A 140,132-nucleotide genomic window follows, 5' to 3' on the forward strand; every position below is an offset into this window, starting at 1 on the left:
AGTTTATTTATGAATGAGGGACAAGAGGAGACTGTGGTGTCTTTATGATATATGGTTTGTTTACACATGTATACAACCTGAGCCTACTGTTGAGGGACTCACAGCATTAACACCCCAAGCAGGTCTTGCTTCTCCCACAGCCGCAGCCTTGGATTCCAACAGAAATCAGGCATGTATCTTCTTCACAGATGTCATCCTGCAGCCTGCTTCTAGCTCCTGGCTGTCACACACCTCTTTTGCCCTTCTAACTGCCAGCCAGTTGGTCCCACCCATTTGCTCACTAGCACAGAGCCACTTCCTTTGCTACCTTTATGATCCATAACTAGGGATTGTCATGGACTGACGCAGGGGTCAGCAAACCTTTTCAGGAGGGGGCTGGTCCACTGTCCCTCAGACCTTGTGGAGGGCCAGACTATATTTTGAAAAAATAATAATGAATGAATTCCTATGCCCCACAAATAACCCAGAGATGCATTTTAAATAAAAGGGCACATTCTACTCATGTAAAAACACACTGATTCCCAGACCATCCGCGGGCCGGATTGAGAAGGTGATTGGGCCGGATCCGGCCCCCGGACCTTAGTTTGCCTACCTATGGACTGACAGGTGCAGAGGAACGGTGGAAGGCACCAGCTGGGGAACCCCCAAGGAACTCCCGGGGGAAGACGGTTCAGAGCCAGGGAATTGGTGGTGGGACTAGGATGGATGGTCAGAGAGAGAAGAAGGAACAGAATGGGAAGAGGTGGTGTTGGAAGCTAAAGAGGCAACAGGGCTTCGTGAGCAGGAAGAGGCTGGGGCAGAGAGCAGTCTATGCTCAGAGGCAGAAGCAGAGGCTGGAGAGGAGAGTGGGGAGGAGGCAGAGATGAGGTAGGCTGCTGAATAATCCTGGGAGTCTCCCTATCCTGGTCTCCCACAACTTGCAGATAAATGAAGAGAGTAGAGCAAAGTGAGACAAGACAAAGGAGCCTTGGGCTGCTGGGAAATAACCTTAGAGGGAGAGGCCTTAGAGAGCAGTGGGAAAGCAGTCCTCACAACTGCTTCATTAGGGCAAGAGTTGCTGGGAAGGGCTGCTGTGACCCCTAGGGCTGAGCTGTTTTGTTTCTTTGATTAAAGAGTTGACTTCACTGACATCAGGTGCTTTATTGTCTTATTCCTGACCTACAAGTGATTCCAGCTCCTGCCGGGAGGCCATTACCTCATAAAGGGACGTGGGTGGCGCTGTGGTCTAAACCACTGAGCCTCTTGGGCTTGCTGATCAGAAAGTCGGCGGTTTGAATCCCCACAACAGGGTGAGCTCCTGTTGTTCAGTCCCAGCTCTTGCCAACCTAGCAGTTTGAAAGCACACCAGTGCAAGTAGATAAATAGGTACTGCTGCAGCGGGAAGGTAAACGGCGTTTCCGTGCGCTCTGGCTTACGTCACAGTGTCCCATTGCACCAGAAGCGGTTTAGTCATGCTAGCTACATGACCCTGTGGACAAACGCTGGCTCCCTCAGCCTGAAAGCAAGATGACCACTGCAACCCAATAGTCTCCTTTGACTGGACTTAACTGTCCAGGAGTCCTTTACCTTTACCTCAAAAAGAAGCTGGCCTGGCTATTCCAGTAATTGAATTCTTGCCAGATCCAGAAATTAGCAGGGGACTCAGGTATGCAGTACAGTGGTACCTCAGGTTAAGAACTTAATTCATTCCGGAGGTCCGTTCTTAACCTGAAACTGTTCTTTACCTGAAGCACCACTTTAGCTAACAGGGCCTCCCGCTGCCGCCGCGCCGCTGATGCGCGATTTCTGTTCTCATCCTGAAGCAAAGTTCTTAACCCGAGGTACTATTTCTGGGTTAGCGGAGTCTGTAACCGGAAGCGTCTGTAACCCGAGGTATCACTGTACAGCCTAAATGCCCCCCCCACCTCGCCCACCAAACTCACAATATTTCACCCCACATTTTGTCCGGGCCCATGTGTCTTGCTGCTTGGAGGAAAGCAATGTTCACCTCACAGCTAGTGCTGACAAACTGGAACGTGTCCAGGGGAGGGCAACCCAAATGGTCAAAGGCCTGGAAACGATGCCTTATGAGGAACGGCTAAGGGAGCTGGGCATGTTTAGCCTGGAGAAGAGGAGGTTAAGGGGTGATATGATAGCCATGTTCAAATATATAAAAGGATGTCACATAGAGGAGGGAGAAAGGTTGTTTTCTGCTGCTCCAGAGAAGCGGACACGGAGCAATGGATCCAAACTACAAGAAAGAAGATTCCACCTAAACATTAGGAAGAACTTCCTGACAGTAAGAGCTGTTTGACAGTGGAATTTGCTGCCAAGGAGTGTGGTGGAGTCTCCTCCTTTGGAGGTCTTTAAGCAGAGGCTTGACAACCATATGTCAGGAGTGCTCTGATGGTGTTTCCTGCTTGGCAGGGGGTTGGACTCGGTGGCCCTTGTGGTCTCTTCCAACTCTATGATTCTATGATTCTATTGTTCTGAGGATGTTGCGTTGAACAACATGGCTTGTCTCACAGACAGCTATTGAATGGCATCCGAGTCCTTACTAATCATGACTGACACAAGTCTCATGTGAGCAGGAGAGGAAGGAGGCCAAGAGGCAAAGTTGAGTCTAGCTAGTGAAGAGACATGCGTCTTCCTCTCCTGATGTAACAACTTGCCTTCCATGCCGATTTCCCAGAACCAGGAGAGGCATGAAGAGGGCGGTAGAGAAGTAGCCTCACACAGGTGTAGTCTCAGATTGCTTGGGGATAAACCCTGGAGAGTAGGGGACTTAAGGCAGCTGTGGGGAGGCCTTCACTCTCAGCAGCTGCTTCATGGGGGCAAGACCTTCAAGGGATGAGTGGTAGTACTCATTGGGCCTGACACTCCTGTGCAGATCCTGATTTTGCTAATAAAGAGTTAACTCCAACTTGCTGGTGTGATTTAGTGCTGGCTAGCTCCTGTCAGCTGGTTTGCATAAGCCAGCTCAGGGATTCCTTGTGTGGCACAGCTTTGAAGCCTGTATTTTCCCTTCCTATCCCAAGTATCAGCTAGATGTTGACATTCAGGGCCTTCTTGGCAGTGGCGCCCTCCCTGTGGGGAGGCCCTCCCACCAGATGTCAAAGAGAACAACAACTACCAGACTTTTAGAAGACATCTGAAGGCAGCCCTGTTTAGGGAAGCTTTTAATGTTTGATGTATTACAGTATTTTCATATTTTTTTTGGAAGCCACCCAGAGTGGCTGGAGAAGCCCAGCCAGATGGGCTGGGTATAAATAATAAATAAATAAATTATTATTATTATTATTATTATTATTATTATTATTATTATTATTATTTATTGGGTTTAGGGTATGTCTTCCACCCCCCCCCCCATTTATTACAATACCATCCTCTATTATAATTCCCTTGCTTTTGATATTTAAGTTGTAAGTACATCCCTTAAATCTGCAATGAATGGGCTAACATTGCGGGTGATACCCAACAAAATAGTTATTTGGGTTTCTTGTTGTGCCATGGAATTACCTTCCCTCTCCTTTCCTGCTCCCTCACCCTAAATCTGTTATTGATTCTCTCCAGCCTTCCAGAGCAGATTTTTTTTTGTGGGGACACTATGGGAAGAGTGGAGGGAGGTGAAATTCTGATTCACGAATGGAACTAAGAGTACTTTGTTGGATACTGTCCTGGATCTGCATTCAGTTTAACCTGCAACACGGAAAATATGTTGCCTTGGCAACTGAAGGGATACTGTTGGGTGCTTAAAATAAATTGTCCATGCATGCAGGGCTAACCCAAGGCATTTTGGTATCTGAGGAATAATATCCACAAGAAGTCCCTCCCCAGTTAAAATAGATGACCATTTGCCATCTTCTAATGCACCTGTTAGTTTGGGAACCTAATAGTAAGGTCAGCTCTTGTATATAAGTATACACCAAGTATACACAAAAGTACTGTATACACCAAGAAATGCTTCAGGCATAATATGCTCACAAACTCCTATTCCTTTCCATGGAACAATCCTTTCTTTCCATTTGAGGCAAATTATTCAACATTCAGATGAACTTGGCGCTGTGGGTTAAACCACAGAGCCTAGGACTTGCCGATCAGAAGATCGGCAGTTCAAATCCCCACAACGGGGTGAGCTCCCATTGCTCGGTCCCTGCTCCTGCCAACGTAGCAGTTTGAAAGCACGTCAAAGTGCAAGTAGATAAATAGGTACCACTCCGGCGGGAAGGTAAACGGCATTTCCGTGCGCTGCTCTGGTTCGCCAGAAGCGACTTAGTCATGCTGGCCACATGACCCGGAAGCTGTACGCCGGCTCCCTCAGCCAATAAAGCGAGATAAGCGCCACAACCCCAGAGTCGGCCACAACTGGACCTAACGGTCAGGGGTCCCTTTACCTTTAATTATCAGTCCCGGTTCCAGGTTTGAACAAAGGAAGAAGCAAAATGCTGCCTCCAAGGGCAACAGGAAGTGCACAAGTCCAAAGCTCAAGTACATTAATGCGAAACCACAGGTTTGGAGTTATCGCCCCAAGAAAACAATCAAACTGCTCTTAAGTCTTGGACTCATACACTTCCTGTTGCCCTTGGAGGCAGCAACTCACTTCTTCCTAGGAAGAGTGAATTGATTTGTGGTTGGAATAGTCTGGCCTAGCAATTTTGGTAATGTATTCTTGTGTTTGACATCTAGCTTGGGCTGGACTTCATTAAATGGATATACCACACTTCACCCATATTAAATTTCTATGCCACCTTTCATTTATAGCTCAAAACCAGCACTTTGAATGGGAAAACTAATTGGCAGCCAGTGCGGTCAAGCCAGGATTGACATTATAGGCTCAAACCATCTTGCCCTGGTGAGCAACCTGGCCACTGAATTCTGCACCAGCTGAAGTTTCTGAGCCATTTTCAGAGGCGGCCCGACATGTAACATGTTGCAGCAATCTCACCTAGAGGTTTTGTTGTTGTTTAGTTGTTTAGTCGTGCCCGACTCTTTGTGACCCCATGGACCAGAGCACACCAGGCACTCCTGTCTTCCAATGCCTCCCGCAGTTTGGTCAGACTCATGTTGGTAGCTTCGAGAACACTGTCCAACCATCTCATCCTCTGTCGTCCCCTTCTCCTTGTGCCCTCCATCTTTCCCAACATCAGGGTCTTTTCCAGGGAGTCTTCTCTTCTCATGAGGTGGCCAAAGTATTGGAGCCTCAGCTTCACGATCTGTCCTTCCAGTGAACCCTCAGGGCTGATTTCCTTCAGAATGGAGAGGTTTGATCTTCTTGCAGTCCATGGGACTCTCAAGAGTCTCCTCCAGCACCAGAATTCAAAAGCATCAATTCTTCGGCGATCAGCCTTCTTTATGGTCCAGCTCTTACTTCTATACATCACTACTGGGAAAACCATAGCTTTTACTATACGGACCTTTGTTGGCAAGGTGATGTCTCTGCTTTTTAAGATGCTGTCTAGGTTTGTCATTGCTTTTCTCCCAAGAAGCAGGCGGCTTTTAATTTCGTGGCTGCCAGAGGTTAAAGGTAAAGGTAAAGGTACCCCTGCCCGAACGGGCCAGTCTTGACAGACTCTGGGGTTTGTGCGCCCATCTCACTCAAGAGGCCGGGGGCCAGCGCTGTCCGGAGACACTTCCGGGTCACGTGGCCAGCGTGACAAAGCTGCATCTGGCGAGCCAGCGCAGCACACGGAACGCCGTTTACCTTCCCGCTGGTAAGCGGTACCTATTTATCTACTTGCACCCGGGGGTGCTTTCGAACTGCTAGGTTGGCAGGCGCTGGGACCGAGCAGCGGGAGCGCACCCCGCCGCGGGGATTCGAACCGCCGACCTTTCGATCGGCAAGCCCTAGGCGCTGAGGCTTTTACCCACAGCGCCACCCGCGTCCCTAATCTGCCAGAGGTTACTAGAGCATAAAACAATAAGGGCAAAGCTGGGCCACCAACTGAAGCTGATGGAAGGCATTCCTTACCACCGAGGCCACCTGAACCTCAAGCTACAGCAATGGATCCAGGATCCCCAAGCTGTGTACACCCTCCTTCAGAGGGATGTGTAACCCCATCAAGAGCAGGCCACTTCCCACCCATCCAGTCTAGGGAACCACCTGCTAACCATGAATTGGACTTCACTTTATTGGCTCTCATCCAGTCCATTACTGAGGCAAGACAGCCGTCCAGCACATCTACTGCCACACCTGAATATATAAAGTAGAGCTGTGGGTCATCAGCATATTGCTGACAACACATTCCAAAACTCCGGATGACTTCAGCCTTTCACCCAAGTGTCAGGCGACCTCTTGGCCATTGTCTTCCTCAGCAACACAATTTGGGCAGCACTTAATTGACTTTCTCTTGCTCTGTATTTTATTTTCTCTGGTCGCTTGCTGTGCTAGTGAACTAGGGGACCTTATTTGCCCCCAACCTGTGAAGTGAGGGAATCCATATTGACTTGATGTTGTGCAGATATGTTGACAGAGAAGGAAGAGAACCCTTTGGAAAAAGAGAATTGCCTCTAATCCTTTGCTTATTGTTTGGAAAGCCTTACCAATTTCAGTTTTCTTGACTGTCTCATTATCTTGGCCCAGATGACTGTTCCAACTTCGCTAACAGTTAGGGTGCATATTTGCCGAGTCTCCTCCCGTCATCTCGCAAATTGAATTAATTTGTTTTTAAATCAATTTCAGTATTTTCTCTATTTACATATTGTGTGTGGCACAGATACTCATATGGCATGTGTTTCATACTCAGAAGGAATATATCAGTTAGGTCCTCTGTATCTTTAAGAAGATTGTATGGGATTGAAATTTTGCTCCATTACCTCCTCTTTTTTATGGAGATACTAATACAGTGGTACCTTGGGTTACATACACTTCAAGTTACAGATGCTTTAGGTTACAGACTCCGCTAACTCAGAAATAGTACCTCGGGTTAAGAACTTTGCTTCAGGATGAGAACAGAAATAGTGTTTCAGCGGTGCGGCGGCGGCAGCAGGAGGCCCCATTAGCTAAAGTGGTGCTTCAGGTTAAGAACAGTTTCAGGTTAAGAATGGACCTCCAGAATGAATTAAGTTCTTAACCCGAGGTACCACTGTATTTGATCCAGAGAGAAGAAGTTTGAAAAGTGCACTACAATTATAGGAAAAGGTAAACATCTTTTTCACCCATCTATTAGAAGCATAATACCCTGGTGAATAACCTTTTCTACTAAATTCCAGTCTAATTAACAAATTTGTCCCCGTTATCCACAGTTGCTTACCTCATCCAAGAATGGAAGATTCTATAAAATACAATAGGCCGAGACATTTTTGGGTACAGAAAGGCAGAATGTTTTACTTACCCTCCTGTCAAATATACACGTAAATAATTATGGCAATATTCACATTATCTGCCCATTACCATTTCTCATTATCAGGCCCAAACTTCTAATTCTGAAATGTGACATATTTCTGTCAATTAAATCTGAATGGCTCCATAAACAAATGAGGAATCTGAGCCAATTGCTTTCCTCAAAATCCATATAGGAGCGTGCATATGACTATTTAAAACTTGACTGATCATAATAGGCCTATTAATTTCAATAACGTTTTGAAAAAAAACAACAAGGGGTCCTGAACAAGCTATAAAACTCTGACCTATTTTTAAAAAGCTTTTTATACATTTATTGTATATACAAAAAAGATGTTTTATTATATAGTACTACTACATGATGTTTTTAAATAGCACACAACTATACTTCACTATCATTGCCTGCTTACATTACAGAAACATATTGCATTTGCCATGGGAAAACCTAGTGCCCAAGTCTCTAGATTTCTTTAGGAGAGCTCTCTTTTGTGCTTCATCAAAGCGATGGACCTGGAGATCTTGGTCACGGTCAAATGGTCGTCTCTCCTGCGGCTTCTTCTCCTCGGAAGCTTTGCTCTTCAGCTTTTTCTGATGCAAATCCATAAGAGATTCAGATCTCTGAGAGTCCTTGATAAGAAGAAGAAAATACAACTCAACTGGAAACTATTACAATAATTATTCAGGCTGAAGAAAAGTAGAGTTAAAAATGGAGACCTTTTAACAAAGGGCTGCGATCCTACACTCGCTCACCTAGGAGGATGTCCCTGTGAACTGAGGCTTACTTCTGAGTAGACATGTATAGGACACCACTGCACTTATAATTTTTTAAAAGTAGAACCAAAGGAAATAAGTACCAAGAATCCAAATGAACGTCAGGTTAATCCTTCCTTTGCCATTTCTCCAATTTCAAGCCGCCCTTTAAAGAAGTTGTATTTTTACAAGCTGCTTGATAAGGATTTCTAACAAACCTCTAAGGGCCACACAAGGATAAAAGATCATTGAGGGTCCTTCTCTACCTATTTATAAATGGCATTTCTATGCCACCTCATAATCAAAGTTGTATTAGATATATTCCCATTGAAAGAAACATCACTAAAGAAAAAAGGGAAGAGAGGAAACGTGAAATGATACATACATTGTATGAAGACAACTGCTCAACCAGTCTTTTGTCTTTCTCGGACAGGAGAACTTCTGCATCATCCTTACTGATGGACTTTTTCGCATCTGGCGCTTCCTGACAAATAAACAACTGGTTAGCAGGCACCAAAGGCTATCTATACTTAAATCGATCTGTCTGGAGCACAAATCTGCTTCTTAAAGCAAGGAAATTACCAGCTGTGCATTTCAGGTATGTTCACTGTATAAGTGCAGAGAACCCAATCTAGATTAACAGGTTGGAATACTTCTCCCATTTAAAACTCTCAGAATGCTGCAAGCCCCAGCTCTCTCGTTTCAGAATAAGGGGGCGCCAAGGTTCCATTTTCTATTCATACTTCAGGAGGCAAGAAGCCTTGCTCATCAGAGGGCCGCTGGCATTTTCCTTATCTCTGATGTTGCTTTTTCTGTTACGCTTGTTTACCCCACACCCTTTCACGTAATGCTATACTGGAGTGTCATCTAGAGTGCAAATGCTCACACTGCAATTCTCCCTAGTCCATCAATCCTCCTTGCTCCTTCTGCAATCCTGGAAAGGCTGCCGGGTTTCTGGCTCACCACTGGGCTTATTTAGCCCAGACAAATGACTCTTGTTCAGCCTCTGTCCCTCCATTCCGCTCTCTCCAGCCTCTGTAGCTTAAAGAACAGCTAGGAGTGTGGCAATGTCAAGACACCCGGCTGCTAGTGTTCTGTGCCGCTTTCAGACCAACGTTGTTTACATCTAGTCAGGCTGGCAAAGAAGCAGAGTGGACACACCACATTGGACTCCCCACACAGCACTGAGAACAGAGCACAGGACTCTTGGGGGCATGTTCTGTGAGAGCAGCCATGTTACAGTTGCATCTCGTAGCAAATGCGACCCAAACCGAGGACTTATTTCACAACAGCTACCGTGGTACCGTGGGTAAGGCAAGCGGGGCAAAACTTGTTGTTGTTTAGTCGTTTATTCGTGTCCGACTCTTCATGACCCCCTGGACCAGAGCATGCCAGGCACTTCTGTCTTCCACTGCCTCCCGCAGTTTGGTCAAACTCATGCTGGTAGCTTCGAGAACACTGTCCAACCATCTCGTCCTCTGTCATCCCCTTCTCCTTGTGCCCTCCCACCTTTCCCAACATCTCCATTTCTTCCCCTTCTATTTGCCAGGAGGTGATGGGACCAGTGGCCATGATCTTTGTTTTTTGATGCTGAGCTTCAGACCATATTTTGTGCTCTCCTCTTTCACCCTCAATAAAAGGTTCTTTAATTCCTCTTCACTTTCTGCCATCAAGGTTGTGTCATCTGCATACCTGAGGTTGTTGATATTTCTTCCGGCAATCTTAATTCCGGCTAGGGATTCATCCAGCCCAGCCTTTCGCAGGGGCAAAACTGGATGTGTCTAAAAGCAAGACAAAATCCTTCTACTGCAACCTAGCCGCCTTCCCTGTCCCTCAAAAGCCCCTTGCTTGGCTTCTCCCTGTACTGAAACTGCACTGCTAATAGCAGCTGCTACCTCGGCAATGCTGGCAAGACCAGCATCCTAGGCCCTGAGCCTAATTAAATGTTCTGCTTTACGAAGCAGAATGGTTCCAAAGCAATATGCACACGCAGCTCCTTCAACTGTGCAGCTGTCTCTTTGTGACTAAAGATGCCCTCACACAAGCAGAGAGTCCCATGTGTACACCAGAGTGGTGTGTATATAGGAGGACATGTGGGCAAACGAAGGCTTACCTGGGCTTTCTTTTCTCTGTCGGCTGGGGTATCAGTCCAAATGGATCTATCTCCCGATTTGTCATCAGCTCTTCTTTTGAATGTCCGTGGACCGAGTCCAAAGCTTTTGAGTTCTGGTGGTAGATCCGTCATCCAAGATTCTCTTTTAGCTTGTTTGGGTCCATCCTTTAAACAGTAGACCAACAAAATTAGAAGCACGCCTAAAGGTGACAAGGCTTAAAAATAAAACAATCAGGAATTAAACTCACATCTTTACCGAGAAGTTTATCTTTCATTCTCTGAGCTCGACATTCAATCTCTCTAGTTGTGTTGGATTCTACTGGTCCTTTGGCAGGCATTGGGCCAATCAAGTCTTCCTCCTCTTCGCTGCTATCCGTAGTCTTTATTACAACATGAAATACAAACAAATTCCATCAACCCTGTATTTCTCAAAATAAACATACTTATTTTGTATCTTGTTCGTCTACTTAATACATTCCTTACACCTCTCACTTAACATGTATTTCTCCTAAGGCCGATGTAACTCTCTTTATCAGAAACCAAGATGTGGCAAAATGATGAATTACTCTAAGTAGCTCAATTTGCGTATTTGTTTAAAAACCAAATGTATGGATTTTAGCCAAATCTTCTTGGTTATTATTATTTTGATGAAAAGTGTTGCACAAGTGAAAGGAATAAAGAACATACCAGTAGACAAACCTGTTTACAAGGTATGAGGGAATTTTAAGCAGCTGCTGTGGAAAACACAATATCTGCTTTGAATTGTGGAGAAGACACAGTTTCCTTTCTACAATCGTAAGGAACAGAAACTTTATCTTTAATGGCAGATGAAAGTGATGGACTACATGAAATTGGCAGAAATGACTGGCAGAATCTGTGACCAGGGAGAAGAGTCGGTGGAAGAAGACTGGAAGAAATTTAAAGACTACTTGCAGAAATACGGTAAAATTAATGAATGTTAAAATGATGTTGGAATGGAAAATAAGTGGTATTGGCAAAAAGATTATTAAGAATATGCAAATATGGATTGACAATGGTTGAAAATACATAGTTATAATAGGTTAAGATATTGAGTAAAGATAAATGATAGAGGGTAAGGATTTGCTGAAAGGAATTTTAAACGGGAATACAAAAGGGGAGGTGTGAGGAAGTCAGGAAACAAGTAAATGAATTATAAGACATGAAATACTGATTTTTCTTTTTTTAACTGTTTTTTCACTTTTTATGTGTTTTGTTTTTGGTATTTTTGTATATTTTTTCCTTCTTTTTTCTATTATGGCTATTCTTTGCTTCTATTTTCTATGTTTAAATTTTGTAACCTTTTATTGTCTGTAAAATTCCAATAAATATTTTTTTTTTAAAAAAAAACAAACAGAAACTTTATCTTTAAACATTTGAAGCCATGCTTCTCTTGACTCCCCAGTCATCCCTGGGCCTACAGCAGGGGTGCCCAAACTTTTTTCAAAGAGGGTGCGATTTGAAGAAGTGAACATGTGTGAGGGCCGACAGAGGTTGTTGAGCTTTTTTTTACCATTTTACACCAAAGTTGTGGAGTATTTTTTAGGGTTGAAGCTGCTGAGCTTTTACAGTGGTACCTCGGGTTAAGAACTTAATTTGTTCTGGAGGTCCATTCTGAACCTGAAACTGCTCTTAACCTGAAGCACCACTTTAGCTAATGGGGCCTCCCACCTGAGGTACTATTTCTGGGAGTCTGCAACCTGAAGCGTCTGTAACCCGAGGTACCACTTTATTAGGATTTTATCCCGGGACATATACTGCCACGGGGGCCAGATTAAATCGACCGGTGGGACGGATTAGGCCCCTGAAACGGACTTCGGACATGCCTGGCCTACAGAGATTGAAGGCCAAGAACTTGGAAATAACTTGGTAAAGCAGCAGGCTTGCTTTGTCTGATGACCATAAATCCAGCCTACCAGAAGCCAGGCATTGGCTCTACATAGCAGGACTAAGTCCTCCAGCATCTTTCAGTGATAAGGCTCTTTGAACTACACAAGTACACCACTAGAGCTTAGTGACCCACTGTGCAGAAGCAAAATCCTTGTCGCAAAGCATTGCAATGGTTTTTTCCACAGGTACCATTAGTTACACAGTGCATTCTGCAAGGACAGGTTAAAGACACATTTCCTTGTTGCTACCCTCCAGGGTCACAGAGCACTACTCAGCAGAAACACCAATCCTATTGGACCAGGGTGTTTGAATCTTGCTATTTATTTTCTTAAACAGTTTTATATTTCATTATTTCACTGTGTATTACTTTGAAGATGCTGTAGAGTGGTAGATTTAAGTATAGTTTTATACACTGAGATCCAGCGCCGAGGGCCTTCTGGCGCTTCCCTCACTCCGAGAAGTGAGGTTACAGGGAACCAGGCAGAGGGCCTTCTCGGTGGTGGTGCCCGCCCTGTGGAATGCCCTCCCATCAGATGTCAAGGAAATAAACAACTATCTGACTGGCAGCCCTGTTTAGGGAAGTGTTTTATGTGTGATGTTTCATTGTGTTTTTAATATTCTGTTGGAAGCTGCCCAGAGTGGCAGGGGAGACCCGGCCTGATGGGTGAGGTATAAGTAATAAATTAATAATAATAATAATTAGCAAATAAAACCTACCAAACAGAATGCCACACACACTCTTTAAAAGTTATCCAAGTTTACAAACTCCACAGATCTTTCTTGAAGTACAACTATCCATAGCAAAACCACAAACAAACAAACAAACAAACAAACAAACAAACAAACAAACACGGTTCTTCTCCAGGCTGATCTTGCTCTGCCTGGATGTAGTGTTCTGACAACCAAGGTTGGGAGTGTGAAGCAAGAATCTCTTGCCCCCACCATTCCTTTAAGTCATGCTGTGACGTATCTTCCTCTAGGTTTCTTCAATGAAAGAAGGGTGCTTAAGATGTCTACCTATGCCACCACAGCTCCTCATCAGTCAGAAAGTCTGTGGGGTCGCTCCCTCAAAAGACAGGGGAGAGGCTGTAAATAGCTAAGTTGCTCTTGCATCAGAATCCAGATTGGGTCTTAGATACCACTGGGAAGCTGAACATTCTCACTGCCTACTCATAGACTAGAAGTATTATATTGTAGTGGAAAGGCGAAGATTAGCCAGTTTTAGAGCCACAATGCTCTGGTTTATTTTGTATTTTGTTTTAAACTTTTGGGCACTGTGGGTTAAACCACAGAGCCTAGGACTTGCCGATCAGAAGGTTGGCGGTTCGAATCCCCGCAACGGGGTGAACTCCCGTCGCTCGGTCCCAGCTCCTGCCAACCTAGCAGTTCCAAAGCACGTCAAAGTGCAAGTAGATAAATAGGTACCGCTCCAGCGGGAAGGTAAACGGCATTTCTGTGCGCAGCTCTGGTTCGCCAGAAGCAGCTTAGTCATGCTGGCCACATGACCCAGAAGCTGTCTGCGGACAAATGCCGGCTCCCTCGGCCAATAAAGCGAGATGAGCGCCGCAACCCCAGAGTCGGTCACGACTGGACCTAATGGTCAGGGGTCCCTTTACCTTTACCTTACCTTTGCCTGCTTTCCCCCTAACTTTTATTTCTAATATGGTTTCATAATTTGACCACAGGTGTCTGTGCGCGCACTTGCCAACCTCGGGATTCCAGAATTTCCATGTGCCTAGACAGTTCTTGGAGTTCTTGCTACTCAAAGGTTAGGTTCTGAATGGTAAGAGATTGACATGTTCTTCTGAGATCTGGGAGGGATTTGGGGAGCGTAGGCTGCCTTTGCACTCTGGGTAACACAGGGTGTGTTCCTGAGCTTCACCCTTTACTTGGGTGGGAAGGAAAAGCACACACCCGTCATGAGTCAGGGGGGAGCAGTGCTCTATTGCAGTCTGTGCTGCACAGTAAGTAAGGGAAAGGAATAACATCCATTTTCTTCTTTATAAGGCCATGATATAATCTGAATGGAACTAGAGACAACTATCTTTCTTACCATATATTTTCATCTGCCAGATATTTTCGTTTCCAGGAAATTTTACATTTAAGAGAATGAAGAACCTGTGGCATCTTAAAGCTTGTGAAACTTCTATTTTACCTGATCCTTTGTGTTTCAAATTTTGTGTTTATAACTTTACTCAACAACCAAGGCATTTGCAAATCAAAGTGTTACAGAGTTAACATATATGTAACCTTGTCAGATGAATAAATGGGGGTTAGGTTTTGAGTGTGTACATATATGTGTGTGTGTGTGTGTGTGTGTGTGTGTGTGTGCATTGTTCCAAACATGCTCCACAAATAAAAAGCAGGATCTGTTGTTTCAGGATAATTGTTTCTACACACCTGGGTTGCGTAATATATGTTTTCTTCAGCAGCTTCTGATGGTTTCTTAAAGCCAGGTGGTAAGGCAGGACCTATAACAGGCCTCATGAAGAGGAAAAAAATCATTTTACATTTTAATTTAAAGTCATATTCCAAAGCAGAGAAATAATGAAAGTTGCTACAATGTACAAAGTACACTTAATAATGGTCCTAAAAACATTTTCTCTTCTGATTTTGGCGTTATCAACAAGGAGCTTGTGGTGGCAAGTGCTACTCACTCAGAGTCTTTACGATTCCAAATTCCTCCCATCCATTTGATACAACTATTCTCTGCAATTCTGATAGCAATCTATAAATATTTGAAAGGCTATAATGATGAGAGTAACTTGAGAGTAATTTGGACCCTGTTGTTCCAGAGAGCAGGACTCAAACCAATGGGTTCAAATTGTTAAAGAGGGGGGTGATTTCAAGTAAACCATAGGAGAAAATTCCCGATAGCACAAGATATTCAACAATGGAACAAACTACTTTCAAAGGTGGTGGTCCCTTCTTTGCAGAAAGTTTGAAAGCGGAAGCTGGACTGCCACCTGTCAGGGAGGGTGCAGCCATGAAATTTCTGCATCACCAAGTTGGATGAGATTATCTTTGAAGACCTTTCCAATGGCAAGTCTGTTTCCGGACAAGCCATTTCCTGGAGTAAGCAACCTCAAGTCTGTTTTCAACACTCTAGTTGCTGATTGGGGTGTTGTTGTTTTTTTACATACAGAAATACAGAGGTCATAAAGTGTTCTGCTAACTTTTTCAGACACTGTGGATTCTTGGGGGGATATTTACCTTTCTGGGGATTCATCTGGTTTTTTAAAGCCAGGAGGAAGAGCAGGTCCAAAGAATCCATCATCGTCATCTTCCTGATAGCGTCTGTGTTTTCTGCAAATAAAATGAAAGCACTTAATTACTAAAATGTGAACAGTAATTACCTACACTTTGAAAAGAAAAGCCTGCATTTTCTTTCAAGAACTGCATCTCATATCCTGTATATGTCATCTATGTCCATGGTAACAGCACTGGAAAGCTATTAGTTCAGAGCAACTTTGATAATATAAATGGCTCGCCTATATAGTAAGCCATATTCCCAACTGAGCAGCAGAGTCAACTATTATATACATAAGCGTAAAGGTATGTGGTCTAAACCACTGAGCCTCTTGGGCTTGCTGATCAGAAGGTCGGCGGTTTGAATCTGTGCAACAGGGTGAGCTCCTGTTGCTCGGTCCCAGCTCCTGCCAACCTAGTTTGAAAGCACACTAGTGCAAGTAGTTAAATAGGTACAGCTACGACGGAAAGGTAAACAGTGTTTCCGTGCACTCTGGTTTATGTCAGTGTCCCATTGAGCCAGAAGCAGTTTAGTCATGTTGGCCACATGACCCGGAAAGCTATCTGTGGACAAACGCTGGCTCCCTCAGCTTTAAAGAGAGATGAGCGCCGCAACCCCATAGTCGCCTTTGACTGGACTTAATTGTCCAGGGGTCCTTTACCTTTTACATCAGTGTGCATGAATTCAACAAACTTTGGCAGTCCAGCATAAATGCAAAGACAAATTGCCAGCCACCTCCCTAGCTGAGGGGAGTCTGGACATGACTGGGAAAGCAACAAGATCTGACTGCTTTCAATGCCTCTCTGAGACTCTCTTTAACCTTCTCTAGACGGTGGGGGTTCTTACCACATTTTAAAATTCATTTGCCAATGGTGAGCATATCCATGATTTCCTGCATATCTACATTTTTCTGTGCCTTAATAAAACAAAACTTTTTTCAATTTTAATACTACCACATTTTTCGCTCTATAAGACATACTTTCCCCCTCCAAAAATTAAGGGGAAATGTGTGTGCTTCCTATGGAGCGAATGCAGGCTCCTTGGCTTGAGCAATAGCAACGCGAAGCCTCCAAAGCACAGAGGGAGCACTCCCTCCGCAGGCTTCGCGTTGCTTTCGCTGAAGCCTGGAGAGCGAGAGGGGTCGGTGCGCACTGACCCCTCTCGCTCTTCAGGCTTCAGGGATAGCCGCCTGAAGCCTTTGGAGCGCTGTGGGAACTCATGCTGTGCTCCGAAGGCTTCAGGTTCCTTTTGCTCAAGCCGGGAGAGCAAGACTCTCCTGGCTTCAGCAGCGAGGGAGAGATGCGCAGCGCCACTTCAGCGAAGCAGGCTCTGTTTTTCCTGCCGCTTCGCTGAAGGGACACTGAGCAGAGAGGGGGATAGTTCCCCCCCCTTGTTCTCCCCCTCTAAAACAAGGTGCGTCCTATGGTCGGGTGCGTCCTATAGAGTGAAAAATACAGTAAATAAAATCATTTATGTAACAGACCATCAAGGCTGCGAGACCTGCTCTATGCTTTGCAAGCCTTTTTCCACCTGGCCTGGGAGGACTGACTCCAACTACAAAAGCTGAGGCTGCTGAAAAGACCAGACCACCTTGGCTGTCAGTGCAGACCCTGGTCATCAAGCCTGAGCTCCTACAGCCGCTGCTCACCATGAACCACCATTGGCAGGATTGGTCCTCAACAGTATCAGATATGTTTATGATTTTTAATTAATAATAATATTATTATATTGCTAATTATGCTGTTTTAAATTTGCATTTCATACTTGACTTCCTTTAGTATTTTTTTAAAAATGTTTAAGATAACTTTTTTCTGTTACTTTGCTGTGTTAAATGTGCATTCTGTAGTTGACCTTCTTTGTAATGTTTTATTTTGAAACCCTTAAGATGATATTTTAGTTTCCTGTTAATTATGTTGCTTTGAATATATACTTTATATTTGACTTTCTTCAGTAATGTTTTATTCTGAATTGTTTTACTTTATGATTTATTGTAGCCTTAATGCCTTAGATTGTGACCAGCCCCCAAAGATTCTCTTATTTAACTATCATACCATGAAGAAGCTGTAGGAAATCTAACTTTTTTTTGAGAAGCACAGTTTTAAACAAAAAAAGTAAATCCTCCATAGCGTTTGCCTGCCAAAGGTTCAGAAGTTGAAAAAAGAAGTCGCGACATACTGTTACCACCTAATACAGAGCTTTCCAAACTGTGTGTTGCGACACATTTGTGTGTCAGCTGCAATGTGTAGGTGTGTTACACGAACGCTCCCCGCGCTCCTCCTGGGACTGGCAAGGGGCTGGTTTAATCGCCGGTTTGCTAGTAAAACTGAATTACTGTGTTGTGAAATGATGCATGTTTGAAAAGCGTGTCACAAACATGAAAAAGTTTGGAAAGCTCTGATCTAATGCCGTGATTGCATGATGGTTGTACGTCTGTCCAATGATTGCGATATGTTAAATGATTGTGTTATTGTTCACTCGAGCCCCAAAATGCTGGGAAATTACAGCTCTTAATGGCCATGGTTCAATACAAGGCAATTTCCTATATTCACACTAATGCACTAACCTGGGCGTTGGACTTGAATCTTTGTCATCTTCAGAATCCCATACTGTTCCTCCCGGTGCGTGAGGAGAAGTGCATTTTTTGTCACAACCATGTATTTCGGAACTACTATAGTAGTCTGGTGGCAACGCTGGCCCTACAACTAAACAGTTAACAGTTTCTCATTTACATTTAGACTAAACTATCCAAATAATATATTTTATAGCTAACAATTGTTTTGAAATACATCACTGATACAAAACTGAATGTCTAGACGGAATATAGATAACCATCTCAAATATTGTGGCGATTAAATTTCTTAACACAGTTGAACAGGATAAGCATTTTCAATTAAATAATGGCTCAACAACAGATCAGGTTGTACTGCTCATGAGGCAACAGTTAGATGGAAGTACCGTATTTTTCGTCCCATAGGATGCTCTGTCCCATAGGACGCACCTAGCTTTTTTTGGGGGAAAAAAAACCAAAAACCAGGTCGGGGAACAGCAGGATGACGGCGCTGCGCCTCCCCGCTGTCCCCCGAGCTTGTGGGGCTGCCCGATGTCTGACCGAAGCACGGGGCGCTCTGCTTCAGCACGCCCCGCACTCCGTGCAGCAGGCTGCTATCCGCAGCCTAGGGAGCGCTGCGGGAACTCCCACAGGGCTCCCCAGGCTGCGGATGTCTGCCCGGCGCGCGGGGCGCTCTGCTTCAGGGCGCCCTGCGCGCCGGGCGACAGGCTGCTATCCGCAGCGCGGGGAGCCCTGCAGGAACTCCCGCGGGCTCCCCAGTCTTGCTGATAGCTTCCTGAAGCCTGGAGAGCGAGAGGGGTCGGTGCACACCGACCCCTCTCGCTCTCCAAGCTTCAGCGAAAGCCTATATTCACCCCATAGGATGCACACAGATTTCCCCTTCATTTTTGGAGGGAAAAAAGTGCCTCTTATAGGGTGAAAAATACGGTATATTTACTCAAAAGTCCTCATTTATTTTTTATTTTTTTAAAAAAGGAGAACTATAGTGCTTATAAGTCAAAATTAAAAATTGGGAGCAACTACATAAAGCAACCTGTTCACAAAAGACTTGAGGCAACCAGGAAACGACTGAAAATACTGTACTTAATTGATAAATTATTAGTCCTACAATTAAGAAAAACATAAATAGCATAGCTACAGTTAAAGGTGTAACAGAAAATAGTAACAGTTGCCAATATCTTTTGTGATTCCTACAACTTTTACACTTCTGACAGTTCAGCAAAAAATAAGATCAAAGGAAATCTTCAGAAAATTAAATTTCCTCATTTAACCATGGAGAAGATGGAAAACCTTCAAAACCCAACAGCATTATTTCACATAGTGAAAAAGTGTAAGACTCCTGGCATTAATGGTTTACTTCAGAGTATTATAATAAACAATTAAGCATCAAGTAATAATTTGCTAAGCAATGCAAAAATGCATCTTCGTCAAAACCTGGGCTTACAGATTGAAAATAAGAACAGCTAAAAAAAAAACAAAAAACTGGGGGTGGGGCGGAGGGCAACAATCTTTAACAAATCATGAAACATTGATAGAATTATTATAGTAGTATTGCACTTAGTAGTATTGCATTCGTGATTCTTGGTTTTTTTTAACCTGTAAGCTGCCTTGAACCGTGTCAGGAAAAAAGGCGGAGTGTTTATATATATTTTTATACACACACACACAGACAGACATATATAGTGTCTGCATTTTAATGCTTGTACAGTGGTACCTCGGGTTACATATGCTTCAGGTTACAGACTCCGCTAACCCAGAAATAGTGAAAATAAAAAAATTCCTTCCAGTAGCACCTTAAGGACCAACTAAGTTAGTTCTTGGTATGAGCTTTTGTGTGCATGCACACTTCTTCAGATACACCGAAGCAGAAATAGTGCTTCGGGTTAAGAACTTTGCTTCAGGATGAGAACAGAAATCGTGCTCCGGCGGTACAGCGGCAGCGGGAGGTTCCATTAGCTAAAGTGGTGCTTCAGGTTAAGAACAGTTTCAGGTTAAGAACAGACCTCCGGAACGAATTAAGTACGTAACCAGAGGTACCACTCTCTCTCTCTCTATATATATATACACACACACACATACATACGATAATTTATATATTCTATATACTTATACGTACATCACACACACACACACACACATATAATATTTAAATATATACTAGAATATATATATTCTTATATATACAGGTTACAATAATATACAGTATTCTTATCCAGGTATTTTGAGACGCCTCGTCCAAGCCAGCCTTCCCCGCTCACTGCGTCTAAAACCTCCCAGGAGCCGAAATTCCCTCCTGCCCCGGACCCCTTCCTCACCCGGCCCGAAGTCCCCGCAGGGCTCCGCTCGGTCGGGTTCCGCCGGCAGCGAAGGCCCCGCGGTTCCTCGCGACGCCATGGCAGCACCCTGAAGTGCCTCTTGTTTAGCCGGGCCTCCCTCCCTTGCTCCCTTCCGCCCGGGCTTCTCCGCCCCTCAGGGCCTTCCGCCGCCCACTTCCGGCGCTCGTGGACAGAGTGGGCGGGTCTTCCTCCCTCCTTCTCCCGACGGCTATTGGCCGCGGTCCCGAGGTGACGTAGTTTCCGGTGCGCCGCGCAGCTTCCTCCATGCTGCGCGCCGTTGGAGTTGCTGAGGCGATGGATGCGTCCGTGTGGCGGGTGCCGCCGCCGCCGCCGCCTTTTCCTGACTGGGCCTCGCAAGGCCACTGGCTTCCTTCCCCTCCTCCTCCTCCGGGGCCGTGGCCTCCTCCTTGGTCCCAGCCGCCAGGTGCGTCGCCCTTCGGCCGGCCTCGCACGTGCGGAACTCGCCGCCTCGTGACGGCCTTGCTCCGCTCGGCGCTATCTTGCGCCTGGCTTCGGGGGTGGGCCTTGCTAGTCGCGGCGCCCGAGGTCTCAGGGCTTCCCCGTCCGCCTCGTGGAAACTCCGCAGCGTAGCTCTGGATCAGCCAGGATTGCGGAGCCACGGAGCCCGAGTACAGTGGTACCTTGGGTTACATACGCTTCAGGTTACAGACTCCGCTAACCCAGAAAAAGTGCTTCAGGTTAAGAACTTTGCTTCAGGATGAGAACAGAAATTGTGCTCCAGCGGCGCGGCGGAAGCAGGAGGCCCCATTAGCTAAAGTGGTGCTTCAGGTTAAGTAAGGACCTCCGGAACGAATTAAGTACTTAACCTGAGGTACCACTGTATTTTGTTGTTGTTTAGTCTTTTAGTCGTGTCCGACTCTTCGTGAACCCCTGGACCAGAGCACGCCAGGCACTCCTGTCTTCCACTGCCTCCCGCAGTTTGGTCAAACTCATGCTGGTAGCTTCGAGAACACTGTCCAACCATCTCGTCCTCTGTCGTCCCCTTCTCCTTGTGCCCTCCATCTTTCCCAGCATCAGGGTCTTTTCCAGGGAGTCTTCTCTTCTCATGAGGTGGCCAAAGTCTTGGAGCCTCAGCTTCACGATCTGTCCTTCCAGTGAGCACTCAGGGCTGATTTCCTTAAGAATGGAGAGGTTTGATCTTCTTGCAGTCCATGGGACTCTCAAGAGTCTCCTCCAACACCATAATACAAAAGCATCAATTCTTCGGCAATGAGCCTTCTTTATGGTCCAGCTCTCACTTCCATACATCACTACTGGGAAAACCATAGCTTTAACTATACAGACCTTCGTTGGCAAGGTGATGTCTCTGCTTTTTAAGATGCTGTCTAGGATTGTCATTGCTTTCCTCCCAAGAAGCAGGTGTCTTTTAATTTTGTGGCTGCTGTCACCATCTGCAGTAATCATGGAGCCCAAAAAGTAGAATCTCTCACTGCCTCCATTTCTTCCCCTTCTATTTGCCAGGAGGTGATGGGACCAGTGGCCATGATCTTCATTTTTTTGATGTTGAGCTTCAGACCATATTTTGCACTCTCCTCTTTGACCCTCATTAAAAGGTTCTTTAATTCCTCCTCACTTTCTGCCATCAAGCCCTAGTATAGAGCTGCAATATTCATCGGATTCATTTCGTCCTTGGCAAATAGGAGAAGGGCGGGTTGGCGTGTGTCCCTCCCCCAGGGCCGGAATTAGGTTTGACGAGGCCCTAAGCTACTGGAGGTAACAGGGCCCTTTATATGTACAGCTGTGCTTTATCAACAACAAATTGTCGCTGGTTTTTTTGTTGAATTTATGGACCTAATGGATATCTAAAGCCATTTGCACATGTTGCCATGCCACCAGTCCATGCAGCATGTTGTTGTTGTTTAGTCATGTCCGACTCTTCGTGACCCCCTGGACTAGAGCACGCCAGGCACTCCTGTCTTCCACTGCCTCCCGCAGTTTGGTCAAACTCATGTTAGTAAATTTGAGAACACTGTCCAACCATCTTGTCCTCTGTCTTCTCCTTGTGCCCTCCATCTTTCCCAACATCAGGGTCTTTTCCAGGGGGTCTTCTCATGAGGTGGCCAAAGTACTGGAGTCTCACCTTCAGGATCTGCCTTTCCAGTGAGCACTCAGGGCTGATTTCCTTCAGAATGGAGAGGTTTGATCTTCTTGCAGTCCATGGGACTCTGTAGGCACCCTATATATAGAAATGAGCAAACCAGTGGTATTTTAGGGAGCAGGCTGGCAAGTGGGGACCATTACTTACATCATAGGAGCCAACGCAACACAAAACACTGTTTTTGTATGTAGGTTTTATTTTATTTGTTTTTTATCTTATATTTTGGAAATGTACATCCATTTTTTCCCTTTAAATTTTTTTTGGGGCCCCTAAGCTATAGATTGTTTGGCTTATATGTAAAAAGGCACTGCCCTCCCCCCCAACTTCTTCCTTCATCACCCCACCCCATTATTTCAGAAGTGAAGAACTGAAAGAATAGAAGGAGTGTGTTTAAGCAAAGAGAGAGAGAGAGAAAGGCTGGCAGGCATGGCTGGTGTGGGAAGGGAATCGAGGAGGAGTTGGGGGTGTTGCTTTGCTGATGTTGTTTTTTGACACCTATATTCTCAAGTTTTCTTGGTTCCATTTGTGAGTATTCCATTCTTATGTAATGAGCATTGGAAGGCTGCTTTGGAAAGGTCTGGGACCCTCCCCCCCCCCGCCATTATATAGGAGGAACTGCTCCTAGAATTATATGTCTACTGCCCCTCCCTCCCTCTTCTCACAGCCCCTCTTCCAAATAATCTACAGTGGTGCCTCGCAAGACGAAAAGAATCCGTTCTGTGATTCTCTTCATCTAGCGGTTTTTTCGTCTTGCGAAGCAAGCCCATTAGCGGATTAGCGCTATTAGCGCTTTTAGCGGCTTATCTGCTGATCGGATCAGCTGATAAGCGGCTTAGCGGCTTAGAAAAAGGGGGGAGGGAAAAAAAACCAGCAGGAACTCGCAAGCGAAGCAAGCCCATAGGAAATTCGTTTTGCGAAGCACCTCCAAAACGGAAAACTCTTTCGTCTAGCGAGTTTTCCGTCTTGCGAGGCATTTGTCTTGCAGGGCACCACTGTACTTTCCCATCTCCAGTCCAATGCAGAATAAAACCATTTCACTGAAACATTTAAATAAGCATCCACGTATAAAAAGCACAGTAAAGCCAAGCACATTGGACAGTTAGGAGTTAAAACAGCAATTTAAACAATTTGAAATCAGCAGGGCTGCTTTTCATGTTCTAATCTGATTGTACAGTTGACAACTATTTTGCGGGGGTTCAGTTCCTGGCCCCCACATGTCAGCAGAGCGCATATAAGTGCATCCTGCTCTGTTATGCACTTTTCATTATATTTTTGGTTACCTGTGCGCACATGCATGATCACATGTCTTTTGAATGCTTATTAATCAGTCATTGCCTGTTTAAATTCTTCATACTTCATGTTCCAGTTAAATGAAATTCACCACATTGTTATACCACAAGGTTTCTGCCAGTGATGACCCCATGTTTCCCTGGGGGTGCCAGATGCTGGTGTGGGAAGTAATTATGGGGCCTGGTTTCAGATCCATGTGATCAGACTTTTCATATATTAGCACTGGAGCATAAAGCGCAAACATGCCAAATTAGCTTGCTAGTTTTATCACTTGGTTGTAGCAGAAGAATAAAGGTAAAGGGACCCCTGACAATTAGGTCCAGTCGTGGCCGACTCTGGGGTTGTGGTGCTCATCTTGCTTTATTAGCCGAGAGAGCCGGCGTACAGCTTCCGGGTCATGTGGCCAGCATGACTAAGCCGCTTCTGGTGAACCAGAGCAGCGCATGGAAACGCTGTTTACCTTCCCGCTGGAGCGGTACCTATTTATCTACTTGCACTTTGACGTGCTTTCGAACTGCTAGGTTGGCAGGAGCAGGGCCCGAGCAACGGGAGCTCACCCCGTTGCAGGGATTTGAATCGCCGACCTTCTGATCGGCAAGTCCTAGGCTCTGTGGTTTAACCCACAGCGCCACCTGCATCCCTTGAGCAGAAGAATAACATTCAGCAAATGGCCTGGGATAGAAGAGTTCCCTAGGAAGAGGGATTGTTCAGTCTGAGAACTGTAGCTCTGTGAGGGGCATGGGGAGTCTCCTAACAACTCTCAACCCCTTTAACAAACTATTGTCACCATGATTCTTTGGGGGAAGCCATGATTGTTTTTAAAGTGGTATGATCCTGCTCTAAATGGGTAATGAAGATGGGACCCTAGTCTGGCAGTTTTAACTATTTAGTTGTGTTTATAAGTAATTTTACCTCATACACAAATTGCAGTGTCCTAATGGCTAATCAGTAACTATTTTGATTTTTAATTAAAGGCAGAAATTTCCATTTTGATAGAGAATGGCAAATGGAACAAGCTGGAATGCCACGTGCTGGATCCTGTCAAGGCAGGAATGGCAGACAGAAGGTATTTAATTGTAAATTAGGGTTAATAAATTCTGATGTCAACCTTTGGACATATTTATTATTTCATATATTATTTATGAAGTTTATATAGCACTCTTCATCCGAAGATCATAGGGCAGCTTAGAGCATAAAAATATAAAATGAAAACACAAATTACTTAATATAAAATAACAAAAGCAAACAAGAAAAGCTATAAACCCTGCTCCCACAAACACATTTAAAAGGCTGTAGATTGCTTAATCAGCCAGAGGCCTGATCAGAGGATATGTAATGATGGCACAATGCTCCCTGGGAGGAGCATTCCATAAATGGGGAGCTACCGTAGAAAAGGCCTGTTCTTGTGTTGCCACCCTCTGGACCTCTTGTGGAGGGGCCACATGAAGAAGGGCTTCAGCTGATGATTGTGTGGTGCAGGTCACTTCATATGAGGAGAGGAGGTCTTTGAGTTATGGCTGTCCTGAGCCATATGAGACTTTGTAGGTAAAAACCAACACTTTGAATGAGGCTGAGAAATTTAATAGGCAGCCTGTGTAGTTGGGCCAGGATTGGTTTTAACATGTTTGGACCACCTAGCCCTAGTGAGCAACCTGACCGCTGAATTCTGCACCACCTGAAGTTTCCAAACCGTCTTCAGAGGCAGCCCTTCGTTTAACGTGTCGTCGTATTCTAACCTAGAGGTTACCAGAGCATAGAAAAGAGAAGTTAGATGTATTCAGACATGACAATAAATCATGGCTTATTTGAGGAACTAGTTGCATCAGACCTTGGGCTCTTCCATCCCTTCTCTTCCTTTGGCATAACAATAAGGAGATTGCAATAAAAAATGGAAGTGAAAACTAAATTATAAAACAAATTATAGAAGTATAAAACAGCACAAAGTTACAACCATAAACAACTGTGAAAACAATTAAAAACTTCCATATATAAAAAGCAATCCTAATTCTGTTTTAAAAATCACATTGATAAATAGATAAAATAGTTCCATTATAAATGCAGAACAGAAAATTCAAATGGAAAATGTAAGCTGAGCTTTTTAAAAATTTAAATAATATCAACAAGCTCCACAGTAAACATCCACTGCATGTTTGTGTATGTCCTGCTGCGGACCCTAGTGGTATATGTGGCAAACTTGCTTGCCACATAGAACACAAGTCAGTACTATTCAGTCCACAGCTAACCTGAAATTTGAATCTGGGACATTTAATGCTCCATTCTTTCAGTCACGTCACCGTCATTCTTTTAGCTATAAAAGTTAAAATACCCTGAAACACAATACTTCATCCCAATTGTAAGCATTGTTCTGCAGTGGTTCCAGTCCTACTTGGACGATCATTTCCAGAGGGTAATGTTTGGGTCATGTTGTTCAGCCCCATGGGCCTTTCAGTGTGGGGTTCCTTGTGGTTCAGTCTTAACCCCACACAATGCTTAACATCTACATGAAAACATTGAGTGGGGGTCATCCAGAGTTTTGGAGCATGTTGTCAGCAAAATGTTGAAGACACACAGCTCTAGTTCCTCCAGTGATAAGCCATGATTTATTGTCATGTCTGAATGCAGTGTCTGTGTCTGTGAGATTAAATGCAGTTTTTAGGTAGGCTCTGCAAATTGACTGACTAGATTTAGCACCTGTATCTGATACAATATTTTGCATAAGTGGAACGGCTCCTGACAATTACTGTGTTGGTCAGGATAAATAGAATTGTAAGTGATTATAGTTAATGTTTCCCTGCTCTGTTTGCAGAATAGGAAGCGAAAAGAACCAGTTTATACTCATTATTGTGATACATGTGATCGTGGCTTTAAAAACAAGGAGAAATATGAAGAACATGTCTCTCAGCACAGGCAGGTATGTTTTAATCGTTGGGTAGATTTCTCTCTTTTGGTTGGCAATTAATTAATAGCATGATTTCTTGAGTTCATTAGTTACCTAGCTTAGCGCTTCTTCAGTTATGCTGTCATGGGATCATGGAATGCTGACATGGATTGTCTCATGCAGCTAGGATTGTTTCATTCAACTGCATGCAATGTCAAAATTTCCTAGGTGTAAATCATTCAAATTGTATAGGGCTGGGAATACCCCTGTCTGTAACCGTGGAAAGTGAAGACAATGCTAAACTAGTCAGTGGCCTGGCTCAATATAAAGCTGCTGTCTGTGTTCCTGAAAGGGTATAAAACTGGAAGGAACTTTCAGGTTTCTCTGAAATGTACAAAAATTATTCTAATACTCAGTTGCTAGTTATATGGTTGCAAGGAATCATTTGAAAATCTAGAGGGAACACTAGGGTTCAGTTTATCCTAAAATAGTCAGAACTCAGAATAAATGTCTTCCTCTGTGTTGCATAGCCTTAATCAGGTCTAGGGTAAAGCAGCTGTGTCCCTCGCAGGGGAAATAAAGGCCCTTGGTGAAATAAGCAATAGGCCAGTGGCAACAACAGCTAAAGAAGCAGATAAGGTAAAGGCAGAGGAAGAAAAATATAAGTGAGAGGTGGACAAAAAGCAGGAGGTTCAGCCGCAACTGCAGCTTGTCATTATTGTTGATCCCTTTGCTAATTAGGCATGCAAACACAACCCAGTTCTAAAAGTGGGTGCTACTTTTCTTTCTTTCAGTGTACAGAAGATGGCTGCACTTTTAGTGCACATGAAAAATTGGTTCAGATTCACTGGAAAAATGTAGGTATTTCCCTAGGTCAGCTTGAAATCTGATTTTAAATGAATTGTAGAATTGTTGAACTGCAAGGAAAAGGAAACTATTCTTTTCCGCTTTGAACTATAAAAATCAATGCTGGTTTGTTAAATTAGACAGTTGTGGTGAGGAGCAGGCCCTTTATGCCAATTGGAATGACCCTCCCATCTACAATTTTCACTCTGTTTAGCCCTTGGATCAGCTGGTTGGTCTTGTTTGTTCTTAGTAATGCTGTTTTTCAGGGGTTGTGCTGTTGAATTTGGGTTTATTTTTGTCACTGTTTGTCCCCTTTTTTCTGTTTAGTCTTTCACTAAAAACATAGTTTTCAAAAGACTATAAACACCCGTAATTCACAATGTTTTTCCCCCTTCCCCCTCCGCAGATGCATTCACCTGGTGCCAAACAAATCAAGTTAGATACTCCGGATGAAATTGCTAAATGGAGGGAGGATAGAAGAAAGTGAGTAGATGTGGCTCCAGATGAGACTGAAAATGATTCCCCTCCAAAAAAATACCTTATTTGCAACTTTCTCTTATTCCTCCCCTTCCCCTTCTTTGTCATGGCTGCTGCTGAGCAGTGCTCTGTTCTTCCATCTTAGTTTAGAACGTATTATTGACTCCATCCATTTGATAGTGAGCTATAAAGCTCTGCAAGGCATAACAGAGCTGTGTTCCTCCCTCTCTTGGCTTGGTTGTGCAGGCACCTTTCGAGGTTAGGAATGGGAGGCCTGTGCCCACTCCTGTATTGCTGTCTACCTTTCCCAAATTTCTTGACTTCCTCAAGGGGTTCTCTTATAACCCATGTGAATCCCTCCACACACATTTGCTATGTTTACAGTAGGACTGACTCAAGCTCTCTCTATATTTTATTTCATAGCACAGATCCTGGTATGCCCCATGGAGGACCTTAAGGTCCATAAATAGCAACGCCCTAGAGGTCCCGGGCCCTAAGGAAGTTAGATTAGCTTCAAGCAAAGCCAGGGCCTTCTCAACACTGGCTCCGGCCTGGTGGAACGCTCTTTCTCATGAGACCAGGGCCCTGAGGGATCTGATTTCTTTCCGCAGGGCTGTAAGACAGAGTTGTTCCACCTGGCCTTTGGCTTAGAATCAGTTTGATTCCCTCCCCCTCTTTCTTTTTCCTTTCTCCTCCTATAAAGAGATTGCACCCTAATGTTTTAATGTTGTATTTTAATCTTTTAAATTGTATTTTAATCAACTTGTTTTTATTATTGCTTGTTAGCCGCCCTGAGCCCGGTCTTGGCTGGGGAGGGCAGGGTATAAATAAAAATTTATTATTATTATTATCCCAAAGTGATGTAGAATAATAAATTAAAAATTGTAGGAGCAAGGCTGGGAGTAAGCTGTTTGTTACCTCTATTTATTTGATCAGTGGATAATTTCCCAAAGGAAATAAAATATTTAAATATTAACTAATTAATTGAGGGAGGAACTGCATGGGCGTGCATGTGTGTGTGTGTGGGGGAAACAGCTCCCACATGAAAGGGAATGGTTATTGAAATGCCTGGTTGTCACAGAGAGAGACAAATAAAATGACTTGAAGGTGAGGCAGTAGCCAAATGTGATCAGTATTAAAAGTAGTGCTTTTTTTAGTGTTCTTGGGAATCTGAATATATCAAGGGCATCGATGGAGATCCCACCTGGTGAACCCACAGTGAGAGCTATTCCATTTCTGCCTCGCAAAAACTTGCTAGTAAAGTGGCTTGCGTGCTCGTCTTTTGTGAAAACTCTTCGGGTATTAAAACAACGCCATCTTTATTGCCAAGTTCCCCACAATTCACACATCATGAATAGTTTTCAGGTTAGGAGTTTTGAGAACTCTATAGGCTCTTAACTAAGAGGCAACCAATCAGTGTAGCTCAGATAACCAGAAAAATGTAGGGAGCACCGACTGAATTGGCTGTTATAACCTCAGGTCGCAAAGGCAGCTAGAAATGTGTGAATGGGTCACTAAGATCCCTTACTAGCATAACTCCTGAATCCAGTCTTGGGGAGCAAAGGGAGCAACGTCTTCCATTTACTCATTATTGCAGTCAGATTTCTATGGAGATACACTAGAGTGAAAAATAGTTTGGGGAAAACTCTTGGATTCAGAAACCCAACAAGCCAGATGACAAGCTGTGCAGAAGCAACCTATCCATACTATATCAGTTTAGGGTCAGAAAATTAGTGCGGAAATCAGCACACAGGTGGCACATACCCTGTTGAAAAGGTACTACATAATGATGAAATGCCGCAAAAATGCTAAAGGGAGTATAGGGCAAGGGAAACTTTCCCCCCGATTTATGGTGTCCTGGTGTGCATTAATTCTGGCTGGATTTGCATGGAATTATTTCAGAAGCAAGGGATTATACCAGAATATTGCTGTCCGTTGCGGATCCTAAACAAATTCCTACAGAAGAAAATTAGCTTCAAGGATGCTAGCAATAGTCTGTGGCTAAGCACAGGAAAGCAAGGGTGGGCTACTCCATACAGGACTGTGAAATATACTGTACCATAGGCATATAACTAGGAGGCTAACAACAGAAGATAGTGTCATAAAAATTTGGTGTTCCTGTATATCTTTCATATGTTACAGGTCTCTGCAGGCAGAGCAGTTTGACTTTGCCCTTTTACCCAGCGGGGTATAAATAATAAAATTCTTTTTATTATTATTACTTTGAGGCGCACTCCTTTGTCTTTCGAGATAGATGGATGCTGACAACCAAATTAAGGTGTGCAAGTGAATGGATCAGCAGTTACAGTGGTGCCCCGCAAGACGAATGCCTCGCAAGACGGAAAACTCGCTAGACGAAAGAGTTTTCCGTTTTGGAGGTACTTCGCAAAACGAATTTCCTATGGGCTTGCTTCGCAAGACGACAATGTCTTGCGAGTTCCTGCTGGTTTTTTCCCCTCCCCCCTTTTTCTAAGCTGCTTAGCCGCTTATCAGCTGATCCGATCAGCAGATAAGCCGCTAATAGCGCTAATCCGCTAATCCTTCAATGGGCTTGCTTCGCAAGACGAAAAAACCGCTAGACGAAGAGAATCACAGAACGGATTCTTTTCGTCTTGCGAGGCACCACTGTATACTGAGAAATATTTGCTGTATCGCATGTGATGCACATGGTTTTCTACAAAGGGTTGAGAACAAGGAAAGCCATTGTATTTATTGTAAAAAGAATTGCAGTAAAATTATATGTAAAATAACAACCGCAGAACAACTTATGATGCAGGTGCTACAAAACCACGCTCTGGCCACAGGCAGGGATTCAACCCCGCCCCAGGCCCTACAACAGTTGAAAACAGCAGCTAGCCAGCCCCAGCTTTCTCCAGGCAGGAGAAAGGGGTGCCTGTGGCAGTAATAGTAATAGCAGTAATAGCATATCTCTTGTGTGCTGGGCTCTTACGGATGTCAGGGCCTGGAGGAGTCACACTCCCATTCTTCCGCTCCCTAGTTGATGGCCTAGGCTAGGAACACACCAGCCTTTAGCCATGGAAGACAAGTGATTTGCCTGCCAGCCCACAATGTTGAAAGCACTGGATCTTCCCAGCCCCCAATTCTTGCTAGGAATGTTGCGATTAAGGCTTGCGAAACACTTCAGTGCCATAGATGTATTAATAAGACTTCATATGTACGTTGCTCTAGAAATTTTCCTACTTTGGCAAATATTGAAAAGAAGAAAGCATTGGAGGTGGAAAAGGAGCAAAGAGGAGGAGTACTGAAAACACTTCAGTTTGGGTAAGTGTGTGTGTGTGTGTGTTGTTAGTACCATCAAAGATGGACTCTTTCTCTTTCCTTATCATTTATTAAAGATTAATTCATTTTCTCTAATATGTTCAGAACAGTGTAGATGAGATTTCCAGAAAGTCTGCACCCAGGAATTAGTCCAGTCCCAGCCTGGTACATATCTAATTATATTGAGCACTTTCAATCTATTCTCTGGTCTAGATGTGTGCAGTGACCAAGCTTGCCTAAGCGTGGGATTAGCCATCGCCACCGGCATTTGTGCAATTGCTAAGTTTATACCAGCAGACCTATAAAATTAGGCTTCTACTGGTTTTATCACAAGGCATAGCAGCTTATCTTTCCTTCCCTCCTCGTTCCTCGGCAGTTGTTAGTAGCAGCTCCCACATGATTGTCCCTCCATCCTTCTCCCATGGTTCTTCTGCAAATACAACCTTCACGTTCCAGTCACTTGCCCATCCCTTCTGACACACATTTCAATTTTCATTCTACAACCTCTCTGACAGTATGGTAAAGGTAAACGTAAAGATGACCCCTGACCATTAGGTCCAGTCGTGGCCGACTCTGGGGTTGCGGCGCTCATCTCGCTTTACTGGCCGAGGGAGCCGGCATACAGCTTCTGGGTCATGTGGCCAGCATGACTAAGCCGCTTCTGGCGAACCAGAGCAGCGCATGGAAACACCGTTTACCTTCCCGCCAGAGTGGTACCTATTTATCTACTTGCACTTTGACGTGCTTTCGAACTGCTAGGTTGGCAGGAGCAGGGACCGAGCAACGGGAGCTCACCCCGTCGTGGGGCTTCAAACCGCCGACCTTCTGATCGGCAAGTCCTACGCTCTGTGGTTTAACCCACAGCGCCACCCGCGTCCCCAGTATGGTAGCCATCTTCAAATACCTGAAGGGACGTCCCATGGAAGATGGAGCAAGCTTGTTTTCTGCTGCTCTAGAGCATGGGTAGGCAAACTAAGGCCCCGGGCTGGATCCGGCCCAATCGCCTTCTAAATCCGGCCCACGGACAGTCCAGGAATCAGCGTGTTTTTACATGAGTAGAATGTGCACTTTTATTTAAAATGCATCTCTGGGCTATTTGTGGGGCATAAAAATTCGTTCATTTTTTCCTTTTTCAAAATATAGTCCGGCCCCCCCCCAAGGTCTGAGGGACAGTGGACCGGCCCACAGCTGAAAAAGGTTGCTGACCCCTGCTCTAGAGAGTGGGAACTGAACCAATAGATCCAAATTACAAGAAAGAGATCCATGGATGAAGGGTGGTGCACAAATTAAATAAGTAAGAAAAGGAGATTTGCCTAAATTTTAGGAAGAATCTTCTGACAGTAAGAGCTGTTTGACAGTGGAACGGATTTCCTCTGAAGCTGTTGGCCTTTCCTTCCTTGGAGGTTTTTTACACAGGATGGCTGGTCGTCTGTGAGGGATTCTTTAGTTGTGATTCCTGCTGTATGAGCTTTGAGATCCTTTCCAACTCTACACTTCTATAACAGCAAGGCACTTGGTCCAGATTGTAAACAAGACTGGGGGAAAGCTATCCTGATTCTCTCAATACCCAACACAGTGTTTCCCAAACTTTTGATATCTAGGTAATGCTGAGGTATAAATGAATGATTTGGGAATCACCCGTATATAAGAATATATGTGGGGAGCAACATCTGTGTCATGGCTGAGACAGGAAATGACCTGGAACAAACATTTATGCATTTTTCTCTTCCAGCAAGATGAAAGGAATGTGGAAACCTCCTCAAGCTGTGGCTTCTCGGCAACGAGGAAAAGAAAGAAGGCAGACAAATGGCTGCTGGAACAAATCTAATCATCCCTTGAAGGCTCCTGCTGCAGCTGTGACTGGTCCAAATAACCATGGGACCGAGAAGGAATTTGGAAAAGAGCTTTCTGGAGAAGCAGATACCTCTATGAGAGATGTAGATCCCCTTAGCATTCTGGCCAGAAACGATCCTGGTGAGGCATTTCCCTGAGTTTTGTTTCTTCACGTAATTAAATGTTCAACAGAAAGCAGTAAGAGAACTGCCCTTAGACAAATGTAGGCGAGAGGGTTGTGAAGGTAGAAGTGACTCCACGCCCCCCCCCCCAAACCTGCCAAGTGAATAACTTGTTTTTGTTGAGGGACTTCGCTAAGCAGAAGTCAAGCCCAGTTTCCCTCAGCCAGCATAAGGCCCCTGCTGCTCTCCCCAGGGTTGGAATTGGTCAAATTAGTGAGTTGGCCCTGGTACTACTGATGATCATGGAGAGATAAAGAAGGTTTATTTGCATACCCCCCTTTTTTGCAATAACTGCACTCAGTGGGTTTACCCCAATCCACTGGTTCCCCAAAACTGCTCCGAGCAGGATTCTGGAGCAGTTGCCACCACTTGTGAAGTTCTTAGGGTTGATATTAGCCTCCTTCAACTTGCCAGTTCCCTGGCCACTAGCCAGGAGGATCCTGAAGAGGTTTTTAGTAAGTTCTGTTTTATCTGTTTATCTAAAGCACACAGGAAGAAGAGGGGGCTATGCAGCCCATAAAGGAGGCTAGACTGGTTCCTCTCTGACTCTGGATGCAGAAAAGCCCTAACTTTGTCAGAGACCACTAGAGAGTGGCTTCATGGGCCAGATTGGGGCCTCAGATTTGCATCTGGTTGCTCATTGCAAATCACTTTTGTTGTTGGCTTTTCTGTCTCCAGTACTGAGCTTAAAGCTGAAGTATTTGGGGCGAAAGCCCATTCTGCTAAGTCTTCCTTCAGGTAAATAGTCCAAGTTCTCTAGGGGGATGCCACTTCCAGAGAGCTTCTCATCTGTTTACACAGATAACACCCACGGGGGTAAAAGGAATCTCTCTTGGTGTTGTGTAATTGTTCAAATCTCCTGCCAACCTAGCAGTTCGAAAGCACGTCAAAGTACAAGTAGATAAAGAGGTACTGCTCCGGCGGGAAGGTAAACGGCATTTACGTGGCTGCTCTTCTTCGCCAGAAGTGGCTTAGTCATGCTGGCCACATGACCTGGAAGCTGTACGCCGGCTCCCTTGGCCAATAAAGCGAGATGAGCGCCGCAACCCCAGAGTCAGCCACGACTGGACCTAATGGTCAGGGGTCTCCTTACCTTTAATTGTTCAAATATTTTTGTCTCACAATGGAAGAGAAGTATTTTACCATTTAGTTACTCTTTATCAGAGTGTGATTTATGGCTGGAAAAAAACTAGGTATATATGAGGAGCTGACAGCACACAGGTTTGCTCATCCCCAGCACTACTGAAAACTTCTGCATCCAAAACTATGCAGAGCATTACAGTCGGTCATCTGCTTGCATTGAATAAATGTCTTTAATTTGCTTGTTCAATTTAGAATTGGCTGTATCAAGTTTTCAGAGCCCTTTATTGTTGCAGTGTAGATGGGTACACATCTGTGAATAGGGCATAAAGTTTCTGTGGTGGGTGTGAGGGAGTAGCTATACCTGGCACAGAGGGTCAGTTTGGTGAAGCCTGGAGCTGGCTGTAGGCCCTGCTGACAGATAATGATGCAATTTTTCTGCCTCCTTCCAGATTCAGACAAAGAGGGGTGCACTGAGAAAAATGCAGCTTTGGCGATGACTGTTGTTCCAAAGCAGGTGACCTCAGCTCTGAGCTCACTAGTGGCCAACTATGGCAGCATGTCGGAAAGTGAGAGTGAACAAGAGGGTAAGCTGTTTAATTTAAGCTAAGCTGAACTATGTATATACAGTTAGCAGTAAAGGTGCAGTTATGGAATATGTGGCTCGTTAGTGATGCCCTGCTATTTATAGGGCTGGTAGGTGACTAAATGAACAGAGGCTATTGCATTAATGCTCTAAATCAGGGTTTCTCAAACTTGGGTCTCCAGCTGATTTTGGACCACAACTCCCATCAGCCCTAGCTAGCAGGACCAGTGGTCGAGGATTATGGGGGTTGTATTCCAAAAGCAGCTGGAGACCCAAGTTTGGGAAACCCTTTTCTAAATCATAATTGTGCTGTGGTTTAAGTGATACAGACATACTATTTGTGCACAGTGCTCTTAACATTCCATATCATTTCTTAAGTAATTTCAGTTTGAATCTGTCTTGTGCAGTAATCAGTTGCCTGACCCAATCAATTCTTTCAGCACTACTTATTTTACCGCTTGTTCTTTTTAAAAAATAGAACCAATCAAGACCGCAGCAAAAGTGTTTCATGAAAACAAGACATCTCTCAGAAGTGCCCCTCCATCTTCAAGCATCTCCCAGAGCTTTAAAGACACAGGCCATAAAGAATCTGCTAATTATGTAGACGCAGCACCGGGGAGGCTGGATTCACATGCAGTACATTCCAGGAGTCTGAACAGACAGAGGAAATCACTTTCTGAATTACCACGCCGTCATCCAACTCTGCTGGAAATGGTAAACTGCCCTTCTAGTATTTTCTACTTAGTAAATAGAATATTGTGTGTTTGTGATTGTAGGCTGGTGCTGTAAGAGGTTAGGTAGCTTTGTCAGGTCCTGCAGGCTTAGTCAAGGCAAATTAAAGTGCTGCTTGATCACCTGCTATGTTTGTTCCAAAACAGTGACAAAGATATGCATGGAGATCTTCTCTTCTGCTGGCAGTGCCAAACAAGCTTCCCAATACCTTTTATCCATCATATCCTAAATCCATCTAAACTTAATATGTGAGAAAAAATTGGCTTGCCATTAAATGAGAAGTGCAGTTAGGCTATCTAAGAGATGGAATAAGACAATTGAATTAATACTGGAGGAAGAAGCAGACAGGTCACTGGGTCTATTGCATCAAAAACAAAGATTCCTGTAAACCTTTAAAGACAAATAACTAAAAAACATCAGTTTGTTAAAATATTTACTGCTTTAAGCATAGATTCATCATTTGCAGGGTCCTTGAATGTGAGGACATGGGTATATTTCTTCCCATTGTGTTCTCTGTCAGTTGCAACCATGTGTCCATAGTGAGTTCCGTACTAATTCTGGCCACACAGTTTATCCCCTTCAGTTAAGCATTAGCTGACCAAAGCTATCTCCACTTGTTACAGGAGAGTGAGAAAATAAAGGTCTGAGTTGGTAACTGTCAGATTGAATAGTAGTTGGTGAATGTTCTTTCATTGTGAAATTATGTTCTTTTAATTTAAGATTTTATTGACTTATACAAAAAAAAGTACAATTAGGGGATGTATATCAAAGAATATTTGTTTTGTCACATTATAGCACTCAATTACTATTAACAGTTGAATGAGATCAATAGAGTATTATTATTTTTCTAAATCAGTTATGAGGTCCACATTTCATTCATTGTTACAGGCAAAGAACTTTGCAAATCATTTGCAGTAATATCAGGGATAAATTCCTGGTGTAGGAATGTTCTGGGTTATGTGTTATTTTCTCAGTGCTCCAGATTCCAGGTATTATTGTGCCTAAAAGGAAATTGTAAATCATAATTGCAGCATCATTTGAATAGCAGTCTCAATAATCCTAGCCATCTCCTAATATACCTCAGTCCAAAAATTTTGAACAAATGGACACTCCCGCCATAAATGGATGTATGTCACCCTGGCACCAAATCTGTGCCAGCAATCAAATGCCAACCCTGAAGTCATGTGAGATAATTGTACTGGTGTGCAGTGTTGCCTGTGTAATATCTTCACATAGGTAAACACCAGTTTGTATGGTTTAGATAGAAGACGTAAGTTTTTCCATTAATTTCATTCGTATCAATGCCTATATCACGCTCCCATAGAGTTTTAAGGCCTGCAAGAACTCAATTATATGATTGTGGTATTATCTTCTCAGTCCGGCCCGCGGATGGTCCGGGAATCAGTGTGTTCTTACATGAGTAGAATGTGTCCTTTGATTTAAAATGCATCTCTAGGTTATTTGTGGGGCCTGCCTGGTGTTTTTACATAATTAGAACATGTGCTTTTATTTAAAATGCATCTCTGGGTTATTTGTGGGGCATAGGAATTTGTTCTTTTTTTTCTTCTTCAAAATATAGTCCGGCCCACCACATGTTCTGAGGGACAGTGGACCGGCCCACAGCTGAAAAAGGTTGCTGACCCCTGGACTACACCAGACCTCATATTACATGGTGCCCATCACATTTCCTTAGCTTTCATGTGTACCTCTGAGTGGGATGCAGGTGGCGCTGTGGTCTAAACCACTGAGCTTCTTGGGATTGCCGGTCAGAAGGTTGAAGGTTCAAATCCCCAACGGTGAGCTCCCGTTGCTCTGTCCTAGCAGTTCGAAAGCACACCAGTTCAAGTAGATAAATAGGTAACACTGTGGCAGGAAGGTAAACAGCGTTTCGGTGCGCTCTGGTTTCAGTCACTGTCTTCCGTTGTTCCAGAAGCAGTTTAGTCCTGCTGGCCACGACTCGGAAAGCTGTCTGTGGACAAATGCCGGCTCCCTTGCCCTGAAAGCGAGATGAGCGCCACAACCCCAGAGTCGCCTTTACTGGACTTAACCATCCAGGAGTCCTTTACCTTTACCTCTGAGCCCAAAAAGTTTGGGGGCCCCCTCACATATCCTAAAATAGAAAGATGCCTTCTATGGCTGAGATGGTTCAATTGGTAGAGCAAAAGACTCTTAAGCTCAAGGTCATGGGTTCAAGCGCATTGGGAAAAGATTCCTGCATTGCAGGGGGTTTGACTAGATGACCCTTGTGGTCCCGTTCAGCTCTGCAATTATATTATATCCATTTTTATAAGTTTACTTGTGTTTGGGCTAAGGAAAACCAGCTATAGGGCCTGTTTCAGTGTCTGGAAACTGCCTAAAGTGGGTGCAGAAGTGAGAATATTTGCCACGTTAGTCATTCCCGTTTCAGTTTGGGCCTTTCAGTGGCTGCATAGCAAAGGACTAGGGCCCTGCAGGACTTGACATCCTTCCGCAGGGCCTGCAAGACAGAGCTGTTCCACCAGGCCTTTTGTCAGGGCGCAGCCTGACCCCCTCCTCTGGCAATCTGCACAAAATTTTGCTTGATGGTTGCCATTAATTTGATTTTAATTTGATTTAATTAATTTTATAATGAATGTTTTAGAATGTTGAGTTATTTTGATTGTTGTTAGCCGCCCTGAGCCCAGCTTCGGCTGGGGAGGGCGGGATATAAATAAAATTTATTATTATTATTTATTATTAAATATTTTCAATAAATACATGTCCCTCATCATGGGGTGACTTCCTTAGGAGGATGCTATCTTACTGGGATGGTTCTTGAGCTCCAAAAGTCATGCCATGGTTCTCCTTTCACGGGCATTAGTTTTATAATATTTTCGCCAGCAGGCAGATTATTTCTCTAGTTCATCACAGTTTCATAGTTGAGTCTCAAGTCCCACAATAAATGGGGGGGGGGCATCCGATCAGAGTGATTAATCCATAGTTCCAGTTTTTATAAAATGTCTGAGGTATATATTTCTGCCTGGATTTTAGCAGAGACAAGAAACCAAATATATATTGGAAACCCATTTGCTGATTACTCCATAATTGTATCGCTGTGTAAGCAGTTCTGTTTGCATAGAATGTTTGCAGGAATATGCCTCATTCTCTCTTTCTCCTTCTAGCTATTAGCAAAGGACATACGGCATGAAAGGAATGTGATTCTGCAGTGCATTCGCTATATTCTCCAAAATGATATCTTTGGACTCTACTCACAGACTGATTCAAGAGCATGCATGGAGACTGGACAGACTTCTCAAGATACGAAAGGCAGGCAAACTGAATCTAACAGCTCTCATAGTTTTGACAATAAATTAGCAGAGCAGAATAAATTACTTGTAGGTCAAAGTAAGGAGGCATCTGTATCCTGCACAGCACAAGCTTACGCTGTTGATGAGGAGATTTGGGAAACCACAGAAATACACTGTAAAGAAAACAAACTTGATAGTTCTGCATAACCAGACCTATTTTGGGATTCTTTCTGAAAGTCAGCAAATTATATAGGAGCTCAAAATATTTTGACAGAACTAAATGTAAACCCTACATCGACATCCATCCTGTTACTATTTTGATCTTGTAGATTTTTCCCCCTTGAGGGTTTTATTTTTATGCCTGAGGAGTTTAAATGGACATTAACTGCATTAAATCAATATTCATGTGATTTCTATTATAGACATGACAGCAACATTCATTGTTGTTGCCCTATGGTCTCAGGCACTTTTCTCCCTCCACAAAGTGTAACAGCCATGGAGACAGATTGTGGGAAGGGAAGGCAGGAAGAGGGTTTGGCTTTCCTCCCCTCTGTGCTCTTTCGATGTTAATATTAGACATGCCCCCATCTCATCCTCCCATTTTATACATGAACGTGATACTCATGAAATGTGGCTGCCACTATTGTGCCCAATGTGGCCCCTAGAGTATCTTAATTTCTGAAGTATCAGAAAGATGGAACATTAAAAATTAGCCTTGCAAATATTTATCCAATCTTAACACTAGTTTTGTTGTCTTGAGCAGCAGGCTGAAGGACACGTTATCTCCCTACCTGCCTCTGACCAGTTTGGATTGTTTTATTTTTATTACGGTTGTCCCCAGCAATGTGGTACAATTTGAAAAAGCTTTATATTTTTAATTATTAGTGGAGCAATATGCATCAAGTTGCTTGGATTAAAAGTATGTTTTTTACAAAAATATGTACTGTATTCCTTCCCACGCTCCCACTTTTGTCCTACAAATGTAATACATTAACACTTAATAAACTGTTGGTGCGGAATTTGACAACTTGGTATTGGAAAAGCAGACATTTTATATTGGATTTTAAATAATACATTGAAATTGTGTGTAATTGCAGTGACTCACTCTCTATTTATCCTAGTTTGATTTGGAAATTTGGTTTTCCTTTCGGTTAAGGCAGTCCATGATACAGTAGAGCCACTACGAGGGGTTGGAATGGCATAGTGAAAAACACTGGGTTATTTTTGACATGTGAATTAATGTGGAAGAAAGGTGTACTCTCAAAAAGAAGTGGAAGTAATTCTCCATTGCACTGCAAAATTAGTCTAAAAGTAGCAGGAATAAACTTAGAAATTGTGCACATTTCCACTGCATTTCTTTAAAATCTTTATCCAGATGGTTCATTGTCAGCAGTGCTACAGGAACCAAGAGGATCAAAAATTAAGAAGACTAGCAGGCCAAAGGCCTCCTGAAATAAAATGACTAGCCCACAAACATGCATTTCTCATTCACACACACTCATTGGTGCCAAAAAGATTTTCTGGCCCCAGCACACTGTTTATGAATTTGACCTCCTGACACACAAAGAAAAGATCTGTATAAAAGTTACATATGTTTTGTGTCATATGCATATTTGTGTCCAGGTGGGAATGGAGGGTGCAAAAATAAATCAGGGACGACACATGTAATAAAATGTCTGCAGACAATGTGAACCAGTGAAGTTTTTTTGCATAATTGAATTTACATACTAGAAAAGGCTTAACCTGTCGAATTTCTACCATATAGCTGTTAAAGAGACAAGAACCCAGTTTTCCCCCAATACCAACACTAAACCAAAGCCTAGGCTACTGTCCTGTGTACCCACTTACCTGGGAGTAAGCCCTATCAAATACAAAGAAATGTATGAGTAGACATGTATACCATGGTACTAAAAGGTACAATGAATTGCTTTAGGTCCTGCACAGATTTGCTTAAGCCCCTTGGAAGGTTTTCACAATTTGCATTTAGCATCCACCCACATTTATTGTGGAATAGTGTTTGAAGAAAATAACTGATCTCAAATGAACCCACCACAAGAAAAATGCATCCTGGTTGCTGGGGGAAAGGGGAAATTTACAGAGAAGATTAGGTCTGCAACAGGAAATGTGCATTAAAGGAGAAAGGAAAACACCAACTCTTTAGGACCCCAGGGCTTCCAATGGTCTGGAATCCAAGAACTCACATCTGTCACAGTTACGACTTCATTCACTGGCTGGTGGGAGCAACCAGGCTGGTTCATTTCACAGAAATCACTGGGAAAGTTATCTCTACATTTTGCTTCATAATGTTCTTCCTAGAAGACCTCAAGACTTTAAAGGATTTTTAAACGAAATCTCAAGTCTGGGACCCTGCCTGGTGATAGAATTCTTCCTATTATGTTTGACATCACGGTTGGAGTCACAGTACTGTACTCTTTGATTTCCAGCTATATACAGGATAATAAGGCTAGGTGCAAAATTGTTCCCACACCCACCTATTGTGCCAGGGTCAAGCTTGTTTCAGCCAAGCAGAATTCACAATTAAGATGCAATACCAAAATCTGCTTTGGTTAAACCAGGAAGTTTTCTTCTTGTGGCCTTGTCAGAAGGGATGGAAAACACAATAGTCCAAGAACCTGGCTCATCCATGGTTTAAAGCATTATATCCTCACTAGGGTTGGCCCATGGAAGTGAGAGCTGGACCATAAAGAAGGCTGATTGCCGAAAAATTGGTGCTTTTGAATTATGGTGTTGGAGGAGACTCTTGAGAGTCCCATGGACTGCAAGAAGATCAAACCTCTCCATTCTTCAGGAAATCAGCCCTGAGTGCTCACTGGAAGGACAGATAGTGAAGCTGAGGCTCCAATACTTTGGCCACCTCATGAGAAGAGAAGACTCCCTGGAAAAGACCCTGATATTGGGAAAGATGGAGGGCACAAGGAGAAGGAGACGACAGAGGACGAGATGGTTGGATAGTGTTCTCAAAGCTACCAGCATGAGTTTAACCAAACTGCGGGAGGCAGTGGAAGACAGGAGTGCCTGGCGTGCTCTGGTCCAGGGGGTCACGAAGAGTCGGACACGACTAAACGGCTAAACAACAAGGGTTGGCCTACCCCGAAGTCATGAGTTTCCACACCCAGTTTCTTGACAAACCATGTGAGTTTAAGTTAGCACGTGAGTTTATGTCGGTGCAGAGAAAATGGAGAATCTCTGAAGCTGGAATGGCCAGGCATGCAGTTAATAGGTCTTTTTTCACAGCTGCTGAGTGCAGTCACTCATCCTGCCCTTTCCCCCTCACCTTTGATGGCATTTGGTGAGCTCTGTATGCTAGGCTGCTGCAGGGTGGTCTCTTGGTCTAATTGCACTCGCTAAGCTCTTGTGTTCATGGACACTTAAAAACATAGCAGGAGTAATTATCATCAAAGCAGCAAAAACTCAGATTATGAGCCAAAGCCAACAAATCTTTGATTTCCTCAAACTCAGCCTTTTAAGTAGGGTAAGTGTGTAAAATAAGCAGATTAGCTGCAAATGTTTCTGTACTGAGACACTTTGGCTTCTCTGCAAGATCTCTGTTACGTTTGTCTGCTTCGCTGCTTTTCTGTGGAATGAGAGGGCAAATCTGTGGGTTCAGGAAAATAGGTATAAAATATAGAAAGATTTCCTGGATGCCAAGATCCAAGTTTGGGGCAAGTACTCTTGGATGAGAAAAACCCGGCAGGGGTTTTAAATCACAAAACATGCAGCAAATTTAAGTGTGGAAATATAGGGTGTTAGACCTTTAAGGCATGGCCTTGTGAGATATGACCACCCTTCTTCCCCCAGCATGGGAAAAGGCCACCAATTTGGTATGTTAGCAGGTGCCATTTTACAAACACTTCAGAAATCAGGTTCATATGCTCTTCCATACATCTGTCAGAGGTATAACTTGGCTTAATCAGGTAGGTAGCTGTGTTGGTCTGACGCAGTCAAAATAAATATAAAAACTAAAAAAAAAATTGTGTGCACATGCACACAAAAGCTTAAACCCAGAACAAACTTAGGTGCTACTGGAATTTTTTTTTAAAAAAATATTTATTTATTTTGGCTTAGTCAGAAAGTGGCAAAAGTTCCCAGATTATTGGTGCATGCTACTTTTTCCTGGTTGGGTTTAATGTGGCATAGTATGCAAAAACCAACCGGGGGGATTTTTATTTCAAGCATGGAAATATACAGAAGAACAGAACTTCACTTGCAGAAGGTATAGAAGTAAGGCAGATTTTATGAATGTGGTGCTTTATATTATACACAGCACCCTGCTAAAAAGCAGCGTTGTACCAACCATGTCTTCCCCAAAAGAATCCTGGGAACTGTAGTTTGTCAGGGTTGCCAAGATTTGCTAAGAAACCCCTATTCCCCTCGCAGAGACGCGACTCTCAGAGTTTCCCAGAAAGAAGAACTGGTTGTCAAGCAGCGCCAAGGAGTGTGGTGGAGTCTCCTCCTTTGGAGGTCTTTAAGCAGAGGCTTGACAACCATATGTCAGGAGTGCTCTGATGGTGTTTCCTGCTTGGCAGGGGGTTGGACTCGATGGCCTTTGTGGTCTCTTCCAACTCTATGATTCTATGATATTACTAGGGCCCTTCTGCTCGTTTTCTATGGGGAGAGGGTCACCCCCACCAAGAACTGCGAGTCAGGCACTCCGCGAAGGGGCGTGGGGCGTTTTCCGAGTCCACGCGCCGCCCGAAAGCCCGCCTTGGTCTTGACACGCGTCGAAACCTCCCCGTTCCGACGGCCAGCCAGACCCAAGGGGCGAAGCAGCAGCCGCTCCGAACCGCCTGGCGAGAAGGGCGCCCCTCCTGAGGGAAAACGCACCGGTCGCCAAGCGGGGGGAGGGGGGGCGCGGCAGGCGGCCGCCTGAGGGAAAAAACCGCGGAGCGCCAAGCCGACGCCCCCGCCATCTTGTCGGCCTCCGTCTTGCGGGTCTGCCCTGGCGGCCGCCTCGGCAACCTCCGGCCGCCAGAGCCGTAACTCCCCGGCTCTTCTCCTCCTCCCTCCCGCCCTCCGTGCCGGCGAGCCCTTTATGTCTGCGCGCTGCCTGCGGTTGCGCCTGCGCCGCCGCCAGCGCCATCTTTCTCCCCCCCCCATCTCCCCTCCCTTGGACAGAGCCAGAGAGGGAAGCCGGAGGAGGAGGAGGAGGAGGGAGAGCGAGCGCGCGGCGGCGGCGGCGGCGGCGTCTCGCCCGCGAAGCTTCCCGGCTCCTTCCGCGGAGGGAGAGGCGTCGGAGGAGCGCGAGAGGGGCGGCTGCTGCTGCTGCTGCCCGGGCTGCGTCAGCTTCCCCGCCCCGCCATCCTGGATGGGGAAGCGCCCGGCGCCCGACGGCCCCGCCGGGACTGCGCGCACGAGCCTCGCCGCCGCCGTTCCGGAGCCGGCTGCCGCTGCTGCTGCGTCGTCGGCGAACCCTGCTCCGTTTCGCCGGGAGGATTGGCGAGGCCGGGAGCCGCGGGGGCTTTCTGATCTAGCCGGGGGCGGCGAAGGGGCCGGGGCCTGAGTGTCACATTGCCCGGAGAGGCGGCTGGGGAGAAGCCGGCAGGCAGCGCCTCTTGTGTGCGTCTGCCTGTCTCTCCCTTTCTGTCTGGGCTCCTCCGCCAGCTCCGCCTGCGCGCTCCCTTTCCCTCCTCGCTCTCCGTCCGGGGCTCCTTAAAATAGTGCTCGTTCAATGCACCAGCCTGACTCAGCGGCAGACACCAGCGTCGGGAAGATGGCGCACCCGGCGATGCTTCCTCGGAGGGGCAGCAGCAGCGGCGGCGGCGGCGGAGGCAGCAGCAGCAGCGTCGCGGTGCCGGCCTTGTGTCCGGCAGGCATCGGAGGCAGCAGCAGCAGTGGCGGCTTGGAAGATTACCCGCCGCCCTTGCTGGTTCAGCCGCCGCCGCCTCCCTCCTCCGCAGCGCCGTCGTCGTCTTCTCCCGGGCTGCCTCCTCCGCAGAGCCTGACCCTCCTCTCGACGCCGCAGCCCCTCGGCCAGGCAGGGGCCCAGATGAAGAAGAAAAGCGGCTTCCAGATCACCAGCGTGACCCCCGCCCAGATCTCGGCCAGCCTCAGCTCCAACAACAGCATCGCCGAGGACACGGAGAGCTACGACGACCTGGACGAGTCGCACACCGAGGACTTGTCCTCTTCCGAGATCCTGGACGTCTCCTTGTCCAGGGCCACGGACTTGGGGGAACCGGAGCGGAGCTCCTCGGAAGAGACTCTCAACAACTTCCAGGAGGCCGAGAGCCCGGGCGCTGTCTCCCCCAACCAGCCTCGCCTTCTGCAACAGCAGCAGCAGCAGCAGCAGCACCCCTCTTTGCCACATCCCTCCCAGCATCAGAGTGTGGCCATCAATGGCAGCATGCACCCTTCTCAGGGACATCATTATCACCACCACCACCACCATGGACATCACCATGCGCCACACTCCGGGATGGTCGGCCCAGCGGCTCCCGGAGGACCGCCGTTTAGCCCTTCGTTTAGAAAACTGTCTACCGCTGCAAGCTCTGATAGCGTTGTGGCAGCTGCCGTGCCCGTTTCTGCTGCATCATCTGCTGGTATGCCTGTGGCCGCTCTTGTGTCTCATTTCCATGCTGCTGGTACACCTGGGGTCACTTCAGCCGGCGGAGCTACAACCAGCACTTTAAGCAGCGAGACTAGTGGTAGCTCCAGTGGGGTGAGCAGCATGCCTGGTCCCGTTAATGTGAATCTAAGTAACTTCACAAGTACTGGTAGCATAACTAGTGGCAGTGTTAATGTGGCGGTCTCGAGTGGGCTTGGCAATGGCACGAGTACTTCCTCTAGTGCTGGGAATTCCAGTGCCGGAGGAGTTGCCGCAGCAGCAGGAACATATAGTCAACTGCAGCCTGCAGCCAGCACCTCGAGGTTTAGAGTTGTGAAACTGGATTCTAGTTCAGAACCTTTCAAGAAGGGTAGATGGACATGCACAGAGTTCTACGACAAAGAGAGCCTCGTGCCAGTTGCAGATGGAGTAGCTGCAAATAAAGCGTTAGACACTCTCAAACAAAATTCACTTGACGTGACTTCTGAAAGGGAGACCACCAGTGGGAGCTCAGTTAGTAGCAACGTAAGCACACTGAGTCACTATACGGAAAGTGTGGGAAGTGGGGAGATGGGAGCACCAGCGGTGGCACAGCCGCCGCCATTTCAAGCAGCAGGTACTCAGCAGTTGGATTTTGGCAGCACCGGCCCTCAACCCAGCATACCCCAGAGTGCTTCTCAGTCACAGCTTGCACAGCCACAGCTTCATCCTCAGGATGTAAATTATCCTCCTCAAAAGCAAGGGGTCCAGCCTCCTGCATCAGCTGTCCCTCCTCCAGTAAATATAGTAGGTGGCCATCAACAGCCTGCCATGGCACAGCAGCTGCCATACACCCAATCAACGCAGCCTGTGCCACCTGTTCCGGTTGTGCCACAACTGCACCAATTGCCGTATGGGCAAGGACAGGCACAGCATCCACCACCGCAGCAGCAGCAGGTACCTCTGCAGATGGCCCCAGGGCATGTTAAACCAGTGAATCAGAATTCTGTCACAGGGCCTATGCCAGATTACGTACAACAGCAGCAGATGCTTCAGACTCCAGCTTCTATGCAGCCAGGACCTACAATGGTAGGAACGGCTATGCCTGCGCCTGTTGCTCAGGCACCAAGTATGCAGCCTTCTGTACAAGCACACCTGGCAGTAGCATCCTCTCAGCCTGCTGCACATGCTCAGACAGCAATGCTGACCTCCGGAGCTGGTGCTCCAACAGTGAATGTTGGACAACAAGGAAGTGTGCCTCCCATGGTGCAGCAGCCAGCAGTTGCAAATCCAATTGCTCCTTCGGTGGTGGCACAGAGCGCTGCTCCTCCATCTTCCCATGTGGTGCCCCCTGTTCCAGCAGGCGTCGTTCATCCTGGGTTGCAAGGTAGCACATCAAGCCTTCCTCAGCCCTTGGTTATTGTTCCACAGAGTACTTTGTTACCTGTGCAAGCAGCAGAATCCCTTGTTCCAGGAATGGCTGGTCAACAATTGCCTGCTGTTAGTCCTGTACCTTCTGCCAGTGCTGCTTCTGTCCCAGGCCAGTCTGCTGCAAACGTGTTGCCCACACCTATGAGTTTGCCTCCTTCAAAGAACATAGCACAATCATCATCAGGTGCGCAAAATGGGAACTTGGTCCAAAATGTGTCTACTAGCATCAATTTGCCCGCAGTCCAAAATGTGCCACAACAGGTACCACCACTGAACTCTGCCCAGTTTTCTGCCCAGTCTCTTGTTCAGTCAATTACAACCCGAAGTGAAGATTCCAAACGCTCTACGGAACCCACCTTGGTTGGCCTGCCCCAAACCACCAGTGGAGAAAGTGGCGCTGGAGCATCCTCAGCCATGTCAGATGGAGGCAGCAACATGGCCGCTTCTCTTTTCCCCCTGAAGGCACTTCCGCTGACAGTGCAACTTGTTGATGGTGAGGATGAGAGGTAAGATCATGCCGAGTAAAAATGTTGTGATAGCTTGTTGTAAACTGCACAGACCTTATTGACCCGTTTCCCAACCAGATACGGGCTTTGTAAAGAGCTTTAGTAACTGATGTTAGCACAAACTGTGTTTGTTCATTCTGGTGCTTTTGTTAGTTACCTTGTGCTATGAATCCTTAGCAGTAGTGCCAAAAGGACGAACGTGGGAGACTTGAGGCAGGGAAAGTAACTTCAAGCTAGGAAGACTCCCAGAATCGTAGTTCATTGTCATTGTCTCTTTGTGGGAGTTAGGGTCTCCTTATTGTCTCTTTACGCTACTTCATCTAGAAAGTGCATTGATTTCAAGAACACAAGGGAAATATAATCATTAGCATAATCAGCAAGATTTGGATCCAAGCTAAGGCTACTGCAATCTCTTAACTTACATTTAGATAAGCCTGAATGCATTCAAAGAAGCTGTCGAAGCATTTACTTTCCAAACACTTTCACTTACAAGTTTTCTTATTTTTTTGGCTCAGAATCGCTTCCGGTTTCTCCTGTGTATGGAATGAGATATTGCAGATGTTCATCACAGCCCAGACACTTCCAGTGATAGGGGGCGGGAGCAGGGGACAGAAGGGGTTGGGGGATGAATTGAGGGGAAAGTTACTTCATGAATTATGTCCTAATACATGGAGGTATTCTTTTCCATTATGCTCCCTACTTCTCTTTTGTAACTTCAATATATATATTTTAAGGTGGTGCTCATTTGCTTTTCTTTTACAGAGAAACCAGTTGCTACATAAGGTTTGAAACGTTTTGAAAGTGATGTTGTGCTTGACATACAAATGGTGTGGTGCTGGTGTCACTCTCTGTTGGAGCAATCTTGCTATTGCATTACATGTTTCATTAATCATTTGACTTCAATAGATGATTCTAGACTTCTTCTTTACAGCCATCATGGTGCTAGTTAAAAACTACCAGTGATGAAAAGCTGTCAGTACAATCAGGTTCATGGTGTTGGCAAAGGGTTTTTCAGGTGGTAGGTCATGAGTCCCCAACCTTTCTGGGCTCAGGGCACATTTGGAAGTCTAAGAAGCCGTCTTGAGCACCACATAGTAAAAGCTGGTGATGCTCCAAAACAGGCAAAACACACAACCAAAGAAAAAGCAAAGCACCTCCTTCAAACAAACTTAAGCTGACAAAACGCGCAGTTTCGAAAATAAAACATCTAGTGCAAAAGACCCACCAGTTGCTGCACTGTCTCCCAAGTTCGCTAGACAATAGTGCGCTGGGAGGGTGGGTGCGTGGGATCTCTTTTGCAAGTGACTGGAGGCCTGCGCTGTGCCCGGTGCAGCCCAGGGGGCATGGAGGGATGTGCCACACCAAGGAATCCAGGAATATGATGTCTCTTGTAAATTCAGATCTTCTGCCCTTTCAGTTGTCTTCTCAAAGTACTCAGTTGGAATCAAACAGGTCCATAGGCTTTCAGTGCATCTCATCTCTCTGTATGGCATCTGGTTCTGAGCTTGCTGTGTCAGAGATATAAAAATATGGCTGGGTTGATCCATTATTTGTTACAGATTTATCTAGTTCTCTTTTAAGGAGTTCAGAGCAAACTTGTATGTACACATCCCCACCCCAGTGTTCGAAATTCCCTGGTCGCTAGTCGCTTTCTGCGGCTCAGGCTCGCCCCCTTGTCACCAGTTTTAGAATACCTGTTGTGAGGTTTGTGACCGAAATCTCCTCTGCAGGCAGCATCCCTGACTGAAGTGTTGCCTTTCAGCCTGCGCCCCGGGAAGCTTTTTGATAACCTTTCCATTGTACAATTTGCAAAAGGAAGCAAACAAGCTGTGAAAAAGCTCTCTAATGGGCCAAGGAGATTGGCTGATTTCCACCCCTCCCCTTAAAACAGCTAACTTTGCAGGTAGAAACTCAAAACAGTCTTTCAGTGTTAGACATGTTGTGGTTTGCAAGTTTTACTTGTGGAGCTTCTGATTTCCTGTGCTGGCTGGTTATTTAAGGGTTTCAAATGGTGATCTTGCTTCTCAAAAGTGAAATGGCTCTAGCAGTAAAGATGCGCCTCTTTTCTTGCTTTGCCTTTCATTTCTTCTCAATAATATTTTTTCTGGCTTGCCTGGAAGAATAATGGTTTGCCCCCTTTATTTAGATTCTGCTGCATCATTCCCCCCTTCCCCTAGGAATACAGGTTGAGCATGGAGGTGGGGAGAGAAGACTGGAAATTATGACAAAAAGAGGGGTTTTGCAGCAGGGGGTGCCCTCTCTGTGTACCTGCCCATTCCGAAGTTTGTACAATATCTGATGGTGTATTTGGTATGGAGGGAGAATAACTATTCTTATGTCTTGAAATAGATAAGAAAACCATTCTGGTCTAGTTCTCGGTTCTGGTCTTGCCCATTTGTGACAGCAAGTGAGATTTACCAGAAGCGTGTTTGCTTTTTGAACCCAAGTCTGCAGCGTGAGACAGAACATCTTTCTAGCCTTTCCTGGAGATGAGTTAGCAAAGTCTGCTGATGACACCAAGTTGTTCGGGATAGTTTTTAACTAAAAGAGGCTGTGAGGTGCTCCAAAAGGATATCTCCAAACTGGATGAATGAGCATTAAAATGATAAATTAGGCTCAGTGTTAAAGTAACTCAGTGTTTGATTACCACCTATTTTCCTATCTTGGACTATAATTCCCTCCTTGCATCATTTATTCTCCTATCACCAGTTTGGGCACTGCTTTCTTCTTGGGTGAAGATAAAGGCAAAGTAGGCATTGATCAGTTCCACTTTTCTGTCACTCAACAGCATTTCATCATCATCTTAATGCAGAGGTCCTACTATTTGTTTGTTCTTCCTCTTGCTTTGCGCATAGCCCCTGTAGGGATATCGCGGAGTGGGGTCTGGAGGGAGCACACTTCCCCACCAGCAGGCAGCTACGTCTGCCTGCACGCGTGACCTTGGGGTGCAGGGAACACCCCCCCCAGACAAGCCACAGCTGTCTGTACATCGTTCCACCTATGTCTGACCTTTTGCGGTCTCAGCAGTCAGCGGTGTCCTGTCTGTAACCTTTTGTCCCTGAGACCTTTTGTCTCCTTCATCATACACTGTGCAAGGGGAAAATGACCCTGTGGAAAACAGGTGCCAAAATAGCTTTGTACCACCCCACAATCTTGGGACGGAAGATGTGTAAAGGTCAGCCCAAAATGTATTTGCCTGGCTTGCATATTTGTCTCAATAAAAGGAGGCTCCACAGGAATGGCAGTGGCTCCCTCGCTTCAGACCACCTGTGCGTAGCTCACTTGATGATCAACACCTGTCTTGGGCCTTGACTTCAAGCCCCCCCACCCCTTTTTATTATTTTTAACATCTTTTGCAAGCCTGAGCTCATTTTTGAGATTTAGCCTGCCTGACCTTCTCCCTGCAGATGTTGGCCACTCATTTACCCTCTTCTTTTGCGATTTGCCCCTTCCGTTTCTTATACAAGCCCCTTGTAAATCTCAGCTCATCCGTAGTAAGCTCCTTATATACAGCCGCACTGGTTTCTTTTGATGCCCCCCACTTTTCTTTCTGGTTGGAATTGTTTGGAATTGTCCCTTCAGTATCTCACCTTTAAAAAAACTCCCATCCATCTTGGACTCCCTTCTCTTTTGAGCATTTCTGACCATGGGGTTACACCCAATGGTTTCTTACATTTTTTGAAACCAGCTTTCTTGAAGTCCATAGTGTGCATTCCAGCTTTCCCTTTCCCCTGTGTAATGAATCCCAAGAGGACATGTCCAAAATGTTTTGTGTATATTGCTGAGAGTTATGAATTTTCACATGTTTGTTGATTATTGTTGTTGTATATTTCTAGCTTGGTTTTCCCCCTGGCGCTCAAGGTTGTGAACATTGCTTTTACCTTTCTCCTTTTCTGCTCACAAATACCCCTGCGAGGTAGTTCAGCTACCAAAGATATGAATGGAATATTTTTTTGCTTGTTATTTAGTTGGCAAACTTTTCGCTTGTTTCTTCGATTTGGTATTTTGCTATAAACAGCAAGGCTATAAGATGTTGCAGTGAGAGCAAGGAGGCTGCTTCTCCAATGTAAATTGGGGGTGTAAAGAGCTCCCCAAGGATCAGCCACTGGGACTTGTGCTTTTTAACTTGTTCACAAATGATCTAGAGTTAGGGGTGAGTAGTGAAGTGGCCAGGTTTGGTGGTTATGCTAAATCGTCCAGGGTTGAAGAGCTCTGAAAGTACCTCCCCAAACTGAGTGAATGGGTGGTAAAATAGCAATGACAATTTAATGTAAACAAGTGAAAAGTGATGTATGTTGGGGATAGTGTCACATTATACGCTCATGGGGTCTGAACTGGCAGTGACTGACCAGAAGTGAGGCCTTGGGGTTGTAGTGGATAGCTCAATGAAGCTGAATGAAGATGTTGACCCAGTGTGCAAAAACTGTGAAAAAGGCAAATTTCATGCTCGGGATTGTTAGTAGAGGAATTGAAAATAAAATGCAAATACAGTGGTGCCTTGGTTTAAGAACAGCTTAGTTTATGAACAACTTGGATTAAGAACTCTGCAAACCTGGAAGTGGTGTTTTGGTTTGTGAACTTTGCCTTGGAAGCAGAACACGTTTCGCTTCCTGCTGAGTGTGTTCCGTTTGTAAATTGAGTCCCACGCTACTATGGGAAAGCACGCCTTGGTTTAAGAATGCTTTGGTTTAAGAACGGACTTCTGGAACGGATTAAGTTTGTAAACCAAGGTACCCCTGTACCGTAATGCCATTTTACAAATCTATGGTGCCATTGCCTTTGGAATACTGTATATAGTTCTCACCTCAAAAAGGAGTTGGAAAAGGTTCAGAAAACAACATCCTGAATGATCAAGGCTCTCTGAGGAAAGGTTGTGGCATTTGGGACTTTTTAGTCCAGGGAAAAGACAAGTAAGAGGCGACATGGTAGAAGTACTTAAATTATGCATGTCCTGGAGAAGGTGGCTAGAAAAAATGTTGTTCTTCCTCTCTTGTAACTCTAGAACTCACTGACATTCAGTGAAGGTTCATGTTGGGATATCCAGGATAGATAAAAAGAAAGGATATCTTCACACCGTGCATAGTTAAACTATGGAGGTAGTGGTGAACCACAACTTGGGTGTCTTTTAAAGAGCATTGGGCAAATCGTGGAGGATAAGCCTAGCTATGTTCTTCCTCCACAGTTGGAGAATGTTGCTTCTGAAAACCAATCGCTGGTGGCGCAAGTGCTTACGGTCCTCCATCTGCAAAACACTTGACTTGCCTTAACAGGGTTTTGCAAGGGTTATAACAAGTATGTGTCGCACTCTGAGCATTTTGAAATGCTTTATCAACTAAGGAGGAGGAGGAATTGCAGCAGTGAGACTCCTCTGTGCCAGGTACTGAAATGAGCTATTTGAATATGCAGCTATATTAAAACTTAAAAAATGGTCTGTTGGAGTGAAGTGAAGCAGACAGACGGAAGGAACCTCATTAAACAACCTATGGAATTTGCTACCACAAATTTTACTGTGTTTTTTGCTCTATAAGACTCACTTTTCCCCTCCTAAAAAGTAAGGGGAAATGTGTGTGCGTCTTATGGAGTGAATGCAGGCTGTGCAGCTATCACAGAAGCCAGCAAGACGGATTGCTGCTTTCACTGCGAAGCGATCCCTCTTGCTGTTCTGGCTTCTGAGATTCAAAATATTTTTTTTCTTGTTTTTCTCCTCCAAAAACTAGGTGCGTCTTGTGGTTTGGTGCGTCTTATAGAGTGAAAAATACGGTAGAATTTTATTATTATTATTATTTTATAGCTACTTATACCCTGCCTTTTTGGAAACCATTCCAGTGCATTTTACCATTTTAAAAAAATCAATAAAATATAACAATTTATTTAAATGAAATATAGGAATTCCCAGAGACCAGTTGGTGGTAGATGACCCTTCTGAGAAGGGGACAATCCCAGCTAGCTAGAGCAGGCTGTGTGGTGCTGTTTGCCTTCCTGCTTTTCTCTCCTGGCATTAAGATGTGTCTGCAGTTAGGGTGGCTTGAAAGGGATTTTAAAAAGTCCATTAAGTGTAGCTCTGTCAACAGCTATCGGTTATACAGGTATCTCTCATCTTACATGGGGTTATGTTCCTGATCATCGCACATATAAACAAAATCATGTAAAGCCAGAATGCCCCCTGGAAATGTGTAAAAAGAACCAGAAAACTATAAAAAGCCATTTTAAAAAATCACTGCGTTTAATGGTGAGAGACAAATGCGGCTCTAAATCTTCTGCTTAGTCTTCTTTCCTCTTCCCCTTGCTGGATGCTGCTGCAGATGATATAAGGAGGGGGTGGGTTTGACTGGTAGCCAGAAAAATTTGTGGCTGTGGTTCAGATCCAGAGGTGGGTTTCCTCGGCACATCTGGTGCTCCTGGTTTCTTTGTGAGGAACATTATGATTGACAGCTGCTGCTGTTGTCTCTTGAACTCACCAAACATTTCCTTGTACGTTCTCAAGAGTGTCTGTAATCCCATGGATGATTGTGAAGCTGCGTTCCATGGAGGGGTCAAACTCTACAATCAAATCATTTGTATGCTTTATGACTCCATCTCTTCCACTTCTTCCTGGATGAGGTCAGCAAAGCCATCACTACCCATTTGCCTGGCCATCTACCTCTGTGGCAATTCTTGGAAATCCCTTGAAATTGGGCATACATTACTCCCACAATTTCTGCCCGTGTGCATCCACTGTTTTAGCCTTGATTGCATCCACTGGTTGTTTGATGTAGGTGATGTGACGTGCAATGTTAAAAGAATTGCAGTACGCGGTGAGGTCAAGATCCAGATCAGCATCCATCACTGATCATCCAGGAGAAGGTGAGCTTCGTGTAAGCAGCCTTGAAGTAGCAAATCACACCTTGATCCTGTGGGTGGGTGAGGGAGGTCGTATTGAAGAGGAGGAAGACAATGCTCTACCTCGCTGTGTGCAAAGTGGAGTTCATCGGGATGCCCAGGAGCAACGACCACAAGCAGCATCACTTTAAACTGCAGGTGTTTCTCCTCCAGGTAACGTCTCACCTCTGGAATGAAGCCCATAAATGATGAAGTCGCCCAGGCCTTTTTGTTAGATTGCCAAAACACAGGAGCACATTCTTGTTCTTGTCTTTTAGGTCACGGGGTTTTTGAGGGCTGTACAGCAAGCCTGGCTATATTAAGCGTACAGCCGCATTGCCACAGAGCAGCACAGTCACTCGATGCTTTTCAGCTTTGGCAATATAAGTCCGCTCAGAACTTCCAGAAAAGTCTTGTCTGTGTTGAAGACTTGCTTTGGAAGATATGCCATGACACTCAGCAGCCACTTTAGTTGTGCAAGGTGGATTTTTTGCACCCTCCTTGTCTTCCGATGCAGCCTCCCCTATCATTCAGACTTTCTTCAGGTTGAAGCAGAGCTTAAGGCTGTTAAGCCAACCTGGGCTGGCTTTAAATCCCTTGGCAGGCTGGTCCCCATCTGTGGTGGAAGGTTTGAAGTGGTCATCAAAGCTCAAGAAGCTTTTGATGCGAGATGTTGCCATCCACAAGAACATGTTTCTGGTTCATGTATTTCAGCCACAAGTTCAGTGACTTCTCCATCGTCACCAAAGCCTTGCCGTGCACCTTTGCAGTCACTAGTGCACTTGCTGCCACAGCCCCACCAATCTCCTCTTCACGCACCTTGAGGGCACAGCTACTGGGCCTGTTCCAGCCAGATTTGTGTGCCACAGTACACACATACTTGTCATCTCTCAAGTGGTCCAGCACAGCCAACTTCTCTTCCAGCGTGGGAGCCACCATCCGTTTCTGAGCAGCTGATTCTGACAATGTTGATGCCTTACGTTTTAGGGCCATTCAGCAGTCTGAAGCTCTGCCAAGCACCTCCTCAGCACTCCAGGGCTGCTGCCCCTTTCCCCTTCTCTCCGGCTCCCTTTCCTCCCACATGCACCATTTTCTTACTTCCTCTCCTGTGTGCACCATTTTTGCATTGTTCTTAAATTTTTAGAATTATTTTGGGGTGGTGTGTTTACTGTGTAAAATGCAAGTCACCTGTAATGTATAAAAAGTACCCCTAGGCCAGGCATGTCCAAAGTCCATTTGGGGGGCCTAATCTGGCCCACTGGTCAGTTTAATCTGCTCCTGTGGTAGTTTATTCCCCCCCCCCAAATCTGAACAACTTCAAGAACTTTGGGGTAAAATAGTAAAGAAAAGCTCAACAACTTCTTTGTTCGGCCCTCATGCATGTTGACTTCATCAAATCTGGCCCTCTTTGAAAAACGTTTGGGCACCCCTGCTCTAGGCTAAGAAGTGCTGTTCTTCAGCATATAAGCTGACAGCCGGGTGTGGGGGAAAGACAGGCTGTAGCCTTCAGAAAATCCGCCTGTCTGCTTCCCAGAGCCACCTGGCTGGCCACGCTGCGAAAAGGGATGCTGCACTGCGTTAGGGCTGCTTTTCTGTTTTTGTGAAATGACGGCTTCCAATCCCAAGTATTGATAAAACAAGAGCCATTGTGATTTTGATGTCGTCAGTGTTATACAGTGGTGCCCCGCAAGACGAATGCCTCGCAAGACGGAAAACTCGCTAGACGAAAGAGTTTTCCGTTTTGGAGGTGCTTCGCAAAACGAATTTCCTATGGGCTTGCTTCGCAAGACGACAATGTCTTGCGAGTTCCTGCTGGTTCCCCCCCCCTTTTCGAAGCCGCTAAGCCGCTTATCAGCTGATCCGATCAGCAGATAAGCCACTAAAATCCGCTAATAGCGCTAATCCGCTAATCCTTCAATGGGCTTGCTTCACTAGACCAAAAAACCACTAGACGAAGAGAATCACAGAACGGATTCTTTTCGTCTTGCGAGGCACCACTATAGTTTGGTGTGGGGATTTCTTTACAGCCCGAGGGCCACTTTTTATCGTTGGTAACCTTCCAGGGATTGCAGTGCAGTGGTGGATATATCCAAAGTGGACAGAACAACAGATATGACTTAAATCTTTACAGAGGAGACTACATACATTCCGGTTATGGAAATATCAAGGGTTTATATATGCCTGGGATAGGCATCCTTTCAAGATGACTGCAAAGCATTTGAGTGGAGCAGTTTGAAGAAGCAGGGCCTATTCACACCAGTAATTTAAATCATGCTAAACTCCAGGTGACTGTCTGCAGTGAAGATATACCAGGTTTACTGGAAGATCTTTCCTGAGTGGTGCGAATCTCAATGGACTTAAGTTTCTGCAATCTTGCTTAGAGCAGGGTCTGAAGCCTAACACAAGCAGCAGCTATTTCATCAATTTTGGCCAACTGCGACTGCAGCCTTCTGTCTGCTCATCTGCTGCTGAAAAGGTCCCTGTGTGAAGCAAGGTTGCAGCCCACATCGGTTGTTGCCAACTTCCGTACATCATGGGACCTGCATAAAATCCTGATTGCTGTTCAAAAACCACTGATTGAGTCACTGCGCAAAACATCCTTAAGGCTGATATCTCCCGAAGTCCATTTTATAGTGTCTGTAACCACAGCCAGGCTGCTTTCTGATTTCAGTGCTTTCCGTGGCATAATAATAATAATAATAATAATAATAATTTATTATTTATACCCCGCCCATCTAGCTGGGTTTCCCCAGCCACTCTGGGCGGCTTCCAACTGAATATTAAAAACAATACAGCGTCAGACATTAAAAAACTTCCCTAAACAGGGATGCCTTCAGATGTCTTCTAAATGTCATATGGTGGCTCTTCTCATTGACATCTGATGGGAGGGTGTTCCACAGGGCGGGTGCCACCACTGAGAAGGCCCTCTGCCTGGTTCCCTGTAGCTTCGCTTCTCGTAATGAGGGAACCGCCAGAAGGCCCTCACCGCTGGATCTCAGTGTCCGGGCTGAACGATGGGGGTGGAGATGCTCCTTCAGGTATACAGGACTGAGGCCGTTTAGGGCTTTAAAGGTCAGCACCAACACTTTGAATTGTGCTCGGAAACACATTTTTTACTTGGACTTAGTGGTCATAAGGACTGGTCCTTCCATGTTAATTGTCACATATAATTGCAGTCAGGGTCCTGCCCTAGTTGGGATTAGCTGTTGTCCAGCCCAACAGTCAAACTCCCACTTCATGAGATTGTATGGTTGGCACCGACCTGAAATGTAGATCTGTGTGAGTTGTGAGTTGGCCTGTTGGGGACATATTCTGTTAACCAACTGCGACAAAGTATTAAGTGTTGACTGTGATCCCTACCTCATTTATGCAATTTTAAGTCCTACCTCAAGGCTATTGCTATTGTTCCCCAAATTTCTGTTGACATTTTTGGTGATCATAATGCTAGAATCTTTACTGTTTCTGTTTCGCCATTTGGAAAATATTCCTTAAAATTAACCACAAAATGGGAATTGGGTTATTTTCAGTTTATTTAAAGTAAACTAAAGGAATCTGGGGGGGGGGGGAATCTGCTGGCAAAGTAGTAACAATTACTTTGTAAATATCAACAGCCTTGAAATTGTCGCATATAACAAAATGTGTGGACTGTGTAAGCAAGCTAGATCTCTTTATTCTTAGAAAGGCATCAATAATAGATTCGTAGCTCAAACAGTCTGTTTGTGTTCATGAGAAAGGAGTTACTGCTACATGTTAAAGTTTACAAGCAGCAAGTATGACTTTCTTTAAAATAAAAACAGATCAGTCTTAAACTTGTAAATTTTACTGCTAGTGAAGTTTTTGGAGATTTGAGCATCCTGTGATCCAATAATAGCTAAATTCTGAATGGGGGAATCTTCTTCATACAATAGAGATAGATGACTTCATTTAGTTATGCTTTAGAGAGATGTCATAGTATACATGAGATCTTCATTCATGCAGAGGTTTCTGTCTTGAACTTTGAGCTCCTTTAAAAAAATATTCCAGCACATTAGCTAAATTAACAGTTGACAGAAATTGAAAAATACTGATCTGCCCAGTATGCTATCAGTAGTAGAATACTACGGGCTGTACCCAGTTGTGGTTTTGCACTAATTTTTTTACCCGTTTAAACATACACTAACTACTTCTGTTTCAAATTCCAACAAAAGTTTATACGTGTTCACAGTAACAGGTTCATAATCAGTACACAGTTGAATTTCAAAGTCCGTCTTTACATCCTCTGTACCAAAAGTCTTTTTATCCAATTTAAACCTCTCTGCTGATTGCATATAAGAAAACCACTTCAGATTATAACCTTCCACTATTTGTTATTCCCTTGTTTTAATTTTATATTCTCCTTGATGCAGTTCTAATAATTCTTGGTATTTTGTCCATTTCTCTTTGCCTCTCATCTCTTTTCTGTAGAAGACTTCTCGTGATGAAATCCATAAAGGCGTCTTTTGGTACAACCCAAGTTTATATTTATGGACGTGGATGGTGCTGTGGGTTAAACCACAGAGCCTAGGACTTGCTGATCAGAAGGTCGGCGGTTCGAATCCCTGCGATGGGGTGAGCTCCCGTTGCTCGGACCCTGCTCCTGCCAACCTAGCAGTTCGAAAGCACGTCAAAGTGCAAGTAGATAAATAGGTACCGCTCCGGCGGGAAGGTAAACTGCATTTCTGTGCCCTGCTCTGGTTCACCAGAAGCGGCTTAGTCATACTGGCCACATGACCTGGAAGCTGTACGCCAGCTACCTTCGCCAATATAGCGAGATGAGCGCCGCAACCCCACAGTTATCCACGACTGGACCTAATGGTCAGGGGTCCCTTTACCTTTACCTTTAAGTTTATATTTATTCTGGATTCTTAATATGGCACTTCTAATAAAGTAGCTTTTAAAGACCACGTTAAATTTAACTTTGTCAAACTACAAATATACAAGCCATCCAAACCTTAGGTCATGTCATTCTATTTCCAGGAGCCTCTTCTCAAGTAAGGGGTGCCCAAACTTTTTTCAAAGAGGGCCCGATCTGATGAAGTAAACATGTGTGAGGGCCAACTTTTTTTAAAAAAGGCTTTAAGTTGTTGAGCTTTTTGGGGGGGATTTTACCCCAGGAAATAAACTGCCACAGGGACCGGATTAAACCGACTGGCGGGCCAAATTAGGCCCCAAAGCGGACTTTCAACATGCCGAATCCACACTAAACAGCAGGCTGCAAAATAGAATACAGTTTCCCTGACACAAGACCCCCCCCAACTAGATTTGTTTTTGTTAATCGTTTAGTCGTGTCCAACTCTTCGTGACTCCATGGACCAGAGCATGCCAGGCACTCCTGTCTTCCACTGCCTCCCGCAGTTTGGTCTAACTCATCCTTTCAAGAACACTGTCCAACCATCTCATCCTCTCTCACTTCCATACATCACTACTGGGAAAACCAAAGCTTTAACTATACGGACCTTTGTTGGCAAGGTGATGTCTCTGCTTTTTAAGATGCTGTCTAGGTTGGTCATTGCTTTTCTCCCAAGAAGCAGGCGTCTTTTAATTTTGTGGCTGCTGTCACCATCTGCAGTGATCATGGAGCCCAAGAAAGTAGAATCTCTCACTGCCTCCATTTCTTCCCCTTCTATTTGCCAGGAGGTGATGGGACCAGTGGCCATGATCTTCGTTTTTTTGATGTTGAGCTTCAAACTATATGCTGTGCTCTCCTCTTTCACCCTCATTAAAAGGTTCTTTAATTTCTCCTCACTTTCTGCCATCAAGGTTGTGTCATCTGCATATCTGAGGTTGTTGCTATTTCTTCTGGCAATCTTAATTCCGGCTAGGGATTCATCCAGCTCAGCCTTTCACATGATGAATTCTGCATATAAGTTAAATAAGCAGGGAGACAATATACAGCCTTGTCGTACTCCTTTCCCAATTTTGAACCAATCAGTTGTTCCATATCCAGTTCTAACTGCAGCTTCTTGTCCCACATAGAGATTTCTCAGGAGACAGATGAGGTGATCAGGGACTCCCATTTCTTTAAGAACTTGCCATAGTTTGCTGTGGTCGACACAGTCAAAGGCTTTTGCATAGTCAATGAAGCAGAAGTAGATGTCTTCTACTTCCAGATAGCATGTGGCTAATTGTAGACATTCATTTAATTAGCAGACAGTGAGGTGGGCCCGCTATATTTAATTGGGAGCAGTTAGTGAGGTGGGATCTGTGACAGCTAGTGACATGTGGTCCCATTAGACTGCCCCACTTACTATCTGTATTAGCTTCAGCCTGCGGCCCATCTTACAGGGCAAGCCCCATAATAGATCACATTGTTCTAGCCTAAGCAGGTGGTCACTAGACCATGGACAACTGAGGCCAGGCTGGTCCAGGTGTGGCTGTACCTGGGCATTAAATGTTGCTGGTTACAGAAGCCGCTTGAGACTTTAGTGGCAAGTTGGAATCCAAGAGCCAGGCCTGTTGAGAGGGGGGTGCACATATACCAAACCAACAGGGCCCCAGACTCTTTTCTTTCTTTCTTTCTTTCTTTCTTTCTTTCTTGTCTTGTTCCGACTCTTCGTGACCCCATGGACCAGAGCACGCCAGGCACTTCTGTCTTCCACTGCCTCCCGCAGTTTGGTCAAACTCATGCTGGTAGCTTCGAGAACACTATCCAACCATCTCGTCCTCTGTCGTCCCCTTCTCCTTATGCCCTCCATCTTTCCCAACATCAGGGTCTTTTCCAGGGAGTCTTCTCTTCTCATGAGGTGGCCAAAGTATTGGAGCCTCAGCTTCACGATAGCAAAGCGACAGGCAAGTCTTAGTTTTTTAAGCAGTTTCTGTGGGCTAAGCCAGCCTTGCTCCTCCTGCCCTTTAGATAATAGGTAGAGTCAGAGCTGTGATTGATGGGCGAGTTGTCTGGATGGGTGAGTTGTCCAGGAATCCCTGGAGTCCTAAAAAACTGCAGTTTTCCCCTCCTTTGCCTTTCATTTCTGGCCAGTGGCTTCTGTTTCTTTGTAATCCTGATTTCAGATCAGATACTCTCATTTTCTGCAGAGTTCACTACACAGAAAGTGTAGAGGATTGTTAAAGAATCCTCCACCCCATGTGGGGAAAAGCATCTGGGGGGAAAAATAAATCTGTAAGCATTTTGCTATTTTGGGAGGGCAGGCAGAGAACAAAATCTGTCGCTGTACAAAGATGCATCACTTTGCTTAAAGGAAGGAAAATTTGGTGACTTTTCATGCATTTTGTACCACTTCCTATAGCCTTACAACAGCCGTGACAGGTAGTTTTGCCGGAGAGTTGTTGAGAGGAAGTGAGAAAAAAAGAACGATGACTTAGGTGAGCTTAAAATGTGGAACAGCATATGTTCATAGTTTTTGTGTGTGTGTGAAGTTGGCAAACTGGTTTTTGTTTCGCTTGCTGTCAAACATTAGGAGTTGAATGTAGCAAATAAAAGTTTGGAGGGGGAATTCCTGGTTTCCCGGTTTAGTGTGTGTTCTCTTCTCTCCTCCCCCCCATGCTATATTATAAATTATGCAGTTACGGATTTTAATATGCATCAAGTTGCCTCAATGTTTCGTTGCTGTTGTTTTCACAATGTGGATCAGGGGGGTGGAAAGAAATAATCACTGAGCGCTTCACAATTGGAGGGTTATTGATATCCAGTCTCTCGGTTTGTTGTCTTTTCTCCTATGGAAATGCAGCAGCGGTATTGGGGAGGGGGGGCGGACTGGCTAAATTGATGGTTAGTTTTTATTTTATTAAATTTCTATACTGCCTTTCATCCAGGGATCACAGGGCTGTAACACAGGAAATTTAGGAAAGTAAATTATGTAATCCCAGCTCCACCTTTAGTGGTGACATGATGGCCTGTGCATCTCAGGAGTTGTCCAGGGAGCTTCAGTTGCACAGCAATTAGGAGTAATTATTTGCAGCAGCAGCCTTCTCTATTGCCTACTACTCTCCTAAAAGCTGGAATTGGGACCAGTCTTTGTCATAGTATTGGAAGTGATGCATGTAGAAAATTGGGAAGTGCGTGTATTTAAGAGTCTCCAGATCTTGGTCTTGGTGTAAAAGCCACTTGCTACACTTTCTGGACTTTGCCTCTTAAACACATATGCTCCAGAAGATTTAGTTTCTTGTGAAACAACAACAAAACCATACATCTATAAAAAAAACCATACTCAAGAACCAATTAATCTTCAACATGTCTTGCTTCTTCCCACCTGTGTTCTGTGTTGGCGGTAAAAGGAAGCATACTTGGTTTCAGTGATATATGTTTAGTCAGAATCCCCTTTCTTGCAACTTGAAACCATTAGTTTGAGTCCTACCCTCCAGAGCAGGGGGGGAAAAGCTTGTTCCATCTTCCTTGTGACAGCCCTTTGGATATTGGAAGATGGCTATCGTATCTCCTCTCAGGCTCCTCTTTTCCAGGCTAAACATACCCAACTCCTTCAATTATTCCTCATAAGGCTTGGTTTCCAGACCATTGATATTCTTCGTCGCCCTCTTCAGCACGCATTCCAGCATCTCAATACACTCCTTAAATTGTGGTGCCCAGAACTGGAGACAAATATCCTGGTGTGGTCTGACTAAGGCAGAATTGAGTGGTACTATTACTTCCCTTGATCTGGACACTAGACTTCCATTGATGCAGCCTAAAATAGCATTAGCTTTTTTGCTTCTGCATCACATTGTTGGCTCATGTTAAGATTGTGGTACACTAAGACCCCTAGATGCTTTTCACATGTATAAAGTGAAGCGTCCCCCATCTTACATTTGTGCACCTGGTTCTTGCTGCCTAAGTGCAGAACCTTACATTTGTCCCTGTTAAAATTCATTTTTTTGGCTTAGGCCCAGTTCTCCAATCTGTTAAGATCATTTTGAATCCTGATTCTGTTTTCTGCAGCATTAGCTCCTCCTCTTGCAGAGGTGGCACACAAAAACGGGTCTCAGATGATCTCAGGGTCCAGTTCAGTTCACTATACTTCTGCTAATTGCATAGAATTGCAGTTACCGTATTTCTCGCTCTATAAGACGCACCAGACCACAAGACGCACCTAGTTTTTGGAGGAGGAAAACAAGAAAAAAAATATTCTGACTCTCAGAAGCCAGAACAGCAAGAGGGATCGCTGCGCAGTGAAAGCAGCAATCCCTCTTGCTGTTCTGGCTTCTGGGATAGCTGCGCAGCCTGCATTCGCTCCATAAGACGCACACACATTTTCCCTTACTTTTTAGGAGGGAAAAAGTGAGTCTTATAGAGCAAAAATTACGGTAGCTTTATTTGCTGCTTCATCACTCTGTTGACTCATGTTAAGCTTGCGGTCTGCTAAGACCCCTAGATTTTTTGACAAGCCTGGTGTCCCCCATCTTATATTTGTTTAGCTGGTTATTTCTGTCTCAGTGATCCACACCTTGGTGTGTCCCCGTCCCGTCCCCCCCCGTTACTGGTTTTCTAGCGATGGATTTCCCAGCTCACTTGGTATTCTAATGACTAGGTTGAGGTTCCTTGAAGGATGATTCTTGTGGTGTCTTTGCACATTGCAATTATAGCGACAGAAACAATGGATCAAAGTCTCTCAGTATTTACAAAAGAAACAAAAATCCTAATATGCCAATCTCCTTTTTGAAACGCTACATGAGGCAGTTGTTCCATTCTGTATATTCTGCAACGCATGAGTGTTTATGGTCAGTTCAGGCAGCTTTTGTGTGTTCAGACATGTTTGATACCAGGGTGTACAGCAACGAACCAGAAAAAAGTTAGCAAACAGCAAACGACTGTCCTACTGAAAGGGAAAGGGAATAATTTGTTCTGTTTTGAAGGTGGGTGTACCGGGGGGTTGATATAAAATAAAATATTTTTCCCATTTGCCTGCATTCTTATTGCACTGAGACTGATTTCCTTGGCTGGTGCCACTTCTTTTTAACTTTGTTTTCAACCACAGTGTGCGCTGCTTCGGTTATATAGATCTTAATGTATTCTGTAAATATAGCATGTTTGAGTTTCACATCTACTTGACTTTATCTTTTGTTTCTGGGATACTGTGAGAGCCAAAAACACGACATACACATAAAAATGGATTTATGTTTCTACTGCATTTTTCTTTTGTAGTTGTTTCTTCTAATTTGCTAAACTCTCTTAACTTCTGACTGGAGAAAGGAGTGGAGAAATGAAACTTCTTCAGAGGCAACAGACAACACTTTCCCCTGACTTTAGAGACTGCCATGAAGGATGCATTCCATAACTTGAATGCAAAGCGGAACACAGCCGTACATCCTTACAGGTGTGTGTGTATCAAACTGTGCTTAAGTTTGAGAACAAACACTGGCTTCATGTTGTTAACAGAAAGCAAACTATAACAGTGTCAATTATTTAATCTGGAACTTAATGGCAGGCAAGTGTCTGGGAAAAAACCCAGTGGGAATATTGCGATACTTCAACAATATAGTAGATATTTGAAAAAATTGAACAGAGAAGTTCATGGATTATGGTGCACCTTCCCCTTTCCCCCGCCACTCTGGGCGGCTTCTATCTAGAGATTTAAAATACTGTATTTTTCCATCTATAACACGCCTCCATGCATAAGACCCCCTTATTTTTAGCGACTCAATTTTAAGAAAATGAGGGGAGATGGCAGGAAACACTCCGTGTATTGGATGACCCCTGTTTTTTGAAATGATTTTTGAGTCAAAAAACCTTGTCTAATACATGGAAAAATATGGCACATTAAATCATCAGTCATTAAAAACTTCCCTAAACAGGGCTGCCTTCAGATGTCTTATAGACTTCGAAGCGCAGGGCCAGTGCAGTGGTGCCCTGCAAGACGAATGCCTCGCAAGACGAAAAACCCGCTAGACGAAAGGGTTTTCCGTTTTTCGATGCGCTTCGTAAGACGAATTTCCCTATGGTCTTGCTTCGCAAGATGAAAACGTCTTGCAAGTCTTGCAATTTTTTCCGCTCCCCCCCCCTTTTTCTAAGCCGCTAATAGCCTTTTAGCCGCTAAGCCTTTAATAGCCGCTAAACCGCTAATAGCGCTAATCTGCTAAGCCGCTAATAGGGTTGCTTCGCAAGGCGAAAAAACCGCTAGACGAAGAGACTCGCGGAACGGATTAATTTCGTCTTGCGAGGCACCACTGTATATTCGTACCTCTCAGGTGGGTGCCATTGCCATTATAAAAGAAAGAGGGAGGCATTCATGGTGAGTTCCGGCAGCTCCTTTTTCCAGAAAAAAAGCACCGGTGACATCAAACCTGGTGAACTTGTTGGTAAAAGAAAAAAGTACTTTGTATGTAACATTGGCACTGCTAGAATTTCGGAACGTGAGGAGTGCTCTCATTCCATGCGCCCATTCCCTCCCACCAGTGTGCCTTATGGGGTGGGGAATAATCAATGGGAAAACTAATATTTAACATTTTTTCATGTAAGAAGAAATGGTAGTGGTGATTGACCCTTTTTGTGGCCATGAAAGGTACCTTGTAACAATTGACTGACTTCTCCAATACATAGAAATAGCTTTTTGGTTGGGGAACTATTTTGAGTGTCCTAATACTCCCACTCCTGTTCATTGTAAGCTCATATAAAACATGAAGAAAGAAAAATCCTAGTTTGCTCCTCCCCCCCATGTTTTTTTTTTCCTTTTTCTTTTTGTTATTTGTATTTTGGGATTTTCAAACTGAGGATTTAGTGTTTTAGTGCACATATTCTGAAGAGAAACGTTGCTTTCTGATAAAAACTACAGATTTCTGCCTGCTTATTTTTATTTATTTAAAAAATCAGGTAACTGAAACTGGTAAAATTAGAAACTCAGCAAGTGTAACTGTACTGGAAATTTTAGTTCAAAAGAAACTGCAACATCTAGAATAATCATGATGAATATTTAATAACGAATGTAACCTTTTGTACTGTGATCCAAGTAAATTTGTGAAATGCTTTGGTCAAGGGAAGGCTAGGAGAAGCCACAATTGTCTCTTCAAATAGGCCGGTGATCTCTGTTCATTACAGGCTTTCTTCATCGTACAAGGTAAAGTTATGTTGTGTCTGCTGGTTCAAGGAAAATATATAGGTATAAAAGGAGAATTCCTGGATGCTAAGATGCAAGTTGAAAATCACAAAATATGCAGCAAAGCAAAGCATGGAAAATAGGCTGTTAGACCTTTAAAAGATGTCTTTCCAAGTGAGCTCCAAATAGTCCCCTCTTCCCTCTGCATAGGAAAAACCAACATGTTAATAAGTTAAAAATGGTTTACCAACAAACTCTCCAAAGGTAAGGTTCATGTGCTTTTCAATGCATCACGGAGAAAAGTTGCATAGATTGTAAAACTTGGCTTAGGAAGTGGTAAAGTTCTGAGATTATTGGTATAGGAACACAATTATGGCTTGTGAGGGCCATGTTGCTCCAGTTTAGCTTAGCTCCAGCTTAATCACATGCTGAGTTCATCCTCCGGTAGACTGAAGGGGAACAAAGGCTTGATTACCTAGTCCCTCCCAAGGTGAGCTGAACTTGGCAGGACAGCTTTCTCTATGGTCTTAACCCCTTCTGGCATTAATTAGACTTCAGCATGTTGGTTATATGAAACTGATTATCCCACAGTAACATCTGATGTGCATGAACAAATAACTAGCTCTACAAAACTAAAGTTGGCAGACTTTCCTGCTTATATCCTAGTATATAACCCTTCCACTTAAGGGACTCTTGATTCTGCTTTTTCCAAAGGATACATGGGAAGTACCGGTAACTGACCTTGTACAGCTAACTTTAATTGCAGATAATAGTGAATTGTGTGCTTGCTGAGTCTTCTAGACAATGAGCACCACATAGCTGTTTTCCTTTTGAGTTCTGTGATTGTCCCCCTCCCCCAATTTTACTTCATGATTTTGAATTTTAGATCAGGCATTGGTGGCAGGCATAGCGGAACCGGTTGTTTAATTTTGATTAGTGTCGCTGGTGGGAATTTGTTGTTGTTGTTGCTGTTATTATTATTATATTATTATTATTATTAGGGTTCCAAAACAGGTAACTACAACCCACTTGGCCCCAAAACCATGCAGAGCAGGAAAAAAACAAAAACAAAATCAGAAGTCAAGGTACAGAGGCAGTTCCTACATAAGTATACAGCAATTACATCCAGAGGAGATGCAAAAGGGGTTATCATGGGTACCCTGTTTCGCACACAGTAGCAGTAAATGGCTGGTGGGAAATTTTATTTTGTGAGAGGCTGCATATATACAATTTACTTTATATAAATATACTTTCCACTGTATACTAAGTCTTAAGCAATGCTTCTTCAATTTTTCATTGTGTGTTTTTTCTAAAATAAAGAGATGTGCTCCTCTTTCTGAAAGGCTTTCGATGAATGGTGGTATATGTGTGGATTGGAAGGACGTCTTAAAAGACTGATCAGAAAACTGACCAAAGGAACATGGGGATTGTGAAGGATCTTTTCGGCTAGCCTTCCTTTTATTTCCTGAGCACCCTAACAGTGTATGATGGAAAGTCTTCTATTCTCACACTTACTACTTAGGCCTCCTTACCCTCTGAGTTGCACAGGGACCTCCATGGGTAGTTACCATTGCGCTGCTTATGTGTCATTTGGAAATAGTAGCAAGGTGTTTCAGCCTCTTAAGTCAGTTTTCCTGCAGGCTGGGTATGGGGCTATGAGAAATTTGGCCCTGGCGTCACTTGCCTATCGCTTCCTGGGAGCTGGTATGGTCCTGATAACAAGCTGGTATGGCCCTGGTAACAAGAATCTTGTGGCTCCTTAAGGTTTTAAGAGCGACTGTTGTAGCAGGATCTTTTCTGGATCAGACATGCATCAGACAAAGTGGCTTTTGGTCTAGAAAACGTCTTGCTGCAACAAATCGGTTAGTCTTTAAGGCACCACTAGGCTCTTTGTGTGTTTCTGTAGCAGATTTATCATGGCAAGCTTTCTAGACTTTGCCAAAGACAAGGTGTGCAGACATAAAATGCTAGTGAACTACTTTTTCTCTGGTTTATATACTCAAAATAATTTGCATATGAAGCAGAGAACCAGAGAAATCAATGTATTTTTTATAATTAACAGACTCTCGAGCCAAAATCAAATAGGGACATTAAGTAAATAGTTGATTTATTAGATCTATATCTTGGCCTTCCTGAAAAGATCTCATGGTGCCATACGTGGGGTTGTCCCACTTTATTTTTGCAGTAGACCTTGGTTAGGCTGAGAGAAGAGCTTTTCCTAGGTCACACAGTGGGTTTTATGGTGAACAAGTATTTAACCCAGATTACCTTCATGCAACATTTTTGCCATGTTACAACATGCTGGCTCTCAAATTTGTGGGAATATTTCATGTGTTTTCTTGATCTGGACTAGGCCTTTAGTCCTTTCTGTTTCTGATTTCTTTCCCCTCGTTCTTTTTTTTGTAACCTTGTTTTTTTGTGATCTAAAATGAATGCTAATATTTCAACAGATACAGAGTGACTGAGTCTTAACATTGCTCACTAGTATGCCCATGAAGAGGCATGGCCAAAGTTAATTATGTCTAGAGCAAAATCTGGGCGGTCTGGCTGAGCCAAGCAGGTAGGTAAAGATGCTTTGTTTGTGAAACAAAATAATGTAAGCCAACACATACTTGATTACCAGTATTGCAAAAACCACAGAATCGCTCTAGAGGTGATTTTCTAAGGACAGAGTAGCCCCTTTACGTATTGTTGCAGCTACATTTGTGATTTACATTTCCCCCACTCCCAAAACACCCCTCTTCTATAGGAGTGCAATGTCACTTTGCCAGTTTAGTAGGCCTTTAGCAAGAAGAATCCATGATTATGGATGCCATAATGATATGCCTTTAAAACACAGGCAAACTATTCAGTTGTATGCTTAGCAGTGATTCTAGAATTTGTGGCTCCTCTTTTTACAGGCATTTCAATTTGGCATTTTGCGAAAGTATACTACTGTACATATGCATGGAAGTAAAATTCAGCCTCAAGTAAATCAAAGAGTATATCATATTCAGGGAATGTGTGATTAGAGCATTAATCCGCTTTGAGACTACAGCTAGAGATCAGAGATTGAAGAATATCAATAGGAGAGGTAATTTTGTGTGAAATAAAATTTCAGTAACATGGAATTGTGGTCATCCTCTGAACGATGACAGTATAAATATTTGAAGCCATCTTCTCTGCAAGAGATGATCACTGTTTTCAAGAACAACAGTATTTCTGAACTTCCTATCAGTTGCAGAGATTCCCAGTTTTGTGAGCTTTTATCTCCCAGATTTATCCCTGATGTGATGTTTCAGTTTGTAACTTTGCATTACTAGTACATCCATTGGAATAACATAACATGACATTTTCTTGTTTCAAATAGTGTACCCAGTCATGGCTTAGCTTGCTCAGTCTGTTCTGGTGGTAAATAAATACGTCAAGGGAATATTGTGATCTCCAATGTAAAATCTGCTGTTCAGATGCTAAGTTACTGTTAGAGAGCTAGGCTTGTCCAAAACAAAATGTTTTATGAAGTATCATGGTGCCATTTTCTATACAGCCCCTGTATAGAACAAGAATATGTGCATTCTTGAAGAGGTGCATATTAATTAAGACACTATTCTCTCTTCAGTGGACGTGTATCATCTGGCTAGAATTAATTAATTTTTTGGAGCATTTCTGATTGCATGTAAAGAAATCAGCATTTCACAATCACTTACTTTATTTGAGTTCTCTGTAGAAGATAAACATCTGAAGAAGTTACGGAGAACATGGGATAAAATGAGTCAATAGCGAATCTGCTAAATCCAATTTTAAGAATATTGATAGAATGACTGAGCAGGTTTCCTTAAATGTTTTGCTCTTCCTGGAACTAGGGGGAAAATGCCACCAGAAATAAATAAGTAAAGGCAGAACTGAAGTCCTGGAGGGCTTGGACCTTTGTATGGAAGAACTGCGAGGATGGCAAACAGCTGAAGAATTAAAGAAATCTGTCTCTTCTGGACCCCATTTTTAGTCACCAAAGCGAATGGCATCATGGTTTTTATTATTGTCCAAAATAAGATTAAGTATTGGACAAAGCATGTAATGTTCTAAGCAATGTTTCATGCTTGCCACTGTTTGGGGGTGGAAGATTATTTTATTACTCCAAGCAATATTTTGAAAATACTTTAAGAGCTCTCACTTGTGCAAGGTGACTAGAGGTTATTACTACCAAAGTAATTGGATTACTGCTAATAAATATTTAAAGCCAGATAAAACATGCTTTTTGGTTGGCCTGTAGAGCTGTGTGGTTTTATTTGCAATTTGGCGCACTTAAACTTGGAAGGTGGTGCTTGGCTTTGCATAAGGGGCTGAATAAGAATGAATTTGAAGAACTTAAAATTTACTTGACTAACTTTTTGCAAGGAACTTTTATTATTAGTTCATCTAAAAGATTATATGACTAGGGGTTGTATCCGATGCTGCCGTTCTGCTTGTGCAACAAACTTCTACTTATGCAACAGAAATCCCCCTCTCCTTTCCCCATGCAACCTCAAAATATGGAACAGTTTTTGGGAGCTTGCAGGGTGAAGAAGGGCATGTTCAGTTGTGTGAGCAGTATATCGCTTATACAGTGTGAAATACAACCCTTAGTTTATAAATCATAGAATCATAGAGTTGGAAGAGACCACAAGGGCCATCGAGTCCAACCCCCTGCCAAGCAGGAAACACCATCAGAGCACTCCTGACATATGGTTGTCAAGCCTCTGCTTAAAGACCTCCAAAGTAGGAGACTCCACCACACTCCTTGGCAGCAAATTCCACTGTCGAACAGCTCTTACTGTCAGGAAGTTCTTCCTAATGTTTAGGTGGAATCTTCTTTCTTGTAGTTTGGATCCATTGCTCTGTGTCCGCTTCTCTGGAGCAGCAGAAAACAACCTTTCTCCCTCCTCTATGTGACATCCTTTTATATATTTGAACATGGCTATCATATCACCCCTTAACCTCCTCTTCTCCAGGCTAAACATGCCCAGCTCCCTTAGCCGTTCCTCCTAAGGCATCGTTTCCAGGCCTTTGACCATTTTGGTTGCCCTCCTCTGGACACGTTCCAGTTTGTCAGTGTCCTTCTTGAATTGTGGTGCCCAGAACTGGACACAGTACTCCAGGTGAGGTCTGACCAGAGCAGAATACAGTGGCACTATTACTTCCCTTGATCTAGATGCTATACTCCTATTGATGCAGCCCAGAATTGCATTGGCTTTTTTAGCTGCCGCGTCACACTGTTGGCTCATGTCAAGTTTGTGGTCAACCAAGACTCCTAGATCCTTTTCACATGTACTGCTCTCAAGCTGGGTGTCACCCATCTTGTATTTGTGCCTCTCATTTTTTTTGCCCAAGTGCAATACTTTACATTTCTCCCTGTTAAAATTCATCTTGTTTGTTTTTGCCCAGTTCTCTAATCTGTCAAGGTCGTTTTGAAGTGTGATCCTGTCCTCTGGGGTGTTAGCCACCCCTCCCAGTTTGGTGTCATCTGCAAATTTGATCAGGATGCCATTGAGTCCATCATCCAAGTCGTTGATAAAGATGTTGAATAATGAAGGGGGGGCACACACAGATTCTGAGATTTGTTATTTTGTTGTATGTACAGGCTGCAGGAGCCTGTAATACGTTTTACTTGTAATACGAAAAATTTGTTTCCATGTGTTAATAGTCATGGGGTGGACACAGCTGAATCATAGTTTACACGCATTATAGTCCAGGTTTAAAGCTCATTGACTCCATTAAAGGATCTTGCTCAGCAGGATTCAATAGCGATTTCGCTGGATATTTTATTTTTATTTTTATTTATTCACAGCTTGATTGTAAAAACCTCAAAGTGGTTTACAAAATATATAACAGTAAAATTAAAAAAAAAAATTACAACCCAACTTTAAAACATACGAAAGATAAAATACTAAAACAGATTAAAATTACCTTAACTGTTTTAAGGCTTGTCTAAACAGAAATTTTTTAGCAGGCTCTGGATTAGCTTCTACTAGTCATTTCCTTGGCTATCTAAGCCCAGGCCTGATTGGCAGTAGCTTTCCAAGGCCTCATATTGGGCACGCCTTAAGCAGTTGCTGCCTGTGTACCTAAGCATCAATGTGCGATGCTCAGATAGTGCTAGATTAGGGGAAACTGTAGGATCTGAAAGGTTTTTACGCTCCTCTCATTGCTGTCCTTGAACGTGGTCGTGCAAAGTATTTCTAACTGGTAAATGCTTTTCTGAAACCATAGTTTTGTTTCCTAAAATCTCAAAGGTATTGTTAGCTTGCTTTCACTCATTTCAAATACTTGCATGCTGTTTTGTAGCATTTTGAATTCTGTTTAACAAGCCTCTGTTTCCTTAGCTGTCCCAGCCTTATATCAGGCTTTCTAGTTTAGGGCGACTTCTCTGGTGATTCTGTTCCAGGCGTAGTTTTGGAAAGCATGTTACTCTGGTCTACGTAGTAATTACGTTTGAGAATGTTGTTTTTCACTGTTTGATTTATGAGCTGCAGGTTGGAATCTATGAAGGGAGGGTTGGGTACTCATTGTGTGCCTGAGTAGTGAAACACTTAGATGCTGGTATGTGCCAGTACCAAGATGCCTCTTAAGGTCTCTGCAGATACAGCCCTCAGCCATCCACCACGATGCAACTAACCTTTGTAGAGGCCTGCAGATGCTTCTCACCTGAACTGAATTCAGAGGTGAAGTAGTCATGGACATTGCAATTCCATAATGCTTCATGTCTCTGTATTGCTCAGCTGCAAGAGCATTTAGGGCTTACCATGAGGAAGATTTGACAAAAGCTACTTGAGGTTGTGGGAAACTACAGTCGTACCTTGGATCTTGAACGCTTTGGTTCCCAAACGATCAAAACTCGGAAGTGAATGTTCCGGTTTTCAAATGTTCTTTTGGAAGCTGAATGTCCAATGGTGTTTCCAATTGGATGAGGAGCTTCGTGCAGCCAATCAGAAGCCACGCTTTGGTTTCCAAACGCTTTGGAAGTCAAATGGACAGATTCCATTTGACGTCCAAGGTACAACCGTACTCCAAAAATCTATCTTCGTTCTGCTTCAGGTAGAGTGTGGATATCCAGTGTAAATCTTCACTTGAAGCAAAGCTTTAATGTGGCAAATACGGCCAAAACTTCTGAATTATGGTTAGGGATTGAGATGGACTATGCCTGTGCTTTGTGTTCTGTGAAGACCAGATCCGGTAGTGAAGTGTTGTGGCTTTCTGTGGCTTGTTGCCACTGAGAATATAGTAGTTACGGTCTCAAACAGCAGGTAAGTTTGAAAATGTAATAGTAATATGTGCTCAAGGCTGAATCAAGCTGGAAGAAACTCAACATTACAAATTTCATGATTCGTATGCAAATTGTTATGCAGAGAGATGTGTGTCTTACTTAGAACAAGTGCAAATATGTTGTAGTTTTTCTAGTCTATTAGTTGTCTTGGTTCTTGTTTTTATTTTCCACTTGCCTTTCTCCCTTTATCTTTTCTCAGTCCCTTATAGTTTTGCAGTACCTCCCATATTTTTAGTTCCTTTATGATACCTTTTTGTGTTACCACTGTGGATTGATTGATTTACAAATTATCGGTCGGTGTGTGTGTGTGTGTATAAAATATAAATACCCCCCTTTTCTTTGTACAAAGGTGAGGGGCCATAATTCAGTGGGAGGGCATATGCAAAAAAAAAATCTCCATATCTCTGAAATGAATGGCATGGGTAGTACTCCCAACGGTATGTGTAAGGTTATTGATAGTAAGTGAATTACTGGAAATCATTTGAAAAAGCCTGATGCAGCTGTGGGACTGATAGCAATTACCTAAACAATACAAAGCTTGATCCCCCTGCTACTTATGAATGAAAACACACATACAAAAACCAGTGCTTGATTTGCATTCAGTGTATACCCTAATTTTCAAGTTTCACATTTGTGCCCAAATGGTTCGTATACAACAAATCTGGCTTATGTTTGCACTGGGGGAAAAAATCTTTATCTTCATTAAGTTCCCTTGGGGTTAGATTTTTTAAAAACATGAAATCCTAAATAATTCCTTTTTACTTATTACTGAGCATTTTCCTGAGCCCCCTTTCTTTGTTTTTAAAAGTAAATAAATTGTCTGGTGTCATAAGTTACATAGTCCACCTATTCTTGCACTGCTTTTATGGACTGCGGTTCCATCCTGTGTCTTAAAACACAGTGGCTAGGGTATAAATTGTGTGTGTGTGTTTCTGTGTAAAGAAGAGCTAGGGAAAATTAATCTGATTTACGCTCATGTTCCTAAATTGCCCTATATATCAGACCGGTGAACCTGCATAGGTTAACTTGCATGTTGATGTAAATGCCATGTGTTTCTGTGAACCTTTAAATGTTTTTTCTTTATGTTTTTCTGAACAAGCAAGAATGTAATGTGTTTTTAGTTTTTATAACATAACAGAATTCTCCATGCAATAAACATCTCCACATCCCACCTGAGAGCAAGGTACGGACATCAGCCAAATATATCCCGCCACAATTGGGCCAGAGGTTGCATATTGGAATTATTTTCCTGATACATATGCTATAGAGGCACACCATATTTCTACTAAATCATTTTTGTTTGTTGTCCATTCAGTACTGTTGGTCAGTTTTTCCATAAGAGCCAAACTCCAAGTAAGGTAAAGGGTAAAGGGACCCCTGACCATTAGGTCCAGTCATGACCGACTCTGGGGTTGCGGCACTCATCTCGCTTTATTGGCCGAGGGAGCCGACGTACAGCTTCCGGGTCATGTGGCCAGCATGACTAAGCCGCTTCTGGCGAACCAGAGCAGTGCATGAAAACACCACTTACCTTCCCGCCGGAACGGTACCTATTTATCTACTTGCACTTTGACGTGCTTTTGAACTGCTAGGTTGGGAGGTGCAGGGACCAAGCAACGGGAGCTCACCCCGTTGCAGGGGTTCGAACCGCCGACCTTCTGATCGGCAAGTCCTAGGCTCTGTGGTTTAACCCACAGCACCACCCACGTCCCTCCAAGTAGACAGCTGCAAATTATCCAAATCCTTCCAATTTTGAACAATCAGTAGATGATCTGCAACCAGTAGAAATGCAATCAGTTCTTGCTGGTCATTCTGTTAATTTATCAAAATAGGTTATACTATAAAACCAATTGTAGCATACATCAAACAGACTGAAAGACTGCATTCCAGACTCTATAAACCGTAGTCAAGTCTATCGCGTATAGAAACCCTGACTCCTCTAGCACAGCAGTAATGTTTGAGAATTAATCAGATGACATTTTTGTAGGGTCAAATATTATCTATGTAAGGTTTTGAATGTGTTTTCTCTAACTTGGGCAGATACAATGGCTGTTTAATGCACATTCTGCCTGATCACTCTTCACTGACCAATCTCCAGCGTGGCTGTTTACAAGAGCAGTTCACAACAAGCTGTGGATAACTTTGTGCAAGATCCCTAGTCATTCCTTACATAACACGATCCTAACCATAGCACTTGATTGTTAAAGAGAACAATAACACCTCAACACAGGCGTACACATCGTTTTCATATACTGCTGTTGCTCCTCCCTGTTTGATCTATCCCTTTAAAATTAATATATTCCACTTATGGCATTCCAGTAATGAGTCTCATCCCACCAGGTTTCAGTAATGCCTATTATATCATAGCTGCCACCCTGTAAATAGCATTTAATAGGTTGGTATCTGTCCGTCTCGGGAGACAATGGAAGAGTGGGCCTTTGGGTGTGAAGTCTAAACTGTTGGGAGAGTTACAGCGCTTGCTGTGGCTGTAGGGACCAATATGGGAGAGACATGTTTTGTTGCAGCTGGAGCTGGTGTGCCATGGGGTTTCTTCTTTCTGTGCTCCTTCCCGCGGTTATTTCTCATTTTGCAGTGGATACAAGGCCTGACTGATGGTCTCCAGGCACTGTGTTCAACTGCAAGGGATTCCCATGTGGCTGACTCTCATCTCCTGGCTGTTACAGCCCACCCCCCGATCACCCATTCCTTCTTCCCAGCCGGTCTCCAACCCCTCTTCTAGTGCCCACTTGTCAGTATCCAACCATCACTTCAACCAGTCCCTGACAATCAATATTGTCCCCAATATTTGGTGTCCCTGCATCCTCTGAAATATTGTCTCCCTCCCCTTCAGGATTTATTTCAAAGTCCTCCTGACCAGGATTGCGAGACTCTTTGCAAACACATTATTGTGTGGTGCAACCCATCTCTTGCCAGAACTCCTTCTTCATGGTCCAGGAAGCCAAACCTTTCCTGACCACACGATCAGTGCAGCCACTTGTTTACTTCCAGTATTTTCCCCACCCCTCTCTTCCTTAGTGATGACTTTAGGAAGGCGTGATGCAAAGACCACCTGTGCCCCATGGCTCTTCAGCTTCCTTCCCAGAGTCTCATAGTCCCTTGCTATACATTGGAGGCTGTGTGTACCCACATGAAACAGAAGGGGTCTCGTGGTCAGTGGGCTTCATAAGACTTGGCAACTTCTCTGTCACATCATGAATCTTTGCACCTGGAAGACCTCATTGGACATGCTGTTACCTCCACCCACTGCTGTCTCTTTCCCCTTCAGTAGGGAGTCTACTACCACCTCCACATGTCTCTTCATCCTCAGGGAATTGAACAGGAATCCCATGCTCCTCTGGCCCAGAATCAGTGTTCAAGGGGACGGCCTGGAATTGATTGTGCCGCTCCAGTGACACAGCACAACTCCCGACAGTCCTGCTTCCATGCGCCGCATTCTTACACTTGTTTAACGGCTCTTGCATGTGGTGATCTTCCTTCTCCCTAGAGCAGGGGTCAGCAACCTTTTTTCAGCTGTGGGCCGGTCCACCATCCCTCATACCATGTGGTGGGCCGGACTATATTTTGAAGGAAAAAAATACGAATGAATTCCTATGCCCCACAAATAACCCAGAGATGCATTTTTAATAAACGCACACATTCTACTCATGTAAAAATACGCTGGTTCCTGGACCGTCCGCGGGCCAGATTGAGAAGGCGATTGGGCCGCATCTAGCCCCCGGGCCTTAGGTTGCCAACCCCTGCCCTAGAGTCTTCCCCCATCTTTTGCCCTCTGCTTTGACGCTCTGCTCTGCCAGAACGTCTTCCCTGATAGCTGAACTGTGTCAGGCAGTTGTACTTTCTCTTCCAGTGGGGAACCAGCTGACACTTGTGTGCTTCCTCAGGTAGGAAAACAAACAAACATGGGTGTTGCAGATCTTGCTGTCATGTCTCTTCCACCTATGTACTCCTGACACAGCTCTCCCCTGCTAAACACCCTTGCAAACACCTCTGTTTGCTATTTCCCAGCAATGTAGGAACTGGGGGCTGCTACTTCCATCGCTAACCAGATCACCGACTTACTTCCTCTCAGCAGTAGTCCCTCCCCCTCAGAACATGACGCACACAAAAGTACACAAGCAACCCTCCAAACAGCTTAGATAAGCAACCAGTTTTACTCCCAAAGGCACAGGCTCAGTTTGTTCTGTCTCTTCGACCAATCCCTCTCAACTGCCCCAGTTTACTGGCCCCGTTTGCCAGCTCCCAGAGACTGAGAGCAGCTACACAGAGCTGGTGTTTTATTCCTCCCGGTGGTTTTGGAAGTGCAAGAGTCCTCCCATTTAGTAACTGAATCGGCTACAGTTTTGCTCTGTAAGTCCTCCAAGCATTGATAGGATCACCTCATTAAACCGCGGGTGACTTGGCAAAATGAATTGGGAGGAAAACTGAAAGCAAAGCTCCCCATCAGAATAAGTTGGCTCATCACTAATTGACAAGTTTAGGCAGTTCTGCTTCGTTCTGATTATTTTGACAACTCCAGCAAATCTCACTGGGCAGGTCGCATGTGCTCGCAATCTGCAGATCCCATTCTTTGCAGTCCTTAACCACATTTTTGTAGGAACGTAAAAGGGCTGCTCAAGTCGCTACCACCGAACCCAAAGGGTGCTCATCAATGGTTCCTCTTCATCCTGGAGAAGAGTAACTAGTGGGGTGCCACAGGGTTCTGTCTTGGGCCCGGTCTTATTCAACATCTTTATCAACGACTTGGATGATGGACTCAAGGGCATCCTGATCAAATTTGTCTAGGCAGAACGATGGAGGTGGAGACACTCCTTCAGGTGTACTGGACCGAGGCCGTTTAGAGCTTAGAGCTCAGTACCAACACTTTGAATTGTGCTCGGAAACGTACTGGGAGCCAGTGTAAGTCTTTCAAGATAATAAAACCACAAAAATCCTTAACACAGTAACAAACAAAAGCAGTTAACACACACACACACACCCTACAATTTAAGAGGCCATAAATTGTTTTATTAGCCAGAGAACTGAAAAAAGAAGAATGCTTTTGACTGGCACCGAAATATACATAACCAAGGTGCCAGGCGAATCTCCCTGGAGAGAGAGCATCTTACAAATGGGGTGCCACTGCAGCAAAGGCCCCGCCCTCGTGTTGCTTCCCTCTGGACCTGTGCAGGAGACACGCAAAGAAGGGGCTCAGAGGGTGATCACGGGGTCCAGGCTGGTTCATATGCGGAGAGGTGGTCTTTGAGGTATTGTGGTCCTGAGCCATTTAGGACTTTAGAGGTTGAAACTGGCACTTTGAATTGGGCCTGGAAACATAATTGGCAGCCAGGGCAGTCGGGCCAAACCTCAAATTGCCTTGCGCAACCTGGCCGCTGAATTCTGTACCAGCTGAAGCTTCGGAAACATTTTCAGAGGCAGCCCCATGTCTAACGCGTTGCACTAATCCAGGGGTCTGCAACCCGCGGCTCCGGAGCCGCATGTGGCTCTTTTACACCTTTGCCGCGGCTCCGGGGCGGATACTAGCGAGGGGAGGAGGCGCATTGTGCGCCCTGAGACTCCCCACTGTGGTGGGCGCTGTACTGGCTGTGACGTCGCATGGGGGCGGTGCGTGCATTAGTCACGCACCATCCCGACGTCACCTTCCCGCCCGCTGTCAGATCGCGGCTCCGGAGATATATTTGTTTTAAATGTTGCAGTGGTTTTGCGGCTCCCAGGTTTTTTTTCCTTCGGAAACGGGTCCAAGTGGCTCTTTTTGTCTTAAAGGTTGCAGACCCCTGCACTAATCTAACCTAGAGGTTACCAGAGCATAGACGATGGAAGTTAGGCTATCCCTGCTCTTTGGTGTGAACGGTGGCATATCTAGTTTGTCTCCCGAGTATTCCTTTTACTCAGAATTCCTGTAATAGTTTCACTCTTTGGTGGCAGAGAGATTTGTGTACTGTTGCTAAAAGATGAGACTGAGCTCTGTCCCCCTATTTACCTGGGAGTTACCCCTAATGAATTGAGTAAGACTTACTTCTGAGTTGATATGGTTAGGAGTGCACTTACGATGTAGGGAAACGAAACAAAGAAAATGGGAAGGGAGAACTGAGTGCATACTTCATGGAGTGATCAGAGAGAAAGTGCTAATATCAAAGCGGTTCAGAGAGGTCTGTGTTGGTTCAGAGAATAAAGGATGTATGGACACCACAGGATGCATTCTCTGATATCCCTGCAGCCATCTGTTTTCATTTTTTAGCAGGATGTGAAAAAATACTGGTCCTCTTCTCTGGCACAGATTATCCACAGTTTATTTCACTCTGCATTCAGTCTTCCTGAATTCTCCCAAGGATGTTCAGCAAAAAAAAATCTATTTATTTGTGTGTTTTTGCTAACGGCAGATTCAATTCGTCCACCAAAATTGTAGGTAGGTTGATCTCTGCTTTGGTGGATTAATTTTATTCTAGCAGAGAGAAAGCCAAACGCTAGCCTCATTAATGGTTGACCTAGCAAGATGTTGCTTCTATCTCTGCAGATGGAACAAAAAAAATTGCTTGCATCACTTTTTATATTAATGATGCTCTTGGCAGAAATGGATCATTTGTTGCCATATTGGTTGCAGCTCTTAACAACTGAAGAGGAAGGGAATTCGTATTAGATGACAATAAAATCTTACGGTCAGTTTGAGACATTTTTTGCTGTAGGCAATGTGGGGTTGAGGGGGAAAGAGAGGTGGGGAGAAACACGAGAAAGAGAAAATTAGGAGGAAAAGTGGAGAGGGGAGGGAAACTTTCATTCTTTGCATAGTATATGAGTGGAGCTTTTTTGTCAACATCACATGGACAGGTGTCTTATTTTTGCTGGCGGAGCGAGAGATCAGAGGGCACAACTTGTAGGAAGGACTCTACCATTTAAAAACAGAGACACTGATTGTAATTTTGTTACTTATGGAAAATCTTTCCGTAAAAACATATGTTTTAAAAAATAAAAGGTGAGAAATCTGTTAGAAGTGCATCTGCTTCCCCCTGTTCAAAACAAAACAAAACAACAACAACAATAACCCAGAGGAGGCAAAAACTATTTCAAAATTTTTTCTAGAAACCACCACATCAGTGGCTTTGACATAGAATGTCAGTAATGTCAGATGGTGCATAGTTGCAATGCTGTTAATAAACTTTAAAAAAATTAAAGGTTGTAAAATAACTTCATGCACAATGTTATAAAATCATCATAATTAACATTAGTTATATATTACTGTCACGTTGGCTCATTAAATGTTTTCAATCCATATCTCACTGGTTCATTAAATTTCAAATCACTATATCCTGTCCATAAGAATTTTTTGTGATGATGATGATGGGATTAAAATGTTTTGGTTTTCATCAGTAAAAGTTTTTTTTTTAAAAAAAGGAAGCCAAACTGTGTCAAAGGTATATTTTTTGGAAATGCCTTTATAATTGCCCATTGATGATGTGTGATGCGTTCTGATAGAGATATTGTTGACTCAAGCCTCAATTTGTGTATTGGAAGTTTCCTTCCATTGTTGGGCAATAACTAGCCTAGCTGCTGAGAACAAGAAGAAAACTCTTTAGATTTGAGAGTAGAGTTTGGAGTCAGGTCTAAGGATCTTGTTTTTATTGTGTTTTTATGTTTTTATATTGTGATTTTATCTTGTGAACCACCCTGAGACCCGTGGGTAGCAGACACTACACAAAATTTAATTATCATCATCATCATCATGGCCATCCAGAAAGTTATATTTTCCTGCTGCCTCATCAAACCTGTGCTGCCAGAATTTGTACCTCTCAAACACAGGGCTTTTCCAGGTCTCACCCAAGATTGCTGGTTAAGCACAACTCAGCTGGAAGCTTAAAGCAGCCCGTTTTATACTCCAGTAAGTAAGGTAAAGGTAAAGGGACCCCTGACCATTAGGTCCAGTTGTGGCCGACTCTGGGGTTGTGTCACTCATCTCGCTTTATTGGCCAAGGGAGCCGGCATACAGCTTCCAGGTCATGTGGCCAGCATGACTAAGCCGCTTCTGGCAAACCAGAGCAGCGCACGGAAACTCCGTTTACCTTCCTGCCAGAGCGGTACCCCATTTGATGAGCCCCAGCAGCCCCTCACTTCCCTCTACAGCAGGCATGGCCAAACTTGGCCCTCCAGCTATTTTGGGACTACAGTTCCCATCATTACTGACCACTGGTCCTGTTAGCTAGGGATGATGGGAGTTGTAGTCCCAAAACAGCTGGAGGGCCAAGTTTGGCCATGCCTGCTCTACAGCATGTGCAGAAAAACTGCCTTCCTGACCGTTGGACCCACTGTTGGTCTCACCTGCTCAACCCCACTGGAACGTGTCTTTGCATGGTAACTGATTGAGGGTGTGAGACCCCTCAGTTACCTTCACCTGGTTTAGCCAACCAATTGAAACAGTTTCCTGGGGTGTGGCTGCTGTTGCATGCCGGCAGCTTCTAGGAGCCACAGGTGAGAGCTGAGTGTAGGGTGGGGAAGGAAAGGGGGCCAACTACCCAGCGGCGTAGCGTGAGTTCTCAGCACCCGGGGCAACGCAAGTAATTTGCGCCCCCTAACCCGGGGCAAGGCAAGTAATTTGCGCCCCCCCTAACCCGCGAGTTGCCGCTGGTGCTGGCACCCAAACGACGCCGCTTGCCCGGAGGAGGAGGGGGGCAGAGAGGCGAGGAAAATGCAACTGCCCAGCAGCTGCAGCAGCACCGGCGGAGGCGGGGCTGTGAAGAGGGGCTGCCTGGCGCGTCCTCCACGGCGAGCGCTGGCAGCCGCTGCCTGCCGGGCGCCTTCAGCCCGGACGCGCGCACAGCTCGGCGGTTCCGCGAGACATGCGGCTCCGCTACAGCCTGCGCCCGAGGCTCTTCGGCGACTCCGGAGGCAACGAGCGCGCCCCCCCCGATGTTGCGCCCGGTGCGGCCGGCACCCCTGGCACCCCCCACGCTACGCCACTGCAACTACCCCAGAAGGAGCACGATGTGTCCCCCAACAGAGGTGCTAGGTAAAGGGACCCCTGACTGTAAGGTCCAGTCGTGACCGACTCTGGGGTTGCGGCGCTCATCTCGCTTTATTGGCCGAGGGAGCTGGCGTACAGCTTCCAGGTCATGTGGCCAGCATGACTAAGCCGCTTTTGGCGAACCAGAGCAGCGCACGGAAACACCGTTTACCTTCCTGCCAGAGTGGTACCTATTTATCTACTTGCACTTTGACGTTCTTTCGAACTGCTAGGTTGGCAGGAGCAGGGACCGAGCAACGGGAGCTCACCCTGTTGCTGGGATTCGAACCGCCAACCTTCTGATCGGCAAGTCCTAGGCTCTGTGGTTTAACCCACAGCGCCACCCACGTCCCACAACAGAAGTACTACCTCTCCCCTAACACCTCAAGAGTATTGGCTGTTTTTAGTTTTCAGTACTTTTAGTTTCAGAACTCTTTTTAGCTTTCCTCACACCATATGGTATTATTGTTTGGGTGTTTGTACTCTTAGGTACTCGGAGTAGGGAGTGAATAACCTACTTTCTGGGGTCTTTTTACTCCCCTGAATGCCCCTTAAAAGGTAAAGGACCCCTGACAGTTAAGTCCAGTCGCAGACGACTCTGGGGTTGCGGCCCTCATCTCGCTTAACAGGCCGAGGGAGCTGGTGTTTGTCCGCAGACAGTTTTTCCGGGTCGTGTGGCCAGCATGACTAAGCTGCTTCTGGCGCTACGGAACACCGAAACCAGAGCAGCGCACGGAAACTCCCTTTACCTTCCCACCGGAGTGGTACCTATTTATCTACTTGCACTTTTTGCTGTGCTTTCGAACTGCTAGGTTGGCAGGAGCTGGGACCGAGCAACGGGAGCTCACCCCGTCGCGGGGATTCGAACCGCCAACCTTCTGATGCTCCTTACCCCTGACTAAAAACACCCCTGTACAGTGTCAGGCACAGACCTTGGCTTCTGCTTTCTGTCTTAGCCAGAAAGGAAGTCCAAAAACTGCCTCCAGCAATTGCTATTTTCCTCTGACCTTGAGTATCTTCTTGCTCAGCTCTTCCGCCCTGGTTCTCCTAATTTTTTTATGATGATCCCGTTAGTTTTCCATCAATTTAGGAGGGAAGAAAAGGACAGACCTCAACTCGTTCTTCAGGGCCTCCAGGTTCCTCATCTTTCTTTCTCCAACCCTTATTCTTTCAATTGATAGCAAGCTCAGAGACTGACAGCTGTTTGGCACAACCGACTGAACTAAGTAGGCTGAAGCAGCGTCCAAGGTCTCCAGGCAAACTGAAGGGCAGTGAGGTGGAAGGAAGGTTGTGCCCTGAACGTATTCCGATATCGCCTGGTCTACTAAAATCTCAACAGATCTACAGAAATATAGGCTTTCTGAAAATACCTTCAAATGAGACCTATCTACCCTACAACATTCTGCATCAAAGTAGCAATAAGTTTTGCACCAGATCAGTGCGTTTCCGAGCACAATTCAAAGTGTTGGTGCTGACCTTTAAAGCCCTAAACGGCCTCGGTCCTGTATACCCGAAGGAGCGTTTCCACCCCCATCGTTCAGCCCAGACACTGAGGTCCAGCGCCGAGGGCCTTCTGGCAGTTCCCTCATTGCGAGAAGTGAAGTTACAGAGAACCAGACAGAGGGCCTTCTCGGTAGTGGCCCCCACCCTGTGGAACACCCTCCCATCAGATGTGAAGGAAATAAGCAGCTATCCTATCTTTAAAAGACATCTGAAGGCAGCCCTGTTCAGGGAGGTTTTTAATATTTAATGCAGTACTGTTTTTAACATTTGATTGGGAACCACCCAGAATGGCTGGGGAGACTCAGCCAGATGGGCGGGGTATAAATAATAAATTATTATTATTATTATCAGTGCCAAGCTAGAGTCAGAGTGACAGTTTTGTTCAGTTTGCTCTGCAATCCGCAGGATTGTCTGCTTAGTCCCCACTGCTCTGTATTGTTTGCAGAATCTAGTTACAAATGAATGAAGCTTTTTTAAAAGCTTATTTTAAAAAAATAGTCTGTTTTGGATTCAGTCAAGGCCAGTGATTGTTCTGGTCGATCTGAAAGGCCTGACTAGTAGAAGGAGGAGTTTAGTTAGCAAAGCCAAAAGAAATGTAATAATTAGTGGTAGCTCTCTGTCTGGCCCACTAAGCAGATCTCCTTGGCCCCTCATTTCCAGCTGAAGTGCTCTCTCTCTTGTGTTGGTAGGGGACTTGTAGCACTCCTCCAATAAAGCAAAAGTAAAATAATAATAATAATAATAATAATAATAATAATAATAATAATAATAATTTTTATTTATACCCTGCCCTCCCCAGCCAAGGCCGGGCTCAGGGCAGCTAACAAGCAATAATAAAAACAACTTAAATGAATACAACTTAAAAACAAGATTAAAATACAACAATTAAAATATTGAAACATTAAAATATTAAAATGCAGCCTCATCACAGGAGGAGAAAGGACAAAGAAAGAGGGGGAGGGAATCAAATTGGCTCCAAGCCAAAGGCCAGGCGGAACAACTCTGTCTTACAGGCCCTGCGGAAAGAAATCAGATCCTGCAGGGCCCTGGTCTCATGAGGCAGAGCGTTCCACCAGGCCAGAGCCAGTGTTGAAAAGGCCCTGGTTCTGGTTGAAGCTAATCTGACTTCCTTAGGGCCCGGGACCACTAGGGTGTTGCTATTTATGGACCTTGAGGCTCTCTGTGGGGCATACCGGGAGAGGCGGTCCCGTAGCTACGAGGGTCCTCGGCCGTGAAATCTGTTTTCATTGATGAATTACTGAGTATTGAGTCCATAGGTTCAAGGGACCTTGCCTGCTTTTTAAACAGATGCCTCTGATGTGTCTAGTTCCCCCCACCTTTTCGACTGCACACGATCACCTCTCCAACTGCGTATTTGTGTCCAACGGCTTGACTAAAAAAAGACTTGCAAGATGCAGATGTGAGATATATGAGTTGCATGAGTTGCACATGCGTTCCACTGTGAGCAAGATGGAGGCATCCTGTCTTCAGGTTTTGCACCTGGAAGAGCAAAAAGCAGGTGTGTGGCTAAGGGATGCCTGCTTCTCCAATATCTAGAGCAGCTTGAAGTCATTCTGAAAGTAGCACTAGCCTGGAACCCCGTAGCACACAGCAGTGAAATGGCAGCAAGAATATGCTCTGTCTTCTGAGGTTTATTTGTCGGCCTGGTTTAGAAACTCTCTACAGTTCCTTGTGCAATTGTCATGCATTGCAGCAGACCTGCTTAATAGAAATATTGCGTACTTTTAAATTAACAAATTAAAAAGGGCCGATCCTCAGTATTTTAGACAGGACATCAGTTATTCCACTGTCTGCAGAGTAGTGAAATCTCTGAAGATCTGAGGATTAGTCCTCTCAGGAGTCACTTAATTCTAATTAGGGATGCTTCTTTAATGCTATTACTGTCAGCGGGGTCATTTATGAAAAATAAAATGAGAGCTAGGTTGGAGATCACTGAGTGGTTTGAATTGGGTGATATATTCTCTGTGTACAAAGGAGGAATATAGGAGGTCTACAATAGGATGGAAAGGAGTGGTTGCCAAAATAGAAAGTGAAAGTTTGCTTTAATTGAAAAGACTGAGAGATACTGAAAAAAGTAGGACTCCAAATCAGGTTTTTTCCCCTCTCCCCCCCCTTGATTCGTGTGTGTAATCTATCAATTAGTGCCACCTATAGGTCAATTTAAAGTTTGTCACTAGTTTTGAAGTGTATGATCTAAAGGGGAGAAAAATGAGCAATAGTTTCAAAGGAAACCCACAACCTTGGTCTTGACAATGAAGCTGACATTATCTTGCACCTCATGAAAACCCTCCTGGATGAAGAAGGGATCATACGTGAAAGGAATGTTAATCACATCACAAAACAAAACTCAAGTCACTGAGATGAAGTTTAGAGGTATCATTTAAAATAAAAGGGATGACATGTCTTACCTGGTTAGCAATAAAATATGGCTCAAGGTTTGGGTTGCTCAAGCCTCCTTCCACCGTGGGGAGGGATGGGAGTTTGGCATTTATTCTGGGTCTTTTGCAGAAAAAAATTGTCGAATTTGTTTTTTCTGCCACTTTCATATCTCGTTCAGTGAGATCCAAATTTGGAGTGATTGGAATAGAAAAAAGCAGTTTTGGTAGGATCACCATTTTTACCATTGCTAATCCGTCTGGGAGGGTAAAATGGGTTTTTCTCTTTTTCTTTTCTTTCAAATTTTGAAGAATTGTCTGCCATACAGGGGCAGAGTCCATTAAGGTTTTCTTCTTCTATTTATTCCCCAATATATAAGCTTTGTGTGCTAGAGTCTAATGCCTTTTTGAGTTCTGTGAATGCGTTTTGGATTCATCTGCAGGCTTGATAATGTTGCATAGGTGTTAAGCTTTTGAGCTATTGCTGCTCCTGTGTTCAAAGGTTCAGGTGTCCTTACCATTAAATCGTCAGCAAATAGTCCAGTCTTAACAGTTTTGTTTTCCAATTCCCTTGATGTCCAGCATTGTTCTGAAGACTATAACTAACGGTTCTTTTTTTTTATAATAATGATATTTATTGAAAAAAGAATTTTTAAAATTACAAAGGAAAAAAAAGAGAAAATTACAGAGAAAAAATACAAAAACAGAAAAAAAGAAAAATAAAACCATCATTTTCAAATTCTCCACTTTCATTACCTTCTTTCCATGACCTCCTCCTCCTCCCATCTCTTGTATCTTGATTAATAATTGTCACAGCAAATCCTTTCCATATTTCATAATATTCTGTCATTACATTACCTTGCTCTATTTTCATCTTATCTTATAAAAAACCTTAAAACTTAAATCTTATTTTTACCAGCTTCTCATAACCATTGCCTTTTTACCTAATTCTTTAAACATTCTTACAAGAGCCAAGTAATTTCATTTCAACATTTTTGCAACGTTCATAAAACATTTCTGATGATAAAAAAAGAGAATAAAAACAATCCAATCTTCTTCCACCGTCCCCTCCCCCCCCCCGGTCCCGGGATTGTCAGTCCTTTTTATCCCATTGGTCTGGCACATTAACCTGGTGATCTTATATCCAAGGCCTTCAAATCTCTTCCATGTCCCTTCCGCAGTTCTTCTTCATATTTTCCTTTCACTCGTGGGAACTCCAGCTTGGTAGTGTATAACTAGCGGTTCTAAAGCTAGGATGAACAAAAAGGGAGAGAATGGACAGCCTTGCTTTGTCCCCTGTCAAATCCTCTCTGGGGATGAATTTATATTGTTTGTTCTTACTGTGGCCAAAACTTCGGAGTATGTTTGTTTCAAAATGTGTATGCATCTTGGGGCAAATTGCATTTTAGATAGGACAGCCACCAATAAGTCCCCTTCCAGGCAGTCAGAGGCCTTGAGGAAATGCTAAGCTCTTGACTACTATCTGTTTACTCCGTTCAATTTTGTTTAAATGTTTTCTAATTGGTTCAGTGATGTTTCAACCGGACAAAACCAGCTTTGTTAGTTTGTGTGAAAATACCTTAATTTTGTTGACAAGCACTGACGTAAATGGTTTATCATCCTGATTAATCAGAGAGATTGGCTGAAAAAATTCTACCTTCTGGTAATCTTTGAATGGTTTGGGGACAACTTACAATCAGAGTGGTCGTTATATAGGCAGACCATGTATGTTAATTTTTTTCCTTGATTTTTTTTTAATCAAAAAACAACAACAACCCAGAAATGATAGCACACGTAAACTTTCTTTAAAAAAAAAAGGGGGATTGCAAGGTATATAATTTAGAACAAAAGGGGGCAAATTCTGAGAAGTACCGTATTTTTCGCTCTATAACACGCACCCGACCATAACATGCACGTAGTTTTTAGAGGAGGAAAATCCATAGGCATGCCACCCGTAGGCATTTCCTCCATAACACGCACAGACATTTCCCCTTACTTTCTAGGAGGAAAAAAGTGAGTGTTATGGTGCAAAAAATATGGTAATTTATATGTGTCTTGTGGGTTTTTTGTCTTTATCTTTTAAAAAGTTCCTCCAGGTGGCGCCCTCGTACATTAAAGTTGAAGTCGCCCCCCAGTATAGCTTCTCCCTCAGCAAATTCATTAAATTTGCATTACACCTTTTGAATAAAGCCAAGTTGCTTCAGTTATTTTTTTTAATTGCCATTCATTGTCCCTTTAGTTAAAAAAAAATCTGTACCATTATTGTCTTTCAGTATCTAGTGGATTTTAAAGTTTATTCCTTTTGTCAAAAATGATTGCTATCCCTAGCCTTTGAACCTGGTGCTGTCAATTGATGTTGAAACCAACTAGCAGCTTTCTATAGCTGGTTTGTGTATCTCTTCTGAAAAAGCAATTTGTGGTTTCATTGCGTACACACACACACACACACACACACACACACACATATTCTGGGTATTTCTTTTTTATCAGATCACTAATCCTTCTTATGTTTAGTGTTACAGCCTTTAGTGAACCCATTTCTAAAACTTAAAGCTTTCTGTTTTGGACTACTAATAGTTAGTGAATTATAATATATAATAAACATTGTAAACACACACCCTTTTCCAACTGATATATTTGGTCTGGTGGTTGTTTTCATATACGTTGGAAGCCACCCAGAATGGGCAGGGTACAAAGATTATTATTATTAATATTATTATTATTAGGCAGACCTCTGTTCCTGCCAACCGTAGCAGGGGGAAATCAGTAAGCTACATACACAGTGTTGAAAATTTTCCTTCTCTGGGTTATTTGCTGTTTCTTCCAAATCCCAATGCAAGGACCTCCAGGGGAGAGAGGAAAACACGGCGTGGCATCAACTTGCAAACTGCAGAACAAGCCTATATGATGTCCTTACCAATTTTCCCTTAGATCTGCAGTACTCCATGGAGAAAATGAACATTAACCGCAATGACTAGTTAGTTGGGTTATCAAAAGTTAAGTTTAAAAAGCAACAATGCCAACAGAAAGCTGCTTTGAAAGAACTGTCTTAGAAGGCGAATGCTATTGCATTAGTTTCACTGAGCTGATACGATACTCTCTGTCCGGAAAAGAGTATAATTGACATTGCTTATTATTATTACCGTTAAGGTTCTTAATGTCGTACGCTCCTTCCCAACCAAAGCCCCTGAAAGAGCTTTACGACAGTGTCTGCTAATGACCAGACAATAAAAGTTGGTGAGGAAGGGTTTTTCTAATTAATCCTGTCCTTGTGGTTGTCCTTGAGCTAAATGGGAGTTCTGAGAAACAATGGGGAGATTCATCTTTCTCTCTTCCAGTAGTGCAGGATTGAGAGTTCAGCTGTCTGTCGCCTCCCCGTTCCAGCTTTCTGTGTTTCAGAAAAGAGAATTGAGCAAGTAGATTGTTTTGAAACGAGGGCAGGAGAGCTTTTGTTGGCCCTTCTAAAACACGTCAATGAGAGATCAGTCCAACTGAAAACCCTTTTCTGTGAAATAACGCAAGCAGGAACAATCGGCGTGTGTCTTTGATGCTGAGAAGAGTGATTCATCAGAACTGGAGTTCAGGAAAATTGCTGGATGTAACTGCTGAGGTGGAATGCTGACCGGGAAGATTTTTAATCTCTCTTGATGCTTTATGTAAGAGGGTAACATGTGATCTCAAGCTCTGGGATGGCATTACTTTTCCTTCTTCTCTCTGCTGGCCGTAACCGGCAAATTTTGAATAGAAGCATCTAGCAGGCATTTTTAAAAAAGATTCCTTTTAAAATAAGGCACTGCCAGATTCAATTTGTATGATAACCGCTAATTCTAAATGCATTCATGCTTACATGTTTATTTTGCTGTCTGGATGTACAGCCACTTAGCCAATGGACACAAAATAGAGATTGATGTAACTGTCAGTTCTCCAGGGACAAGTCCTCCACTGAATAGTCATGAAAGTGTTTTTGGACCTTGGAGCAGCATCTTAAGAGGTAACTGTAAAATTATGTTTGTTGAATTATAAGCTCTTGTTATGGTTTTCTAAAAAGCAAGCCCTGTCTGGAAGCCCGATTGCTTTCTCTGTATAAAACAATGCAGTGGTTTCTCGAACTTTCTTTTTCTCGGCCACACTTTCAGAATAAAAATTTGCTTGCACCACGCCGATTTTTTTTATTGCTAAGAAATACATTGGAAAACAAAAAGAGACAACTCCTAGCAGTGCTTGGTTTTGAAAGGATATCTATCCATATTCTGTAAATTAAGAAAAATATTTTGATACTATGCTCCACTGAAATGCTTAAATGTTTCTTTGATTGTCCTGGAATCTTTGTATCACAGCTGCCACCCTCTCCTGCGACACCCTTTGAGAACCACTGAGATAAGGGCTGCTTAGCTCAGAATTGCAATTATTACTATTTTTAACAGAACAGTAGATGTCTTGACTTAGTTAAAGAAATTCTGTGTTGTTTATAGCTGTGTATTATCATTAAAACCAGTACTTTTAATCTCTTCTGAATTGTGCTGAATCTAATAGACTCCACTTCCAAAGCCCAGCCCTGCTTGCGAATGGGCTTGTGCTGGTCACTAGCCCCATTTCTGAGTTTTATCTTATCAGTAGGCATAAGGCGATCATTCTTAACTTTTGCATTGCAAACCCCTTTGATGATGAGAGCTATGGACCCCCTCCGCAGAAGAATGCACCTAGAATCATAGAATTGTAGAGTTGGAAGGGAACCCAAAGGTCATGTAGCTGAAACTCCTGAAATGCAGGAATCTCAACTAAAGCATTCATGGCAGATGGCATACATACAGACATACAATATTTTGTGGACAAATTATTTTATTGCACTGGCATAAGGGGACACAGACTACCCTCAGTTTTAGGCACGGCACACCTGCAGTTTCTATCTTTGCAGCTTTCAGTGTTCCCCATCTTATATTCGTGCAGCCGGTTCTTCCTGCCTAAGTGCAAAACCCTACATTTGTCCCGGTTGAAATTCATTTTGTTAGCTTGCGCCCAGTTCTCCAGACTGTTATGGTCATCTTGAATCCTGATTCAGACTTCTGTGACATTAGCTACCGTTCCAAGTCTGCAGATTTGATGAGCATCGCCTCAATTACTTCAAGTCATTTATAAAGACGTTGAGCAACAACCTGTGGCTCCCCACTTGTCACTTTTTCCAGCGTGATAAGGAACCATTAGTGAGCACTCTTTGGGTTTGGTCAGTCAACCAGCAACAAATCCACCTAACAGTTACCTTGTCTAGCTCATATTTTATCAGCTTCCTCACAAACATGTAATGGGGGATTTAGCAAAAGCCTTGTTGAAATCAAAATACACTATGTCCATGGCATTCCCCTAATCCACCAAGCTTGTAACTCTGGCATGACTTGTTGAGAAACTCATGCTGGGTCTTACTAATCACAGCATCCTTTTATAAGTGCTCACCAGACTGGCTGTTTAATTATTTGTTCTAGGATCTTTACTGGTATCAAGCTGACCAGTCGGTAGTTACTTGGGTCTTCTCCCTCCCCCTTTTGAAAATGGGGGCAATATTTGCCCACCTCCAGTTTGGAGGGACCTCACCTGTTCTCTAAGAATTATAAAAGATTATAGACAGGCTCTGAGATTACATTGTAAACTCCTTTAGTACCCTTGGATGCAGCTCATCAGACTCTGGAGATAAGAATGAATTTAAAGTAGCTAGGATTTCCCTTGCATGGGACACAGGTGGTGCTGTGGGTTAAACCACAGAGCCTAGGGCTTGCCGATCGGAAGGTCGGCGGTTCGAAACCCCGCGACCTGGTGAGCTCCTGTTGCTCAGTCCCTGCTCCTGCCAACCTAGCAGTTTGAAAGCACGTCAGAGTGCAAGTAGATAAATAGGTACCGCTCTGGCGGGAAGGTAAACAGCATTTCCGTGCGCTGTTCTGGTTTCACCAGAAGCGGCTTAGTCATGCTGGCCACATGACCCGGAAGTTGTACGTCGGCTCCCTTGGCCAATAAAGCGAGATGAGTGCCACAACCCCAGAGTCGGCCGCGACTGGACCTAATGGTCAGGGCTCCCTTTATCTTTACTAGGAGTTCCCTTGCCACCTCTTTTCCTATCTTGGGCTACAACTCCGTCCTTGCATTGGTTATTCTGTTATCACCAGGTTGAGCACTGCTTTCCTTTTAGGTGAAGACAGAGGTAAAGTTGGTGTTGAGCAGTTCCACCGTCTCTCTTTTCATCCAACAGCTACTTCCATGTTCTTCCCTTTTGGTTTGAGCATAGCCAGGGGGGAAACCCTTTATTATTTTTAACCTCTCTTGCAAACAAGATCTCATTCTGAGCTTTAGCCTGCAGCTGTTGGCTACTCTTACTTCACGATTTCCTCTTTCTTCCATTTCATATACATGCTCTTCTTAAATCTCGGCTCACCTGTCAGTAGGGAGCCACCTTCCGCCAACAGACGTCTCTTCCTCCTTTGGAGAGTGGCAGGAATCATTCTGTCCGCTGCCCCTTCCACAGCCACCTGGGTGTATTCTGAGGTCAGCAATGGCTGCCCTTGCTCCTCTGGCCCAGAAGCAGTGTCCAAGGTCAATTTTGCAGTTCCAGTCTCACAACATGACTCCTGACAGTCCTGTTTCTGTGTGTCATACTCCTCTAGAGATTTCTCTCCTGCGTTGGGCAATCTTCCTCCTCCCTAGAGGCACCCCACCCCCATGTCACTGTTTCAGGACAGTCCACTCTGCTCTCTCCAGAAATTCCTCATTTTGCCTGATGATTCGAAGTGTCGATAGGTGGGCCTCAAGTTGGTGGACCACCTCTTCCTGCAAGGCAACCAGCTTGCACTTGATGTAGGTGTAATTTCTCACGTTCTCAGGCAGGAAGGCAAGCATGGCACAGGTGTTGACGCAGCTCCCTTGCTGCCCATGTTTCTTGGTCCTGTGTACACCATGGGGCAGCACGTCTTGCCTTCCACGCTAATTGCCCTTACAAACTGTCAGTTTGCATTTCTTCGTGCAGAAAGTATTGATCTGATGTGTAGAGATCTTCCCTATTCCAATTACAGTGGTACCTCGGGTTAGAGACACTTCAGGTTACAGACTCCGCTAACCCAGAAATAGTACCTCGGGTTAAGAACTTTGCTTCAGGATGAGAACAGAAATCATGCAGTGGCAGCGGGAGACCCCATTAGCTAAAGTGGTACCTCAGGTTAAGAATAGTTTCAGGTTAAGAACGGACCTCCGGAACGAATTAATTTCTTAACTTGAGGTACCACTGTAATTCAAGAAGGTCCTGGATGCTTCTCTGTGTGAAAGAAACAAGCAGAAGGTTTATGATATTTGGGTGATCCCTTCAGAGAAGCTGAGTACGGCAGGCTTAAACTGGTTCTCTTATCTCTTTCTGTCAAGGGCATGCTGACTACGAAAGTAAGGCCAGAAGGAGTTTGAGTTTCACTTTCTCTTTCTATCTCTTTTCCTTCTGGAAAACATTAACACTAAACATAGTATGCTAAGTGTTAAGGTTTAGACCAGGCTTCCTCAACCTCGGCCCTCCAGATGTTTTTGGCCTACAACTCCCATGGTCCCTAGCTAGCAGGACCAGTGGTCAGGGATGATGGGAATTGTAGTCTCAAAACATCTGGAGGGCCGAGGTTGAGGAAGCCTGGTTTAGACTTACAGTGGATGCTTCGGTTGTGAACGAGATCCGTGCAGAAGGCATGTTCGCAACCTGCAGCGCCGCATCTGTGCACACACAGGTCGCGATTCTGCGCTTTTGCACATGTGCGATTTAGTGCTTCTGCGCATGCACGAGCGCCAAAACCCAGAAGTAACCCGTTCCAGTGCTTCCAGGTTTTGGCGCATCCGTAACCCGAAAATATGCAACCTGAAGCGTCTGTAACCAGAGGTATGACTGTATTATAAATTATTGTAAGTTTAAGTTAAGTCTGCTGCAACTGGATTTCTTATGGGCAGTGCCAATCCTGAATATATTGGGTTTGTGACCATTTGCCTTCAGTAGCAGTAAAGCTCTGCTGGATGAAGTACAATTGCCTCTGTATCTTTCGAGAATCCTGCAGTGTGTTTAAGTTTTTACTCTGCTAACTATACACTGGAATATACTCTGGATCAATGCTGAGTAAAATTTCAATGACAAATTGCCCTTACAAACATCCCCTTTTTACAAATCCTGGTCATGAGCTCCTAGACACAAGCTCCCAGAGACTGCAGATAGAAGCGCTCATCTGTTTAAGGATGTGGTGGTCAGCCAGTTCTAGATGATGTTACTTTCAGAAGAATAATTCACAGTTTAGTAGTGCTCATGGATGTGGCCAAACTAAGCTGGCATGAGGTCACAGTTTAGAAAGGTGTGCAGGTCCAATAGCTTCTGGACAGAGAGAGCCTGGCTCTCCACACCCTAATAGCATTCAGGTTTGAGTTCTGTTTTGTACATGGGGCTACCATTTGAAGACTTGACAAGAGTACTTAGTCAAAGTGCTGCTTCTAGATTACAAGCAGGGACCAGACACTGGAACATTTCTTATTACTACTGTTGTTGTTTAGTCATGTCCGACTCTTCATAACCCCATGGACCAGAGCACGCCAGGCACTCCTGTCTTCCACTGCCTCCCGCAGTTTAGTCAAACTCATGCTGGTAGCTTCGAGAACACTGTCCAACCATCTTGTCCTCTGTTGTCCCCTTCTCCTTGTGCCCTCCATCTTTCCCAACATCAGGGTCTTTTCCAGGGAGTCTTCTCTTCTCATGAGGTGGCCAAAGTATTGGAGCCTCAGCTTCACAATCTGTCCTTCCAGTGAGCACTCAGGGCTGATTTCCTTCAGAATCATAGAATCATAGAATCATAGAGTTGGAAGAGACCACAAGGGCCATCGAGTCCAACCCCCTGCCAAGCAGAATGGAGAGGTTTGATCTTCTTGCAGCCCATGGGACTCTCCAGAGTCTCCTCCAGCACCAGAATTCAAAAGCATCAATTCTTCAGCGATCAGCCTTCTTTATGGTCCAGCTCTCACTTCCATACATCTTACATCTTACTACTACTACTACCACCAATAATAATAATTTTATTATTTATATGCCACCCATCTGACTGGGTTTCTGCAGCCACTCTGGGCAGCGTACAGCAATGCTGCAACACTGAGTTAGCATAAGACTCTTAATATCTGAGTCACGGGTTCAAGCTTCACGTTGTGCAAAAGATGCCTGCGTTGCAGAAGGCTGCACCCGAAGACCCTTGTGGTCTACAATTCTACTGGCTGGTGGTCCAGTCCCAAACATACCTCATTATGTTTGTTTCTATCTTTTTAAAACCCTGTACAGTTTTGGATAACGTTGGGAGGTCTATCTTCCTTAGTCCTTTGTACATGATGTAGAAATCCCTTTATTTCTGAGATCCTGCGAGAAGCTGTAGCCAGATTGGGAATCGGGCACCATCTGGTGGTCAATAGTCAACATTTCAAGCTTAAATAAACAAAGAGGAAACTTCCATCTTGGCTCCTCCCCGCACACCTTGAGCCAATTTTTTTATCTTTGCCTCACAGAAAGCAGTTGTTTTTCTCGAGACTCCTGGCTTCTCCTCTTCAACTTTCAGGCCTGTGGTTCTCCTTGTTTTCATATTTTGCCTCCTTTTGTCTGTGTTGCATCCGTTTATAACCATTTAGAAAAAGGTCTGTCTCTCACGTCTTTTCCCCTCGGCCTTTTCCCATTCTGGGCCTTTGTTCCTCTATGTCGTCCCCCCACCCCCAGCGCATAGTTTAAAGCCCCTTCTTGCCCCTCTCTGCCCTTGTTTTTCCTTTATTCTTCCTCTTTGTTCTGTTTGAGCTCCCCCCACAAACACTTCCTTAATGCTATATTTGCCTCTCAAATGCTGCATCTTTTCCTGCCTGTTCTGCAGCATTAAATCACGTTTTAACATACGGAAAGCTCTTGTATAAAGTCTTGCTTCCACTCTTAAGCAGCGGCTAACAGCAGCCAAACTTCCAAGCCTTGCAAACCAGGGCTTGGCCCTCTTGCAAGTTCCTCAGTGATAAAAACAGTGGTGTCCACCTGCCATTTTGAACTTTGGGAGAGGGGTGTCTCCCTCCCTCCCATTAAGCAAAATCCTTAATAATAGATCTGAGGGCCAGTTCAGGTGTCCCTCTGACTTCTCCCCTACTATGTATTGACCTCTTCATTGCTGGATGAGCGGGTTCAGTGAAGGGAGATAGGCAAACCAGAGTCTGATGAAGAAAGGAACCAATAAGGCAGCCTTCAGATCAGTATTAAGGCAGCTTTTCTTCCACAGAATTTGTCATACTTTCCCCATCTCCTCCAGGGTATGTAATGCTGGAAGCTCAGACTGGCATCCTCACGTCTCCCAGAGCAATCCAGCAGCTGTCCTACCCGGGTTGAGAGCACTGCTTATTTGGCTCCTGATACTCGCCCAGATGATGATAATAAATAGTAGTAGTAGTAATAATAATAATAATAATAATAATAATAATAATAATAATAAATTTTATTTATATCCCGCCCTCCCCAGCCGAAGCCGGGCTCAGGGCGGCTAACAGCAATAAAACAGTACAAAAGTACAGCACAAGCAACACTCTAAAATCATTCATTATAAAATTAATTAATTCAATCTATTACGCTGCCTCAAGGAGGTTTTACTAGTGTAGCAAGAGAGGTGGGTTATGCCCACAGCATCTCTGAAGCTCCTATGCACTCTATTGCACCTCTGCAAAATACACCCAGCGCTAGACAAGAACAAGCTCCATCTCAGACGAAATATCAAATATTTCAAGTATAAAATATCCCCACAAAGGTCCTCAGTCCCAGTCCAGAGGCTCTGCTTCCCCTGAGCTTCAGGATAGGGGAACTCGACCCCAACCCATGAGTTCCTCTGAAGACCTTGACTCTGACCATCAGCCTACAATGACAGTGATGACGAGTGGAGTGATGAATCAGAAGTCAAGAGTTATATAGAGTGTTTAAAGACTCATTACGTTGCAGAGCACAGTAGGAGTAGAGGAGGAAAATGTTCCTGAGCTGCAGTGGGCTGGTAGAATTCCCTCCATCCTCTTCCCCGCTGCTCCCAAGGACCAGGAGGGGTTGGAAGAGGCAGCTTGCATATAGGAGCGGTTGCAGGCTGATTGTGTGCATGTTGTCAGGTATGGGTACTTAAGTTTGGGGGAGGCATGGCTGTGCTGTTGCTCCAACTGTCCATCTCAGCTGTTTGTCCTTCTTGGGCAGAGTATGCTCAGGACATTCAGTAGTGCAGCACTGTTGCATCTTCCATAGAGATAGAGTGATTCTTCATATCAGTCCATCTTTCCTACCAAAGATACTCTCCCAAATCCATTGCCAGCAAGAAGAGCTCATTCTTCCATCCTTCTGCTCATCTCCAGTTCACGCCTCCAAAAAGGCATGGCACTCCCTGGACATGTGCCATTAAAGTCTACCTTCATCCCACAAAACCACTTTGTCAGACCACGTCATTTTTTGTCTCCTTCCACCAGCCAAATGCCTCATCTGATTTACTTGTGTCTGGCTATCATTAAACGCCACGCAACTATCTTGGCCAGCCGCCAGTTGATGGAGATGTCAGCCTACCACCATCCCACCATTCTAGACCATCCTTCTTCACTTATAGTCAACATCGTATCTTTTCAGTTGTAACTGATAATTTGCATGTGAGCATCTTAAATCGTTTTCCATCTTCTGCTTCTATCTAATTACTTCAGGAGCAGGCAAGTTGCTGAAACTTGGAGGGTATTTTAAAAATTAATTGTAGTTTGCATAGAAAGGACTGCTGTGGAATTTGTTTAATGTGTGCACATGCATGCACACATAAAAATTACCGTATGTCAGGAATGGGAAAAGGGAAGGGATAGTGAATTACATAGCTGTATCACATGCTTTGGTTATTGTATTGTAGTACATTCTGTGGTTGCCTTTTGCTTGATATGTGTTTCAGAACCCTATTCAATGTGTCAGTTGTGCCCTCTATGGTTTGGGTCCAGAATATCTGAAGGACTGCCTGAATGCACCTGTTGATATGTTCTGGGGATCCTCCGTTCCACATATTGTATGTGCTGTAATGCGTGGGACAGGGTCTTCTCAGAGGTGGCACCTAAGCCCCTGGTCTTCTGAAAGATTGTTAAAACAGTTTTATTTAAACATGCCTTTGATGCTGTCTGATCATAGAACTATAGAGTTTGATGGGACCATGAGGGTCATCTAGTCCAATCCCCTGCAACGCAGGGGTCTTTTTGATCCTCAGACTTGTTTTATGATTTTCCTGTTTTTGTAAGTTAGTTGTTTGTCTGTGAACTGCTTGGGGGCAGGGGCCAAGAACACACACACATACATTTTTATATATACTTATAACCGCAGCTTCTTCATGGAAGGGATGTAGGTCAAACAGATTTATGGCCTGGTTTCAATTGTTTTATCCATGCAATTTTTAAGAGACATTTCAGACATCTCCTTGGTAAGGAATTTAGTGTTATATATTCCTAGCGTTACAGGCAGGGCTCCTTCGGCAGGAAGGGAATCCAGTAAATAAGTATAAAGGTTAGGACTTCTGTTTACTACTATTATGTAGTTTGCTCATAATGACTCACTACTTTGATAACAACAACGCCTAGTGTCGAATATAATGCATTTGAAGCATTCCAAGCACTGCACATACATTATGGTAATATTTTCAACTCCCTGTCTATTGTCCCCAATTGGAGTTCAAGGGTCCTCTGAGAGCCCTTAGTAAATTTGTGGCTGAAGTGAAAATTGATCAGAGGTGTTTGTGGCTGCTGTGCTAATCCTTCACTGTTGCTGTGCTTAACACATCACACCTCATGTATGTTTTCAGTGAGGTTGCAAGTATCTGTAGTACTTTCCTCACAGCCCTTAGGTTAAGTGGCAAAGCTTCAGGATGCAAATTCTGAGACGCAAGGATTCAAATTGGGTTCGGTAAGCGATGGAAAGATCGCTTCAGGCTAAAAGGGTTCCCCACCCCTGGGTTATTGTAATCGTGCTCATATTTAAATTGTGAATCAATGACAATCTACAGGGGTCCATGCTTGCGTCACTTGCCAACCGCATCTATCCCTTTGCCAAATCTTCCACCACACCTGACAGCCCCTCCCTTTACACCTCACCTATCATTTCATAGCTTGCTCAATCCACTCCTCTCCCTCTTCCACCCACCCAGCCAGCCATTGCCTGAAACCAAACTGCTCTCTGAAGTGTTAACGGAAAAATCTGAGGGCTCCCTTGGACAAAAAGTAAAGACACCAACCAGGATAACTTGGAGCAAAACAGCAGCCTGTAGGCTTGGCCTTTATTGAACTGTTGCAACAGGGTATTCCCTTCCCTTGCAAGAGAGAGGAAAGACCCAGAACAATGGGCTGCAAGACCTTATAAAAACTTTTGAAATTCCCCTCCTCTAGGTCAAGCCCACCCCCAGAAACATCATGCATACATTACAGAAAGGAGGGGTTGACATCATGCATACGTTACAGAAAGGGTTGACATCATGCATACATTACAGAAAGGAGGGGTTGAGGGAGGAGTTGTGGTGGTAACCTGAGTGTCCTGTCACCCAGCTGGTTCCTCCTTTCCCCCTCCCCATGAGTACTTTCCAGGTGACAATGGGGAGTTTGCAGTTTCCTGCCCCCAGAGGGAAGATCTGATCATTGTCCTTTGTTTCAGCCTGTGGTGAATCCACTGTTCTTTGTGATTTTGATTGTCTTCTGTCTGGGATTATCAGGGTTGACATAGCAACTGGGCAGGGCTCCTGTGGATGTGCTGGGATGGTGAGGGGATTATGGCTGACCAGAAACCAAGCACCCCCCTTTGATAGTCCTTGTCACATGGAGTAAAAAATGGAACAGTGCAAATCCGATGTATGGTTGATTTTCTATGAATTTATAACAGAAATGTGGCGTATGTAGTGTGTGAGTGTGAGTGTGTGTGAAGTTTGTGCAAACAGAATGATTGGGGTGGGGGGGTTCTACCCTCCTTTAAATGCTTGACTGTGCCACCTGCCCCTAAGCTGTGAATCTTATTCCCAATCCATAGAAGGATTGTTGTTGAAGTAAATGCTCTCATCATAGCCTATTTGTTTTGCCATTTCCTCCTTTTTCTTCTTTTCGGCCGAATCTCTTTAAGGCAGAGATGGGGAAATCATGTGCCCTTCAGTTGCTATCACCCCTGACTACTGGCTATGCTGCCAGGGGCTGATCAGACTTAAGAGTCCAATGTCTAGAAGGCTACAAAAGGCCTTTGTACACACACACATATATATATATATATATAATCTCCAACATACAAAGAGAAAATTTGCAGGAGGAGGAAGGAGACTTAACCTTTGAAGACAAACTTGATGAAAACATTTGGCATCTTCTTGTGTATGGGAAATCAAGAATATATTGCTAAAATCTTCATGAGAGCTGCAGACACTAAGAACATGGTGATAAGAGAGTTGCACACATCTAAGTATGGTGTGGGTATTCTAAATAGCTTGGCTCATAACAGCTTTATTCTTCTAGCAGTTGCTAGAAGTCTTCAAGCCTGCACACTTCTTTAACTTTTTTTTGCTACAGGTACTTTCTCCAGAAAGCTGTTGGACTTCAACTCCCATCAGGTGTAGCCAGCACAGAAAGATGGGGGTTGTATTCCAGCAACATCTAGAGAAGGGAAAAGGTGGGTGAGGGTTGGCAAAGCAATTGGCTGCTCCTGCTGGGAGTGGATCATATGATTGGAACCGATAGGAGAATAATCCTGGGTGCACACTGGATCCAGTGTTTTGCCTCATTACAATGATCCAGTGTGTATAAAGATTTGTTGGGGTCTTAGGGAGACACCCCGATAATCAAATTACGCTTTCGGCTTTGCGATTAACGCTGCTGTATGTAATATAGCATCTCGCCGTTCTGTCCTATGGAAATTTATGCATGTTAGTCATAAAGGGGTGCTCCTACGATCCAGAGATGCAAAGAGGCAAAATAAACAAATTAACAAACAAATGCCATAAAAGGAGCAGCAACCACTTTCCATGCAAAGGAAGCCCTGGCAGACTTGGCTAGCGAGACCCTTCAAAGTAATATTAGTCATTTCCCCTCCACCTCCGCCTTTTATGTGTCATTAGGTGGCGCTATGGGAGGGGCTGCCCAAGCAACGCAATAACAGGCCTCTGGAGCAATGGGAGAGATGTTTTTTTTTAGGAAAATCGCCCCCCAAAGCGGCGTTATAGGCACGGGGAGCGCCTCGTTCCGCGGGACCCCCAAGGCCGGAGGATCTGGAGCGCGCCCTGGGAGGAGACGCGGCTCCTTTCCGCGCGCCCCTCGCCTTTTCCCCCTCGGACGTTTCCGCGCACCGCCTTGGCTCCTGCCCAAACTGGCTTCTGACGGTTCCAGCGAGGCTGTTGTGGCAAGTCGGGCGGGGGGGGGGCGGGCGAGGGCGGGGCCCAAAGCGTCCAGCCCGCCAATGGGCGCCGGCTCCTTTTGCATGGATTATGCAATGAGCCCGGAGCCCCCGCCAGGTTTTCCATCGGCGGAGCAAGCAGGGAAGCGCTGCTTACACGGAGGAGGAGGAGGACGAGAAGGCGCTTGCTTTTGCGCAGCTGCACCTCCGGCTCCCCTTCGCCCTTTCTCCCACTGCCCAGACCTTGCACCCCCCTTTGCCCCCCCGGGTTGCGGCGCTCCAGAAGCCCGGCCGAGGATTATTATTATTATTATTGCCCCCCACCCCCTCCCTTTCCCTGCCATTGCATGACTGCCCAATGGTGTAGGACGCAGGTGGCGATGGATCTAGGCGTCTACCAGCTCAGGCATTTCTCCATTTCTTTCTTATCATCGCTGCTGGGCACCGACAGCTCTGCCCTGAGGCTCGACAGTAGGTAAATGCGCGTCGCCAGACCCGGGTCTTGATCTCTTCTTGTGCACCAGCCGCGATTTGGGGCGGGGGGTGTCGCAGATCGCTTTCCATCACACACCCTCCTCCCCACCCCGGATCGCGGGCGTGTTTTCTTTTATTTTCGCCGCGGTGTCGGCGGCTCCTTTTGTCCTGCGGGCGAGAGATCTGGCGTGACACCTCCGGCTTTGCACCGCTGCTGTTCACCGCATTATGTAATCCCGAGGCCATCTTCCTGGTTTAGCGGGAGAAGGGGGTGGCGGGGCGGAGAGGAGGGGGGGGGTTGGAAACGTCGATCTGGCCGTGTGCGCGATGCCGCCGCCGCTGCTGCTGCTTTTCGGCCGCCGCTAACGCGCTCCTTTCCCCCTTGTGTCTTGCAGCTCCTCCGGTGCCAGCGTCGTAGCGATCGACAACAAAATCGAGCAAGCCATGGTAGGTGCCCGTCCGAGGAATGTGGCGGCGGCGGGGGGGGGGGGGTCGGGAGAGACGGGGAAGAAGGGGAGGGGAGCAGATCGGGAGGCTGCAGCCGCTTGCTGGCCGCTTTCCTGCCTCCGAGGCGGCGGATCGGAGCGCGCACTTAACATCGGGGGGCAGCTGGCCGCGCCTGCAGCCGGGGAGGGTGCCCCGTTTCCTTGCCTCTCCATGGCGCAAGGGCATCGTGCTTAAATGCTGGGGGATGGAGGGACACGGGCAGGTAGGTGGGCTAGGAAACGCCGTCATTGTTCAGGGATCGAGGCCTTTCTGCCCCCCCTCCTTTTGGAGAGGGGCAGCCGAAACCCCCAAGCAGGCGAATGGGGCTGGCTCTCTGCGCAAAAAGCCCCTGGTTTGATGCTTAAATAAATACATCTAGCGCACACTCAGGTACCTTTTTCTTCCGAGACATCCAGCCCCCAGCTCCCCCCCCCCGCGCCCGCCTTTGGGCTTTGTTGCTGGAGAACTGTTCTCACGGGATCCTCACCTTCTCCCGTCTCCCTTTCCTCCTCCTCCTCCTCTGTTGCTAGGCAAACTGAACTATAACTCGTGGCTATAAATAACCCGGGGCCTCGGATTGGCCCAGGCTCCGAATCGGGGCGGGCTCCTCGGGTGGGCCTGACGTCAGCGGGGGGGGGCTGGTGGGGAGGGGAATGCGGCAATCAACCCTGCCCTTTAAGAAGCAGCCAGCTGCAGCCGGTGCTCCGAGGAGGCGGGGCTTTGGGGATGCAGGCAGAGAGGGAAGAGAGCAGCGCAGGCAGGCAGGCAGGCAAGGACTGCTGCAGAGGTGATGGAGAGCTACTGCTGCTACAGAGCCACTGCAAGAATGCAAGAGCAGCTGCCACTGCTGCTGCAAGCCATGCGTGCAGGAATGGAGAGAGGGGGTCTGTCTCAAAATCAGAGCCATTGAGGGGGGGGGGAGGCAAATAAGATGGGCAGGCAAGCTCAGGGATGCCAACAGTATTTTTTCTGGGCTCTCTGCCCCCTTGCACGCACAGATTTGCCTAAAAAGTGCAAAGGTTTTGGGTTATGTGTAAATTGATCTCTTGCTTTCGCTGGTGGTAAGGAGGGCCCCAAAATGAATTGTGTGGCACATCCGGGTAGCAAGACATCTGACAGACAGGAATGTCAACTGGTGAAGAGTTCCCCGTAATTGTATTTCTATACTAGGGAACTGCTGAACCTGTTGAATTTCTGCTGCTGTTACGACTATTATTATTATTATTAGAATTTATTTGCCCTACACCCAGGGGTCTCAGGGCGGTTCACAGAATAAAATCAAGATATAAAACCACAAAATACATGATAAAAATAAAAACAATAACCCAATAGTACCCCCCCAAAAAAAATACATTTTAAAAGGGCATAGGATGTTGCTATTGGCAGCAAAACAGCCTTGCTGCTCTTCATTGCCAATCTTAAAAGAAGCAAAGAACTCAGATCTAATGACCTATAAACCACATTTGTTACTGTGGGCCTTGATCTAAAATACTGCCAATTGATCTACAGTATTGATCTCGGGCTGCTAGTGCTACATTCCATGGCTGGGATATTTCAGATGGAGGGCAAATCTTAAGTGATTTAAACCAAATTCAGATTGAAATTGTTAAAAGCAAGCAGTACATAAATAGCCTCAACCATTTGTTAAGATTATGTGTGTCGTCATAACTGCAACGCTGAAATACAGCCCAGTTCAAGCAGCCACACACTTATTTTTCCATGAGCAAAAAGGATTTGAGCTTTTGATATAAATATACCCAAGAATCCCCCTATTTTGTCCCATAGGTGGAAAAGCAATCCCCTTCAGCTTCTGTGGCTGTTAAAAAATAAACATAACAACCAACCGCATTTCCTAAAAACAAAATCTAAGAAGCTGACTAAAACACAAGAAGAAGATTTCGCTGTACTATACTATACTATACTATACTATACTATACTATACTATACTATACTAGGTTCCCCCACTAATTTAATCCCCACAGCAACCCTATATACCTCACTTGGTACCTCTTAACCATAGTATCTTTTTAAATCATAGTATTCCCCCCCTTCCAAATTCGGATTATATAAAGGCAGTGGGGGTTGGGCGTACAACTTTTTTGCATGAAATAAAATCTGAGTTAGAAAGAGCACGGCCTCCTCCTGTCTTCTGCTTATGTGTGGATGCTGAAAGGCGAGAGCAGGTTCACATCTCACAAAACAATTGCTTTTCATGGTGCCTGCACATTTTGCTTTGCAAATTTAATTCTGCAAGGGCTAGAGGCCTGCTGTTTGCTATTTTGCTAAAATTCAGAGCCTGAGCCGGTTGCTGAATCTGTGTCTGGTACAGCAGTATTTTTTATTATTATTATTATTATTATTATTATTATTATTATTATTATTATTATTAAACATTTGTATACCGCCCGTTTCCTGAAGATCACAGGGCAGTTCACATCATAGAAATACAAAATGAGAACGCAAAGAGTATAATAAAAACAAAAACAAACCAATAACTTCCCTCCCACCAGCACATTTAAAACACATTACTCCTGTAAAAATAACTGAACAGCTTGCTTCCATTTTTCTCAACCGTAGTGCAATCAGACACAGTCCGAGACATTGATTCTTTTGTATCCCTTGTATCTTGTTATTGAATAACAAGAAATATTAGATGTATCTAATGGTGGCAGCACCATTTCCTGGTCCTTTTCCAGGAATGTGAACTTTTGAATGCAATGTTTTAGATATATTTACCTGCTACAGAGCCTAGGGCTTGCCGATCAGAAGGTCGGCGGTTCGAATCCCCGCGACGGGGTGAGCTCCCGTTGCTCAGTCCCTGCTCCTGCCAACCTAGCAGCTCGAAAGCATATCAAAGTGCAAGTAGATAAATAGGTACCCCTCTGGCGGGAAGGTAAACGGCGTTTCCGTGCACTGCTCTGGTTCGCCAGAAGCGGCTTAGTCATGCTGGCCACATGAAGCTGTACGCCAGCTCCCTCAGCCAATAAAGCGAGATGAGCGCCGCAACCCCAGAGTCATCCGCGACTGGACCTAATGGTCAGGGGTCCCTTTACCTGCTACTTAGATATTTGTAAGATATATTCAGCTGCTCCTTACCTTGCTTGTGCAAACAAACTGCCATGCTAGTGAGCTCATTTCCTTCACAAAGTAGACAGCTGCATGCAACCCATCTAGGGTTGCACATAGATACCTGAACAAACACAATGGGGGGAAACACGTAGCAAGGATTTCCATTTGTGGAGTGGGGCTCCCCATCACCATGCGCGCCCCACTAAATTTGTTCTGAGGGTTCCTCCAACCTCCAAGAGCAGATTTGGGAAGGTGTGCATTAGGAGGAGAGGGGAAGTCCCGTTACGGAAGTGGCAATCTTTGCATTGATGGGATGTGATAGTTGAATAACACCCTATATTGGGAAGTTCATGGTTCCCACTCAGCACTCCTTGATATAACAGGACCCTAAGCGATAGCAGAACTCAGAGAGCAGGAGGAACGGTGACTTCATTCCTCCTGTGACTGCTGACTCTGTCCTACAGGGGCTCAGTTCTGGTTTATGTTTTTCACTTCTGCTAAAACATAACCATCAGTACGTTTACAGGCTCTGAATTATTATTTTTTTAACTGAGTCTGCACTAAAACCTTCCATACATGAGCATTCCATGGAAGATTCAACAAGTGGAATGTGGACGAAACTGTTGAGTGGTGTTCTGGCATGCATATGAGAATTGCTTGCCATTCCGTTTTGCCTTGATGCACTTTCCCTTCCTGGAGTCACAGAACTGTTGAGTTGGAAGGGAACCCCATGGGTGATCTAGTCCAGCCCCCTGCAGTGCAAATGAAGGAGCCCACCATCTTCCAAGGTCGTCCATTCCTCTGCCAGACTGCTTTTACTGCCAGAAAGTTATTCCTGATGTTCAGACATTAATAATAATAATAATAATAATAATAATAATAATAATAATAATAATAATAATTTATTATTTATACCCTGCCCATCTGGCTGGGTTTCCCCAGCAACTCTGGGCGGCTTCCAACAGAATATTAAAAGTCAATAACCTATTAAACATTAAAAGCTTCCCTAAACAGGGCCGTCTTCAGATGTCTTCTAAAAGTTTGGTACTTATTGTTCTCTTTGACATCTGATGGGAGGGCGTTTCACAGGGCGGGTGCCACCACTGAGAAGGCCCTCTGCCTGGTTCCCTGTAACTTGGCTTCTCGCAGGGAGGGAACTGCCAGAAGGCGCTCCTTGGAGCTGGACCTCAGTGTCCGGGCAGAACGATGGAGGTGGAGACTCTCCTTCAGGTATACTGGACCGAGGCCGCTTAGGGCTTTAAAGGTCAGTACCAACACTTTGAATTGTGCTCGGAAACGTACTGGGAGCCAATGCAGGTCTCGGGGGTCGTTCCCAGTCACCAGTCTAGCTGCCGCATTCTGGATTAGTTGTAGTTTCCGGGTCACCTTCAAAGGTAGCCCCACGTAGAGCGCATTGCAGTAGTCCAAGCGAGAGATAACTAGAGCATGCACCACTTTCTTACCACTGGAATCCTACCCTCTGCAGCAGCAGAAAACAAGTGTGCTCCATCTTCCATGTGGCTGCCCTTCAGATACTGGAAGATGGCTCTCATATCACCTCTCAGTCTCCTCCAGTCCTGACATTTTCTTTTACCCCCTCCAGGATCTCGTAAAGAGCCACTTGATGTACGCTGTAAGAGAGGAAGTGGAGGTTCTCAAAGAGCAGATCAAAGAGCTGATTGAGAAGAACAACCAACTGGAGCAGGAAAACAACCTCCTGAAGACACTGGCCAGTCCAGAGCAGCTAGCCCAGTTCCAAGCACAGTTGCAGACGAGTCCCTCGCCTGCGCCCTCCCAGCCGCAAGGGACAACTCCGCAGCCTTCTCAGCCAACATCACAAGGATCAGGACCGTCGGCATAGCCTGCAGTGTCTCGTTCAGAAGGTTTCTGGACTCTGCCATGGCAGGACTGCCAGGAATCCAGCGTTGCCTCTTCCACCCTGCATGCTGTTCCCCAGTCAGGAAGACTCTCCTGTGCCCCTGCATCCATAGCCACAGAATGTTTTTTTCCTGTATTTAGCTGTCCATCGGGAATGAGAGAGCCGAGCTTTCTTTTTATATATATATTTTCAAGTTGAGTGGGGGAGCGTCTCGTAAATGTTCAGGGAATTAGCACAAATGCACTGGGGACGTCAGTGGCTTGCACAGGTGGCTGGCTGGCTGCTAAGACACATGGAGCCGTGTGCCTAAAGTCTTTTCCCTTAAGACTTTCCATGTGGCGCTGCAGTGAATGCGAGTGCTGTGAATCGTGGAAATATGAAGAAAAACCGCTGGGGTAATGGGGTGAAGACCCATTCTCCAGCGTGCAACGAAGAAGCCAAAGTAAGGACTGATTAAAAAAAAGGACTGCGGGAGACCGAGTATATTTTGGCTTTCGACGCCTGCAGCCTTAAAATGCACATAATGCACTCATTGTTTTCTGTAGCCAAGGATGGGTGCAAAAAGTTGTATTTCTAGGAGGAGAGCAGGTAGGTGGCACATCATTGTGACATAGGATCATAAAAATGAAGGCTTATTTGCTTCATGTATATTTGTGTATTTAGTGTAATTACTTTGTAAAATAGGAACTGTAACTACTCATTAAGTTGTACAGTGTGAATTTAAAGAATGAACTGAACAAGTTTGGATAGGGTTTTTTTAATTTTATTTTTGATGCTGCGTGAATAAGATTTGCACCTATTCAGCTCTTCAGAAATTGGCGGATGCTGTTTATGTAAGTTTTGAACATTTCCTCGGAGCCGAATACCTTGAAGTCAAACTCTGTTCACTACAATTCAGTTTCATTCAGAGGGAATCAATTCACAAAATCGAAAACAGTTTCTCACTCAGTCTTTTTTGCATATGATCTGTATAGTACTATGCATATGTTCCTGTGCATGTTCTTGAGAGGGAAAAGGAAAATTGTAAAATGTCAGTATATTTAACTGTTGCACTTCTGAACTTCCAATAAAGCATAAAACATTGATTTAGAAGCTGTGTATTGAGGAGAAAAATTGTTTCCACTTCTGCCTCCAGGTGAAATCCTACAGCCTTTTGGTTTTGATATTTTGAAATATGTACAGTGGGGGTTAATTTATGTCAAGAGTGGTTTTTAATATTTTCCTTTTATAAACCACAAGGGTGTTGGTGGGGGCCAGGATGTTACTAATCCTGTCCTCTACGTCAGGGTGTAAAGGCAGCTCATTCCGACACAGAATGTGACTGTCTTCTGCTGTGTCTCTTAAGCTGAAGGCTCCTTGGCTGGCTGGTGAATGATCAACAGCCACCCCACCGAGTTAAAGCAACAGGAGCCGTTCCTTAGCAACCAACTAGCTGCATTGCCTTGTGACTAATGGCATGTTTGTCCATAGTAGCATGGGAAAGTGAAGTTGCGGCTGCAGTTTCCTGAACAGATCATTTAGAGACGGACTGGATTTCAACTCACTGAAATAACATTGCTCAGCACTGATGTCTTCAAAGGTGTAAATCCTGCAAGGAAGATCAATATTATTCTTGCCCTGTATTTCAGCTGGTGCTAGAGAGCTGCATGCTAAAGGTCACCCAGGGAGTAATAATAATAATAATAATAATAATAATAATAATAATAAATTTTATTTATATCCCGCCCTCCCCAGCCGAAGCCGGGCTCAGGGCGGCTAACAACAATCAAATAATCCCACATTCTAAAAACATTTCATTATAAAAATTAATTAAAATCAAATTGAAGGCAACCGTTAAGCAAAATTCTGTGCATCTTGATGGGCCACTGTTGGAAAGAGGTTGCACAACTAGACTAGGTGAGCTCGACTCTTGAATAGCGCAGGGAATAACTGTGTGACAGGAACCATATTACTATAAGCTTTAAAGAAACCGTATCAAACTGAACTCGCCTTAGCAGATCTTTATAATTACCGTATTTTTCGCCCCATAGGACGCACCGGCCCATAGGACGCACCAAGTTTTTTGGGGGGGAAATAGAGGGGGAAAAATTCCCCCCCCCAGGCGCTTGTGGGGCCGGCAGCGGGGAGAAGCGCTCTTCTCCCCGCCGCCTGCCTTCAGACCAGGTCCAGGGACAGTGGGAAGACGCGCTATGCCTCCCAGCTGTCCCCGGAGCTTGCGGGGCTGGCAGCGGGGAGAAGTGCTCTTCTCCCCACCGCCCGCCTTCAGATCAGGTCTGGGGACAGCGGGAAGACGCGCTGCGCCTCCCCACTGTCCCTGGAGCTTGCAGGGCTGGCTGCGGGGAGAAGCACACGTCTCCCCGCCGTCAGCCTCCAAACCACTTCGGGAGACAGCGGGATGGCGGCATTCCGCCTCCCTCTGTCCCCCGACCTTGTGGGGCTGGCGCTGGGGCGCTCCTGAAGCCTGGAGAGCGAGAGGGGTTGGTGCGCACCGACCCCTCTCACTCTCCAGGCTTCAGCGAAAGCCTGCATTCACCCCATAGGACGCACACACATTTCCCCTTCATTTTTGGAGGGGAAAAAGTGCGTCCTATAGGGCGAAAAATACGGTAATAGAGGATATATTGTTACTTTTATTTAATTATACAAATGTGGCTGGTTTTATACTCGGTCTAACCTGGATGGTGTTGGTAAAAAAACAAGTACAGATATTTGCTGGCAGCAGTTAGAAGGCGACTCAGTTGAAAAAGATAAAAGCTGGTTCTTCCCACCACTAAATAAATAGGTGGATCGTTTTAAGCCTTTAAATAACAGAACAATTTGATATCCACTATATGCAATGTTTTTTTTGTTTCTGAAGGGAAGGAAGAGATATACACGAAGGTTGTAAACTCATAAACTGTGTGAACAAAAGAGGGTGAGGTTTTGACTGGCTAAGTGGATTAAAGGTAGACCAGTTTCAAAAATAGTAGCAGCAGTCTGGCGGAAGGACCTACAGACAATAAGATTATTTCCTGGCTCATTAGCTGCTGAGAGATTCAAGAGAGAATGCACTGGCCTAAAACATCAATTTATGGCTGCCACTCTCACATTTTTACGCTCTTAAGTGCACAAGCAACAGAACCACAAGTCAAATTTGAAAACATCGTCTGCTAGAATCTGTAGTCCTTATTTCCATGCAAATGCATTTATGTCCAAGGTCTTTGTGATGTTATTCATAATGGTGATTTAAAATACATTGGTTGATTTGGAAATGGAAAATCAGGATATCAAGTCCTTCCTAGTTTCACCAGATATATTTCCACATTCAGCACGAGACAAACCAGATTCAGAGGATTCACATCCATATATCAAAATACATCATCTGGAAGCTGAATAAATGAAGACTTCACATTGCAGTCTTTACATTTTAGTGTATTTTTGGTCTCTGTGGAAGTCGCCAAGAGTGGCGAACGTGCTTTCGAACTGCTAGGTTGGCAGGAGCTAGGACCGAACAACGGGAGCTCACCCCGTTGCAGGGATTCGAACCACTGACCTTCTGATCAGCAAGTTCTAGGCTCTGCGATTTAATCCACAGTGCCACCCGCATCCCTAATACAGGGGTCAACCTTTTTATACCTACCACCCACTAATGCATCTTTCTTGATGGTGAAATTTCCTTACCGCCTACCAGTGCTCGATGGAAGGAGGATTCAGGTTGTGTCGTAGAACCCCCTACTGCCCACCTAGAATCCTGAAACAGTGGGCGATATAGACCAGGTTGACAACCCATGGCTTAATATCCGTTTCAGAAAAATTGGTGGAAAGCTCTGCCAGATAAAATAGCCAAGCATATTGAGCAAGCCTTGCTGACATGGAACGTCCTGTCTCACTAACCTATTTGAGAGTCAACAAGCCTGACGATGGAGGCAGCTTTCATGGTATTCTTGGACTTCCAAAAGGGTTTCGACAAAGTGTAAAGCTTAGTACAGTGGTACCTCTGCTTACGTACTTAATTCGTTCTGGAGGTCTGTTCTTAACCTGAAACTGTTCTTAACCTGAAGCACCACTTTAGCTAATGGGGCCGGCCGCTGCCACCGCTGCACAATTTCTGTTCTCATCCTGAAGCAAAGTTCTTAACCCGAGGTACTATTTCTGGGTTATCAGAGTCTGTAACTTGAAGCGTCTGTAACCCGAGGTACCACTGTAGTTCTGGAATAAGAGGAGAGGTCCTCCTGTGGATGAGGAAGTGGTTATGTAACAAGTAGAACCTAGCATCTCTTCGGCTTTCCTACTTTAAAGGTAAAGGGTAAAGGGACCCCTGACCATTACGTCCAGTCGTGGACGACTCTGAGGTTGCGGCGCTCATCTCGCTTTATTGGCTGAGGGAGCCGGCATACAGCTTCCGGGTCATGTGGCCAGCATGACTAAGCCGCTTCTGGCGAACCACAGCAGTGCACGAAAACACTGTTTACCTTCCTGCTGGAGTGGTACCTATTGATCTACTTGCACTTTGACGTGCTTTCGAACTGCTAGGTGGGCAGGAGCTGGGACTGAACAACGGGAGCTCACCCCGTCGTGGGGATGAGGGTCAAAAGAAGAAACCATCAATGTGAATATGACATGAAATTCAGTCAATCTCATTTTCTGAGCTCCTATCAGTTTTTCTTTCTTCATACTTGTCATCATGTTTATCATGGACTTCTAAAAGCCTGGATTTCAACAAGCTTCTCTACCATTTCATATTGATTTGGTGTAGGAACTGTAACGATCCGAGACTCTACATGGTATTATACAAAAGTATTCCTACTACACAGAAAACATTTTGGGAGAGTAAATATATGAACACAGTGTGCTAAACATGTTATTCGTCATCATAAAATATTTCATAATTTAAAATGTTTATTTTTAAAAAGAAAAATATAAACAAAGCCACTGGAAGAAAACCTTGGATTGCAGCCACAATTGTTAAAGTGAATCAAACTAATTCAGACACAGCCTTGATCTTTTTATAGTAGTTAGGCAAATGGAGAAAAACAGAGGTGATTGAATTACATTATTTAACATAATTACAAAAACTAAATAAAATGGAACAAATAAATCAATATATTTTTAACAAAACATACTCATTTCTTTTTGTCTCAATATTCATATAAATACAATAAATATAATTATGAACAACTTTCCAATGAATTTATTAAGCAATGTTTAAAACTCTTCTTTCATTTCCCAAATGAATCTCATTTCAGAATATTCTAAATCAAACAACAAATGATCAGCTAATAAAATGGAAAAGGTTTCTATTTATCTGGAATAATCACAAAGCAATTAAATCTCGAGGGGCGGGGGTTTCTCTCACCAAAGAGTAAAAGGTAAAGGACCCTGACAGTTAAGTGCAGTTGCAAACGAGTATGGGGTTGTGGCGCTCATCTGCAGACCGTTTTTCCGGGTCATGTGACTAGCACAACTAAGCCGCTTCTGGTGAAACCAGAGCAGCGCACAGAAATGCCATTTACCTTCCCGCTGGAGTGGTACCTATTTATCTACTTGCACTGGTGTGCTTTTGAACTGCTAGGTTGGCAGGAGCAGGGACCGAGCAATGGAAGCTCACTCCGTCACGGGGATTCGAACTGCTAACCTTCTGATCGGCAAGCCCTAGGCTCTGGTTTTTACACCACAGTGCCACCCAAATCTGGACCTTTGCACCCAGGAATTCTCTTTTCTATATACCTATTTCCCCCCTTACCACTTGGGTGGCCATATGTCCAGACTCTCCTGGACGTAGCCGGCAATCAGCTGTCAGAAGCAGTCTGGGCAGAAATTGCTTAAATGTCCAGGGAAATCTGGACATAGGCAAACCCTGTCGGCTGTGTCGTTTTTCCTTACAAATAGCTCAAAAACTTCATTTTTTTATTAGAGATTTTGCAAAGAAAATAAACAACTTTGGGCTATTCACTTGCCCAAACCCTACTTGGCACCAACGTGAATGATGTGGCTGTGAAGGGGCATGGCTCACTTGGCACTTCCTCCTCCTCAAGAGTAAATCCTATCCAGTACAAATATAACAATTATTATTATTATTTATTATTATTATTTATACCCCGCCCATCTGGCCGAGTTTCCCCAGCCACTATGGGTGGCTTCCAATCAAGTGTTAAAAACAATACAGCATCAAATATTCAAAACTTCCCTAAACAGGGCTGCCTTCAGATGTCTTTTAAAGAGAAGACAGCTGCTTATTTCCTTCACATCTGAAGGGAGGGTGTTCCACAGGGTGGGTGCCACCACCGAGAAGGCCCTCTGCCTGGTTCCCTGTAACCTCACTTCTCCCAATGAGGGAACCACCAGAAGGCCCTCGGCGCTGGATCTCAGTGTCCGGGCTGAACGATGGGGGTGGAGACGCTCCTTCAGGTATACAGGACCGAGGCCATTTAGGGCTTTAAAGGTCAGCACCAACACTTTGAATCGTGCTCGGAAACGTACTGGGAGCCAATGCAGATCTCTCAGGACCGGTGTTATGTGGTCCCGGCGGCCACTCCCAGTCACCAGTCTAGCTGCTACACTGCTTGCTACCAGCTTGGCTCTTGCATGCAGGTGCCTGGGCTGCTGGGGAACGTGGAGGCTGCCAACACACATGGAAGCAAGGAGGGGGCAGCAAAGCTTTTGCACTTTGAAAGACTATGGAGAGAGGAGAGGGCGTTGTGCCTGGTGCGCTAGCAACTCAGTCAGGCACTCCAACTCAGAATTAAGCCACAATGAGAGAAAAGGGACTTCCTGCCTGGGAAATCCGTCCGAGGAGGAGAGAAAGTTGCACCTGGAATTCAACAGCAGCAACAACAATGAAATCGGTTCGAATCCCTACGACGGTCCCAGCTTCTGCCCACCTAGCAGTTCAAAAGCACATCAAAGTGCAAGTAGATAAATAGGTACCACTCCGGCGGGAAGGTAAATGGTGTTTCGGTGTGCTGCTCTGGTTCACCAGAAGCGGCTTAGTTATGCTGGCCACATGACCCAGAAAAACGGTCTGTGGACAAACGTCGGCTCCCTCAGCCAATAAAGCGAGATGAGCGCCACAACCCCAGAGTCATTTGCGACTGTACCTAAAGGTCAGGGGTACCTTTACCTTTAAGGATGTGGTGTATGGAAGCAGGGAAAACCATGATGTAGCAAACGAATGTTTTATGGCACAACTGAATGCATTTTTTAAAAAAATTTAAAAAACACCTTTTCATGTTAATATTGATTAGGCAAAAATCTGGCTTTACCTCCAGTTAAGGGAAACAGGCAGTGGCAAGGCGGATTTTAAGACTGTGAGGATAAGCCCTGAACTTATCAATGTCAAACTGCCATCCCAGGAAGAGGAAGCAGGAGAGTAAATACCAGAAACCAGAAGGAAGTTGTAGGAGAAAAGGGTTTTCGAAAGGAAGCCCTCGCCAACAGAAGTGGGGCTTCACCTGGAATAATTTACAGCCCAGCAGAAACCAAAAACCCGTTAGCATAATCCAATACGCTAGTTCTCCTCAGATGTTTTCTTATGTTTTGCTGGTGAATGCTTCTGGCTGTACTGTGCGGCAGATGTGGTATTCTATGCAAAGGGGAAAAGACTAAGTTTACTTATTAACGGGGAAAAATGGACGTAGGGCCTATCCACACTTACCCTTTTTAAAAAGGATTGGTGTTTTTATTATGTTTTTAGATGTGTTGTAAGCTGCCCAGAGTGGCTGGGTGGGTTATAAATAATAGAAATTCTTCTTCTTCTTCTTCTTCTTCTTCTTCTTCTTCTTCTTCTTCTTCTTCTTCTTCTTCTTCTTCAATCTATCCCATAAGGAGATACCGTATTTTTTGCTCTATAAGACTCACTTTTTCCCTCCTAAAAAGTAAGGGGAAATGTGTGTGCGTCTTATGGAGTGAATGCAGGCTGCACAGCTATCCCAGAAGCCAGAACAGCAAGAGGGATTGCTGCTTTCACTGCACAGCGATCCCTCTTGCTGTTCTGGCTTCTGAGATTCAGAATATTTTTTTCTTGTTTTCCTCCTCCAAAAACTAGGTGCATCTTGTGGTCTGGTGCGTCTTATAGAGCAAAAAATACAGTACAGCGGTGCCCCGCAAGACGAATGCCTCACAAGACGAAAAAATCACTAGACGAAAGGGTTTTGCGGTTTTTGAGCTGCTTCGCAAGACGAATTTCCCTATGGGCTTGCTTCGCAAGACGAAAACGTCTTGCATTTTTTGCAAGTTTGTTTCCTTTTTCTTAACACCATTAATACAGTTGTGACTTGACTTCGAGGAGCAACTCATAGAACGCGGTGTGGTAGCCTTTTTTGAGGTTTTTGGTATTTTTGAAGATTTTCTAAAACTTTTCCGACACCGTGCTTCGCAAGACGAAAAATTCGCTAGACGAAAAAACTCGCAGAACGAATTAATTTCGTCTTGCGAGGCATCACTGTAGTTCCTTTGTCCTCTCTTGGCTGCCAAGAGAGCATCTTAGGCTAAGGAGATGATACTTCTTCAAGGAATGGAGTCAGAGAGAGAGATGGCTGTCTTGCCCTCTGCTGTTTTGTTACCTGCACAGGTAAGGTCACGCCCACCTCTATTCAAATGTAGAGGAAGTTTGTCCCAGCCCAGGAGGAAACAGGAAGTTCCGACTGGCTGGTCCAGACATCCCCTTTTTATGTCCACTCTAGGAATGTTGTATTTAACTGCTCTGTATTTCACACCCCACAATTATTACCCTTCATCCACTGTTTCCTTAAAAGGTCTGTGTCTGAGTGGGTTTTGTTGTTTTTTGTCCCAGAGCTTTCCTTGCCAAAAGCTGCTTTTTAGCACTCAAACGGAGGAAGCATCAATCTGCAGAAAACCTGAACTGATATTTGCTCAGAATGAGCACTAAAGAGAAGGTTTTCACACAAAAGCTCCCAGGCTAAAAAACCCCCAATCCCAGTGCTTGGCCACAGTCCTTTTAAGCGCAGAACAGTGGCTAGAAAGAGCAGAGGAAAAGTTAAGTGTGTATAAGCCATAAACGCCCTCTACTGCTTGGTACAACAAGTCTTCTTCTTGGAGGCTTGATGTAGCTGAATAGTCTTTTCCTTCACCTTTTCTTCTTGTTCTTTTAAAACCCTACAGAAAGAAACATAAACACTAATTTGTAGAATTGGCTCAAGGTCCATCTGCTTACAACAACACTTAGTTCTATGCATCTAGAAAGCCCACTGAGCAAAGCTTGGGTGTGGGGTGCCCCACCAGAAACTGAACCTCTTTGTCTCCAGAAACTGAACCTCTTGACCTATGAATGTGAATATTATGTTCTGTTAACCAACTGGGTTAATAGCCATTGATAGATCTAACCAGTGGCGTAGAATGGATTGCCAGCACCCGGGGTTGCACAGAGGGTGGGTGGGTGGGAACTGGACATAGTATGCATGCCCAATGGCATCCACGTTACCCAGCAGATCACAGCCACAGAGATAGGAAAAGAAGAGTTGCCCAGTTGTCTGGAGAGGTCATTTCCTGGTTTGCATGGAGAAGCTGTATGAAGTGGAAGTGTGCAGCTGTATAGAGTGTGATAGGAATTTTGAGGTCTTAAAGGTAAAGGGACCCCTGACCGTTAGGTCCAGTCATGGCCAACTCTGGAGTTGCAGCGCTCATCTCGCTTTATTGGCCAAGGGAGCCGGCGTACAGCTTCCAGGTCATGTGGCCAGCATGACTAAGCCGCTTCTGGCGAACCAGAGCAGCACACGGAAACGCCGTTTACCTTCCCGCCGGAGTGGTACCTATTTATCTACTTGCACTTTGACATGCTTTCGAACTGCTAGGTTGGCAGGAGCAGGGACCGAGCAACGGGAGCTCACCCCGTCGTGGGGATTCGAACCGCCGACCTTCTGATCGGCAAGTCCTAGGCTCTGTGGTTTAACCCACAGCGCCACCTGCGTCCCATTTTGAGGTCTTAGATATATGTTAAATGTCCATAAGTGTACCAACCAAGCACGTACATAGATCAGCACAGGAAGACCGACCTGGAACCATTTTGATTCCCAAACTGAGCAAATGTTTTCTCTGCAAGGTCAAAGGAAAATGGAAAAGCCTCCCCATTGTCTTTTCCTTCACAAATCCTGTCTTAAGGGTATGTCTGTGTTTGAATAGGGTGTGAACCTGTGACATGGCCCAGGAACTATGTATTTATCACTACAAAAGACTGGCCAGGCTCCCCAGGCAATCCAATCAAATAACCTGCCAGACAGGAGATAAACAAGGACAGGAGAAAAACAACATTCAACTTTCTGTTTTAGACCGCCTTTTCTGTGATGTAGGTATGATGTATCTGGGGGGTGGTCTTAGGTTACACCCCTTCTGTGATGTATGTATGCTGTTTCTGGGGGTGGTCCTGATCTACAGGGTGGCAATTTCAAAAGTCTTTATAAGGCCTTGCACACCATTTTTCTGGGTCCTCCTCCTCTCCTGCGGGTGAGAGGAGCACCCTGTTGCAACAGATCAATAAAGATCAAGCTTACTAGCTGCTTTGCTTCTCAATATTCTCTGGTTGGCCTCTGTTATTTTCTCCTACCAATAGGGAACCTATGTAAGGACTCTATATGGGCTCTTGGATACCCCATAAGGGGAAAAGGACAGATTTTTGTTTACAACAATGGCAGCACCAGGTGGTTGAAATGTTTTGCCTCAACTATTTTGCACCCTGGGGCAACTGGCCTTACAACTCCCACCCCCCAATTACACCTCTGGATCTACCTTCTATGAACTATCCTTTTAAACTACCGTATTTTTCGCCCCATAGGACGCACCGCCCCATAGGACGCACCTAATTTTTTTTTGGGGGGGGAATAAAGAAAATTTTTTTCCCCTCCCCAGGCACGGGGCAGGCGCGGGGGAAGCCCGAGCTTCCCCTGACCCCAGCCCCCAGAACAGCCTGCTATCTGCAAGCCTAGGGAGCTGCGCCGGTCTCCCCAGGCTTGCAGAGAGGTGCGCGAAGCCCGGGGGCGCTCTTCAGCGCGCACCAGGCTTCGGAATGCAGGCAGCTCTGCGCTACCCTCCGGAGCCCCACGTAGCTTCGCGCCGGGATCCGGAGGGTGGCGCAGAGCTGCAGGAAGCCCTGGAGCGCAGGTGGCGCGGAGCTGCAAGAAGCCCTGGAGCGCAGGCAGCTCCGCGCCACCCTCTGGAGCACGGAGCTGCAGGAAGTGGCAATGAAACACAGTTAAGATAATGAAATATTGCTCATGAGTGCACTGAAGCGCTACACCAACACTCATAACCATTTGCCGTAGATCACCAAAGAATGATTCTGATATACAATACCAAATAGAAGCTACACCAATGTTCGCTTTCCAAACTCATGGTGAATGCTCCTTTTCCCATTTCAAATCTTATTCATGTACTTGGTATACAATTCTCCTACTGATGGTGGCATAATAGTTTTCTTCACTGAGTTCCTGGTATGAGAAGCAACACCGACACCAGGACCACTGGTCATGAACACACTCGTTCACTGGAACCCATTTATAAAACTTGATGGACCCTAGTTTGCAAAGCATCCTTAACATTTTTCCTTACCTGGCCAAGTGCAGGACAGACTTGTTTATGCCGTCACCTGACAGAGCACTGCATTCATAGAAGATTAAATTGTAATCCTATAATAGAAAAGAAAAAAAGCATTGCTCACATCATTTAGCAACAAGCATCTAAATGCACCCTTAGGGACTAAATCTAAATTTATACATATATCTCAAGAATCTCATTCCACTGTAAAACCATCCACCGTCCCCTAAAATATATTTACATTTATGTAACAGCCACTGTGACTTCCTTTATTGCGGCATCATGGCGGTTAGATTTTTAAAAATATAATTTTGCCACTGTAGTCATGTATTGCGTTGAGACAATCACTTTTCATAATGAGATGATATACACCGATAGTTACATAATTTAAGGCCTGGATTTGCTGGAAGAGATTTGCATATGGCCCTTTTGAAGGCTATCTAAATACCCCAACATTTCTTTTGGGTTTAGGAACGGGGAGAGCTCCTTCTGACACATTGATCAATAATACATCATTGGTACAGCGGTACCTTGGTTCTCAAACGCCTTGGTTCCCAAACGCCAAAAACCCAGAAGTGTTCTGGTTTTCGAGCATTTTTTGGAAGCTGAACGTCCGATGCGGCTGTCGGCTATTGTTTCCAGGGCGTCTGCACCAATCAGAAGCTGTGCCTTGGTTTTCAAACATTTCGGAAGTCAAACGGACTTCCAGAACAGATTAAGTTTGGTGCTTTTGTTTTAGCTATTTATTTTCTGTTTTTGTGGCTTTTTCAGTTAATTTGTTTTTGTGACTGTGTGAAACCCAATTCAGCTGCTGACTGATCGTGTGACTGCAGAAATGGAAAAAAGCCCCCCATCCAAACAATAACTATCATTAGTGCAGATAAGAAAAAAAATGCAATTTAAATTTTTATCATCTACAACACTGTCTTACTTATTTTATAGTACAGTATCAATTGTTGCTTTCATTTTATGGATCAATCGTCTCTTCAGATAGTAAAATCGATGTTAAATTGCTGTTTTCAGAGTTGTTTTTAAAAGTCTGGAACAGATTAATCCGTTTTGTATTACTTTCTATGGGAAAGCATGCCTTGGTTTTGGAACGCTTTGGTTTTGGAACAGACTTCCAGAACGGATTAATTTTGAGAACCAAGATACCACTATATAGGCTTCAAGCCAGAATCACCCTTGTCCTGAGTGTTATTTTTTATTTTTGACTGCTAAGCTTACTCTGGAGTGTTTGGTGAGATACATTGTCTAAAGCTCTTTGGAAGTCCAAGTACACAATGTCAACCAGATTACCTCTATATCTGCTTGTTGACAATCTCAAAGAATTCTGATAAGTCTGTAAGATCTACAGGGTTTTTCCTCTTGCAGAAGTCAAGTTGGTTCTGCTTCAGTTGGGCTCATTCTTCATAGAATCATAGAATCATAGAATTGGAAGAGACCACAAGGGCCACCGAGTCCAACCCCCTGCCAAGCAGGAAACACCATCAGAGCACTCCTGACATATGGTTGTCAAGCCTCTGCTTAAAGATCTCCAAAGTAGGAGACTCCACCACACTCCTTGGCAGCAAATTCCACTGTCAAACAGCTCTTACTGTCAGGAAGTTCTTCCTAATGTTTAGGTGGAATCTTCTTTCTTGTAGTTTGGATCCATTGCTCCGTGTCCGCTTCTCTGGAGCAGCAGAAAACAACCTTTCTCCCTCCTCTATGTGACATCCTTAAAAGTAGTGCACGGCTTAATTTTGGTAGTATCCAGCTTTATATACTATGAGAGAGCTGTGACTTTCAGCTTTAAACCAAGGTGGAGGATGCAATTGCTGGTGCCAGGGATGAGGAGAAATACCATATTTTTTGCTCTATAAGACTCACTTTTTCCCTCCTAAAAAGTAAGGGGAAATGTGTGTGCGTCTTATGGAGCGAATGCAGGCTGCGCGGCTATCCCAGAAGCCAGAACAGCAAGAGGGATTGCTGCTTTCGCTGCGCAGAGATCCCTCTTGCTGTTCTGGCTTCTGAGATTCAGAATATATTTTTTTCTTGTTTTCCTCCTCCAAAAGCTTGTGGTCTGGTGCATCTTATAGAGCAGAAAATACAGTATTTTTCTCCTCTTCCCTAGGGCCACAGGGCAAATTTGCAGCTGCCCATAGATTCCCATCCATCTATAGTGCCTTCTGGTCAAAAGGAAAGCTGTTCTTGTACCCAAGATCACGAAATCGATGTACTCAAAGAAAGGTGCTCCCTCACAAAGAGGATAAGTAAACCAGCTCTAATTGAAACAGACAATTCAGAGGGATTTTTTCTTGAAACTTGATCATCACATTGTGAAAGCAAGCCCTTCTTCAATCGTAATGAGATAGCTTCAAAGGCCTTAGCTTAATGAGATATACAAAATCAAATATTTGACTTCATGCCACAGATGGGTAATATTCATTGACCTTGTTATCACAGAAGTTGTTCCCAAGAGGAACATGGAGGTTTTTTTGTTAAATGTACATTACTGGTTGTTTTCAGAACTGTATGTTCTTCATACTGTACCTTGGCTAAATGCTCTCCTAATCCCCTGGGGATTTCCCGTTCTTTTTCATTATCTGTTTTGTTCCCAAGCAAGAGGACAGGAATATTCTCCCCTGCTGCTTCCTATAAGATAACGAACAGCAGTTAAAATACGGGTTCTCTCCTGAGAGCATTGAAAGCTCATAGCCAGCACTGCAAGCAGACACAAAAATAAGTACACCTGACATTCCAGATATACCGGTACATTGCGGTTATAATATTCCGTTATAGATTATAAATGCCTAATTGATTTGTTAATAATATGCCTTTTGTTGTTCTGTTTAGCTTACGTTTTAGTTGCTGTTTTGTTAATGGTGTTTTACAGATTTCTTTATTGACGGTTCGTTAATTATTTTGTATGATTTATGCTGTATTTGTGATGTTCTATTATGTTATTGTGATTTATTGTTTGTAAGCCACTTTGAGAGTAATTTGAATGAAAACTGGCATAGTAATACATCAATCAACCACATCCCTATTTTAACTACGTACACATTAGTGGTTTTGAACAAACCGCAGCGTTTCCAGTGCTTTTTTATGTTGCTGTTCACACCAGAGAGGGGTGTGTAGATGACCCCCATGCTGAACTCCAAATTACTGATGCTGTCATGCACACACCCAAGAGCTGCCTGAATTGTACGCATCTCAGCTTAACTGTGGCTTCTGTTTTCTAACTGAATGTAAGCTTGTTTGAGGAAAAGCACACCAAACAAGAGCATTTCTCAAGAAGAGACAGGATAACCTTGGATTGTGGCTAATGTCCTGTTTCAAACACAAGCAGTAGAAGTGCGTGGGAGCCAGGGTAAAGGTAAAAGGTAAAGGACCCCTGGACCATAGCTGTCAACTGTCCCTTATTTGGCGGGAAAGTCCCTTATCCCAGCACTGTGTCCCGCTGCTGTCCCTTATTGATGATGTCCCGTAAATTTCCCGGGTTTCAAAGGAAGCAGCTCCTCTCCCTCCCTCCCTGCCGGCCAGGGAGGAGGGAGGCTCCAACTGTGTTGGTTGGCTGCGTTGCATACCTGTGATGGGATGATGAGCTGCTTGTGCGTAAAATCGTAGTCCCTCAGAGTTTGTGCAACTCCACAAACCTCTGTCTGTGACAGAGCTCCTCAGACATGTCTGCTCTAGTCACTTGCAGATTCCGACAGTGGTTGCTTTCGGAAGCGCTTCCAGCATAAAAGCTCCTTAACGGAAACACGTCTTCGGGACTCGAGGCGTGACAGCTTCCGGCGAGGAATGGGTCTCCCTATGGGAGCTTCAGACACCTCCCCACTGTTCTCGCTGGACGTGTCTCTGAGCCCTCCCTCTTGCTCGCTTTCCCTCAGAGATCCACCTCTCACCCTGCTAGTTTCTGCTTTAGCTGCTGAGTCTCTCTCAGCCTCCATGAGACTTTCCTCCAGAGACCCACCTCTCCCCCTGCTGGTCCCTGCTTCAGCTGCTGCGTCCCTCCCAGCCTCCGTGAGCCCTTTCCCCACCTGTTCCTCTGATGGCAGTTCCCTGACATCCACCTCCCCTCCAGGGCCCCCTTCACCCCCGCCCGTTCCCTCTCCTCTGGGCGGTGAGGAGGTAAAACCCTGAAAAGAATCCTCTTCATCTTCAGACGTCTCGAACATTTCCCTCCATCGGTCGCCGTTCCGGCTCGCTGAATCCTCCTCCTCCTCGGAATCTGTGAACCCCTCCAACTCCTCTTCTTCGTCGGTGGTGGCAAAGTATTCCCTCCGGAACCTCGCCACAGGCTGAGGTTTACCTGGGAACCTCTGATGAAAGGTTTCTATTAAAACCTCGTCATTGACATCCTCTGCCATGACCCAGGTGTTTTTCGACTCCGGTTCCCCTTCCCACATTACCAAATACTCTACTTGATCTCCCTTCCACCTGGAATCGAGGATCTCCGCTACATGGTAGCTGTGTTCCCTTTCCTCCATTGCTGGTCCCCGAGTGACCCTCCCTTCTCTGTCCCCCTTATACGGTGACAGCAACGACCTGTGGAAAACTGGGTGCAGCTTCATGTGGTTCGGTAACCGGAGTCTGAAAGCCACTGGGTTGACCTGTTGCGTGACTTCAAAGGGACCCAATCTTTTGGGTCTTAACTTCTTACAACCCCCTTTGAATGGTAACCCTTTGGTTGACAGCCACACCTGGTCCCCCACCCTAATGGTTTCACCTTCTCTTCTGTTTTTGTCTGCCTGCCTCTTATATTCCTCCTTGGCCCTGTCTAAGTTAAGTTGGAGCTGGCGATGGATCGCTTCCATTTCTTCTACGAACTGTTCGGCAGCTGGAACGCTCCAGTTCTCCCCTCCCCCCCCTTGGAAAGCCCGGGGATGGCACCCGTAATTAGCCAAAAAGGGGCTCATCCCCGTGGACACGTTCTCCGCATTGTTGTAGGCAAATTCCGCCAACGCTAGCTTCTCCACCCAATCATTCTCTCTGTCATTGACATAACACCTCAAATATTGCTGGAGGATGCCATTGGCTCTTTCCGCCTGCCCGTTGGTTTCAGGATGCCGGGCAGTCGAAAAATTGACCTCTACATGCAGTAAGCTCATGAGCTTCCTCCAGAACCTGGAAGTAAATTGTTTCCCTCGGTCTGAAACCACCCTCAAGGGGGCGCCATGCAACCTAAACACATTTTCTACAAACAATTTCGCGGTTTCTTCTGCCGTGACCGCATGTGAGCAGGCTATAAAGTGGGCCATTTTGGTTAACAGGTCTACCACAACCATGATGGCTGTTTTCCCTCTGGACTTTGGCAGATCAGTCATAAAATCTATTGCCACTGCTTCCCATGGTCTTTCAGGTGTGGGTAGCGGTTCTAATAACCCTGCCGGTGCCCGCCTCTCCCCCTTGGCTCGCTGGCATTGGTCACACCCTCTCACATACTCCCGCACATCTTCCCTGACCTTGGGCCACCAAAATTCCCTAGTAACCAGCCACATGGTTTTGTGTTGCCCAAAATGCCCTGCTGTGGGGCTATCGTGCAGCTGCTTGAGTACCTTCTCCCTCAAATCACCTTCAGGTATATATAACGCTCCCTTGTAATACAACGCCCCGTTTCTCTCCTTAAAACCTCCGGGTTTATCTCCTTCCCTCCTGAGACCCCTGAGTTTGTCCTGGGCGTATTCATCATTCTCCGTTCCCTCTACCAGTTCCCTTTGCCCCACCAATGCCGCCCCACACACCCAGCGGTCCTCTGGAATGACATGTCTTTCTTCGGGTGCTCCCTCCCCCTCCAAATATTCAGGTTTGCGTGAGAGAGCGTCCGCCCTAACGTTCTCTGGGCCTGGCACGTAACAAATCTCAAAGTTAAATTTGGAGAACTCCTGGGCCCATCTCAACTGCCGTTGGTTGAGCACTCGTGCCGTTCTCCAATACTCTAGGTTCTTGTGGTCAGTGCACACTTGCACCTTATGTTGTGCGCCAATTAGCAGGTGTCTCCATCTCCGGAAAGCCTCATGAATAGCAAGAAGTTCACGGTCGTACACCGTGTAGTTCCTCTCGGATTTGTTCAGCTTTCGCAAAAAGAAGGCACACAGTCTCCACTCTGACTCCTCCTTCCCTGGCTGCAGAAGAAGCACCGCCCCTATGGCTCTGTCTGATGCGTCTGTTTCGACTCTCATCTTTTTTTGTAAATCCACATGCAGAAGTTGTTCTTCAGAGGCGAAGGCCCTTTTCAGTTCCTCAAAAGCTCGCTCCGCCTCCTCAGTCCAAACGAATTTCTTCTTACTGCTGAGACAGTCCGTAATGGGCGCCGTCAGGTGGGCAAAGTTTCGGATGAACTTACGATAAAAGTTCCCAAACCCTAGGAACCTCTGCACATCCTTCTTGGTTTTGGGTGTTTTCCATTCCAGCACTGCCTGGACCTTGCCGGGATCCATGGCCAATCCCTTGTCTGACAGGCGGTACCCCAGGAACGCCACCTCCTTGGTATGAAACTGACACTTCTCCAGTTTCACCCACAGCCGGTTGGCTTGCAGCCTGCTCAACACTTCTCTGACGTCTCTCACATGCTGCTCCTCATTCTCAGAATACACCAACACGTCATCTAGGAAGGCCACACAATTCTTGTAAAGCAAAGGCCCCAGTACGTGGTTCATAAACGATTGGAAGCACGCCGAGCCTGCTTGTAAGCCAAATGGCATAACGAGATATTCAAATGCCCCCAAAGGGGTGAACATGGTGGTTTTCCATTCATCCCCTTTCCTTATACGTATCAGGTTGTACGCCCCCCTTAGGTCCAGCTTTGTAAAAATCTTTCCCTTCCGCATCCTGGTCAAAATGTCGTCAATCCTGGGCATAGGGAAGGCCAATGGTTCAGACACTGCGTTTAACCCCCTAAAGTCACACACAAGTCTCGGCTTGTCCGTGTTTTTTTTATCCACAAAAAACACTGGGCTACCTCCCACCGCTCTGGACTCTCTGATGAAACCTCTCTTCAGGTTCTTGTCAATGAACTCTCTTAGCTCCTGCATTTCTCTGTTTGACATGGCGTACAACTTGCCTACAGGAAGCTGGGCCCCAGGGAGTAAATTGATTTGACAGTCAAAGGGTCTATGTGGGGGTAGTTGGTCAGCTTCCTTCTCGCTGAACACGTCGCTGAGATCTGCATATTGTGGTGGTACCTTCACCTTCTCCATTACTTCCGTCCCTGCTAGGGTGGCTTGGGCCCCTGCTGAACCCTTTCCCCCTTTGCAGTGTTCTAAGCAATGTGCTGAACCAAAGGAAACCACTCTCTGATGCCAGCCCACCAGCGGATCATGTAACGCTAGCCAGCTCATCCCCAAAATAATAGGAGCTCCTCCCAAGGTGGCCACATTAAACGCTATCCGTTCGGTGTGCCTTGCCACCTTCATTATCATTGGGACGGTCTGCAAGCTAACTTCTCCTCCCAACAACTCCCTGCCATCGATCGTGGTCACCTGCAGGGGGTTGCTTAAAGGGATAGTCTGTATCTGGTGTTCAGCTGCAAACTCTTTGCTCATGAAATTGCAGGAGCTGCCTGAGTCCAACAGCGCCTTTATCTTTAGGGGGTGTCCATTTTGCAGCTCTAGCGACGCTTCTATCACTAGGGCAGGTTTAGGAGGTTCTGGCGTGGGCACTTTCACTGCTCTTTGGCCTGGCTGCTGTGCCCCGACGGTGGCAACCAGGCGTTGGCTTTTACTTGCTCCAGTTTTTCCTCCTCTCTTCCCTCAACAGCTCCCACCATCCCTTGCCATTCCTTCCTCTGGGGGCAGACTCTGGCAAAGTGACCTGGCTGTTGGCAGAGATAGCATTTCCGGGCGCCTTTTCCCTCCTTCTTTCCCCCCTCCCTGGGCTTTGAAACTGTGTGTGCGCGCGCTGTTCCGATTTCCATCGGCTCTGCCGGCGGGAAAGTTGTCTCTGGAATGTCTGGAATGCGGAACTCCTTCCAACGTTCCCCCTTCCCTTCCCGCCTCTCCAAAGCTCTCGCCTCCTGGCGTGCTCCTATGGTCAGCGCAGATTTGGTCAGCTGATCCATAGAATCCGCCCTGGGCCCCCGGGAAAGTTCGTCTTTCACAGCCGAAGCAAGGTCTTCTTCAAATAGCATTTGAATGGGTTCCGCCGATAAGTCCCACCCCAATCTGTGAACCAGCATGGTGAACTCAGTCCAGTACTCACGGACAGATCGGCTCCCCTGCTTGCAAGCCATTAGCTGTCTGCGCACCACTCCCTGCTCAATATCGCTGGAAAACATGAGATCCATTGCACGAAAGAACTTCATGGTGTCCTTTAGCACGTCATTATGCGTTGCCATCAGGGGTCTAACCCAGTCCCTCGCCCCTCTTTCAAGATGCCCAATCACGAAAGCCACTCGCGATTCCTCGTCAGGGAATTCATCAAACTGCACATTGAGGGCATATTGCATCTCTGTTCTAAAGGCATGGTAGTCCTTGGGGTCCCCCCCAAACTTCTGCACCAATCCTGGTACCTTTCTGGTGAACTGGGTGGCTCTCCCCTTCTTGTCTGCATCCTGAGCCCTTCTCTCCTCAAGCCTCGCCGTCTGCAGCGCCAGTTGGATCTCCAACGCTCGGTACCTTTCTTCCAAGCTTGGACCAGCTCCAACCCCTGCTTCTCCGGTTCCGGCTGGGTCACTCATGATGCCTTCTCCTGCACACACAGCTTACAAAGACTGTCGGAATGCTGTGATGGGATGATGAGCTGCTTGTGCGTAAAATCGTAGTCCCTCAGAGTTTGTTCAAGCCCACAAACTTCTGTCTGTGACAGAGCCCCTCAGACATGGCTGCTCTAGTCACTTGCAGATTCCGACAGTGGTTGCTTTCGGAATCGTTTCCAGCATAAAAGCTCCTTAACGGAAACACGTCTTCTGGACTCACGACGTGACAGCTTCCGGCGAGGAATGGGTCTCCCTATGGGAGCTTCAGATACCCCCCCACTGTTCTCGCTGGACGTGTCCCTGAGCCCTCCCTCCTGCTCGCTTTCCCTCAGAGATCCAACTCTCCCCCTGCTGGTTCCTGCTTCAGCTGCTGAGTCTCTACCAGCGTCCGTGAGCCCTTCCACCACCTGTTCCTCCGATGGCTGTTCCCTGACAGGTTGGCACCATTTTTGAGTGAACTGCTAAAAGTCAGATTTTTGCTGAAATTGTGACCCCGGGGCGTAGGTAGGGATTTTTTCAAAAAAATATTTTCTGCCAGTTAAGTTTTTGAGGGCTGATTTCTTGTCCTGTGATAAAAAGCCTTCTGTTTCGGGTGCCAAACCTGTCAGGGGAGCATTTGCAACGGGTTGGCACCATTTTTGAGTGAATTGCCAAAAGTCAGATTTTTGCTGAAATTGTGACCCCGGGGCTTAGGGATTTTTTCAAAAAAATATTTACTGCCGGTTAAGTTTTTGAGGGCTGATTTCTTGTCCTGTGACAAAAAGCCTTCTGTTTCCATCGCCAAAGCTTTCAGGGGAGCATTTTCAAACTTTTGGCACCATTTTTGAGTGAACTGCCAAAAGTCAGATTTTTGCTGAAATTGTGACCCCGGGGCTTAGGGATTTTTTCAAAAAAATATTTTCTGCCGGTTAAGTTTTTGAGGGCTGATTTCTTGTCCAGTGATAAAAATCCTTCTGTTTTGAGTGCCAAACCTTTCAGGGGAGCATTTTCAAGCTTTTGGCACCATTTTTGAGTGAATTGCCAAAAGTCAGATTTTTGCTGAAATTGTGACCCCGGGGCTTAGGGATTTTTTCAAAAAAATATTTTCTGCCAGTTAAGTTTTTGAGGGCTGATTTCTTGTCCTGTGATAAAAAGCCTTCTGTTAGAGTGCCAAACCTGTCAGGGGAGCATTTGCAACCGGTTGGCACCATTTTTGAGTGAATTGCCAAAAGTCAGATTTTTGCTGAGATTGTGACCCAGGGGCTTAGGGATTTTTTCAAAAAAATATTTTCTGCCAGTTAAGTTTTTGAGGGCTGATTTCTTGTCCTGTGATAAAAAGCCTTCTGTTAGAGTGCCAATCCTGTCAGGGGAGCATTTGCAACCGGTTGGCACCATTTTTGAGTGAATTGCCAAAAGTCAGATTTTTGCTGAAATTGTGACCCAGGGGCTTAGGGATTTTTTCAAAGAAATATTTTCTGCCGGTTAAGTTTTTGAGGTCTGATTTCTTGTCCTGTGATAAAAAGCCTTCTGTTTCGAGTGCCAAACCTGTCAGGGGAGCATTTTCAAGCTTTTGGCACCATTTTTGAGTGAATTGCCAAAAGTCAGATTTTTGCTGAAATTGTGACTCCGGGGCTTAGGGATTTTTTCAAAAAAATATTTTCTGCCGGTTAAGTTTTTGAGGGCTGATTTCTTGTCCTGTGATAAAAAGCCTTCTGTTTCGAGTGCCAAACCTTTCAGGTGAGCATTTGCAAGCGGTTGGCACCATTTTTGAGTGAATTGCCAAAAGTCAGATTTTTTCTGAAATTGTGACCCCGGGGCTTAGGGATTTTTTCAAAAAAATATTTTCTGCCGGATAGGTTTTTGAGGGCTGATTTCTTGTCCTGTGATAAAAAGCCTTCTGTTTCGAGTGCCAAACCTGTCAGAGGAGCATTTGCAACCGGTTGGCACCATTTTTGAGTGAATTGCCAAAAGTCAGATTTTTGCTGAAATTGTGACCCCGGGGCTTAGGGATTTTTTCAAAAAAATATTTACTGCCGGTTAAGTTTTTAAGGGCTGATTTCTTGTCCTGTGCTAAAAAGCCTTCTGTTTCCATCGCCAAACCTTTCAGGGGAGCATTTTCAAGCTTTTGGCACCATTTTTGAGTGAATTGCCAAAAGTCAGTTTTTTGCTGAAATTGTGACCCCGGGGCTTAGGGATTTTTTCAAAGAAATATTTTCTGCCGGTTAAGTTTTTGAGGTCTGATTTCTTGTCCTGTGATAAAAAGCCTTCTGTTTCGAGTGCCAAACCTGTCAGGGGAGCATTTTCAAGCTTTTGGCACCATATTTGAGTGAATTGCCAAAAGTCAGATTTTTGCTGAAATTGTGACCCCGAGGCTTAGGGATTTTTTCAAAAAAATATTTTCTGCCGGTTAAGTTTTTGAGGGCTGATTTCTTGTCCTGTGATAAAAAGCCTTCTGTTTCGAGTGCCAAACCTGTCAGAGGAGCATTTGCAACCGGTTGGCACCATTTTTGAGTGAATTGTCAAAAGTCAGATTTTTGCTGAAATTGTGACCCCGGGGCTTAGGGATTTTTTCAAAAAAATATTTTCTGCCGGTTAAGTTTTTGAGGGCTGATTTCTTGTCCTGTGATAAAAAGCCTTCTGTTTCCATCGCCAAAGCTTTCAGGGGAGCATTTGCAACCGGTTGGCACCATTTTTGAGTGAACTGCCAAAAGTCAGATTTTTGCTGAAATTGTGACCCCGGGGCTTAGGGATTTTTTCAAAAAAATATTTTCTGCCGGTTAAGTTTTTGAGGGCTGATTTCTTGTCCTGTGATAAAAAGCCTTCTGTTTCGAGTGCCAAACCTGTCAGGGGAGCATTTTCAAGCATTTGGCACCATTTTTGAGTGAATTGCCAAAAGTCAGATTTTTGCTGAAATTGTGACCCCGGGGCTTAGGGATTTTTTCAAAAAAATATTTTCTGCCGGTTAAGTTTTTGAGGGCTGATTTCTTGTCCTGTGCTAAAAAGCCTTCTGTTTCCATCGCCAAACCTTTCAGGGGAGCATTTTCAAACTTTTGGCACCATTTTTGAGTGAACTGCCAAAAGTCAGATTTTTGCTGAAATTGTGACCCCGGGGCTTAGGGATTTTTTCAAAGAAATATTTTCTGCCGGTTAAGTTTTTGAGGGCTGATTTCTTGTCCTGTGATAAAAAGCCTTCTGTTTTGAGTGCCAAACCTGTCAGAGGAGCATTTGCAAGCTTTTGGCACCATTTTTGAGTGAATTGCCAAAAGTCAGATTTTTGCTGAAATTGTGACCCCGGGGCTTAGGGATTTTTTCAAAATTTTTTTTCTGCCGGTTAAGTTTTTGAGGGCTGATTTCTTGTCCTGTGATAAAAAGCCTTCTGTTTCGAGTGCCAAACCTGTCAGGGGAGCATTTGCAACCGGTTGGCACCATTTTTGAGTGAATTGCCAAAAGTCAGATTTTTGCTGAAATTGTGACCCCGGGGCTTAGGGATTTTTTCAAAAAAATATTTACTGCCGGTTAAGTTTTTGAGGGCTGATTTCTTGTCCTGTGATAAAAAGCCTTCTGTTAGAGTGCCAATCCTGTCAGGGGAGCATTTGCAACCGGTTGGCACCATTTTTGAGTGAATTGCCAAAAGTCAGATTTTTGCTGAAATTGTGACCCCGGGGCTTAGGGATTTTTTCAAAAAAATATTTTCTGCCGGTTAAGTTTTTGAGGGCTGATTTCTTGTCCTGTGATAAAAAGCCTTCTGTTTCGGGTGCCAAACCTGTCAGGGGAGCATTTTCAAGCTTTTGGCACCATTTTTGAGTGAATTGCCAAAAGTCAGTTTTTTGCTGAAATTGTGACCCCGGGGCTTAGGGATTTTTTCAAAGAAATATTTTCTGCCGGTTAAGTTTTTGAGGTCTGATTTCTTGTCCTGTGATAAAAAGCCTTCTGTTTCGAGTGCCAAACCTGTCAGGGGAGCATTTTCAAGCTTTTGGCACCATTTTTGAGTGAATTGCCAAAAGTCAGATTTTTGCTGAAATTGTGACCCCGGGGCTTAGGGATTTTTTCAAAAAAATATTTTCTGCCGGTTAAGTTTTTGAGGGCTGATTTCTTGTCCTGTGATAAAAAGCCTTCTGTTTCGAGTGCCAAACCTTTCAGGTGAGCATTTGCAAGCGGTTGGCACCATTTTTGAGTGAATTGCCAAAAGTCAGATTTTTGCTGAAATTGTGACCCCGGGGCTTAGGGATTTTTTCAAAAAAAAATTTTCTGCCGGATAAGTTTTTGAGGGCTGATTTCTTGTCCTGTGATAAAAAGCCTTCTGTTTCGAGTGCCAAACCTGTCAGAGGAGCATTTGCAACCGGTTGGCACCATTTTTGAGTGAATTGCCAAAAGTCAGATTTTTGCTGAAATTGTGACCCCGGGGCTTAGGGATTTTTTCAAAAAAATATTTTCTGCCGGTTAAGTTTTTGAGGGCTGATTTCTTGTCCTGTGATAAAAAGCCTTCTGTTTCCATCGCCAAAGCTTTCAGGGGAGCATTTGCAACCGGTTGGCACCATTTTTGAGTGAACTGCCAAAAGTCAGATTTTTGCTGAAATTGTGACCCCGGGGCTTAGGGATTTTTTCAAAAAAATATTTTCTGCCGGTTAAGTTTTTGAGGGCTGATTTCTTGTCCTGTGATAAAAAGCCTTCTGTTAGAGTGCCAAACCTGTCAGGGGAGCATTTGCAACCGGTTGGCACCATTTTTGAGTGAATTGCCAAAAGTCAGATTTTTGCTGAAATTGTGACCCCGGGGCTTAGGGATTTTTTCAAAAAAATATTTTCTGCCGGTTAAGTTTTTGAGGGCTGATTTCTTGTCCTGTGATAAAAAGCCTTCTGTTTCCATCGCCAAAGCTTTCAGGGGAGCATTTTCAAGCATTTGGCACCATTTTTGAGTGAACTGCCAAAAGTCAGATTTTTGCTGAAATTGTGACCCTGGGGTTTAGGGATTTTTTCAAAAAAATATTTTCTGCCGGTTAAGTTTTTGAGGGCTGATTTCTTGTCCTGTGCTAAAAAGCCTTCTGTTTCCATCGCCAAACCTTTTAGGGGAGCATTTTCAAGCTTTTGGCACCATTTTTGAGTGAACTGCCAAAAGTCAGATTTTTGCTGAAATTGTGACCCCGGGGCTTAGGGATTTTTTCAAAAAAATATTTTCTGCCGGTTAAGTTTTTGAGGGCTGATTTCTTGTCCTGTGATAAAAAGCCTTCTGTTTCGAGTGCCAAACCTGTCAGGGGAGCATTTTCATGCATTTGGCACCATTTTTGAGTGAATTGCCAAAAGTCAGATTTTTGCTGAAATTGTGACCCCGGGGCTTAGGGATTTTTTCAAAAAAATATTTTCTGCCGGTTAAGTTTTTGAGGGCTGATTTCTTGTCCTGTGATAAAAAGCCTTCTGTTAGAGTGCCAATCCTGTCAGGGGAGCATTTTCAAACTTTTGGCACCATTTTTGAGTGAACTGCCAAAAGTCAGATTTTTGCTGAAATTGTGACCCCGGGGCTTAGGGATTTTTTCAAAAAAATATTTTCTGCCGGTTAAGTTTTTGAGGGCTGATTTCTTGTCCTGTGATAAAAAGCCTTCTGTTTCGAGTGCCAAACCTGTCAGGGGAGCATTTTCAAGCTTTTGGCACCATTTTTGAGTGAATTGCCAAAAGTCAGATTTTTGCTGAAATTGTGACCCCGGGGCTTAGGGATTTTTTAAAAAAATATTTTCTGCCGGTTAAGTTTTTGAGGGCTGATTTCTTGTCCTGTGATAAAAAGCCTTCTGTTTCCAACGCCAAAGCTTTCAGGTGAGCATTTGCAAGCGGTTGGCACCATTTTTGAGTGAATTGCCAAAAGTCAGATTTTTGCTGAAATTGTGACCCCGGGGCTTAGGGATTTTTTCAAAAAAATATTTTCTGCCGGTTAAGTTTTTGAGGGCTGATTTCTTGTCCTGTGATAAAAAGCCTTCTGTTTCCATCGCCAAAGCTTTCAGGGGAGCATTTTCAAGCATTTGGCACCATTTTTGAGTGAACTGCCAAAAGTCAGATTTTTGCTGAAATTGTGACCCTGGGGTTTAGGGATTTTTTCAAAAAAATATTTTCTGCCGGTTAAGTTTTTGAGGGCTGATTTCTTGTCCTGTGCTAAAAAGCCTTCTGTTTCCATCGCCAAACCTTTTAGGGGAGCATTTTCAAGCTTTTGGCACCATTTTTGAGTGAACTGCCAAAAGTCAGATTTTTGCTGAAATTGTGACCCCGGGGCTTAGGGATTTTTTCAAAAAAATATTTTCTGCCGGTTAAGTTTTTGAGGGCTGATTTCTTGTCCTGTGATAAAAAGCCTTCTTTTTCGAGTGCCAAACCTGTCAGGGGAGCATTTTCATGCATTTGGCACCATTTTTGAGTGAATTGCCAAAAGTCAGATTTTTGCTGAAATTGTGACCCCGGGGCTTAGGGATTTTTTCAAAAAAATATTTTCTGCCGGTTAAGTTTTTGAGGGCTGATTTCTTGTCCTGTGATAAAAAGCCTTCTGTTAGAGTGCCAATCCTGTCAGGGGAGCATTTTCAAACTTTTGGCACCATTTTTGAGTGAACTGCCAAAAGTCAGATTTTTGCTGAAATTGTGACCCCGGGGCTTAGGGATTTTTTCAAAAAAATAATTACTGCCGGTTAAGTTTTTGAGGGCTGATTTCTTGTCCTGTGCTAAAAAGCCTTCTGTTTCCATCGCCAAACCTTTTAGGGGAGCATTTTCAAGCTTTTGGCACAATTTTTGAGTGAACTGCCAAAAGTCAGATTTTTGCTGAAATTGTGACCCCGGGGGCTTAGGGATTTTTTCAAAAAAATATTTTCTGCCGGTTAAGTTTTTGAAGGCTGATTTCTTGTCCTGTGATAAAAAGCCTTCTGTTTCGAGTGCCAAACCTGTCAGGGGAGCATTTTCAAGCATTTGGCACCATTTTTGAGTGAATTGCCAAAAGTCAGATTTTTGCTGAAATTGTGACCCCGGGGCTTAGGGATTTTTTCAAAAAAATATTTTCTGCCGGTTAAGTTTTTGAGGGCTGATTTCTTGTCCTGTGATAAAAAGCCTTCTGTTAGAGTGCCAATCCTGTCAGGGGAGCATTTTCAAACTTTTGGCACCATTTTTGAGTGAACTGCCAAAAGTCAGATTTTTGCTGAAATTGTGACCCCGGGGCTTAGGGATTTTTTCAAAAAAATATTTACTGCCGGTTAAGTTTTTGAGGGCTGATTTCTTGTCCTGTGCTAAAAAGCCTTCTGTTTCCATCGCCAAACCTTTCAGGGAAGCATTTTCAAACTTTTGGCACCATTTTTGAGTGAACTGCCAAAAGTCAGATTTTTGCTGAAATTGTGACCCCGGGGCTTAGGGATTTTTTCAAAAAAATATTTTCTGCCGGTTAAGTTTTTGAGGGCTGATTTCTTGTCCTGTGATAAAAAGCCTTCTGTTTCGAGTGCCAAACCTGTCAGGGGAGCATTTTCAAGCTTTTGGCACCATTTTTGAGTGAATTGCCAAAAGTCAGATTTTTGCTGAAATTGTGACCCCGGGGCTTAGGGATTTTTTTAAAAATATTTTCTGCCGGTTAAGTTTTTGAGGGCTGATTTCTTGTCCTGTGATAAAAAGCCTTCTGTTTCCAACGCCAAAGCTTTCAGGTGAGCATTTGCAAGCGGTTGGCACCATTTTTGAGTGAATTGCCAAAAGTCAGATTTTTGCTGAAATTGTGACCCCGGGGCTTAGGGATTTTTTCAAAAAAATATTTTCTGCCGTTTAAGTTTTTGAGGGCTGATTTCTTGTCCTGTGATAAAAAGCCTTCTGTTAGAGTGCCAAACCTGTCAGGGGAGCATTTGCAACCGGTTGGCACCATTTTTGAGTGAATTGCCAAAAGTCAGATTTTTGCTGAAATTGTGACCCCGGGGCTTAGGGATTTTTTAAAAAAAATATTTACTGCCGGTTAAGTTTTTGAGGGCTGATTTCTTGTCCTGTGATAAAAAGCCTTCTGTTTCCATCGCCAAAGCTTTCAGGGGAGCATTTGCAACCGGTTGGCACCATTTTTGAGTGAACTGCCAAAAGTCAGATTTTTGCTGAAATTGTGACCCTGGGGTTTAGGGATTTTTTCAAAAAAATATTTTCTGCCGGTTACGTTTTTGAGGGCTGATTTCTTGTCCTGTGCTAAAAAGCCTTCTGTTTCCATCGCCAAACCTTTTAGGGGAGCATTTTCAAGCTTTTGGCACCATTTTTGAGTGAATTGCCAAAAGTCAGATTTTTGCTGAAATTGTGACCCCGGGGCTTAGGGATTTTTTCAAAAAAATATTTTCTGCCGGTTAAGTTTTTGAGGGCTGATTTCTTGTCCTGTGATAAAAAGCCTTCTGTTAGAGTGCCAATCCTGTCAGGGGAGCATTTGCAACCGGTTGGCACCATTTTTGAGTGAATTGCCAAAAGTCAGATTTTTGCTGAAATTGTGACCCCGGGGCTTAGGGATTTTTTCAAAAAAATATTTACTGCCGGTTAAGTTTTTGAGGGCTGATTTCTTGTCCTGTGCTAAAAAGCCTTCTGTTTCCATCGCCAAACCTTTCAGGGGAGCATTTTCAAACTTTTGGCACCATTTTTGAGTGAACTGCCAAAAGTCAGATTTTTGCTGAAATTGTGACCCCGGGGCTTAGGGATTTTTTCAAAAAAATATTTTCTGCCGGTTAAGTTTTTGAGGGCTGATTTCTTGTCCTGTGATAAAAGCCTTCTGTTTCCATCGCCAAAGCTTTCAGGTGAGCATTTGCAAGCGGTTGGCACCATTTTGAGTGAATTGCCAAAAGTCAGATTTTTGCTGAAATTGTGACCCCGGGCTTAGGGATTTTTTCAAAAAAGTATTTTCTGCCGGTTAAGTTTTTGAGGGCTGATTTCTTGTCCTGTGATAAAAAGCCTTCTGTTAGAGTGCCAAACCTGTCAGGGGAGCATTTGCAACCGGTTGGCACCATTTTTGAGTGAATTGCCAAAAGTCAGATTTTTGCTGAAATTGTGACCCCGGGCTTAGGGATTTTTTCAAAAAAATATTTTCTGCCGGTTAAGTTTTTGAGGGCTGATTTCTTGTCCTGTGATAAAAAGCCTTCTGTTAGAGTGCCAATCCTGTCAGGGGAGCATTTGCAACCGGTTGGCACCATTTTTGAGTGAATTGCCAAAAGTCAGATTTTTGCTGAAATTGTGACCCGGGGCTTAGGATTTTTTCAAAAAAATATTTACTGCCGGTTAAGTTTTTGAGGGCTGATTTCTTGTCCTGTGCTAAAAAGCCTTCTGTTTCCATCGCCAAACCTTTCAGGGGAGCATTTTCAAACTTTTGGCACCATTTTTGAGTGAACTGCCAAAGTCAGATTTTTGCTGAAATTGTGACCCCGGGGCTTAGGGATTTTTTCAAAAAATATTTTCTGCCGGTTAAGTTTTTGAGGGCTGATTTCTTGTCCTGTGATAAAAGCCTTCTGTTTCCATCGCCAAAGCTTTCAGGTGAGCATTTGCAAGCGGTTGGCACCATTTTTGAGTGAATTGCCAAAAGTCAGATTTTTGCTGAAATTGTGACCCCGGGGCTTAGGGATTTTTTCAAAAAATATTTTCTGCCGGTTAAGTTTTTGAGGGCTGATTTCTTGTCCTGTGATAAAAAGCCTTCTGTTAGAGTGCCAAACCTGTCAGGGGAGCATTTGCAACCGGTTGGCACCATTTTTGAGTGAATTGCCAAAAGTCAGATTTTGCTGAAATTGTGACCCCGGGGCTTAGGGATTTTTTCAAAAAATATTTACTGCCGGTTAACTTTTTGAGGGCTGATTTCTTGTCCTGTGATAAAAAGCCTTCTGTTTCGAGTGCCAAAGCTTTCAGGGGAGCATTTGCAAGCGGTTGGCACCATTTTTGAGTGAATTGCCAAAAGTCAGATTTTTGCTGAAATTGTGACCCCGGGGCTTAGGGATTTTTCAAAAAATATTTTCTGCCGGTTACGTTTTTGAGGTCTGATTTCTTGTCCTGTGATAAAAAGCCTTCTGTTTCGAGTGCCAAACTTGTCAGGGGAGCATTTGCAACCGGTTGGCACCATTTTTGAGTGAATTGCCAAAAGTCAGATTTTTGCTGAAATTGTGACCCCGGGGCTTAGGGATTTTTTCAAAAAAATATTTACTGCCGGTTAACTTTTTGAGGGCTGATTTCTTGTCCTGTGATAAAAAGCCTTCTGTTTCGAGTGCCAAAGCTTTCAGGGGAGCATTTGCAAGCGGTTGGCACCATTTTTGAGTGAATTGCCAAAAGTCAGATTTTTGCTGAAATTGTGACCCCGGGGCTTAGGGATTTTTCAAAAAAATATTTTCTGCCGGTTACGTTTTTGAGGTCTGATTTCTTGTCCTGTGATAAAAGCCTTCTGTTTCGAGTGCCAAACTTGTCAGGGGAGCATTTGCAACCGGTTGGCACCATTTTTGAGTGAATTGCCAAAAGTCAGATTTTTGCTGAAATTGTGACCCCGGGGCTCAGGGATTTTTTCAAAAAAATATTTTCTGCCGGTTAAGTTTTTGAGGGCTGATTTCTTGTCCTGTGATAAAAAGGCTTCTGTTTCCATCGCCAAAGCTTTCAGGGGAGCATTTTCAAACTTTTGGCACCATTTTTGAGTGAACTGCCAAAAGTCAGATTTTGCTGAAATTGTGACCCCGGGGCTTAGGGATTTTTTCAAAAAAATATTTACTGCCGGTTAAGTTTTTGAGGGCTGATTTCTTGTCCTGTGATAAAAAGCCTTCTGTTTCCATCGCCAAAGCTTTCAGGTGAGCATTTGCAAGCGGTTGGCACCATTTTTGAGTGAATTGCCAAAAGTCAGATTTTTGCTGAAATTGTGACCCCGGGGCTTAGGGATTTTTTCAAAAAAAAAATTTCTGCCGGATAAGTTTTTGAGGGCTGATTTCTTGTCCTGTGATAAAAAGCCTTCTGTTTCGAGTGCCAAACCTGTCAGAGGAGCATTTGCAACCGGTTGGCACCATTTTTGAGTGAATTGCCAAAGTCAGATTTTTGCTGAAATTGTGACCCCGGGGCTTAGGGATTTTTTCAAAAAAATATTTTCTGCCGGTTAAGTTTTTGAGGGCTGATTTCTTGTCCTGTGATAAAAGCCTTCTGTTTCGGGTGCCAAACCTGTCAGGGGAGCATTTCAAGCTTTTGGCACCATTTTGAGTGAATTGCCAAAAGTCAGTTTTTTGCTGAAATTGTGACCCCGGGGCTTAGGGATTTTTTCAAAGAAATATTTTCTGCCGGTTAAGTTTTGAGGTCTGATTTCTTGTCCTGTGATAAAAAGCCTTCTGTTTCGAGTGCCAAACCTGTCAGGGGAGCATTTTCAAGCTTTTGGCACCATTTTTGAGTGAATTGCCAAAAGTCAGATTTTTGCTGAAATTGTGACCCCGGGGCTTAGGGATTTTTTCAAAAAATATTTTCTGCCGGTTAAGTTTTTGAGGGCTGATTTCTTGTCCTGTGATAAAAAGCCTTCTGTTTCGAGTGCCAAACCTTTCAGGTGAGCATTTGCAAGCGGTTGGCACCATTTTGAGTGAATTGCCAAAAGTCAGATTTTTGCTGAAATTGTGACCCCGGGGCTTAGGGATTTTTTCAAAAAAAAATTTCTGCCGGATAAGTTTTTGAGGGCTGATTTCTTGTCCTGTGATAAAAAGCCTTCTGTTTCGAGTGCCAAACCTGTCAGAGGAGCATTTGCAACCGGTTGGCACCATTTTTGAGTGAACTGCCAAAAGTCAGATTTTTGCTGAAATTGTGACCCCGGGGCTTAGGGATTTTTTCAAAAAAATATTTACTGCCGGTTAAGTTTTTGAGGGCTGATTTCTTGTCCTGTGCTAAAAAGCCTTCTGTTTCCATCGCCAAACCTTTCAGGGGAGCATTTTCAACTTTTGGCACCATTTTTGAGTGAACTGCCAAAAGTCAGATTTTTGCTGAAATTGTGACCCCGGGGCTTAGGGATTTTTCAAAAAAATATTTTCTGCCGGTTAAGTTTTTGAGGGCTGATTTCTTGTCCTGTGCTAAAAAGCCTTCTGTTTCCATCGCCAAACCTTTTAGGGGAGCATTTTCAAGCTTTTGGCACCATTTTTGATTGAACTGCCAGAAGTCAGATTTTTGCTGAAATTGTGACCCCGGGGCTTAGGGATTTTTTCAAAAAAATATTTTCTGCCGGTTAAGTTTTTGAGGGCTGATTTCATGTCCTGTGATAAAAAGCCTTCTGTTTCGGGTGCCAAACCTGTCAGGGGAGCATTTTCAAGCTTTTGGCACCATTTTTGAGTGAATTGCCAAAAGTCAGTTT

At 44.6% G+C, this 140,132-nt stretch overlaps 3 protein-coding genes and 1 long non-coding RNA gene across 11 annotated transcripts; 2 read left to right on the forward strand and 2 right to left on the reverse strand.

Moving 5' to 3' along the window:
* Nucleotides 1-7,275: 7,275 nt before the first annotated feature.
* GPALPP1 (GPALPP motifs containing 1) lies at nucleotides 7,276-20,382 on the reverse strand. Its single transcript, XM_082223291.1, has 8 exons — nucleotides 20,224-20,382; nucleotides 17,903-18,041; nucleotides 15,303-15,395; nucleotides 14,490-14,571; nucleotides 10,430-10,561; nucleotides 10,182-10,346; nucleotides 8,454-8,552; nucleotides 7,276-7,945 (listed from the first exon to the last, which is right to left on the reverse strand). The coding sequence occupies exons 1-8, from the start codon at nucleotides 20,300-20,302 to the stop codon at nucleotides 7,730-7,732; spliced, it is 1,005 nt and encodes a 334-aa protein (XP_082079417.1). The 5' UTR covers nucleotides 20,303-20,382; the 3' UTR covers nucleotides 7,276-7,729.
* A 110-nt stretch (nucleotides 20,383-20,492) lies between these two features.
* NUFIP1 (nuclear FMR1 interacting protein 1) lies at nucleotides 20,493-39,839 on the forward strand. 2 transcript variants are annotated; one of them, XM_082223177.1, is made up of 10 exons: nucleotides 20,493-20,668; nucleotides 24,628-24,719; nucleotides 26,460-26,564; nucleotides 27,326-27,388; nucleotides 27,784-27,860; nucleotides 31,044-31,136; nucleotides 32,866-33,107; nucleotides 34,681-34,815; nucleotides 35,293-35,528; nucleotides 38,687-39,839. In XM_082223177.1, exons 1-10 carry the CDS (start codon nucleotides 20,509-20,511, stop codon nucleotides 39,017-39,019), a joined length of 1,536 nt encoding a protein of 511 aa, XP_082079303.1. In that variant the 5' UTR covers nucleotides 20,493-20,508; the 3' UTR covers nucleotides 39,020-39,839. The 2 variants fall into 2 exon arrangements, with proteins under 2 accessions (XP_082079303.1, XP_082079304.1); XM_082223178.1 differs by having other exon boundaries at nucleotides 24,650-24,719.
* A 4,522-nt stretch (nucleotides 39,840-44,361) lies between these two features.
* TSC22D1 (TSC22 domain family member 1) lies at nucleotides 44,362-108,741 on the forward strand. Of its 7 annotated transcripts, none has more exons than XM_082223060.1 (3): nucleotides 44,376-47,293; nucleotides 102,611-102,662; nucleotides 107,374-108,741. In XM_082223060.1, exons 1-3 carry the CDS (start codon nucleotides 44,502-44,504, stop codon nucleotides 107,629-107,631), a joined length of 3,102 nt encoding a protein of 1,033 aa, XP_082079186.1. In that variant the 5' UTR covers nucleotides 44,376-44,501; the 3' UTR covers nucleotides 107,632-108,741. The 7 variants fall into 7 exon arrangements, with proteins under 7 accessions (XP_082079187.1, XP_082079186.1, XP_082079189.1 ...); XM_082223063.1 differs by lacking the exon at nucleotides 44,376-47,293 and adding an exon at nucleotides 64,361-64,434; XM_082223064.1 differs by lacking the exon at nucleotides 44,376-47,293 and adding an exon at nucleotides 98,840-99,287.
* A 7,332-nt stretch (nucleotides 108,742-116,073) lies between these two features.
* LOC309532717 lies at nucleotides 116,074-121,983 on the reverse strand. Its single transcript, XR_014219963.1, has 3 exons — nucleotides 121,708-121,983; nucleotides 119,188-119,264; nucleotides 116,074-116,742 (listed from the first exon to the last, which is right to left on the reverse strand). It is a non-coding gene; the product is annotated as an uncharacterized lncRNA (long non-coding RNA).
* Nucleotides 121,984-140,132: the final 18,149 nt, after the last annotated feature.

This window comes from Podarcis vaucheri, assembly GCF_965113315.1.
Source record: "Podarcis vaucheri genome assembly, chromosome: 5".
In the NCBI taxonomy this organism is placed as follows: domain Eukaryota; kingdom Metazoa; phylum Chordata; class Lepidosauria; order Squamata; family Lacertidae; genus Podarcis; species Podarcis vaucheri.

Excerpts from the sequence above, each read along its gene's own strand:
- GPALPP1 (XM_082223291.1), bottom strand. The coding sequence starts at position 20,302 with ATGGCGTCGCGAGGAACCGCGGGGCCTTCGCTGCCGGCGGAACCCGAC. Across the intron at positions 14,572-15,302 it reads CCAGATGAATCCCCAGAAAG|GCCTGTTATAGGTCCTGCCT; the intron begins GTAAATATCCCC and ends CCTCTTCATGAG. Across the intron at positions 10,562-14,489 it reads ACATATATTACGCAACCCAG|ACTACGGATAGCAGCGAAGA; the intron begins GTGTGTAGAAAC and ends GTTGTAATAAAG.
- NUFIP1 (XM_082223177.1), top strand. The coding sequence starts at position 20,509 with ATGCTGCGCGCCGTTGGAGTTGCTGAGGCGATGGATGCGTCCGTGTGG. Across the intron at positions 27,389-27,783 it reads TTCAGATTCACTGGAAAAAT|ATGCATTCACCTGGTGCCAA; the intron begins GTAGGTATTTCC and ends CCCCCTCCGCAG. Across the intron at positions 33,108-34,680 it reads TCTGGCCAGAAACGATCCTG|ATTCAGACAAAGAGGGGTGC; the intron begins GTGAGGCATTTC and ends GCCTCCTTCCAG.
- TSC22D1 (XM_082223060.1), top strand. The coding sequence starts at position 44,502 with ATGCACCAGCCTGACTCAGCGGCAGACACCAGCGTCGGGAAGATGGCG. Across the intron at positions 47,294-102,610 it reads GTTGATGGTGAGGATGAGAG|CTCCTCCGGTGCCAGCGTCG; the intron begins GTAAGATCATGC and ends TGTGTCTTGCAG. Across the intron at positions 102,663-107,373 it reads ACAAAATCGAGCAAGCCATG|GATCTCGTAAAGAGCCACTT; the intron begins GTAGGTGCCCGT and ends TACCCCCTCCAG.